At 41.2% G+C, this 115,809-nt stretch overlaps 3 long non-coding RNA genes across 5 annotated transcripts; 2 read left to right on the top strand and 1 right to left on the bottom strand.

Moving 5' to 3' along the window:
* Positions 1–10,169: 10,169 nt before the first annotated feature.
* On the top strand, positions 10,170–19,639 carry LOC132657461 (uncharacterized). Its single transcript, XR_009595681.1, has 3 exons — positions 10,170–10,243; positions 13,890–13,960; positions 19,432–19,639. It is a non-coding gene; the product is annotated as an uncharacterized LOC132657461 (long non-coding RNA).
* Positions 19,640–24,724: 5,085 nt separating this feature from the next.
* On the top strand, positions 24,725–77,251 carry LOC105606487 (uncharacterized). Of its 3 annotated transcripts, none has more exons than XR_009595678.1 (4): positions 24,725–24,795; positions 30,139–33,605; positions 55,362–55,953; positions 76,131–77,251. It is a non-coding gene; the product is annotated as an uncharacterized LOC105606487 (long non-coding RNA). The 3 variants fall into 3 exon arrangements; XR_009595679.1 differs by having other exon boundaries at positions 55,362–59,650; XR_009595680.1 differs by lacking the exons at positions 55,362–55,953; positions 76,131–77,251 and adding an exon at positions 33,830–37,072.
* On the bottom strand, positions 46,180–64,510 carry LOC132657462 (uncharacterized). Its single transcript, XR_009595682.1, has 4 exons — positions 64,478–64,510; positions 57,485–57,605; positions 53,065–53,224; positions 46,180–52,429 (listed from the first exon to the last, which is right to left on the bottom strand). It is a non-coding gene; the product is annotated as an uncharacterized LOC132657462 (long non-coding RNA).
* Positions 77,252–115,809: the final 38,558 nt, after the last annotated feature.

Here is a 115,809-nt window from a genome sequence, read left to right as displayed (position 1 = left end):
AGAAATTCAGAGCCAAGGCAAGCTTAATTCTCTACATGCATAAGTAAGCCTTGATAAAAAAACCTTTGCAGAGGTATAGAAAAAAAAAAATGGAAAGATGTGGATGAGTGGATTGTTGGTGGTGGGGGCATCAGACTCAGCCCTTCCCAGAATAGCACCATTGCTTGTTCCAAATTTATAATCCCACACATCTGGGCTTTTGTACATTTAATGTCGACTGTTACTTCAACAAGGTGTCATTAATCACTTACTGTGTTCCTGGAACACACTGAAGGAAGTCACAAAACCTAAAACATATTTCTTTCCTCAGGAAGAATTTTGTTCTAGTTAGGGAGCCAAGGCCTAAAATCCAGGAAGGTTAGAAATCAAAAGAAAGCTGTTGACAATCAAGGGCCTCGTGAGTGACAATCAAAGGCACAGTGAGTGACATACTGTGAAGGAAGATCACTATGCGCCTGATAGGAATAGAATCAGATAGCTATACAGGTAGTGAGAGAAGTCCCAGTAGGGGATTGCCGATAGAGGTAAACCCAGGAAACTTGGAGAGACTACTGTGAGTTAATGAGCACTCAAGAAAGCTTTTGGAATGTCATGGAAGGAACCAATCTTGCTTAACTATAAAGCCATAAATAAAAGCATGCGATATGCCCAGGCCATTAGGGGCTAGAAAAATGTCACCACCCTTCTACTGATTTGAATAAGCACTATGATAATCCTAGTTGACCTCATAGGGTCAGACACTATCCTGCTTGATATAAAGGAGGAGCTAGTGATGTAAGCCTGACATCTTCTTGAATAAGGTGGTCTTTCCCCCTCTCCCACTTTCCTTTGATTATAAAATCATAGCCCACTTAATCCTTGGGGGCAGCGCTCCATCGCCTGCCCACTTGCATCTCTTACAAGCATCCTATATTAAAAAATCTACTTCTCGACTATCACTTTGCCTCTGGGTGAATTCATTCTGTGCTGAGACACAAAGAACCTGAGCCTCAGTAAATCTACATGCCAGATGAATCACTCTAATGAAAAGATGTGGGTTTAAGTCCCAGTTCAAGTTTCGGCCTGGTTTGAGTTCCGGCACGTGGGTTCAAGTCCCTATCTGAGGTAAACAGTTTCAGGGTGGTGAAACAGAAGACATCAGAACGAGTGAAAGAAGAGTAAGAGTCATTTCAGTAGTGGAGACTGCCTGGGCAGACCTATGGAAGCGAGGTGCTTCTCAAGGAGCTGAGGGAAACCATGCGTGCAATTCTTACGTCTTACTAACGGAAGACTGGAGCCCACTGAAGTCAATGACTTGCTCAAGGACACCCCGTGAGTAAGCGGCACAGTCAGACCTAGAATTCAAGGCTCTGGGCCATTAGCTCGGTGATGTATGCTCCCAGGTCCCTGCACAGTGGTTTAGTGAGGCAACATGAAAGGGAGATTCCGGCCCTTGAACTCTGTGCTCTACCAGGCTTTCCCATTTAATACTTGCAGCTACTCTATATAGGCTTTCTTATTGCCATTTTATAGCTCAGTTCACAAGTTTCTGAAATAGAAGGCTACTTGCCCAAGGCCACGCAGCTAGTGAGAGCGGGCTTCGGATGCAAGCCTGGCTGTTTGTGAAGCCCAGCTGCTTTCTGCTATGTCAACCTGGAGCCAAGGGTTTCTACTGAGAGTAGGAAGAAAGTTTTTAAACCGCTTCTTATTCCATAGCTAAATGTTTTACAGTAGAAAAGACTTACAGCTTTATTCCAACATTTTACATATTACCTTTAGAGAGAGAGGTGCATTGTAAGTTAAGTGAGAGAACGTTGTTGGAGGTTTAAAAGTCAGATGGGTGGCCTGAAAATCATAACCTTACTACTCAACTTTTTCATATTACTTTAGACCTTAGCCATCCCAATAAAATCAGGAACAGATTCAACATCTCCTGTAGTTACAATACCTCTGTGTTGTCTGCCTTCTGTATTGACTCCTACATCACAAACCCTCAGTTCCATAAATTCAATCTAATCCAGCTAGACAGAATTACTCTTTGACAGCTGAGACATTCTCATCTTTTCTTTGTTCCCAGCCTCCATAATTGTTTCGGTTCCATACAGAGTCTCAGACTCATTTCTCTTTGCTGCACGTGCCCTGAGAAGATTTCTGCCTAGAGAATCATCATCATGCTTAATCAGCACTACTATTCTCTTCAGTTGATTAAACCCCAGGATACCCAATCTGTTAGCAGAAATGTGTTGGGCTGATATCAAAGCTCTAGCTCACTTCATCTCCTGAGGCTCTTCTCCAACATTGTCTTGAAGAATGAAGGTTACCTGCATCATAAATCAAATTTATCACTGGTATTTGGTCATCATAACCAATTCAATAGACATATAAATTATTTTTTATTATCTTTAATTCCCAATGAAGGAATTTGGACACCTAATCTCAGGGAGTAAAATAGTGTGCCCCAGTTTCATCAGATATTATGAAGATCTCATTTCTAAAAGAAAAGTAGAAAATAAGCTAATTTATAGGTAGTGGCAATTTTGAGGTCCTTCCACATGAAGTCAGTCATCATTAAGGATGCTGCAGACTTTGACTTTATGTGAAGCTTCAATCCACACAGGTCTCCATGAATTCACAGTTGATCTTCATGTACTGAAGTAACCAAGTCTTTGCTTTATCTGTGTCTCTAAATAGAGGTATCAAATCATGATTATGATAACAATTATTTTTATACGTTTTCTGAGCCAGGTACCTTACTTGACCCTTAAATGAGCCTCATTTGAAAACTCTTAGTAAGTCGACTTACAAGGTGGCTGTCATTAATCTCATTTTACAAATGAGAAAAATGACTCATAGATATTGAGTTAGTTTTTCAAGACCGCACACTCTACTCACCAGACCTGGCTGAGGCCAGTGCATGTGCGTTCGTTCCAATGTAGACTGAGCTATGCTGCCTTCTGTAGACAATGCCGTGGATGGCTAATCTCATCCTTTCTCACCCCATCTGAGGCCTCAGCCAGTGTGAGCACCAAATCCACACAACAAACGAAACTATGAAGGCAGTCAGTCTCCGCCTGATACACATGGTCCTTTATTGTATTCCCAGCACCTAGTGGAGTACCTAGTACATTGCTGGAGATCAAAATATATTTGTTGAATGATTGAACGACTGACTCTGTTGAATATTCTTTGCTGAAGGACTAAGCAGCAGCCCCTTTATATTTTCTCTCCCATACTTTTTATTAAAAAATATAAATTATTTATTTTAATTGGAGGCTAATTACTTTACAATATTGTATTGGTTTTGCCATACATCAACATGAATCTGCCACAGGTGTACACATGTTCCACATCCTGAACCCCCCTCACACCTCCCTCCCCATATCATCCCTCTTGGTCATCCCAGTGCACCAGTCCCAAGCATCCTGTATCCTGCATCGAACCTGGACTGGTGATTCATTTCACATATGATATTATACGTGTTTCAATGCCGTTCTCCCATACTCTTTATTCATATTCTTCCAATCATATTCTCTAGCTATTCCTTTCATTCTTACATCCCCACGCCTTTATACTGGAGGGCTTCCCTTGTAGCTCAGTCGGTAAAGAATCCACCTGCCCATGCAGGAGACCCAGGTTCGATCCCTGGGTTGGGAAGATCCCCTGGTGAAGGAAATGGCAACCCACTCCATTTCCTTTCCAAGTATCCTTGCTGGAAAATCTCATGGACAGAGGAACCTGGTGGATTGCGGTCCATGGGGTCACAAAGAGTCGGGCACGACTGAGCGACTAACACACACACACACACACAAGCTCTTAGAACTTCTATCCCAAAGCTTAAAAAAAGAAAAAAAAAGTAAAAGAAAATAAAGAGCCATACATCTTCCATTGTTTTCATGGATTCATGCTCTACCTCCTTGCTTTAAGTAAATCCTAGTTTTCCCGGCATTTCTCTAAGTGGGGACCAGGCATTCTCATATGCTCCAAGTACTATGGAATCATCAGAGCAGTTATAATTTTCATTTCCTGAGCAATTCTTGGATTTGATCTATTTTATTTAATCTCAAAATATTACTTTTTTAAAACACTTATCATTGTTTCCTGGTCTCCTTAGCTACAGTCTTTACTTTGGAAATCCATCCATCAGCTGTAAGAAGATTTTCCTAACGTAAATCTAATATGTTGCGTCCTTGCTTAAAATCTTCACATGATTCTTAAACACATTCCTTCTAAAGACATATATTCCTTCACACACTGCCCACCAGGTATAAATCTGTGCTAGTCATGCAAAATAATTCACATTTCCCTGAACAGACATTGTCATGTTCCTCTATGCCTTTGCACCCTTGATATGCTATTTTCCATACTTGGAAGCCTCTGTACCTGGGCCTTCTTTCCCTGGCTGACTCGCAGTGCTATATGCCCTGATTCCCCAGGTGTGTTAGAAGTCCCTCTGGGGTGCTGCCATAATTCCTACTTTACATCACTTGTCATACTTTTGCGTTTTCCTGTTTTGACAAAACTAAATGTTCTGTTTGTCTCTTTGTATCCACTGCCTCACCTACTGTAGGTATTTGTTAACTATTAACCATACAAATATTTAAACACTGAAAGAAGTGCCTTCCAACACCAGAGAGTTTCTATAGTTCCATGAAAAAACTACAACTAGAACTCATCCTCTCTTTTCCAAACGATTGCAACATTTTTCTATCAGGTCTCCTTATCCCTATTCTGACTTGCCTCCTTCAAATGCCACTTATACACAGCTAGGGGAGCGATCTAGCATAGTGATCTTTAACTCTTACTTTATATGCTCCCTAGAGTGCATGGGGTTAAGTTCCATTGCCTAATAAAGCATCAGTGTCTTCCTTGCCTTCCTTGATCTCTCCCAGGCTGGCTAGAAGGTCTTCATGGGGGATCCCACAATACTGCATGCAGAACACCCTCCCTGCCTTTGCCACAATGCATTGTGCTTAGTTGTTCAGGCATGTCTGAGTCCTTGTGACCTTTGGGACTGTAGCCTGCAAGGTTTCTCTGTCCATGAGATTTCTCAGGCAAGAATATTGGAGTGGGTTGCCATTTTCCTCCTCCAGGGGATCTTCCCGACTCAGGGGTTGAAACTGAGTCTCCTGATACTTTATGGCAACTACTTGAAGTGATATGCCCATTCCCAGAACAAATTCCTTCAGGACAGGGACTGTGTCACAGTTATCTCTGAATCCCTAAAGTAGCTACTACAGCTTCTGTTGGAGCATGTACTCATCAATGGGTACTGAATTAATAATATCTGAAATAGACACAGTAGCTAGATAGCCGCAAAAGTGTTGCAAAGGAAAGCAAACTTTGGGACAAAGATCAGGCCTTCCAGGAGTCTTTAAATTTAATGTATCTCAGAATGGTAAGGGACTTGTATTTATCATCAAAGGTTTTCCACTGAAGACAATCTGCTTCACAAACTGAAATTTGATTATGCCGTAAAAGATAAGTAGAAAATTAAAATATTAGTTTGTTAGTTTCAAAACTAATAACACATAACATTAGCATCACTGCATTTATTGGTTACTATACACAGCAGCTGACTGCATTCCATTACATGCTCTGCCTCACTATTTGCAACCCCACAATGCCCCCTCTCATCAGGCAAGGTTCCAGTCCATTGGTCAACAAGCATTTATTAAAAGGATCTTGTGGGAACAGCACCACATGGTCACAGTAGGGGAATAATGAAATAACAGCACTTAAGCAGCTCATAATCTGTTTGGGTGGAAGGAGGTACCCAAGAGCAATAAAAGATAATACATAAATATAAAACTCAGAGGCTAACCACTGCAAATCTGATGAGAGGAGGCAGTCACTAAAAGTTGACTGGAGAAAGTGGAAGTGATTTGGATACGTGGAAATAGAAAAAAAATATTTTATAGGATTTGGGAGTCAATATATACTTCATCTGTTTGTCTCTTTATTCATTTATCACATAGACATTGAAACTAAGAGTCCAATGCAAATTCATCTCCATCTCCAAGGGCTAGTGTGGTCAAAGTCATGTGTGTTCTGTTCATGATTATTACTAATGAACACAGACATAACAACCTGAATAGCTACATGTAAATCAATGAAATCATAACACTCTCTCACACCATATACAAAAATAAACTGAAGATTATTTAAAGACTTGAATATAAGACACAACCCCATAAAATTCCTAGAAGAGAGCACAGGCAAATATTCTCTGACATAAATTGTAGCAATATTTATTTAGATCAGTCTCCCAAGGCCAAAAAAAAAAAAAAAAGGCAAAAGTAAACAAATGGGACCTAATAAAACTTAAAAGTTTTATTTGCCAGGTAAAGGAAACCATCAACAAAATGAACAGACAATTTATGGAATGGGAGAAAATATTTGCAAGTGATGCAACCAACAAGAGATTCAAGAGCTTAATCTCCAAAATATACAACCAGGTCGTATAACTCAGCATCAGAAGAATGAAGAACTCGGTCATAAAATGGGCTGCTGCTGCTGCTAAGTCACTTCAGTCGTGTTCGACTCGGTGCGACCCCATAGATGGCAGCCCACCAGGCTCCCCCTTCCCTGGGATTCTCCAGGCAAGAACACTCGAGTGGGTTGCCAGTTCCTTCTCCAATGCATGAAAGTGAAAAGGGAAAGTGAAGCCACTCAGTTGTGTCCGACTCTTAGCGACCCCATGGACTGCAGCCTACCAGGCTCCCCCACCCATGGGATTTTCCAGACAAGAGTACTGGAGTGGGGTGCCATTGTTTTCTCTGATAAAATGGGCAGAAGACCTAAATAGACATTTTCCCAAACAAGACAGATGACCAACAAAGATGCTCAACATCACTAATTGTTAGAGAAAAGAAACTCTATATTACAATGAGTTATTACCTCACACGGGTCATAATGCTGTTATAAAAAAAAGTCTATAAATAGTAAATGCTGGGAAGGGTGGGGAGAAAAGTGAACCTTCCTACACTGTTAATAGAAATGTAAATTGGTGCAGTCACTATGGGAAACAGTATGGAAGTTCATTTAAAAACTAAAAATAGACCTATCATTTGATCCAGCAATTCTGCTCCTAGGTATATATTCAGAAAAAAAGAAAATCTTCTAATTCAAAAAGGTACAGGCACCCCGATGTTCATAGCAGCACTATTTACAATATTCAAGACATGGAAACAACCCAAGTGTCCATCAACAGACAGTTGGGTTAAGAAGATATGTGTGTGTGTATTATTCAGCCACAAAAGAGTGAAATATTGCCTTTTTCAGCATGAATGGGCCTATGGAATATTATACTTAGTGAAGTAGATCAGACAGAAAAAGAAAAATACTAAAGGATAATTTTTATATGTGGAATCTAAAAATAAGGCAACAGAAAAAAGACATACCCATGTAGCTCTTCAATAGAGCTGTGTGGTAGGTATTATTACCCCTATTTTACAAATGAGGAAGTAGACACCCAGCAATTGTGACTTGACTGAGTTTACGTAGTTATTGAGACAGGACCAAGACTTTGAACTGTCTTCCGACTTCAAAGCCCAAGCTCTTTTCAAGCATCATGCAAGAAGCAAAGGTCAAATTTTGCCGAAAAGTATCGTTAGTCCTTTCAAATCCCTTCCAGCATGAGATTTTATAGATGAGATTTGTAAAAGCACAGTTGATTACAGAGAGTGGACAAGAAAGTATATACTATGGCTTCTAAGGTCTAGTCCTCTCTAGACCGTATTTATGGGCACCTGTTCTGCCATAAAGCAGCCATTATGACTGAATTGCTTCATCAACCAACCTACCAGGGCAGTGAAGAAATAAACACTATATCTGACTTTCTTAACTGGGTGTTTTAACCACAATAGTTACACCATTTAAGAGTGAAACCAAACCATAGTCTTAACCAGACTTAATATGACTTCATTCCTTCAGTGTTATGACAAATAATATGCTAAATTCCTTTTGAGCACCATGCCCTCATTAAAACTGCGTTTTGGCTATTAGAGGTTCTAAAAAAATGTACTTTGGCTACTCAAAAATATTCAGATAGTCTCTTCTGGTTTCTTTCATATCTCTGTACTCTTACACAATATCCTATTATTTATTTCTTTAATTTTTAATACATTGTTGAATATATTAATATCACTATGACTTGAACATTATGTAACTACTAAATAATCACAAGAATGTTCCACTTTTCTATGACATTCTAAGTGTGTCTTAGACTATTAATCTGAATTGCCATGAAGAGAACCTTCTGGGGCTTCTAGTTCCACACTATTTGGGAAGACAGTGTCAAATGTTCAAGGCAAAGTTTCAGCTTTCTTTTCCCCTAGGGTGTGTCTCTCCTTCCTCAAATAATAAACATCAGTGAGAATGATTTTTAAATACCACAATAAGAGAGACCTCCTAAGTGTACCTCTCAGGTATCAGCCTCTTTGCCTTCAACAACTTTGTGTTGGATTGCAGCTACTAAGATGCCCGCTGGGTATCTGTCAGCTGCATCCTAAACATCTTGCCCTGACTTTCAAGGTTTTGCACTTGGTGTAATTGCTACATTCTGAGACAAACTTATTCTCTGAAAGACAACATTTTAACCAAAAGTGAAAACAATCCAGCTTTAACCAGGACCACAAGTCTTATACAAATTTAGTTAAGGAAAGAAAAGCAGGAAAACAATTTTTTTTACAATGAGAGCTCTTGCTTCTAAAGTATGGCTCCTCATGCCTTGGATCATATAAACTTGGTTTCCCTTGGTTTTATAGGGAAATAATTTATCAGCTGACTTGGGAAGGGAGCAGCTCAGCACCATTGGGAGAGTATGGGATACGGAGTCAAGATACCTGGGTCTCATTCTGCCTCAATAATGTTTTGCCTTGCCAACTTTGCGAAAGTAACTCAGACCTCGGGAGTCAAAGTCTTTGTAAAACGAAGATAACTGCATTAATCCCTCCCTGCCTCACTGAGTTGTTGTGAGAGTCAATTTAGATATGATAAAACATGCTGTAAATACCATATGCTGATTTCATTATTAGTATTGTTACATTCTGCCCTGCCTTTCGGGATTGCCAGAGGAAACCTTTCTTTTCAGATCCCTTAAGTGCTTTCACCTTTGAACAGGAAAGAATTTGTAAGCAGTTATCCATTGAGTACCAAGTTTGAGTCCCACCCTCTGCTAGGAACCATGAGGATTAACAATAAATGAAGGGACAAGTATATGGTAACCCTAACCTTAAGAATCTCATGATATAGTCAGGGAGAAGATATGGATACAAAAGAAACACAAACTGAAAAAATCAGGCTAATGTGGGTTTGAAGCCAATTAGATGAGACGTCATGGATGGATAAATACATAGCAGAGGTGGAGAGTAGACAGTGATGAGACAAAGATTTGTGAAAGAGGAATATGAGCTGGGTGCAGATGTGGACAGCTGGACAGATTAAACTGTGGGAAAGCTCACCCTTTAGTTGATCCACTCCTGAGCTGAGATCAGGGCTAAAGGACAAACTGAGGCCTTCCATTCAGCTGCCACATAACATTGAGCAGAGTTCCATGTGCCCTTGTTAGCTATCCATTCTAAATATAGCAATGTGTATATCGCCATCCCAAACCCCCTAACTATTCCCGTCCCCCATCCTCCCCGCTGGCAACTATAAGTTTGTTCTCTAAGCCTATAAGTCTGCGATTCCACTTATAAAGGATCTCATTCGGTATTTCTCCTTCTCTGTCTAGCTTAAAATGATGAACATTTTTTGAGCCTGGTCTGTAACATGTGCAAGATAACTGTACTAAGACCTCTTTAGATATTATCAAACATATATTATCTAATTTAATATAACCACCCAGTGAGTTAAATTTTATATCCCCTTTTTACTGATGATAAAACCAACTAAAGCAGTGGATTAACTTGCCTGCATTCGTGGCAGAGTGAGGATTTCAAGAGACATGTTTTCAATCATCTTTAAAAATGCATCTTTTTCTTTTATTTTTTCATGAGCTACTGGTCCATTCAGATGTTCAAAGATCAGGAAACATTTAGGAGAGAAATATATAAAATTGGATAGCTATTTGGTAATTTTGTTTTCTCTGTGGGTTGGGATGTAACCTTCATTATTCTATTTTAGTGACTGAACACGTGGGCATTAAACATTTCAGACATGGAATGTTCCTTGGTTTGAAAACCACTGGCGAGCAAATTAAAAACTCTGAGAAAGGCAGAAGCAAGGATCCTTGCCTGGCACCATGAACATTCCTGGAAGCCAAGTAAGTGGCCTTCTTTAGCATTTTTGCAATGCCAAGGGCTAGGATCCCTGGCAGCAGTTAGAAAAGCCCTGCTAGGTTTGTGAGATCTAGTCTTTATTAACAACATGTGGGTAAAATACAGTTTTAAAAACCCAAACATCTTTTCTCAATATTGTGCTGAGTTCTAGCTGGCAAGTCTGGGCATTTCCACCTCTGTCCCCACCACAAAACTGAAAATCTCCCAATAACAAAGGAAAACCTTTCCACCTAGCCACAACAGCTCTTCCTCTGTGTGAAAGCTGCATGTAGGCTGCATTAGGTTGAGCAGTCTCATGTCACGGGGATGATGAAAGTCACAGGCTTGGAGGCTTGTTAGACAACATCTCTTTCCATTTGACCCAGATGCCATTTGTCATCCCTGGAGGTATTTTTGTGTTTCAGAAACATGCTCATAAGTCATGGTGTAATTGAGTGTGGATGAAATATTATTCAAGAACTCTATGTGCTTTTTTGTTGCTGTTTTAGATCACTCTGTTTGGTGTTCATAAAAGTGTTCGAAGTTTTGCATAAACGTTTTGATTTTGCAAAGTACCTTTATAAAGGGGCTACCCCTGGTGGCTTAGTGGTAAGGAATCCTCCTACAATGCAGGAGCCGGGGGAGACGTGGGTTCTATCTCTGTGTTGGGAAGATGCCCTGGAGGAAGAAATGGCAACCCACTCCAGTATTCTTGCCTGGAAAATTCCATGCACAGAGGAGCATGCTGGGCTATCGTACATGGGGTTGCAAAGAGTCAGACATGACTAAGCAATTGAGCACACACACATACCTTTATAAAGGGACAACATAGAAAACTGCGGGGAATTCAGACGGCAAGTCATTAAGGGGAAGTCTTTTTCCCCCAGAACAAAATCAGAGAAGATACTAATTTTCTTTAAATCCTGAAAAAAAAATTAGCATTCTTGAAGTCCTCATTTAGGCTTTTTTTTTTTTTTCCTGAAATGTAAGCAGTGCCTCTCAGTCACAGGCAGCTGTAGAAAAATGGGCCTATTGGGCAAAATTTAGCCTCTCACTCAACTGAATCCGAAGATTTTAGAGCTCTGAACGCCTCCTTGGATTGTGCACCTGGGTAGGAGCTGAGCAGTGAAGAAGGGTGAGTAATCACCATGAGTAAAAATAAGCAGAAATAGAGGAGTAAAACGATGAGCAGAGGCTTTAAGATGCGTACAATGGTCATATAAGCAAGCCATACCTCAAATTCAAATAGTCAGGCAAGTATCACGTAGCACACTCCATCCTGACTTAGGCCCCTGCATGGAGAGGTGGGATTGGGACCTCATCAGTAATGAAATCAGGGTAAGTTCATTTCTGGAGATGAGTGGTGAGGACCAATTGTAGGCAGACTTAAGAAACAAAGAATTCCGTAAAAGGTACAGGGAAATGAAGAACAAAGGTGGTTCTTAGTGACAGAGCTAGAATTGCTTACATTCAATGACACTTCTGAGGAAAAGAGCCTATTTTTCATATTGGCCTCAATGGGAGCTTTTCACAGACAACTCTGGCTAAAAAGGACAAGTTCCTTCCTTTGCGTGTATCCAAATATGTGGAAGAGGTCAATGATCAGATTATCCATGGCACATGCTCATCTCTGCCTTGTTACCAACAGTAACAAGCCTCTTTGTCTAGATTGTATAGACAATCACCTCACCTTGAGCATTAGGTTTCAGCACATGAATTTGGGAGGGACACAGTCATTCAAATCATAGCAAGTGCTGATTTTGGCAGTGATTATATATTTGCAGCTCACTATAACAGTCATCCACTGTGGCATTACTCCAGGTGATAATACTGAACTGTGCAACTTAAAAGCATGATAATCATGAACATTAATAGTCCATTTTTTTTTTTAACTTTACCTAAGCAAATGGCAACCCATTCCAGTATTCTTGCCTGGAGAATCCCATGGACAGAACAGCTTTGAGAGCTACCGTCCATAGGGTCCAAAGTGTTGGATACAACTGGTGTGACTTCACACTCATGGATCAGTTGTACTTTGTGTCAATATATGTGTATGTGCTCAGTCGTATCAGTCATGTCCAACTCTTTGCAACCCCATGGACTGTAGCCAGCCAGGCTCCTCTGTCCGTGGTATTTCCCTGGCAAGAATACTGGAGTGGGTTGCCATACCCTCCTCCAGGGCATCTTCCCACCCCATGGAGTGAATCTCCTCTGTCTCTTGCCCTGCCAGCAGATTCTTTGCCACTGAGCCACCAGGGAAGTTGTGGTATCAATACAGAGCTAAATTCTATCTCATTGTGATTGTTGTGACCATGTTTCCTAAGCGATCAGATAATGAAAATGAGGATGATGACAGTGCTTATAGCAATATGACCCAAGCATTGCCCAAAGAGACGTCTAACTAACTGCGCTGTGTTAATGATAGTTGGAAGGACAAGAGCAACTGGGTTGGGGGCAGGGGAGGGTGTAAGTAACCAAAATAGAACATAGGGCACAATCTGAGAAAATAATCTGGAGCTGGCATGCCAAAGGGGCATTTATGGTGAAAGCACTAACTTGGAGACTGAATATAGTCCAGAATGAGACAGAGAAGTAATTCTTTCAATTAAAGGACTTTTTGTTTTTGTTTTGTCTACTAAAAAGACACCAAGTTGCAGAAAATTAGCATAGGCACATCACACCAATGACCATACATTATCGTATCTTTGCCTTGATTTCACTATGAAACTGAGAAAAGCTACATGTTCTGATTCACTGATTACAACTGAAATGTCTACTGTCGCATAATATAGGATGTTTGGATAACAGGGAGTAGTATAGACTTGATTCTGTCAAATTTTACTGAAAACCATGCTTTCTACAGTTTATCAAGTGATGAGTTGAATCAAGGCAACAGTGACAAAAGGAAAAAGAATCCCTCTGTGTTTTCAGTATTTCAGTTAAAAAAATGGATTTGGCAATCATTTTCTTGAATTTTATGAAGACGCTTTTAAACCACAAAAACTTTTTTTTTAAAGATTTTTAATATTTTATCCAAACACAAACTAGACTTTGCTCATGTACCTGCATGTTTGGCAGACAGTGAAAAATGTAAATTTTACTAAAATCCATTGTCTATACCAAAGAAAATGGAAAGATCTTCTTACTACATGTATATACCTTGTACACAACACTGCTAAAAGCAGATATGATTTCCTATCTGTGAAATTGTGGTTTTCATAATGAAGGTTTCTGGTCAATTTACTCTTTCCTCTCAGTATACGGAAACACTTAAAGAGATATTTCACCGTATGGAAAATAAAAGAAGATAGCCTTCTTAGACATGTCTCTAAAAGATGGCTATTATTGTTGTGGGCCATAGAAAAATATTTTATGGCAGTCCAATATTTTAACATCTTTGTGTGGTCTCCTTTCAACCGATTATGTGACTGTGGTAGATTAATAAAACAAGTGCAGAAAATTGTTGATACCCTTCCTTTCAAGAAGTGGAGATTGATTACCTTCCCCTTGAGTCTGGACTGGACTCACTTCTAATGAATAACATAATGTAGCAGTAGTGTGTGTTAATTCTGAGAAGCAGGTTATGAAAAGATTGCAGCTATCAGCTTGAGTACTCTGTTTTCCTCTCTCTCTCTCTAATCACTCATTCAGAGGGAAGACATAAGCGGTGTCAGAAGAATTTGAAGGTAAATATAGAGACACTGAGAGCAGCCAGCAACCATGTGAGTAATTTGGAAGTGGATCCTCCATGGGTTGAACCTTTTATTCTTTTTTAAATGGTACATCACATGAATAACCTGAATTCCTTAACTATTCCTCTCTTTGTGCCTGTTTGTAAATAACCATTTTCCTCTCAGCTTTACTGAGATATAGTTAACATATAACATTGTGTAAATTTAAGGTATACAAGGTCTTAATTGAATATATTCATATTATGTAAAACAATTAGTTAGTGGCACTGGGTAACACCTCAATTATATCACATAATTACCATTTCTTTCTTGTGGTGTAAACATTTAAGATCTCTTAGCAACTTTTAAGTATAGGTGGTGGTTTAGTATCTAAGTCGTGTCCGACTCTTTGCAACCCCATGGACTGTATGTGCCAGGCGCCTATGTCCATGGGATTTTCCAAGCAAGAATAGTGGAATGGGTTGCCATTTCCTTCTCCAGAGAATCTTCCCAATCCAGGAACCAAACCCATTTTTCCTGTATTGACAGGTGGATTCTTTATCCACTGAGCTACCAGGGGAGACTTTTAAGTGTATAATACGGTTTTATTAACTATAATCATCATTCTGCACATTAGGTTCCCAGAATGCTTCTATATTATAACTGCAAGTTTAATTCTTGGCCCAACAACTCCCTATTTCTTCCATCCTGACAAACATAAAACATCTCATAACAGTTTATCTTATTCTGATTTTAAAAAATTGATCACATGCAAGTACTCTCCCCTTTATTCCCTGAGCTTTTATGGTTTTGATGTCACAGTTTATCTCTTTCACTTTTCGTGTCCTTTACCAAACACTCATAGCTATAGTTATTTTTAATAGTCTTGTTCTTTAACCTTTATACTTGAGTTACATGGTGAGTACTCCATAATATTACAGTATTAGAATTCTAAATGTGACTATATGTTTACCTTTACCAGTGTGTTGCATATTTTCCTATGATTTATGTTACTAAGTAGTATCTTTTCATTCCAACTTGAAGAACTCCACTCAACATTTCTTTTAAGGAAGTTCTAGTGATGAAAACCCTCAACTTTTGTTTGTCTAGAAAAGTTCTTATCTCTCCTTCATTTCTGAAGGACAATTTTTCAAGTTAAAGTATTTTTAATGGCAATTTTGTTTTCTTTTAGCACTTTGAATACGTCATCCCACTCTCTCACAGCTTGTAAGATTTCTGCTGAGAAGTCCACTGATAGCTTTCTGGGAGTTCCCTTGTGAATTACAAGTCTTTGCTTTTCTCTCTTTCTGTCTTTAAGATTCTTTCTTTGACTTTCTTTAATTTTTTAAAAATTTAATATAATAGGCTTTGGAGAGGATCTCTTTGAAGTTTATTTTGTTTGTGACCTATGTGATTCATTAACTTGAATATTCAAATCTCTCCCCAGATTTGGGATGTTCTCAGGCATTCTTTCTTTTTTTTCTTTAGATTAATTTTTTTCATTATTTCTTTAAATTAGATTTCTATCCTTTTCTTTCTGTCTTCTCCTTCTGGAAGTGTGATAATTTGAAAATGGTTCTTTTGATGTTATCCTATTTTGATTAGGTAGGCTTTGTTCTCCCTTTTCCATTTTTGTGCTTTTTTTTTTTTTTTTTTACTTCTCTAACTGGATAATTCAAATCTGTCTTTGAGTTAACCTATTCTTTCTTCTGCCTGCTCTAGCTTGCTCTTGAAACAGTCTATAAAATTCTTCAATTCAGTTTTGTGTCCCTCAGTTCCAGAATTTTTGTTTGATTCTTTTTGTTGTTGTTGTTTTTCTTTTATTATTTATTATTATTATTTTTTACTTTACAATATTGTATTGGTTTTGCCATACATCAACATGAATCCGCCATGGGTGTACACATGCTCCCCATCCTGAACCCCCCTCCCACCTCCCTCCCATACCATCCCTCTGGGTCATCCCAGCGCACCAGCCCCGAGCATCCTGTATCATGCATCGAACCTGGACTGGCAATTCGTTTCTTATATGATATTATACATGTTTCAATGTCATTCTCCTAAGTCATCCCACCCTCTCCCTCTCCCACAGAGTCCAAAAGACTGTTCTATACATCTGTGTCTCTTTTGCTGTCTCTCATACAGGGTTATCTTTACCATCTTTCTAAGTTCCATATATATGTTCAGTTCAGTTCAGTTCAGTCTCTCAGTCGTGTCCGACTCTTTGCGACCCCATGAATCGCAGCACGCCAGGCCTCCCTGTTCATCACTATCTCCCGGAGTTCACTCAGACTCACGTCCATCGTGTCAGTGATGCCATCCAGCCATCTCATCCTGGGTCGTCCCCTTCTCCTCCTGCCCCCAATCCCTCCCAGAATCAGAGTCCTTTCCAATGAGTCAACTTTTCGCATGAGGTGGCCAAAGTATTGGAGTTTCAGCTTTAGCATCATTCCTTCCAAAGAAATCTTAGGGTTGATCTACTTCAGAATGGACTAGTTGGATCTCCTTGCAGTCCAAGGGACTCTCAAGAGTCTTCTCCAACACCACAGTTCAAAAGCATCAATTCTTCGGCCCTCACCCTTCTTCACAGTCCAACTCTCACATCCATATATGACCACAGGAAAAACCATAGCCTTGACTAGATGGACCTTAGTCAGCAAAGTAATGTCTCTGCTTTTGAATATACTATCTAGGTTGGTCATAACTTTTCTTCCAAGGTGTAAGCATCTTTTAATTTCATGGCTGCAGTCACCATCTGCAGTGATTCTGGAGCCCCCTAAAATAAAGTCTGACACTGTTTCCACTGTTTCCCCATCTATTTCCCATGAAGTGATGGGCCCAGATGCCATGATCTTCATTTTCTGTATGTTGAGCTTTAAGCCAACTTTTTCACTCTCCTCTTTCACTTTCATCAAGAGGCTTTTAGTTCCTCTTCACTTTCTGCCATAAGGGTGGTGTCATCTGCATATCTGAGGTTATTGATATTTCTCCTGGCAATCTTGATTCAGGCTTGTGTACCTTCCAGTCCAGCGCTTCTCATGATGTACTCTGCATAGAAGTTAAATAAGCAGGGTGACAATATACAGCCTTGACGTACTCCTTTTCCTATTTGGAACCAATCTGTTGTTCCATGTCCAGTTCTAACTGTTGCTTCCTGACCTGCATACAGATTTCTCAAGAGGCAGCTTAGGTGGTCTGGTATTCCCATCTCTGTATTGGATTCTTTTTCTATATTTTCTACCCCTTATTTTTAACTTCTTGTTTTGTTCTTATATTATTTTCTTCTTTTCCTGATACCACTAAATTGTTTATTTGCATTCTTTTGTAGCTCTCCAAGCATCTTTAGAACAATTATTTTGAGTTCCTTGTCAGGCAATTCCTGGTTCCCTAGTTCTTTAGAGAACATCTTGGAAATTTACTGTATGACTTTGGTGGAGTGAAATTTCCCTGATTTTTCGTGATGCCTATAGCCAGTATAGGTGTCTGCACTTTTGAAGAAGCAGTCACCTCTTCTACACCCTATGGACTGACTTTATTATGGGAAGCTTTTACAAATGGGGCACACTGGGGAATGCTGGGTCTAGTGGTGCTCCCAGGTATGGGAGCCCCTCAGGGCACCAGGTTCAGAGAGATGTGATGCTATTTCAGCTCAGGTTCCTGGGGTCTGCAGCATGCAGCAGAGGGTCTGCAGTGGCTGCAAGGGCGGTCGGGGTCCTCAGTGGTGCCTCCAGGTCCAGTGGCTAGAGGCCGTGCCAGACAATGGTGGCAGCTAGAGTGGCGCCATGTCCACACTCAGCTGCGGAAGCCCACAGTGGCGGAAGCCCACAGTGGCGGAAGCCAGTTTCAGATACACTTAGTGGTGGGGCTCAAAGTGGGCAGCAAGGACCAAAGCCGCTTGCAGACACACTAGTAGCTGCAGGGGCCTTGGATGTCAACTACTGTGGCTGCTGGGTCTTGTCAAGGGTACGTGGTAGTGGAGGCCATTGACAAGAGTCATGCTGGGGGTCATGCAGGTGCATAGCTAGAGAGGCTAGCTAGAGATGAGTGCAGCAGGGCAGGCCAGTGACCAAAGACAAGGCTTGATCCAGGCCTGTAAACACCTGAAGAGGCCTGGGCTTTCGGCATGCTTTCTCATGATTTCACAGTCTCCACCCAGTCATGCACACCACCATAGAGGCCAGTGAAGGGCATTAGGTTAGGAACACACAGGTACACAGTTGGAGGGTCTCACCCCAGGTGTGTGCACAGTGGTGCAGTTCAGCCATAGGCTTCTTAGCTCATGTATCGCTATACAGCCTGGGCTGGCAGCCAGCGTTCACCCCATGTTATATTGGGGATAGGAAGGAAAGAGCAGGAAAGGACACAGGTACCTGTTGTCAGTGAACATGAAAGCCTGTGGGGCAAAGCCGGTGAAAAGCTGTGGGGTTCTGCAGAGGCTCTGCTGGCCATTGGTTTCTTTAGCATGAAATCTGCTGGCTTTGTCTACTGAGCAGGTCACTGGGAGCTGCAGTAACTGCCTTTGGCAGTACTTGCTTTTCTCCTTGTTCCCAGATGTCCCTATACACCACAGCTCTGCTGGTCTGGGTCGGGTGAAACCAAAGCAGGACCCTTGTGCAGCATCCAGAAATGTCAGGAAAGTGGCCACTCAGCCCATTCTTCCTTTCCTGGTGAGGGGACCTCTTTCTAGCTGAGGTTCCCTCTTGACACTGGAGCAATGCTGGCTTGGAGAATGGGGTGATAGGCAAAATGAAGCTGTATTTCTTCTCTTTTAGTGGAGTTATTTTCAGTTTTATTTTCCCCCATTATGTTGCTAAAGTTGTTTAAGTGGAGTCTTGAGCTCCTCCAGAGCTTTTTTTTTTTTTTTTTTTTAAAATATACATTTATTTATTTTGGCTACTCTGAGATGTTTTTTGGAGAAGGCAATGGCACCCCACTCCAGTACTCTTGCCTGGAAAATCCCATGGATGGAGGAGCTTGGTAAGCTGTAGTCCATGGGGTCGCTAAAAGTCAGACATGACTGTGCGAATTCACTTTCACTTTTCACTTTCATGCATTGGAGAAGGAAATGGCAACCCACTCCAGTGTTCTTGCCTGGAGAATCCCAGGGATGGCGGAGCCTGGTGGGCTGCCGTCTATGGTGTCGCACAGAGTCGGACATGACTGAAGTGACTTAGCAGCAGCAGAGATGTTTTTGCTGCTCATGGACTTTCTCTAGTTCCTGCGAGCAGAGGGTACTCTTTAGCTGTGGTGTGCAGCTTCTCATTGTGGTGGCTTCCCTTGTTGCAGAGCACAGACTCCAGGGCGTGCCAGCTTCAGTAGTTGTGATTCACGGGCTCCAGAGCACAGGCTCAATAGCTGTGGTGCACAGGCTTAGTCGTACCATGGCAGGTGGGATCTTTCCAGACCAGGGATCGAACCAGTGTCCTCTGCATTGCAAGGCAGATTCTTCAGCACTGGACTACCAGGGAAGGCCTGCAGAGCTGCTGCTGTTCATGGGCATGTCTAATTGTTGATCTCCACAGGGGAATGGAGGCTGGGATCTCCTTTGTCACCATTTTTCCAGACTTGACCCTGACCGACAGCTTGTTGACAACTCTGAGAAAGCCTGAGCCAGAGGAGCTCATCTATGTTGTGCCAGATTCTTGAACCACAGAAACTGTGAAACCGTAAATATTCTTTGTTTTAATTTGCTAAGTTTGGAGTAATTCGTTACATCACAATAAACAGCTAACACCCTGTGGGACCTTCTCTAAGTCTTTTGCCACTTGACCTACTTGTAATTCATTCTTTCCCTCTTCACTCATGCCACAGCAGAAGAGATGCTCCACTTGTCTAATTTAAATCGTCCCACCAATGCTCTGCACGCATCTTCTTCTGCCTCCTTGGGGATCTCACCCTGCCAATGAGTTGTTGTCTCTTTCCTGAATCTTTAGCCTCTCTCTCTCTGCTTCTCTGTCACAACACTTTACAGTGTTCCAAACTTTCTCACAATAAGCCCGTTCTCAGCTGACATTTTTCCCCTAGTGACTTCTCCATCTTATTTATCTTTATCCTATTTATCCTTCAGTGTTGACCTTCTCAAAGCAATGATCTTCATTTCTTCAAGTTCCATTTACCAACATCACACCCCCTCCATTTGAGATTTCGGTTCAGATATCATTCCTGAATTCCATAAACTTAACTCTAGTTGCTTATTATATACTTTCAATTGGATGGCCATTGGATGGCCATTGGATGTCCTCAAACTCAGTATATTCAAAACTGAAGTCAACCCCCTTTACTTGGGATCCTTCTTGTTTCTATCTCAGGAATAGCCTTACGTTTCAAGACCTGCGGCTCAAGGCTTCACCCTTTGGATTCACAGCTTCATCACCTCTGCACCCTTGGAAGCAGCCCCATTGCTTGCTGTACCCTCAGCAGCTGCTCCATCACCATAGTCTCTGGGCCCACAGCTCTGTCCACTGAGGCACTCATCCTTTTTCCTGAAGCCCAGTAGCTCTACTGACTCATTGTTCGTATATAAAATTTGGAGACTCTGACAACCGTTTTTAATTTTGTCCACTCACTGTTGTTTTTAGTCCAAACTAGACTACTGGACTAAAAAGGACAGTTTTTACTAGCATCCTCCCAAACCTCATGGGTCTCCAATGTACGTTAAGGGAATCCATGCATTAGACAAGAGAGATTTTCACAGATTCTTCCTTGATAATCCCATCTCTATTCCTTCTGGGATGGCTGATTGAACACCTAATTTAACAAAAGGTTGGCCAGCCATACCTTGATCTTCTCTCTATAGTTTGTTTTGCAAACAGTGGATTTCCTAATTTTAGCATCATTTGTAATCCAAGTAGGTTAAGAACCTCCCAAATTGTCAAATCCTGGGGGAGGAAGGGATTGGTTAATATGTTTGACCTTAATTTATCTATTTCCTCTCTCATTTTACCATAAGCAACAAACAGGAAACAAACCAGAAACAAACCACACTTTCCATACTTTATTTGGAAATCAACTCAGCTAAACATAAAATTTCATCATTTATATACTCTGCTTTTGATTCAGCACTAGAATACAATTCAGCTAAATTCTTTGCCACTTTATAAAAAAGATTTTGTTTCCTCAGTTCTAAATGACATATTCTTCATATCCTTGAGACTTCGCCAGAAACACATGTGGCTCTTTCTACCAAGGCAATCTAAGCATTTTCTATCATGCTTCTCAAAATTCTTCCAGTTTCTACTCATGACCCAATTCCAAAGCCACTTCCACATTTGTAGGTATTTGTTAAAGCAACACACCACTTCCCAGTATCCAAAACAATCTGTATCAGTGAGGATTCTAGCATAAAAACAAAACCAGAGCAGAGGAGAGAAAGAAACTTAGTTCAAGAAATGGTTTCTATAATAGTAGGATCAGGCAAGTTCAGTCTGTAGGTCAGGCCAGCTGAATGGAGACTCTATGGCAGGAACTGACACTGAAATCTACAGGCAGAATTTCTTCTACTTCAGGAAAATCTGTTTTGCACTTGAGAAACTATGTTTCCCTGCCTTTCAACTGATTAGATGAGGCCCACCAGATGATCAAGGATAATCTTTAAAGTCAACTAATTGTAGATGTTAGCCATATCGACACAATACCTCTACAAAACACCTAGATTGATGTTTAATTAAATAACTTGTTACTACATCCTATGCAAGTTGACTCGTGCAATAGACTGTGTCATTAGTGAGGTATTAAGCTGCATGAAGGATTTAATTCTCCTTGGCATTTACAGCCATTTTTATGATAGCATTAAAAATATTGATTATCAAAATGGTAGAAAACATGTCTGCTGTGATCACCAAGTAATCCCTTAAGAATGAGGCTTGTCATGAGGTCATGTCAAAAAAAGAAAGGGGTGGTCAGTGAATGAAAGCATCTAGTCCACCTAGTATAATATTATTTTAAATTAATACACCCCATGGACTGCAGCCTACCAGGCTCCTCCATCCATGGGATTTTCCAGGCAAGAGTACTAGAGTTTATTTAACTTAAGAAACTGATTCAAGCTAACTTCACAAGAAAGCAACTTACAAAACTATACTATTGATGTATTAATTTAAAATTAAAAATAAAAAATCAATCAATTAATTAATTTAAAATTAAACTCACAGCATGAGTTTGAGGGAAAATGAAAAAAAATCAAATATTGAGTGAACATCAGGATTTGCCAGCTGAGGCTTCCATTTCCACAGTAAGGATTTACCTATCAGAATAACTAAATACTTGTTTCTATCTATCTAAACTCCTCTTCTTTAGAAAAGACATGAATGGCACATTGCCAATATCTAAATCTATTACTCTATTTCTGTGTTACTAAGGTAGATAACCTTCATGTACAATCTAATTGACACCTTGTTCAGATAGGACTCTGTATAGCTCAGATGGTAAAGCATCTGCCTACAATGCTGGAGACCTGGGTTTGATCCCTGGGTCAGGAAGATACCCCAGAGAAGGAAATGGCAACCCACTCCAGTATTCCTGCCTGGAAAATCCCATGGACGGAGGAGCCTGGTCCATGGGGTTGCAAAGAGTCGGACACGACTGAGCGACTTCACTTTCAGATATGCCAGCTTTTTCAATCTGGTTACAGTTAATAGTTATGTTGACCTGTAAACTAGTCACTTTCTTTAAGATGTGATAGACATTATAAAGAGTCCTTCTGAGCACCTGAACTTCACTGCCACCTTGAATTTGATGGGACCTTGTGACTAATACGTTTGACCAGTACTTTTCAAGCAGAATAGTATATGTCACTTCTAGACTGGAACATTTAAATATCAGCACAAACCTCGCCTGAGTTCTCTTTATCTGTCAAGATGGGCAACAATAGTCAATGCTCCAGATAGGGTCTGCTTGGGGTCAAGAAAATTTGGAACAAGGGCCTCCAGGCCCTTGTCAAGGACACAGGATGTTATGTTATGTTATGTTATGAACAAGATACAAACCTTGATGCTTTAACCATGGAAATCTTGGGGTTGTTTTTCACTATAATAAAATCTTGCCTGGGCTTCCCAGGTGGCTCACTAGTAGAGAATCCGCCTGCCAATGCATGAGATATGAGTTCAATCCCTGGGTCAGGAAGATACCCTGGAGAAGGAAAGGGTAACCCATTCCAATATTCTTGCCTCAGAAATTCCATAGATAGAGGAGCCTGGCAGGCTACAGTCCATGGGATCACAAAGAGTCAGGGACAACTTAGCCACTAGACAACAACAATAAAATCTTGTTTATCCTGCTAAGTCACTTCAGTCATGTCCAACTCTTTGCGACCCCAGAGACAGCAGTCCACTAGGCCCCCCCGTCCCTGAGATTCTCCAGGCAAGAACACAGGAGTGGGTTGCCATTTCCTTCTCCAGTGCATTAAAGTGAAAGGTGAAAGTGAAGCAGCTCAGTCGTGTCCGACTCTTAGCGACCCTACGGACTGCAGCCTACCAGGCTCCTCCATCCATGGGTTTCTCCAGGCAAGAGTACTGGAGTGGGGTGCCATTGCCTAAGTAGTAAAAAATGGCATTACGTGTTTTATCTTTATTTTCCTTTTTTCAAAATTTTTGGCAAACACCTCATTATTGCTTATGTCCACATATCATCTATAAAGTCATAAATAAATAAATTCTATATATGTAGTTTATGAGGCTAAAGGATAATTACTCACCCATTCCTAGCTCTGTATATATACCCTGAACTGTCACAGAAGCCTTATTACTTCATATGTTTCCTATGATTGCTAAATAATTTGACATTTTCTAATAGAGCTTCATTTACCATGTCCTTCTATCAAAAGAACTAAGAAGGGGCTGCACTATGACCAAATAGTATTTTATTTTTGTCTGTTTTTCAGTTAGAGAGACGCATAAGGATGTTAGGTTACTTCTTCCTTCCTTTTAAATGACATAATCAACCTTCTCCAACCACTAGATTTGGACTATCAGCCCTGATGGTTGTCCCAAATGATCATACCAAGATCATACCAAGATCCAACCTCAAATGAAGTAGAACTCTGTGTACATGCAGATAACTCAGAGAGGGTGCTTGAATCTTCTTGTCCCTCCCCTTTCCCCAGTGACAGCCTTAGCATCATCGTGTTTCTCTATTCTCTTTGTAGAAGAAAAGAGAATGGAGAAAACTCCTTAAAAGGAATGTGCTGTATCAAGGACCCTTAGTTTGTTACAGTTGAATCAGGGTTTTCTCTCCCTTCTTCTCTCTTTTTTTTCTTTTTTTATTTCTAAGAAAAATGTGGCTCTGTGAAGATACAAAAGGAGAATATGCAGGCCTTTTGGATAAAGGATATAAGACCTGTGAATATTATATGTGTTATTTCTTATTCACAAGTCAGAAATGTAATCAATGTATACATTATCTTCCTTGGAATTTTCAGTGTGCTTATATTTAAAATCATGATTATGTAAGGGAAATTAGCTTATTCTTGTAGCTTCTTGGAGAAGGCAATGGCAGCCCACTCCAGTACTCTTGCCTGGAGAATCCCATGGATGGAGGAGCCTGGTGGGCTGCAGTCCATGAGGTCGTGAAGAGTCAGACACGACTGAGTGACTTCACTTTGACTTTTCACTCTCATGCATTGGAGAAGGAAATGGCAACCCACTCCAGTATTGTAGCTTCTTGCTTTTCTTCGATAAGTTCCTTTGAGGTCACTTGCTTAGATGCTCCAGAAATTAAGGCTATAAATAACAATCACTGCAGAAGAGAGGAATGCTGGGCTTCAAGCCTTGGAAATGTTGCCACCAAGTCACCAAGTCCTTCACCTCAGCCTCTCTGGTCAGTAACCAGCAGACACTGGCAGCATGCAGAAATCTCATCCCTTATCCACTATCATGTTGTGACTATTAAAGGTGAGTTGATTATTTTAACTAATTCCCAGAAATTTCTATACCAAACATTATTCTTTCATGACTATGATATAAACTTACTTAGAATGGGTCAAGGATTCAGGAAAATCTTTAATAGCAAGTGGACTTAAAAATTTTTTGTGACTACTTTCTCAGCCAGTGAGAAATCTGTTCCACAGTATCCCTCATAAGTAATACGTTAAAGGAATTGAGTCTTCCATGCTGTAGTTAATAACTATGATGACTTCTCCGGTGGCTCACTGGTAAAGAATCCACCCATAAATGAAGGAGACACAAGTTCAGTCCCCTGGGTCAGGAAGATCCCTTGGAGAAGGGAATGGCAATCCAATCCAGTGTTCTTTCCTGAAGAATCCAATGGACATAGGACCCTGGTGGGCTGTGGTCTATGGGGTCACAAAAGAATTGGTCACCACTTAGAGACTAAACAACAACAAAAAGATGACTGTCGTTTATTGAGTTCCTGTAAACTAGACAACGGGTCCTCACCAAAATCCTGCGAGGCAAGTCATTTTAGTGCCGTAATTTTACAAATGAAGACCTTGAGGTTTAGAAGAATGCCAAATAATTTACCTCAGATCTCAGACTGCAAAAAGCCAACTCTGGCAGTTTCTATATTTCATGCTTATAACCTAATTCACATTGCCTCTATTAGGTAGTCATTACAGACTTAGAAGTTGAGAGTGACATAATAAGGCTTTTTTTTTTTTTTTAAGAAAAATGACGTTAATAGCATAGATTTGGGAAAGCTTATAAAAAGCCAGAAAAGTCCTAATGTCAAAAAGGGAGTGGAAACATAACTAATGTACCATATTAATGTCTAGATGAGAAATCAACTGGAAAATAAAATTTGCACAAAATCTTGAGGTTTTAACAATGAGAGTTTTATCTTGGGATTTTAACAGAAGGAGTTTAACAATGGGTAAAATGAGATCTAACAGAAACATGTGTGTGTGTGTGTGTGAGTACTCAGTCACTAAGTTGTGTCCAACTCTTTGGGACCACATGGACTGCAGCCTGCCAGGCTCCTCTGTCCATGAGATTCCACAGGCGAGAATACTGTAGTGGGTTGCCATGCCCTCCTCCAGGGGATCTTCCCAACCCAGGGATTGAACCTATGTCTCCTGCATTGCAGGCAGATTCAGTACTGCTGAGTCACTAGGGAAGCCCCATGTATGTGTGTATGTGTGTGTATTTTATATATGTGTATATATATATATATGTATTTCATATACATGTACACATATATTTATTTTATACGTGTGTATATTATATATATGTATCTTATGTGTGTGTATTATACATACGTACACATATATATGTATTTTATATATGTGTGTGTATTATGTATATGTATATATATATATATGCAGAGAGAGAGAAAACGAGAGAGAGAGAGAGAATGGATTTTTGTAATTCACAAGCTTGTGTACTTCCCATTTACACATTGCTCATCCCTGTAAATTCAATGTCTGGCATATATACCCAGGTGAGATAGATGGTAAAAAGTTTTTAGCTGACAAATGATTCAGAGTGGCATTTAGTTCGCTATTGTTCTTTGGTTGTTTGATTTTATTTTAACCATCGTTTTACTTTCTTCAAGCAACCCAATATGGAAGTCTTACTTTGAATGAACGCCACTCTCACTTACATTTCTAGATTTCATTATTATATTTTTATGAGGGTGTGATTGTTTTATAATGTTGTGTTAGTTTGGCTGTACAATGAAGTGAATCAGCTATATGTATACATATATCCCCTCCCTCTTGGACCTCCCTCCCACCCCCCCCCCCATCCCACCCATCTAGGCCATCATATAGCACCGAGCTGAGCTTCCTGTGCTACACAGGAGCTTTCCACTAGCTATCCATCTTACACATGGTGGTGTATATATGTCAATCCTAATTTTTTAATTTGTCCCACCCTCCCCTCACCCCTCATGCCAAAATTGCTAGGTTGAAGATAGATATTTTAAAAAATTTAGATTTAAGCCCATCTTACTGACGGCAATGAATAAGTTAGGAACATATATAGAGAAAGGGAGACACTGGAACTTCCATCCACACCCTTGAGCAATCTTAGATCACTCTAAGAGCCCAGAGCCCTCCAAAGACTTTACTCTGGTCCTGTAAAGCAACCGTTATCCCTCAAATTCTAAATAGTTAAACAAATCAGACTCCAAATGTTGTTGTACATGTCTATATATGTATATGTATATACATGTATATATATATATATATATATATATACACATAGGAAAAGAAGCACTAGTATATAGCTCTGAGCAGAGAAACCATTTAGAAACAAATAATAAAATTCAAGGTATACATCATTTTGGCAAGGGTATGTATTGTTATCTCAGTTTTAAGAAAGAAAAGTTGGTAAGCATAATTCTTCTCTGTGATGCAAGATTCATGCTCTATGAAGAGTGAGCCAGCATGGTTACCATCATTAACGAGGTATGGCAAGCATTTTTCATGGTGTTACATCTACTTTTTGGAAAGAAGGTTTGGATAAATGCAAACCCTCAAGAGAGAAGTCAGCCAAAGCTTCTAGAATCAAAATTAAGTGTGAGTCACTCAATTCATCTCTAAGTAACAGTCTCGATGTTGCAGGCTGCCATGATATTGGAGAGAAGAATGGAAAATTATTCCTTGGCTGGGACATAAAATATTAAGGGATGCCAAAATTCAATATAGTAATTGATGCTTTCTGAGACCCTTAGTGCCCTAGGAAATAAAAAACTGCCTCTCTAACTCTCTTTCCACTGTTAGGTCAAGTGTGTAAAAGACCTTCTAAAACTATGTTAGCTCAGCTAGGAAACATTTGACCTTGTCCTCATGAATTGCTTGTTCTGTTATCTTCATGTTTTACAGGAAATGTCTGTTCTTCTGAAATGAGTCCAAAAATAAATGGTTGATATGACCTACTCAACTAACTAGCAAGCTTAGTAAGAAAGTAAAACAGGCGAAAAAAAATTGAACAAGTTGTAAAAATCAATACCAATACAATATTGTTAAGTAAAATAAAAAAATAAAATAAAATAAATTTAAAAAATAAAAAAATACCTAAGCAGGAATTGCCCCTGCAAAGCTCTTGCCTAATTCATACAAGTATGGAGGAAGCCATCACTTACGTACAAAGAAGTCACATTCCCGTGCAAGCACAAGGTCATTACCTTACATGAGCACAAGGTCATCACACTCCCCACATGTGTACAATGTAACCACACTTGAAACCATACTTGCAGCCACAGTGGATAGGTTCAAGGGCAGATAACTGTCCCACATCAACAAATCAGTTTCTTTAGATTTTTTTGTATACTTGGAACAAAGTTAACACAATCTTTTCCAGGTGACCAAAACTGTAATATATACAATTTTTAAATTGACCACAGCCATATTTTCTTATTTGTGGAAAGGCTGATCTGTGGTGGAAGGAGAGAAAAAAAAAAAGCTGACATTGGGGAGGAAAAGAAGAATTGAAAGAGAAACATCAGTGAGCACATTTCCATCTTCAACTCAGTTGCCCCTAACAGTGTGATGCATCCCAGCCCTTTAATGGTTTTGGTTGTTCAAATTTTCCTTAAACTATTAGACAAATCCATCATGCTTTTGGTAAAGTCTCCTTTTAAATTAAGATACATGCAACTTGGTTCTTCTAGCCTCTAATAACAGTTTCAATTTCTAAATCAGTTAATAAGTATAAATTTCACTGAAGTTAACAAAGAAACTCCAGATGACTTTCAAATACAAAGTTTAGTTTTTCATTCTTATCTCTACTGTAGACTCCAACCAAGTTGATTAAGCAGGCACCTCCTCAAATACTGCTGCTCATTGTGGCAAAGAAAAACAAAAAAAGAGGGTCTCACTTTGTTCAGAATTTATGGGTCAGAAATAGCCACAGCCCTACCCAGCTCCAAAGAGGCCTGGAAGTACAGTTCCACCGAGTAACTAGAATATGAAGAACTAGAAATATTAGGGGAATATCTCTAATCATCACCACACCCACATTTCACTGCTAACAGAATTGAAGCTGATATTATATTGATGAAATATAGTATGTATTGAAGCCAGAAGAAATTGCTGTGCTAGTAATTTTGTTGTGGGCCTCAAATATTCAGTTCCTCAGCACTTAGGTCAACTTTGCTGAATAATACTTATTTATTGGCAGGACTAGAATTCACTAATTTAAAAAATGAAATCATTTCAGCTGTGAACTCTTTTCTATTTGTTTGAGTGAAAATAAAGATAAGGTTAAAAGTGAAAAGTTGCTTAATTGATTAATTGATTTTTAGTTTTGAGGCCAAAGAACCTAACATACAGATAACATAATTGATACTAAGGTTGAGAATTGTATAAGATACACAGTAAACATTATCTGTTGCATTAATACAGGGGGCAGGGAGTAGCTGCAGAAGACAAAAAGCAAAGCTCCCCTATCCCAGTCAATCTATATTAGACATACAGTGTAAAAAAAAAAAAAACAAAAAAACAAAAAAACACTTTGTATTCAAATGCCACTTAGAATTTCTTTGATACTTCCACAAAATACTATATAGCTGATTGAACTGAAACTGTTACTGGAGGCTGGAACAGTGTTGACAGGGATAAAACATTTGATAAAACTCCTGTCTGTAATAACTTAAGTCAAATGAGGTCCCAAATGACCTCTCACATATAAAAGAAGATACAGTAGAAAGGATATTTGTACCATGTTTGTTAAGGTGGTTGAATTTGACAAGGCGCAAGAAGAAACAAACTGGCCCAGAAAAAGAAATCGAGAAAATTCAGGAATTGGTGTTTGTGTAGGATTAAAAAGATAGCATTTTATCATGCTAAGCAGTACAGGATAAAATTGAGAGAACTTTTGAGCCAATTAAAATTCAGCCTTGAGTTAAGGATCAAATCAAGGGCATAGCCATGACCATAACACCCATTTGTTAGAACTGCTAAATGAAATAAGATGTTTCAGAGCAGAGATCCACATAAGTTCATGGTATCTAGTGGATATCTTCAATTGAACACAATAATTCAGAGAAAAAAGATTAGATATATGGTTCTCCCACCAAAGTCTGAAAGAATGAGAAACACAAAAATAATTTAAAATAAAGGCATGAGGTTAAAAAAAAGCATTAAAATATAGCAAAGATATAAGAAATGTCTGGGAAAGAACCATAGCTGTGGCACATTGAAATGACCAAGATCAAATACATAAGAATCCTTGTGAACTTTTTAAAGAGTTATGTTGGCAAAGAAACTGTGGGCGAAAAACCATTTAAATCCAATCAAAATTCAAAATGACACTTAAATTTTTATCACTCTACAGGGAGGAAGCTGGCTAAAAAAGCTGCTCGAATTTCAAGAAGGGCATATTCTGAAATAACATTTTTAGATATCTAAGTTGGATCATGTTGAAGGAAAAATTTCCCTGGGAAATGGACATGGGGAAGGTCCACGGAGAGCTTCAGGCAAAAGAACTACATCAAGAATGTGGATTAATCAAGAAGTTTTCAAAAAACAGAGTGCCATCATAACGTCCCCCAGTAAGAGTTCAGAACTGGACAGATCAGTGACTGCGGATTTTCACATTCTCCACATTTCCAGATCAAAGTTTTTATTTCAGATCTCCTGTCTCTATTCCAGTACTGCATATTGGACGTGGGGATGGGAGCATGATGTGGATTGAATGGTGGTCCCCCAAACACATGTCCACATTCTAATCGTCAGAGCTGTGGACATGACCTTATTTGGAAAAAAGAAATAGCATTTGAAGATGCAGTTAAGGGTCACTGACAGCTTAGATAGAAAGGAACAGAGACAGGAAAAAATGAAAGAAGATTGTTGAACTTCTAAAATTCTAGTCAGGAAATGGACTGTTAAAGCTACTCAGCTGCAAGCAGGTGCTACCATTCAAGAAAACGAAGCATGACTCCAAGGGCGGAGCAGTAGCAGGGGACACAGAGGCCAGTAGAGCCATCATGGGCCTAGAAGGTGGAGCCTGGAACCGTAAAGGATTTTGAAACCTAATGAAATTTGCGCTGCTGGATTTAGAACTTGCTTGGGACCACACTGAAATTTGGAATTTTTTCAATCATAGCATCTTAAACCCCACAGTCAGAAGCAACACTCAGTAGCATTGTTTAAGTGGTAAGTGTGCCAATATCATTATTTCATAGATGAGGCATTTAAGGACTGTACTAGGCCAAAAAGTGGGTCCGCAAAGGACCCACATCCTAATTCCTGGGACCCTTGAATGTTGCCTTATATGGTGGCAAAAAAGAGCTAAGAATTTTGAGATGGGGAGATTACCATGGATTACCCCGGAGGGCCCAGAATGCAGTTATGCGTATCCTTGTAGGAGAGAGTGCGTGTGTGCATGCTAAGCTACTTCAGTCATGTCCGACTTTTTACAACACTGTGGATTGTAGCCCTCCTTGCTCCTCTCTCCATGGGATTTCCCAGGCAGGAATACTGGAGTGGGTTGCCATGCTTTCCTCCAGGGGATCTTCCTGACCCAGGGACTGAACCCGCAGCTCCTGACTTACAAGAGGAGTCTTTACCCCTGAGCCACTGCGGAAGCCCTTACAAGAGAGGCAGAGAGATTTTACACATGATCACGCAGTGAAGAAAGAGGTGTGAAGACAGAAGAGCGATCTGAAGACACTAGTGATGAATAATTGAGTGACACAGTCAGGCATCAGAAAACTTCCAGCAACTACCTGAATCTGGAAGAGATAAGAAAGGATTCTCCCTAGTACTTCTGAAGGGACCATGGGCCAGCAACTTTATTCCAGCAAAGCAATACTGATTTCAGACATCTGGACTCAAGAACTGTGAGATAATACATTTATGTTGTTTTAAGCTATTAAATTTGTAGTAATTTGTCACAACAGCCCCGGGAAACAAATACAAATCCTAAGCAAACTGACTTGGCTAAGGACTCACAACTCACACACAGCCGACAGAAAACTAAAATGCCTGTGTCTTTGCAGTCTCTTTGCACTACAGCATTTAGACTGAAGGGACCTTTATTAGAAATTCAAGGGTTAGAGGTGGAAATAGGGGTGAGAACGAATAAGAGATGAGCATATTCTTCTAGCCTTTCCCAGCTCTCTGGCATAAATATTTCAGGGCTCCAACTTCACGGAAGGAAAGCAGGGTTTCTAGGACACTGAACTGGCATCCACTCCTCTGGCCAAGAACATGAGTCAGCCCGTGGCAGTGAGCATCCTTGGCTAAGTCTGCATGATAAGCCAGCTGTTCGGTCTTCTCTTTCTTGCTGCTCCATGTTTGCAGGTGGATCAGCATAGTTTTCAATAGAAGAAAGATTCTGAAGTTTGGCACGCAAAATCTATAGAGATGAATGGCCTTTTTAGGTGGGGACCTAATTAATTGACTCAAATGATGAATGTGGGCTGAGAGCTGCGGTTTGCTGCTCTAAGGCTGGCTGAGCACACCCACATTAAGGTAATCTTCACCAAGTCATTGACTCCTCAGCCAGTGGAAAGCATGTTGCCCTTTCTCCATCCAAGTCACAAGGCTAGTAGGATACATTCCGTTAAAAAGTTCAGAGTCTAAGAAGAGCCACTGATTGGAATTCCAAGCTTCACATCCCCAGGGGAGTCTGAGGAAATGGAAAATCATGAATCTGACTCAGGAGTCATCTGGTGCATAACCGTAAGTGAACCGTTAGCATCCCTGAGCTCCCAAATTGCCGGGTGTCCTTATACACACGACTCAGTTACATCAAGTGACTCTCTAAAAATGAGAAGCACTGCAGCAGGAATCATGGGAACTCACTTTGGTCCCAGCACTCCAAAAATTGTTTTGGCGATTCACATGATACCTTTGAATCTCAACTTTTTTTACCTATAAAATGAAGATCCTTAACATTCTTCCTTGGAAGACCTTGTGCTCTGTTGGTAAGAAGAGAAATTGGCTCAGCCTCATTAAAAAACATTATTAATGCACCTCAAAAAATTAAAAACAGAACTAATATGTGATCCAGCAATCCTACTTCTGGGTATATACCCAAAAGAAAATAAAAGAAGATAATGAAATTATATTTGAAGTCACATTCATGTTTATTGAATCCTTATTCACAATAGCCAAGATATGGAAGCAACCTAAGAGTCTGACAAAAGAATAATGTATACACACACACACACACACACACACACACACACATACACATATGTGTATAAATATATGGGGGGTGAAGGGGAAATAGGTTGAGGTTGGTAAAGAGTACAGAATTTGCTATATGATGAATAAGATCTGAAGATCTAAAGCAAAACATGGTGACTGTATTAATAACACTGTATTATATGATTGAAATAGGTGAAGGGACTAGAACTAAATATTCTCACCAAAGAGAGAGAGGACAAAGATACATATGTAACATGATGAATGCTTAATAAACTATATGAAGTGAATCCTTTCACAATGTATACATACATCAAATCACCATGTTGTATACTTTAAATATCTTACAATTTTGTCAATTATGCCTCAATAAAGCTGAACTTCTTTTTAAAGACATATGAATAAAAAATTCTTCCTGGCTTTACATTCAGTTGTGCTGCTAGGGGTAAAGAACTCACCTGCCAATGCAGGAGACGTAAGAGAGGTCGGTTTGATTCCTGGGTCAGGAAGATCCCCTGCAGAAGGAAGTGGCAACCCACTCCAGTATTCTTGCCTGGAAAATCTCATGGACAGAGGAGCCTGGTGTGCTACAGTCTATGGAATCACCAAGAGTCCAACACAAGTGAAGCAACTCAGCACTACATTCAGGTAATTAACATAATCAGGACCAAGACATCTGGACTGATGCATACACTCATGTCCCTTACAAGTGATCTTAATACATCCTTCAGGTTCAGTGGGTATTAGGTAGACAGGGACTGGGGATTCTCAAATGTGACTGGAATATATTGCCAGTGTTCTCTGCTTTGCAGATATTTTTAACTTGCATTCTGGTTCTCACAAATGCGTATTTATCTTTTACTTCCCAGCAGAGCTTGGCTGCAGAGTGAATCATCAATCTATTGATTTTAGAAGTATCTTTCTGCTCTGTGGGAAGAAAAAAGAGACACCAGTATTAAGTGAAAACTTGAAGGTCAATACAGATATAAAGAATTACTATCAAGAAGATGTTGCTTTCCTAAAAAGATGAAATTCTAAATTCTATACTCCCCTCCCCAAATAGTATAAGAAAATTCTAAGGAAAAACGCAACTTGGTATACTAAAAACAAATAAAGAAGAAAGCATACAAACCAATGGAGCTAATATGCAAATAAAAGCTTGTGTTCAAATTCTATAATTTCTCATTACTAAGTTAATAAATGAATCTTACTTTGTGGAAGGGGGCATTATAGCTATTAAGGGGAAATGAAGGTCATTCTTGATTTGTACCCCAGTTCTTCCATGTCCTACGTGTGACAATCGACAGATTAATTTCCTCAGGCTCAATGTATTTATCTATAGTATGGGGATAATAGTGATTCTCTCAAGTGTTACCAGGCTTCAAAGGAGATCGTCAATGTAATAGACTTTCTCTAGAGTCAGGAATATCTAAATTAGTATCAGTAGCTGATTTTGCCAAAGATTGAGGACAGGATGGGGAATGAATATAAATGAAAAGCCATTTGAATGACTATTTTGGATAGTTTGGCTGAAAAGGAAAGAGGAAAGTAGAGATAATGGAGATAGACGAATATGTATGGTAAATGGTGTGGTGGATACTTTTTCTTTTCGCCTGCTTGTTTGCGGGCTACTGTGTTTTTTATTCTGATGGTAATCAATGGAATAAGATCCCACGGTAAGAAGGAATGGAATCCAGTATGTTTAGTAGGAGAAAAGTTTCCTCTTCCACAGACTTGGATGGACAGGAAGGAAGCAGAGAAGACAGAGAGAAGTTGGACTTGCTGGAAGAAGAAGGGGAAACAGCCCTTGTCTGAGGCCACAGTGCATTGAAGGAGGAGAAGATGGGGCTTCTCTGTGGGAAGTGGCGGCTAGATTATGCTTAAGAAGAATCATAAAAGTGAAAATTTTGTTAGGAGAACAACTCGTCAAGACAACAAAAAGTGAGTTTGTCATTTATCCCAAAAGAGTTCACCTGGGACACACAAAAGACTTGCCATAGAAGAGGAAGGACTTAGTAGAGATTGAAACTGAATTAGCAGGGCATAAATCTGCAATGTTAAAAACTTTTCTCCAGCAAAGTCTTAACAACCAAATTTAGGAATACAGAATATGGGTCATCTGGGTTCTTTAGGAATGGAGTTTTGTTGAATGATTGAAGTAAAATGACAATATTGTTCAGTCACTAAGTTGTGTCTGACTGTGAGCCCATAGACTGCAGCCCACTAGGCTCCTCTGTCCATGGAATTCTCTAGGCAAGAATACAAGAGTGGCTGCCATTTCCTCCTCCAGAGGATCTTCCTGATTCAGGGATTGAATCCGTGTCTTCTGCTTAGCAGGCAGATTCTTTACCATTGAGCCTCCTAGGAAGCTCAAAATGATGATAGCACTACTGAATATTGTAACGTGCTTATACTATGCTAGGATAGGTTGCTTTGGATGGGGCTTAGATCATGAAAATTTAGGCATTTATAAAGAGAACAACAGTGTCAGTAATAGGACAGTTTTTGTTCATCTTTATCATTGACTTAATGCACAGAAGTGATTAAAACCTTCAGTATGAGGTCTGTCTTAGAGAGCTGTTCACACAGATTTAAAATAGAATTTTTAATTTTTCTACCTCAAAACGTCTCTTCCCTAAGTCTTTCCCATGTCTGTAATTGTGTCACCATCTACTTATGTGCTCAGGCCAACCCGTACTCACCCAAGATTCTTCTTTATCCTCCCCTCCCACCTCTACATCCAATCCAGCAGGCAGTCCTATTGGCTTCACATCTGAAATATTTTCTGAATCCAACCACTTAGTGCACAATCTCCTAGTCCAAAGGTCACCAACTTTTTCTGTAAGGGCCAGATTAGGTCCTTGGGCCATAGTTTGATGACCCCATTCTATTCTGTCTTTGTCATTTTCATCCTCTTATTGCTGCTGCTAAATCGCTTCAGTCGTGTCCGACTCTGTGTGACCCCATAGACGGCAGCCCATGAGGCTCCTCTGTCCCTGGGGCTCTCCAGGCAAGAATACGGGAGTGGGTTGCCATTTCCTTCTCCAATCCTCTTATTTGTATTCCCTTTTAAAGCAACCTCCTTGATTCTAATTTTACTGCCCCTTGACCCATTTTCACAGTAGCTAGTCATCATTTTGAAATAAAAATCAAACTATCTTGCTTAAAATTCTACAATGACTTCCTGTTGTAATTAGAACAAGGCAAGGCTCTGGCCTCCAAATTACTTCATGATTCAGCCCCTGCCTTCTGCCCATTATCCCTTTGCTAAGCATGTTCTGCTTATACTGTCCGTTTTTCTGTTCTTTGAACTCTCCAAGCCTGAAAAGGCTCAACTCAGACCTTAGTCCTTGCAGCTCCCTCTACTTGAAATAGCCTTCTCTGGACTGATTCCTTTTTCTCATTTATACCAACTATCCTCAAAAAAAAAATCTTTTCTTTCAATAAAATTACTTGAAAAAACACGTCTCTTCTGGACTTCCCTGGTGGTGCAGTGGATAGGAATCCACCTGCCAATGCAGGGGACATGGGTTTGATCCCTTGTCCAGGAAGATTCCTCATGTTTCAGAGCAGCTAAGCCAGGATGCCACAACTACTGATCCTGTGCTCTAGAGCCTGGGAACGACAACTACCAAACCTGCGTGCTGCAGCTGCTTAATCCCATGAGCCTAGAGCCTGTTGTCCACAAGAGAAGCCACCGCAGTGAGAAGCCCAAGCACCTCAATGAAGAGGAACCCCCTGCTTGCCAAAACTAGAGATGGATTGCACACTGCAACAAAGACTCAGCACAGCCCAAAAATGTCTTTTCTGATCTACCTGACAAACACTCCTTTGTATGTCATCCTTTCTAATCATGCTATAGCCAATTCTTCTGGTTAGTTTCTTCTTCATTGCAGACTGATCCGAAATCATCCCATTTACCTATTTATTTACATATTAAAGTCTCCTCTTTGCCCATAAACTTTATGAAGGGAAGGATTTTGTGTATCTGTAATCCCTATAATAGACCTGGCAGACAGCAGGCACTCAAAAAATATTCGTTGAATGAATGGAAGAATGAGTAAATGCATGAATGATCAATATTAAATGGTTTGGAGATGAAATTCAATGCCAAAGGCATCTCTCTGTCTTATTATTCTTCCATTCTTTCATTTTCAACAACTATTTGATACCTTTTTAAAAGTTTATGGACCTATTGGATACTGTGAAGTTTTAATCAGGAAAATAATCCATGCTGATAGCTTAGCTGTCTAATTAATGCTTTTCTTCCCAGTATCATGATTATCATACCTTAACTCAGGGAGTGATGCTGACTTAGACAAGGTCAAACACTGGGGACAATGGAATAAAAGCACCATAGTTTTGTTGGTCCCATGGATCTTTGAAAGAAATTCAAAAATCAAAAGACTATGATGCCAGAATGACAGGGTCTAGAGCCGGAAGACCTGAGGTTAAGCTCTGTCCTGCTGTTCACTGGTTATAAGGCCATAGGCCAAGGACTGAATCTCTCTCACACTCCATTTCATTGTTTACAAACTGAGCTAAAGGTGAGATGACTCCACAGATGTATTGTAAGGGCTAATTCAGTTCTATACCTAAAAGGGCTCTGTAAGTTAAAAACTGCTGTCAAATCTTCAGTTCAGTCACTCAGTCATGTCCGACTCGTTGTGACCCCATGGACTGCAGCATGGCCAGGCTTCCCTGTCCATCACAGACTCCCTTCAAGAAGATTTGATTTCGAATGGGACAAGGGCATATTTGGAGGGAAAGATCTGAGCCATGGGTTGGGGTGGGAACTTCCAACTTCCAATCAGGGCGATCCCAAGTAAGGAACTGGAGTCTAAAAGATTAGAGAGGAAATGGAGTTGTTTCTCAGGTCTCCCCAGGGTTGTGGCTTTTACAAGTGATTTCTCCCTTATCCAGAACAATGAGCTCCAGCACAGCCACCAAATGCAATATTTACTAATTTACACATATCTCTGGAGCCAGAGAAAGGGCCTATGAAATCCAGGTCCCACTTAGGCATGCTGTGCTGTGCTGTGCTTAGTCATTCAGTAGTGTCCAGCTCTTTGTGACCCCATATGCTGTAGCCTGCCAGGCTTCTCTGTCTATGGGGATTCTCCAGGCAAGAATACTGGAGTGGGTTGCCGTGCCCTCCTCCAGAGGACTTTCCCAACCCAGGACTCCCTCTTTGCAGGCATATTCTTTACCATCCAAGCTCAGGAATACTGGAGTTGGTAGCCTATCCTTTCTCTAGGGGACCTGCTATCTAAATATGTGCCAAGTGAGGCATATGCATTGCATGGGAAGTTAGAGATTGCACCAGACCTGGCATTCCAGATTTGTTCAAAGAGTTAACTTTAGTTCAGCTGAAGGCTGCTAATGAGTGGTAGAATTCATTTCTGACTGAAAGGAATCTTTCTTTTTGTTTTTATGTGCTCTTCCAAAAAGAGCCTAATTGTTCCTTCTGATTAATTTCTAACTATATATACTTAGTAGAATTGAAAACAGGCAGGTGCACCTCGTAAGGAGATATCAAATGAGCTACATCCTAAAATACACTGTTTTTTCAAAGACAAAGTAGAGTTGTCTAAGCCAACCTCACCCGAGTCCATAATAAGGTAAAGAAAACAATAAAATCTGGATTGGCCTCAAAGGTCCATAAAGCATTGTCACTCCTCGTGATGGGTCAATGGGCCCCCTCTCATAACTCTGAGGGTGGGATCTTGCTTAGTTTTATTTACCAGGAAACCTGAAGCATGATAAAAAAGCACAGCTACTCTTCAAGAACCAAAGCCCTTAAAGAATTTTTGGTCCTGGGTTAGAGATGAGGAGTGTCTGGTCTGAGCTAAGTGAACAGCTTACTCAATAGTTTTGATCCTTGAGTTCTCAGAAACATATCACAGATTGCTCCAAGCTATGGGCAAAATTGCTTCTAGAAAGACATTTGTATGCCTAGACCAGTGCTCTCAGGTGGAGTCCATGTAATAAATATCTCCCCAAAATACCTCCAACACGTGAGCTCCTCTGATTATATATCAATAAGGCTAATAAAAGAAGGGGGCTTCCCAGGTGGTTCAGTGGGTAAAGAATCCACCCTCAATGCATGAGACACAGGAAATGCAGGTTCAGTTCCTGGGTCAGGAAGATCCTCTTGGAGGAGGGCATGGCAACACACTCCAGCATTCCTGCCTAGAGAATGTGGTGGATAGAGGAGCCTGGCAGGCTACAGTCCATAAGGTCTCAAAGAGTCTGAAGTGACTGAGCACGCAGGCAGACAAGAAAAGAAGTGTTGAATAATCATCTCAGTGCCTGCCTCAGATCTACTTGTGAGGAGGGCCCTGGATGATGGTTTTTGAAGCACCCATTTTCTTAAGTACCTTGATGAGAAACTGAGACGAGAACTACTTAGAAGGAGTGGTGCTCTTTTCATTATATACAATCCCTGTTTTCACGATGAAATAAACCCCCTAAAATCAGAGAGTATGAACCTGTTTTATGGTCGGTGTCTACGAAACAGGTGAAACTCATGTCCTGCACAGACCTCTGGGCTCTAGGCTGGCAGCCTCCATGTCCTGACCTGGTCCTTCCCTCTGTTAGGATCAGAGTTGGCTGAGGTGCTCTGCTATCTATCTTCAAGGCATTGACAGGCACTGCTGTTGTCTGTTGTTGTTTAGTTGCTAAGCCGTGTCTGACTCTTTTCTAACCTCAAGGACTGTAAATCATCATGCTCCTCTGTCCATGGAATTTTCCAGGCAAGAATACTGGAGTGGGTTGCCATTTTCTTCTCCAGGGGATCTTCCCAACCAAGGGATTGAACTCATGTCTCCCATGACTCCGGCATTGGCAGGTGGATTCTCTACCACTGAGCCACCCGGGAAGCCGATACAGACATCTTAATCTTAATTTTCTCTTGAATCTTTAAAATACTGTTTCGGATACGATCCCAAGGTAGAAGTAGGTAGGCGAGCAGCAACAAAGAACTTATTTATTCTATTCATGTGGGACTAATTCATATTCATGATAGCAAAATTCAAACAATACAAAGTCAGTCTCCCTCATGCCCCAGGCCCTAGGTTGTCCATCTTTTTCCCGCTAAGAAAACCAATATTACCAGTTTGTGTGTGTATGTGTGTGTGTGTGTGTGTGTGTGTCTGTGTGTGTACTCTACAAGAGAGAGCTTATGTATATAAAAGCATCCTTTAAAAGTAAAAGCAATACTATATAATATACACACTCTTCTGTATTTTGCTTTTTTTATTTGCTAGTCTATCTCAGAGATTATATCAATGGGAAATCTACTTTATTATTTTTAATGGGTAGCTTGTTTGTACAGATGTGTCTGTTTTGGGAGATACCATGATTTATTTAACTAGTCCAATATTGATGAACATTTAAATTGTTTATATAGTCTTATGTCACTTGCAAGCTGTGATTTTGAGCAAAGATGAATCTGGTCGAGATAGCCCTCAAACCACTGGTCAGTTGCCTATCTTTACCATGTTTGCCAAAGAGAGCATCATAAAGATGAAAAAACTAAGTGTTCTTATCCCATAAACACACACACACAAATAAAAATGATAATAAAAGGCTAAGAAGAAACTTTGGGAAGCAATGCATATGTCTATGGCCTTGATAGTGGTGATAGTTTCATGGATGTATACTTATCTCCAAATTCATCTTTGAATATGTTCAGCATTTTACACTGTCAATCATACCTCAACAAAATCTTTGTTGTTTAAAGAAAAAGAAGCACAAAAGATTCTTTGACCAAATGCCTGTACTCTCTCATCAGTGTAATAAATTTCTTGCAAAGATGGCGGGAATAATTCCACTGATCCCTACCTACATGCATGCTGCTTTGCAATGGACTTTGTCATTCATCCCTTCCTGAGGGACAGTCTGTGACTTCTATCTGACCTCTTCTGTGATTGTTTTCTACCATAGAATGTAGCTAAGTCCCCAGTGTACTGATACTGAATGCCTGAAGCACACACTCGGCCATCTTTACTCCTGGCAAGTCCCACAGACATTCCCCCACCACCACTGGGGCTAGTGTTGTGGCTGGATTGGTCCTTGTGTTTCTTTTTTTCTTTTTAAAATTTATGTATTTATTTTAATTGGAGGATAATTTCAATACTCTGATGGTTTTTGCCATACATTAACATGAATCAGCCACAGGGTTCAGGATGAGGGGCACGTGCACCCTTGTGATACTTATTATGACTGCAGGATTCCCCTCAACAAAATCACTGAAGAACATGATTTACTGCTCACAGGTCCTAGAGGGTACACTGTTACAGAGACTACACAGCAAGGTCCTGGTAGAGATGAAGGTAAGAGTGTAGACCTGGGGCTCTGCTTTTATTTTAGGGCCCAAGCGTGTGGTGGAATTTCACTGGTTTATTCTTTACTGTAGAATTTAAAACTTCAGAATGGGAATCAGAGCAAAGCGTCCTATTATCCAGGTTGCTCAGAGCTTCAAAAAGGGAAACTTCGCTGGGTGAGGGATGCCGGGGGTGGGCAGCCTGGCTCCTTATCTAGTTGTTTGCTAATAGTTGTGTCACACAGCTGGCAATTTGTTTTCAAGACAAGTGTCTTTAAAATGGTTGCCTCACAAAGCGATCACAAAGCTTAATGTCAGGCAATTACATTACAATCGAAAAGCTTAATGTCAAGCAGTTACACTGCAGAAGCCTTGCAGCTTCTCCCCCTGCCCTCTTAAAAGGCTGCCTGACACCAGTCAAAGAAGCCTAGTGAGGCCTGATGGTGAGAGGCCATATGAAGACAGGCTAATGGCAGAACCCAGATGTGAACAAGGCCACCTTCAACTCTCCAAGGGCAGTGAGACTGCTGCTATACTGGCTGATTCTAACCCAGAATCATAGCAAGAATGTGGTTGCTACTTAAGCCACTGAGTTTGGGACTGTTTGTTAAGTAGCAGTAGATGAGCAATTCGAGTGCTAAGGATTTTGCCAAACCTTTCTCTCAGGGTTTTTCCATCCTTGAAAATTTTACGGATGGACCTAGGAATTCACATTTCAGTGGATTCCCCGGAGGGTTCTTTTTTAATGTAATAGTTCCAGCATAACTCACATGCATATTTATGTAGTATAAAAGGTTATGAAGCAGGATAATAAAATAAATAACCATAAAATCACTATTATCTTAAGAACTAGAAATTACCAACGCTGTGCTATCTATACTCTCATTCCCTGATCTATTTCACTGTCTCCCCAAGACAGAGGTAGCAACATCCTGAGTTGAGAGTTCATCAGTCCATTGCATATAGATATAGCCATATAAAATATATATGTACATACATATTATATGTACACTACATATGTATCACATGTGGATAAATATGTGTGTATAATGTATACATTCACACATAATATATTTGGTTTTGCTTATTTTAAAGCTTTATTAAAAATGTTATCATACTGCATGGCAAAGCGGAAGATTAGATTGATAAGGATATAGACTCTGATGTTAAGCTGCCTGTGTACAAATTCTAGCTCTGCCCCTTAGTATATGAAGGACCTAGGCAATTTACTTAACCTCTATGGGATTTGGTTTTCATTTCTAGGAAACAGAGGTGATGATAATAATATCTACCTCTTAGGGTCTTGGTGAAGGTTAATGAAATAACTTATCTAAAGTAATTAGGATAGTGTACTATACAGAGTAAGTGCTTTATAAGTACTACTATTTTTATTTTGCAATACACTGATTTCACCTAGCTTTATGTGTGCCATGAGTCGTACCTGCTGCACTTATCACTGTAGTTCATTCATGTTTCACTGATGTATATCACTCCAGTACAGAGCTATACCAAAATTTATTTAGCCATTCTCTATTAATGGATATTGTCATTGTCCCCAGTTCTTTGCTTTTGCAGCAGGGATACAATGAGCATCCTTTTACATATCTCCTAGGGTATAAATGCAGGCTTTTCTCAAGGTGTATGTCTCAGAGGAGAGTTGCTGGGTCACAGACAATGAGAATGCTTAGTTTTACAAGAAGAGGCCGAGTGATTTTCAACAGTAGTGGGACCAGAAGACAGTCTCATGTCCTTGTTTCCCATCTTCCCCAGGATTTGATTTTATCAGTTTTTATTTGATTTTACCAAGTTTATTGGGGAGTGTTCTCAACACTTTTGAGGGGTTGTAGAAAGCAGAAATGTGCAGAGAGATGATGCAATGACAACAAAGGTCTCACCCAATCCTGTAAGACTTTGATCAGAATTTTAATGCATTTTTTTGAGCCTTAGAGAAAGTTTTTGCCTCGAGTATTTGGTGAGAGAAACATATGCCTTTTAAAAAGTCTAATAATTTTGACTTTGTTGACTTCACACTCGGAGAAACCATAAGGCGTTTCCTCAGTCTCTCTTAGATTCTTGCAGCCCCAATTCTCCCCACTGCTCCTTGCCCATTGCAATTTTCCTTTGCCTGCTTCCCTAATGCTGTCCCATTTCTATTCTCCCCTTATTTCCCTGACCACTCTCTCCTTTTACTTCCCTCTTTGATGACCATGCTTATTCCCTGCTGCCCCTCAGGTTGCCTGAGTTTTGAATCCTGACATTTTTGCCCATGGCAACTATGGACCATTTCTTAATCTTCTTAATTTTACTGTCCTTCAATTTCCTCAGTTCTAAATGGGCATAATAAGAGTATCTACTCACTTGGTTTAGTGAAAATTAATGTAAAACATGTGGAAAGGAATCTGATACATACTAAGTGCTCATGAAATGTTACTATGCATTATTCCCTTCCTTTTCGTCTCAAGTCAGGTTTCTTAGAAATGGGTCTCAGATGCAAGAAGTTCATTGGTGAGTGTTCTCAACACTTTTGGGGTTGTAGAAAGCAGGGATGGTCAGAGAACCATGATGTAGTAACAGCAAAGTCATAGCCAATCCTACGAGAGTTCTAGAGCTGGACGACCTTTTCAGAGCTGCCCTCAACTGGAGATAGAGGTCAAGTCTTTATTCTCTATACTGTAGTACAAATGAAAGCTACTTAATGTTGGATTTCTTTATCTGTAAAATGGCTAAATTTTACCTATTTTAAAGGATTCAATGGAGGAAAAAAAAAAGTCCAAAAACAGACGCAGTAAAGAAATAACCCGAACAGTGTAAGGTGCCAGTCATCACAGCATGAGGCAACAGCACCTTAATAGCATACATTAAAATTCAGCATTCAGGAAACTAAGATCATGGCATCCAGTCCCATCACTTCATGGAAAATAGATGGGGAAACAATGGAAACAGTGAGAGACTTTATTTTCTCGGGCTCCAAAATCACTGCAGATGGTGACTGCAGCCATGGAATTTAAAGATGCTTGCTCCTTGGAAGAAAAGTTATTACCAAACTAAACTGCATATTAGAAAGCAGAGACATTATTTTTCCAACAAAGGTCCATCCAGTCAAAGCTATGGTTTTCCATAGTCATGTATGGATGTGAGAGTTGGACGATAAAGAAAGCTGAGCACCAAAGAATTGATTATTTTGAACTCTGGTGTTGGAGAAGATTCTTGAGAGTCCCTTGGACTGCAAGGAGATCCAACCAGTCAATCTTAAAGGAAATCAGTCCTGAATATCCACTGAAAGGACTGGTGTTGAAGCTGAAACTACAATACTTTGGCCACCTGATGCAAAGAACTGACTCATTAGAAAATGCCCTGATGCTCGGAAAGATTGAAGACAGGAGGAGAAGGAGACGACAGATGGACCTGAGTTTGAGTAAGCTCTGGGAGTTAGTGATGGACAGGGAAGCTGCGTGTGCCACAGTCCATGGGGTCACAGAGAGTCAGGCATGACTGAGTGACTGAACTGAACTGAGCACACATTTAAAATGGGATTTAAAAATCTTAGTAATTTAAAACTACAGTGACCACCAGCATATATGAGGACAGCGGAGAACTCACTAACTGTTGAGAACTTTCAACAAGATTCATGTAGTCATCTTCATTCATAAAGGGAAAAATTTTTTAAATTATATCTCCTAAAAAAAAAGAATTATTCAGATACATGTCAGGATGTTGGTAATTTTAAACAAAAGCTGATTAAATATTGAGTGCTCATAATCCAATTTGGAGTGTTTACTCATGTTTTGTGCTTTCTAAAAAGCTGATCTATAAAAACAGATTTTGGATTGTGATGTGTGATCACAGCCGATGTCAAGATGTACCCTGATCACAGGTGTGCCAGACACACTCTTGCATTTATTGATCTGCCTTATACCAGACACCCAGCATGAAAATAGCACTAAGCAAAGACTAAGGCCCCTTTCTGAAAGAATATAACAAGGATAGTTCAGAACCATCTATACTTAAGGAAAAGGGAGGTTAGCAAGGAAGACAGAGCTATAGGTCTTTCTAATGCTTTCTTTCTGCAAACCCAGTTAAGAGTGGCTACAAACAACCATGGAACATTTTTACTGCCTCCCACTACCATTTCTCTACATAATTTTCCCCTGATTTTTTTTCTCTTTTCCCTTCTCATTTTCTCTTAAACACAAATGAAAAAAAAATCAATCAATTCTTTTTTGAATAGAATACAGCAAAAGAAATGAACTGAGAAGACCTCTCCACCCAAGAGCCTAAAAAACCTCTTTATGTACCTGGCAAGATTATACCTACTTCTTGGACCACCGCCCTGATCCCTTGATTCTTGTGATAATCATATCATTTGGTTCTCATCTCTCCTACTTTGTCTTCTCACAGTGAGCCAGTGGAGCATCTCTTGGTTAAATTACTAGAGGATACAATCAAAGAAAGTGCAATCAATACAATTAACTTTCCAAAGTATAGACTCCTTTAAGTCATTGCTGACTTGCCGTTTTCCAGCAATACAACAATCAGAATCACATTTAAAGAATTCTACTGAATTATTGTCTATTTCCTGCCTCTTTCCCATGTGACAATCAAGACCATTTTATTTTCCTTCTCCCAAGACAGTGATCTACCTGGACAGCTTCTCCTTTACAAGGATCGTTCAAATTACCTTAAAATGATATCTGCACTAATTTCTAACTACGGTTGCAGGCTCAGACTCTCTCGAAAAACCTATCTCTTTAACAAATGACAAGGGGGAATCAATATTCCAGTGATGAAGTGATGAGAACTTTCCTGGAATAGTCTGCTGTCTCTGCTTAACTCGAGGTCTTTCTGTGAAGACTCAGGCAATTCTTCTGGGAAAAAAAAAATTCATTAGCCTTGCAAATGTCTACCAAATTTTACAATGTAAGTTTTTTCACAATTATAAATTTACAATATAATCATCATAACCATTTATAGGATGCTATGTGCCAGCCCTATCCTTCAAGTTTGTCCGTGGTGGCCCAGTTACTTAATGATGGAGGTGGGATTTCAATGTGGATTTCTTTGACTGTAAAGACCACGTTCTTAACTACCATATGGCTTCTTTATTTATTTGCTAGTAATTAGTACATCAGTTCAGTTCAGTTCATTTCAGTCGCTCAGTCGTGTCTGACTCTTTGCAACCCCATGAATTGCAGCATGCCAGGCCTCCCTGTCCATCACCAACTCCCGGAGTTCACTCAAGCTCACATCCATCGAGTCCATGATGCCATCCAGCCATCTCATCCTCTATCATCCCCTTCTCTTCCTGCCCCCAATCCCTCCCAGCATCAGAGTCTTTTCCAATGAGTCAACTCTTCGCAGGAGGTGGCCAAAGTACTGGAGTTTCAGCTTTAGCATCAGTCCTTCCAAAGAAATCCCAGGGCTGATCTCCTTCAGAATGGACTGGTTGGATCTCCTTGCAGTCTAAGGGACTCTCAAGAGTCTTCTCCAACACCACAGTTCAAAAGCATCAATTCTTCGGCGCTCTGCCTCGTCACAGTCCAACTCTCACATCCATACATGACCACTGGAAAACCATAGCCTTGACTAGACGGAACTTAGTCAGCAAAATAATGTCTCTGCTTTGAATATGCTATCTAGGTTGGTCATAACTTTCCTTCCAAGGAGTAAGCATCTTTGAATTTCATGGCTGCAATCACCATCTGCAGTGATTTTGGAGCCAAAAAATAAAGTCTGACACTGTTTCCATGAGATAATGTATATGAAGGGTCTAATACAATGCATAGCCCATATATACTCTATTTTCTTCTACTCATCTGAATCTTACATTAATGATAAAAAATTGTGAACCAGATATAAGAAGAGAAACATCAAGCTCCAAAGTGGTCACTTGTGTTGGTAAATGGAATAACTACTATCAGTTGATTTTTCCATCCTTAAGCAAAAATATTTTTTAACTTTCTTTGATGTCAAAGAATAATTAAGGAGTCCAATAAAGGAAGGAGGTATTCTTAATTATTTGTTGACTATTACTTGTTTTGAATGGGTAGATTAAGTAGCTTATCTTCAAGGCCAGCTTTCATTATTAATGATAATTACAACAGTTAAATTAATTTTGTTAAGCATTTATTATGAGCCAGCTAGTGGTTGAGATATTTTACACACAGTATTCATTTAACCTTTATAACAACCTGTAAGACTGGCTGTACTATCACTATTTCACATAGGTTAAAATTAAGGCTTTATAAAGGTAAGTATCTTGGCCCAGGAGCTTCCCTGGTGGCTCAAATGGCAGAGAATCTGCCTGCAATGCAGAAGACCTGGGTTCAATCCCTGGGTTGGGAAGATCACCTGGAGTAGGAAATAGCAACTCACTCCAGTTTTCTTGCCTATAAAACTCCATAGACAGAGGAGCCTGGCGAGCTAGAGTCCACAGGGTCACAAAGAGTCGGACATGACTGGGCAACTAGTGCACACACACACACACACACACACACACACTCACACACACATGTATCTTGGCCAAGATCAGAGGACTGGAAGATGCTGAAGGTAGAATCAGAACCCAGTATGCCTGACTCTAGAGCCTTTGTTCTTTATGTGTCCTTCATTTGACATTTCTTTTCAAATATATTTGCCAGCGCCTGAAGAGTGTCGCACATATTTGTAGGCTTCAGGGACATTGTGCTGAACAAGATAAGCAAAATCCTGGCCCTTGCAGACTCTTCCATCAGATAGGAATACCACTGTGACAAATATTCTTGAATGCTAAATGATACAAAAGGGGTACACAAAATGTTATGAAGACTTATAACACGGCTATCTAACCTAGTTTAGAGAGTCAGTGACAGCTGCACAGTGAAAGCAACATTTAATTTGAAGCTTGAAAAATGAGTAGGAGAGGGCCAGATGAAAGAGAATAAAAGAGTATTGGGAGCAGAAGTAATAGCACATTTGAAGGCCTAGAAGCAAAATGATATGGCTCACTGGAGGAACCATGGGGTCCAACAGAACTTGAGCACAGAACTGTTCTACTATAGGCAGATTTGAGGAAGGAGATAATTACATAATAGAGGGCCAACGATGATGAATGAGAGCTAGACAAGGGCCAAATCATGTGCCTGTAAGCCACCTTAAGGATAATGGTCTTCATGTAAGAACTGGGGAAACATCAAAGGGTTTAGGAAAGGCCAGATTTATGCTTGGAGGAGGGCAAAGTGGATACAAGGAGCCAAGATCCACCTGAGACATTTTACAAAATCACAAGTAGAAGAAAAGGTATTTTTCTTTTCAAAGGACTTAAACGCTACAGAGTGAATATAACTATACATGTTAACATGTATAGAAGATACAGCTATAGACAACACTTATTGAGAACCATGTGACATTTGTTCACTTGCAAGTATTTATTGGAACTTACTTTGTACCTGGCACTGTTCTAGGAACAAAAGTACCTGTAGTCATACCGCTTATATTTGTGATTTGATTGCCAGATACTAAGCCAAAGATGGAGAAATTCTACACAGTCAGCAAAAACAAGACCGGAAGCTGACTGTGGTTCAGATCATGAACACTTTATTGCCAAATTCAGACTTAAATTGAAGAAAGTGGGAAAACCACTAGACCATTCAGGTATGACCTAAATCAAATCCCTTATTATTCTACAGTGGAAGTGAGAAATAGATTTAAGGGCCTAGATCTGATAGATAGAGTGCCTGATGAACTATGCATTGAGGTTCCTGACATTGTACAAGAGACAGGGAACAAGACCATCCCCATGGAAAAGAAATGCAAAAAAGCAACATGGCTGTCTGTGGAGGCCTTACAAATAGCTGTGAAAAGAAGAGAAGTGAAAAGCAAAGGAGAAAAGGAAAGATATAAGCATCTGAATGCAGAGTTCCAAAGAATAGCAAGGAGAGATAAGAAAGCCTTCTTCAGTGATCAGTGGAAAGAAATAGAGGAAAACAACAGAATGGGAAAGACTAGAGATCTCTTCAAGAAAATTAGAGATACCAAGGGAACATTTCATGCAAAGATGGGCTCAGTAAAGGATAGAAATGGTATGGACCTAACAGAAGCGGAAGATATTAAGAAGAGGTGGCAAGACTACACAGAAGAACTGTACAAAAAAGATCTTCATGACCCAGATAATCACGATGGTGTGATCACTCATCTAGAACTAGACATCTTGGAATGTGAAGTCAAGTGGGCCTTAGAAAGCATCACTACGAATAAAGCTAGCAGAGGTGATGGAATTCCAGTTGAGCTATTTCAAATCCTGAAAGATGATGCTGTCAAAGTGCTGCACTCAATATGCCAGCAAATTTGTAAAACTCAGTAGGGGTCACAGGACTGGAAAAGGTCAACTTTCATTCCTATCCCAAAGAAAGGCAATGCCAAAGAATGCTCAAACTATAGCACCATTGTGCTCATCTCATACTCTAGTAAAGTAATGCTCAAAATTCTTCAAGCCAGGCTTCAGCAATAACGTGAACCGTGAACTTCCTGATGTTCAAGCTAGTTTTAGAAAAGGCAGAGGAACCAGAGATCAATTTGCCAACATCCTCTGGATCATGGAAAAGCAAGAGTTCCAGAAAAACATCTATTTCTGCTTTATTGACTATGCCAAAGCCTTTAACAGTGTGGATCACCATTAACTGTGGAAAATTCTGAAAGAGATAGGAATACCAGACCACTTGACCTGTCTCTTAAGAAGCCTATATGCAGATCAGGAAACAACAGTTGGAACTAGACATGGAACAACAGACTGGTTCCAAATAGGAAAAGGAGTACGTCAAGGCTATATATTGTCACCCTGCTTATTTAACTTATATGCAGAGTACATCATGAGAAACACTGGGCTGGAGGAAGCATAAGCTGGAATCAAGATTGCTGGGGGAAATATCAAGAACCTCAGCTATGCAGATGACAGCACCCTTATGGCAGAAAGTGAAAAGGAACTAAAAAGCCTCTTGATGAAAGTGAAAGAGGAGAGTGAAAAAGTTGACTTAAAGCTCAACATTCAGAAAATGAAGATCATGGCATCTGGGCCCATCACTTCATGGGAAATAGATGGGGAATCAGTGGAAACAGTGTCAGACTTTATTTTTTTGGGCTCCAAAATCACTGCAGATGGTGATGGCAATCATGAAATTAAAAGACGCTTACTCCTTGGAAGGAAAGTTATGACCAACCTAGATAGCATACTCAAAAGCAGAGACATTACCTTGCCAACAAAGTCTGTCTAGTCAAGATTATGGCTTTTCCAGTAGTCATGTATGGATGTGAGAGTTGGACTGTGAAGAAATCTGAGCGCCGAAGAGTTGATGCTTTTGAACTGTGGTTTTGGAGAAGACTCTTGAGATTCCCTTTGCCTGCAAGGAGATCCAACCAGTCCATTCTAAAGGAGATCAGCCCTGGGTATTCTTTGGAAGGACTGATGCTAATGCTGAAACTCCAGTACTTTGGCCACCTCATGTGAAGGGTTGACTCACTGGAAAAGACTCTGATGCTGGGAGGGATTGGAGGCAGGAGGAAAAGGGGACAATAGAGGATGAGATGGCTGGATGGCATTACAGGCTCGATGGACGTGAGTCTGAGTGAACTCTGGGAGATGGTGATGGACAGGGAGGCCTGGCTTGCTGCAATTCATGGGATCGCAAAGAGTCAGACTGAACTGAACTGAACTGAACTGAACTGAAGTACAGGCGTTAACTAGATAGGCTTTCCTCTAGTCCTATGAGATGGGCTAGCAGATTATCCCACCTCGTTATCTCATCTCACAAAGACACTGAGGTGCAGGGTGGTCAAGGACTCCCCAGGATTTGCCTGCAGATCTGTCTGGCTCCAGAGCCAGTGACTTCCTGTGAGATGAACAGAAGAGAAAGGCAAGAGAGCCTAAAAACATAGCACCCTCAGTCACTGCAGCCATGGGAGCAATGCAGTGTCCTACAAAGGCTGAACTCACAAGGCCTTAATTTCATTGTTGTAAGTGGGGTTTTTTAAAGCTTTCAATGAACTTTTATTTTATTTTACAATAAGACCACCTTTTACTTAATAGTTCCTTAATCAAAGTATTTCTAATGGGTAAATTCTAATCTCAGCTTGGTGCAGAAATCAGCTATGTGTTCTGAAGACAGCATACTCAACAGCCTGACTCCACAGGGCATGACTGTGATGGATGAATTTGGAGTGCCTGACAGAGAGGCAATGCCTCTAGCACCTTCCCTTTCATCCTGTTCTCCCTTCTGCTCACTGAGTCTTTTCTTTTTAATTTTTATTTATTTATTTTTACTTTACTGGCTGTGCTGGGTCTTTGGTTCTGCAAGGACTTTTCTCCACTTGCAGCACTCAGGGGCTACCCTCCGGCTGTGGTGCTCAGGCTTCTCATTGCGGCGGCTTCTCTTGCTAAGGAGCACAGGCTCCAGGGCCCACAGGCTCAGCAGTCGCAGCTCGCTGGCTCTAGAGCACAGGCTCAGTAGTCATGACACACGGGCTTAGTCGCTACGTTGCATGTGGAATCTTCCCAGATCAGGGATTGAACTTGTGTCTTCTTCACTGGCAGGCAGATTCTCAACCACTGAACCACTGGGGAAGCCCGTCACTGAGTCTTTAATGAAGAAAAGTTGGCTTTGCTCTATTCAGGAACTAGATCCCCTGTTCTCTCTCCCTGCACAGTTACGCCTGCTTAGCTCCTTAGTTTTCAATTCCTCTCAGGAACTAGGATCAAGAGGTCATTTTAGCATTAGTTTCTGGAAGAATGTGCTTCAGGGCACATCCCTCAAACTCCTGGGGAACGAGGCCGTCAATGAATGCTGGAGTCAGATGCTTGTTTAGCCCATTAGCAGACACAACCTGGCCTTCGTTTACCTCTGCGTCAGAGAGGGGAGCGCCTCCCGTGGGTGGGAAGGACAGAGCGTCTCTCTGTGCTCGATCATCTCGAGTGGCACTCCTCCGCTTGCAGTCCTCTGACCTTCTACTGGCAAAGGGCGAAACAGGTAATAGGAGAGCTGGTGTCTGAACTGGTGCCTGGGAGAGGATCTGGCAGGTCCTTGAGTCTAGGATGTTGGGCCTTTAGAGACTTTTTCTTTATCTCTGGGCCTTAGTCCCACTTCAGGACTATAGAAAAGCTCACTCAGTGTCCGGTCACCTGTAATATAAAGAAGAACAGACAAGGCATGCGACCTCGAAAGGGCCAGGTAATCAGTGGTTATGTCTATTTCCGCATTTCTCTATTCCTGTGTCCATCATTCCTTCACTCCCACCTAAACCAAAGATAAAGGAGTCCCATTTTCCAAAGCTCATCCCTTCTGCCAATCTGACGTCTTCAGTTAGGAGGCCAGTCTCCTTTCTCTGGATTCTTTGCCTCACCCTGCAGATATGTTTAAGAGTTCTCTATGTCACTAAACTTTGATCTGAAGCATCCTACTAAATTACTTGAGTGACCTTCCTCTATCTCTTCTTTCATCCCAGATTCTTCTCACTAATTTCCTTCATTTCTAATTCTACTCAATACTCAGTCCTTTTCCATTTCACTTGGAGTTCTGCTGCTCTCCTGTGACTCTTCCCTTGCAAGTCCAGTGGCCTAACTACAAAATCATTTTTCCCCCTCAATCTGTAGGGAAAACAATTGATAAAAATATAAAGACTAAATAGGTCAAAGATGGAATTTAAGGTTCAGTTCGGTTCGGTTCAGTTGCTCAGTCGTGTCCGACTCTTTGCGACGCCTTGAATTGCAGCACACCAGGCCTCCCTGTCCATCACGAACTCCTGGAGTTCACTCACACTCACGTCCATCGAGTCGGTGATGCCATCCAGATATCTCATCCTCTGTCGTCCCCTTCTCCTCCTGCCCCAACCCCTCCCAGCATCAGAGTCTCTTCCAATGAGTCAATTCTTTGCATGAGGTGGCCAAAGTACTGGAGTTTCAGCTTTAGCATCATTCCTTTCAAAGAAAAAGGATATATAAACAAAAACTCTTAGCTAAGTGGGGATGAGAATGAGAGCAAATGCTTATTTTGAGCAATTAATATAGGCAGGATAACATTCTGGTTATTCTAGAAATGCAGGATGCATCGGACAAGGATTATTAACTCCATCAAAGATTTATAAACAAGAAAAACAGAAAAGGTCTGCACAGGCTGATTAAAGGTCGAAGCAGAAATCTATATCTGCTATAGTTCATAAAAAGTCTTTAGAAAACTGAGTAGGAGACATTTCATATTTTAAGTTTTAATTTACATTTCTGACTCCCTTTGAGGGGATATGTTTTATTGTCTACATATTTATAAGAACAGAGATGTGATAGACATTCAACAAATGTTTACTGAACGAGTGACCTGAATGAATGACTGAAACTAAAGTTTCTGGCAGGTTTATGTTTCAAAGTAATGCTGCCATAGAATCGTCCTTCATTTGAATATTTCATATGAAATAAATGAGCATTTTCTTCAGACCAAGGGCCATGCCATGTATTTTTCTCAGAACCTGGTTGGTATAATTAATGCACAGTAAATAAACTTTATTCAAAGTGAATTAATTAATGAATAAAGATGCTTTAACAATGAATAGAAGGTAAACAATTCTAATGCATTTGTCAAAAATCATAGAAATATCTATAAAAATGTATTTTTATGTCAAAGAGGAAATTAAAAAATACCTAGAGAGAAAATAAAATGAAAGCGGTCCAAAATGTATGGGATACAGCAAAAGCAGTTCTATTAATAAGAGGGACGTTTATAGCAATAAAATCTTACCTCAGGAAACAAGAAAAAGCTCAAACAACCTAATCGTACACCTAAAAAACTAGACGAAGAAGAACAACTAAAACCTAAAGTTAGTAAGAGGAAAGAAATCTTAAAGAGCAAGGCAGAAATAAACAAAGCAGAAACAAAGAAACCAAGTGCAATGATCAATGAAACTAAAAGCTGGTTATTTGAAAAAAACAAAACCGATAAACCTTAAGCCAGACTCAATCAAAAAAAAATCAATATAATTAGAAATGGAAAAGGAGAGGTTACATCTGACACCACAGAAATATAAAGGCTCATGAGAGATTACTATGAACAACTGTGTACCAATAAAATGGACAACTTGGAAGAAATGGACACATTCTTGGAAAGGTGCAATCTTCCAAGACTAAATCAGAAACAGAAAATATGAACAGACCAATCACAAGCACTGAAACTGAAACTTCACTGTGCTTTATATAGTCTGATCTTCTTGTATCCCAAGTAGGTGAGGTGTTTATGACGTTTATGACAGCTGGAAAGCTGTAAAGAAAGGGATACAGAAAGAGGGGTTGTGGGAAGCAAAAAGTCTCATTGTCTCCAGTGCTACAGCTAAGGCTGTGAAATGGCTTAGCTCCCCTGGGAGGGTACCACGTGATATGCAAGTACACACTTCAAACGTGCCATTTTGTCAGTCTCCTAGTCCTTCAGTTCCACTGCCTCTTTTCCTGTTATTTTAAGGACACACAATCATGGGCAACAACTCCAGCTTTCGTACCCCAGATACTTTTTCCTGGTCTTTCTTGACCTTTGCAAGTAGACTCAAATATCTGTGAGTAAATTTTTTCTTTTTTAATGGACTCGAAACATTCCCAAGTAAGATGTTGAACTGAAAAACATCCAATGTCTCCTTCTAATTACCACTGTCCTTCCTGCCAGATTACAAGCCATTCAAATGGCAGGCCCTGACATTATCTCACATTTGACCCATAAAAACCTCAGCACTCTATCATTAGACAGAAAAACAACAGCTGAATCTCGGACACGGGCTAGATGTGTATGTCATTCGGGAAACCTTCAGACAGCCCAGGACTAGTGATTCCAGCTGTTTATTCTAAGAAGAATTTCAACAAGGTTTTATTTGTGTATGTGCCCACTTACATGTGGCTGCATCAGAAAGAAAGTGAGAGAGAAAAGCTCTCCGTTTTATGCTGTATTATACTGCAATTAGAGAAAATGTAAGCAACACAGAGTTAAACCTCCTATTCCAGAACCTTTTCTATCAGGCAAACTCTGTTTTGGGCAGCTGATACTATTTGCTCAACATTCAAATGATCTTTTGTTTATATGCAGATGACACCACCATTATGGCAGAAAGGGAAGAACTAAAGAGCCTCTTGATGAAAGTAAAAGAGGAGAGTGAAAAAGTTGACAACATTCAGAAAACTAAGATCATGGCATCCGGTCCCATCACTTCATGGCAAATAGATGGGAAAACAATGGAGACAGATACTTTATTTTGAGGGGCTCCAAAATCACTACAGATGGTGACTGCAGCCATGAAATTCAAAGACGCTTGGTCCTTGGAAGAAAAGCTATGACCAACCTAGACAACATATTAAAAAGCAGAGACATTACTTTACCAACAAAGCTCCGTCTAGTCAAAGCTATGGTTTTTCCAGTAGTCATGTATGGATGTGAGAGTTGGACTGTAAAGAAAGCTGATCGCCAAAGAATTGATGTCTTGAACTGTGGTGTTGAAATAGATTCTTGAGAGTCCCTTGGACTGCAAGGAGATTCAACCAGTCTATCCTAAAGGAAATCAGTCCTGAATATTCATTGAAAGGACTGATGCTGAAGCTGAAGCTGACTCTCCAGTACTCTGGCCACCTGATGAGAAGAACTGACTCATTTGAAAAGACCCTGATGCTGGGAAAGATTGAAGGTGAGAGGAGAAGGGGACAACAGAGGGTGAGATGGTTGGATGGCATCACCGACTTGATGGACATGAGTTTCAGTAAGCTCTGGGAGTTGGTTATGGACAGGGAAGCCTGGCGTGCTGCAGTCCATGGGGTCTCAAAGAGTTGTACACCACTGAGCCAACTGAACTAAACTAAACTGCTGTTCTTTGACCAAATAGCGATCAGGCAGCTGACAATTACATTACAGCGCCATCTAGCTCTCACTACCAGAGCCTGATGTCTTACTCCCAGCCTGGTTGAGCGGGTTAGGGTTAGTCACTACCCAATAATGCAAGGGCTTCCCTGGTTGTTCAGTGGTAAAGAATCTACCTGCCGATGCAGGAGACTTGGGTTCATTCCCTGGCTTGGGAAGATCTTCTGGAATATTCTTGCCTGGGAAATCCCATGGATAGAGTAGCCTAGTGGGCTACAGTCTATGGGATCCTGAAAAAGTCGGACACAACTTAGCCACTAAACAACAGCAACTATCCAGTGTTGCCAACTAACTCAGCTGATTACCATTAAGTGAGGTTGAAACCAAGCAAAATCCCAAAGCAGGTTTATGTTTAATAATCCATACTTAAATTTTGTTGGCTACATTCCAAACTAGTTTTCCAGTAAGAATACAAAGGCTTTGCTCTTCCTTGTTGAACATAGGTTAAACGCTGCTCTGGGTTAGTTTTGTTAACCAAATTTCCGCAGAGTTTGCATCAATTACCTCCTGCCCTCTGTGGAAAGGCTGTCAGGAGACAGTGTTGTAGACTTAAACCTAAAGTCACTAGAGCACTGATTTTGCAGATCCCCAGGATATTTATAAAAATCCCTAATGAGGACACTTGGTAAAATTTTATTTTAATTCACTTACATTGCATAACAGAGTTGTTCACAGAGTATATGTGAAGAGGAATGTTGAGAAGGAGTTCATATAAATAAAATAATGAATGGGTGCCATGCCTGCAGAAAATCAAAGATCCTTGCTGAAGGCATGATCTAGAAAAAAGTCTAAGAACAAAATTTTATGATGCTTCCACATAACAAATTCTTTACTAAAGTAACTAGCTGTGGGGGGTTATGCCTGCTTTCTATCACTATTCCTGGCTAGTACAGGGAGGGAAAAGGGGACACTAAATGTCAAAGGGACGAGAACACCAGAATTGGATCTCTTCCCTCCAATAAACAGTGTTATGGTGGAAAGATCACAACTTTTGGTTTACAGACTTGGATTCAAATATTTAAACAGGCACTTTCTAGATGTTTGGGAGATTAACTTACCTGAGCTGTTCAGCGTTATTGCAAAAAGCAGTGGAGATAATGTCTGTAAAATATCTAAAACTATGTTTCTGGAAAAACAGTTTTTACGACTTTACGTAAACACTATTGAAACATTAAAACAGTATAATTGCCTACTGGCATGTTTGTGGGCATCATTAGACGGTACTTATTTGGATTCGTGGTAATCTGGTGATGATTTGAGTCAGTGATTTAAGAGGGGCCAAAGGTTCCCTATTGCATTACCTTTCTTCTGCGTCATCCAGCTTCCAAAAATAGGGCCAGTGCATCCTTTAACAGGAATAGATGTCTGAAATAGCTGTTAAGATGTGTAAGTGTCAAAGTCGTAAGTATGAGGAAAATTAACCTGAAATAGAAGCGGAAAAGAGTTAGGATGTGTCACTGTATCCAGCAGTGGGGAGGGTGCTTGTGTACAAGATTCCTTCTGGCTTCAGGGGGACAATTTGGTAGGGAAATAAGCAACAGACCTACTGCACCTGCAAGCCCGAGGTTCCTGCACGGCCTTTCCTTTCACTAGCTGTGTGGATAGAAACGCATCTACACTCTCGGAGACTTGACTACCTTATTTGTAAAACAGAAATTATATTTTTACTGCCTCTCAAAATGTGTCATAAAAAAGAAAGAGAACAGCATATCTGAAAGTCTTTTGCCCTTCTCAGTGATCAATCCACCCCCAAGCAGCAATGGCTGAAGCCAAAATCCAGCAGCTTCTCTGATTCCTGTCTCTCTCCCCATCGCCAACTACCCCCAACCAAGTCCATTCATTTCTCCTCTCTGAACACATCCTGTGTTCAGGAACATATCCACTTTCCATCTCTACTGGTCCCACTCCCATGCAAGGCTACTATTATGAGCCTCATTTCTGAACTCCTGTTCACACACTGATCTCACTAAAAAGCATTCTCCAAACAAGAGTCCAAATGACCTTTTCTAAAAAATAAACCAAGAGAGAACTAAACATTGCATACCTCTCTGTGGAAGGATTTAATGACCTTATGAAATATTCTTGACAAACAATTTATTTATTTTCAATAATTTATTCTTGACAAATAAATTAAACATGATTAGCCCTGACTACTTCTCCACTCATATCCACTTCTTCACTGCACTTCACCTACTGGGATCCAGCCTCTTTGGCCTAAATGCTCAAAATTCTCCAAGCCAGGCTTTAGCAGTACATGAACCATGAACTTCCAGATATTCAAGCTGGTTTTAGAAAAGGCAGAGGAACCAGAGATCAAATTGCCAACATCCACTGGATCATGGAAAAAGCAAGAGAGTTCCAGAAAAACATCTATTTCTGCTTTATTGACTATGCCAAAGCCTTTGACTGTGTGGATCACAATAAACTGTGGAAGATTCTGAGAGAGATGGGAATACCAGACCACCTGATCTGCCTCTTGAGAAATCTGTATGCAGGTCAGGGAGCAACAGTTAGAACTGGACATGGAACAACAGACTGGTTCCAAATAGGAAAAGGAGTACGTCAAGGCTGTACATTGTCACCTTGCTTGTTTAACTTATATGCAGAGTATGTCATGAGAAATGCTGGACTGGAAGAAACACAAGCTGGAATCAAGATTGCTGGGAGAAATATCAATCACCTCAGATATGCAGATGACACCACCCTTATGGCAGAAAGTGAAAAGGAACTAAAAATCCTCTTGATGAAAGTGAAAGAAGAGAGTGAAAAAGTTGGCTTAAAGCTCAGCATTCAGAAAATGAAGATCATGGCATCTGGTCCCATCACTTCATGGGAAATAGATGGGAAACAGTGGAAACAGCGTCAGACTTTATTTTGGGGGTTTCCAAAATCACTGCAGATGGTGGTTGCAGCCATTAAATTAAAAGACGCTTACTCCTTGGAAGGAAAGTTATGACCAACCTAGATAGCATACTCAAAAGCAGAGACATTACTTTGCCAACTAAGGTCTGTCTAGTCAATGCTATGGTTTTCCTGTGGTCATGTATGGATGTGAGAGTTGGACTGTGAAGAAGGCTGAGCATCAAAGAATTGATGCTTTTGAACTGTGGTGTTGGAGAAGACTCTTGAGAGTCCCTTGGACTACAAGGAGATCCAACCAGTCCATTCTAAAGGAGATCAGCCCTGGGATTTCTTTGGAAGGAATGATGCTAAAGCTGAAACTCCAGTACTTTGGCCACCTCATGTGAAGAGTTGACTCATTGGAAAAGACTCTGACGCTGGGAGGGATTGGGGGCAGGAGGAAAAGGGGATGACAGAGAATGAGATGGCTGGATGGCATCACTGACTCGATGGAAGTGAGTTTGCGTGAACTCCGGGAGTTGGTGACGGACAGGGAGGCCTGGCGTGCTGCAATTCATGGGGTTGCAAAGAGTCAGACACGACTGAGCGACTGAACTGAACTGAAGGTCAGTCACTATGGTCTTCTAGCTTTTTACCTAAAAGTTCTACAGGTTTAGCACTTACATTTAGGCATCTGATGATCCATATCAAGTTTATATTTGTATTTAATATGAGGTAAGATTTGAGGATTTGGGGGACATATAAATATCCATTGTTCTCATAATATTTGTTATAAAGATTATCCTTTCCACTGACTTGCTTTGCCTCCTTTATCAAAAATGAATTGACCATATATATGTGAGCTCTATTCCTGGACACTAGTCTATTATCATTGATCTATATCATTATGTATTTAGATGTTGTTGTTTAGTCACTAAGTCATGTCCAACTTTTTTGTGACCCTGTGGACTGTAGTCCACCAGGCTCCTCTGCCCATGGGATTTCCAGGGCAAGACTATTGGAGTGAGTTGCCATTTCCTTCTCCAGGGGATCTTTCTGACTCAGGAATCAAACCCACATCTCCTGCACTGGCAAGAAGATTCTTTACCACTGAGCCACCAGGAAAGCCCTTTGCATATATATACATAGAATCTATGTTGTCTTGATTACTGCAACTTTATATAGCCAGTCTTAAAATCCAGTAATGTTAAAAAACCTTAAACTTTATTCTTCTTCAAAAATGGCTTTGACTATTATGAATCCTTTGTTTTTTCCATATAAATCAACATATCAATTTCTAAAAAAAAATTACTGTCTCCTAGTCCCTTTGTACCCCACTGACCCACTGACTTATTTTAATTGCTATATAATTTGTAAAAATTACTTATTCTATTTTTCCCCAGTAAAATATAAACTTTATAACAGAAGGGAATTATCTACTTTTTCTCCACTGTATCTTCAGCTCCTCAAATAATGCCTTTCACATAATAGGTTTTCAATACATATTTGTTGAATAAATGAGTTCACTAGTCTCAGAAATCATTTATCTTATGAAAACCCCCATTGTTTTGAAATATCTCCTTTGCCATTGAAGAAGTCAGAGCTAGAGCACCTTTCCATTGTGCCTTCTTGAATTGGAAAATTTTTCAAGGCTACCACCATCTCCTCCGTACCTGGAAAGACTGACAATAGCCAAACTGTAATAAACAGAAGGAGCATTGGCCTGAAATTTGGAAGATCAAAATGTCTGATTCTGCTCTGCCGCTAACTAGGAGTGTGACCTCAGGAATGCACTTAACCTCTTCAGACCCTTTTTTTTTTTCCAATCTGTAATTTGGGGATATCAGTTGTATCTACCCCACGTGCACTGTGGGAATTCAATGAGATGACAATGTAGTCTTTGATGCACTGCCTGTCATATAGCAAGTGATCAACAATCATCCTTGTTGTCATTGTGTAAATGATTATAACTTTTGGAAGTTTCTTTAGGGTTGTTTCAGGAAACATTAGGGCTTCCCTCATAGCTCATTTGTAAAGAATCTGCCTGCGCTGCAGGAGACCTTGGTTCAGTTCCTGGGTTGGGAAGATCGACTGGAGAAGGCATAGGCTACCCACTCCAGTATTCTTGGGCTTCCTTTGTGGCTCAGCTGGTAAAGAATCTGCCTACAAAGTGGGAGACCTAGGTTTGATCCCCGAGTTGGTAAGATCCCTTGGAGAGGTGAAAGGCTACCCACTCCAGTATTCTGGCCTGGAGAATTTCATGGACTATACTGTCCATGGGGTCATAAGGAGTCAGATATGACTGAAAGACTTTCACTTCACTTCCAGGGAACATTGAAAGCTAAGGGAAAAACAAAGAGAAACAAAACAAATAAACTTTTCAGAAGTAGGGGTTAGGAAATTATTAGTAACTCTGGGCCTGACTGCCCTGGTGTGACTTGTACCACTTCCAATATGAGATGAAACTTAGCTCTCTCACCCCTTGTTAGAAAAGTCATTCCTCAACCACAAACCTCCTTTCCATAAAGTAAGATTCAGATCTTCACCAACAAACGCTTTCATTCCCAAATGCCTTCTGCATTTTACCCAAACCGCTTTTCACTGCAAGACTTGGTTCCCTAAATGTCAAAGAGATATATTAAATCAACAGTCCATTCAGGCGTGTAAGCCTTAGTTCTTTAAAATCAGGCTACATGAAGTTGATGGCCTTCCTTGTTAACGTCACTTCCCTGGTGGCTCAGAGGTAAAGAATCCTCGTACAATGTGGGAGACACAGGTTCAACCCCTGGATCAGGAAGATCCCCTGGAAAAGGGAATGGCTACAGACTCCACTATTCTTGCCTGGGAAATCGCATGGACAGAAGAGTCTGGTGGGCTACCATGGGGTCTCAAAGAGAGTCAGACACAACTTAGCATCTAAACATCTACTACTAGTACTTGCTAATGTCATTATTTTCTAGAAACAAGAGAAGAATGGGCAAGAAGGAAAGAAAGCTGGGAGATAGTGAGAGTTCAGCCTGCTATATGTGTGAGTGTATTTGTTCAGGTGTCTTTGTGTGTGAGAGAGACAGAGAGAATACCTGGACCATCTCTTTCTTTTTAAAAATAAATTATTTGTTTATTTTAATTGGAGGTTAATTAATTTACAACATTGTGCTGGTTTTTGCCATACATCGACATGAATCAGCCACGGATACACGTGTCCCCCCATCCTGAACCCTCCTCCTATCTCCCTCCCCACCCCATCCCTCTGGGTTGTCCCAGTGCACAGGGCTTTGAGTACCCTGTTTCAACTGTCAAATTTGCACTTTGACCATCTCTTTCGTAAGGACTACACTAGGGACTCAAATCTTCTTATGTCTTCTAGAATATGGTTGGAACCCGAAGCAGTAGACGCTCTGCACTGCAGTTAGGATGGTGTAGACATGACGATTAGCCAACTCTGCCCATCGTTTGGCTGAAGCACTGGCCTCAGTTAGGTGTAGAAGGTACCGAAGCAGCCCAGCTGGGCTGGCCTACTGAAAGGCATTCAGGCAATGTGGGAACAGAGACTATGTCTCCCAGGTTGAATGACCTAACTTGACTCTCACTATTGGAAGGGCCCAGATAGGAGATGGGATCTCCGTACTTCTCAGGGATGGAGAGAGGAGAGAGTGGGCGCAAAGCTCTGTTATGATGAAGCTTTGGCACTTTTCAAAGGAACCAGGACTCTTGCTGCTAAGCACCGATAAACATCCTGGGGCTGGATAACCTGAACCAGAGGAGTACAATCAGTGTACAGGAGAGGTGGATCTGGTCATTGGCACACAAGTAGCTGCCCAAAATTCCCCGGGCACAGGCTTCCAGGAAGAACCCTGGGCACCACACGGCAGGGACATAGTTCATGGTTCACCACAGCCACTGAGCACACAGGGGATGCAGAACGCTGCTAAGAATAGTCTCAGTTTCCTCTACAGTGGATTACATATGAAAATCCAACAGACTAGAACAACATTTGTCATTTTTTTGGACAGGGAAGGGATGGCCCTGCTTCCTTACCTCCCATTTGCCAAACACTTGTTTAATACATTCTCCTGCTCATTTCCTCAGGCAGGTTCTGGGCACACAAGAAGGGGGCGCCCAGGAAAGAAGAGGCAGGAGCAACTGACAACACCTTGTCACCACAGGTCATTTCCAGGACAGCTAGGAAGGACCACATCCTCAGAGGACAGTACACAATGCTCCCAAAATTGAACTGTTCAAAACTAAAGATAATAAAGCCCCCAGAAGCATCGCCTAGCTGTAGCACTCCGTGCTAGTAAAGCTCAAACCATCAGAGTTCAGAGCATGTAAGATGCTCCACTCTAGTTCCCGCAAGGTAGAAGACAGCAACTATCTCCAAGGTACCCAAAGGAAAAGGTAAGGAAAACAAGACAAGGGGAAGGAGCTTAGAAGCCCTGAGGTCCTCCTTTGCCAGGATGATCCCACCAACCACTCTGCTGGTGCTCGTCCCATCTCTGTTTAAACACAGAAAGCCTGCTAGAATGTCAGCAGCAATCCTGACAGAGTGATTTCTTATACGGCACCATCTGTTCCCTGCAACTGCCACAGCTGTGGCAACGGTCCCACTTCTCAGCTTTTGGAGCAAGAATAATAACTCTACTCTTGCTCTTCTATATGATACAATGACTCTTCAAATATCTGGATATGACTACTAGGCAAGCTGAGTGCATCCTCAGCCTGTCTGTGTATCTTCTCCTTCAGTCAGTTCTCAGCATCTTAACTGCTTGTTTTTTCCTGGTCAGCTCAGCTCCTGGGCATCAGCCTGAGGTGGGAAGGGACCACCCCCCTTCATGCATCTGACAAGCAACAGGTCTGAACTCCCTTCTGAGAACTGGGGGAAAGGAAACCCCTGTGTCAAGCAGTGTAATTTCTGAGCCTGGTATAACGTTGCCTATTGATGGAGAAATCAGAGAGAAGTAGTTTGACCTTCTCTCTGGCATGGTACAGGCTTCCCAGGTGGCCCAGTGGTAGAGAATCTGCCTGCCAATTCAGGAGACATAGGAGATGTGGGTTCAATTCCTTGATTAGGAAGATCCCTGAAGGGAATGGCAACCCGCTCCAGTATTCTTGCCTGGGAAATCCCATGGACAGAGGAGCCTGGTGAGCTACAGTCCATGGGGTCACAAAGAGCTGGACACAACTGCGCATGCACACTTGTGGTATTGTACAGATAGAATCCAGGAAGAAGCTGCCTTAGGGTATTGTAGACAAGCACTGGAATAAAGTTTAATACTCACTTTTTCAAATTTAGAAGCAGATTTTTCCTGTCCCTCTCATTTTTGATGATGAGGACAAGGGAGTATTCCACCCACCACCCACTGTGTGCATGCAGACACACACACACACACACACACACATACACACAAACACAATGCTCTACTAATACTCTGTAGAAGAGTCAGTATGCTTACTGTGTATCCGAGGTCACCCAGGAGCTGGGCCAGGAAGCACTCTGAAAAACAACCTGTTTTTCTAGAAGACACCTGACACCGAGAGGGAACAGTTAATCTGAGAGCTTCTCATTGCTTCACAGCAAAGTAAGCGGGATTTCCCCTAGAGGGAACAGGCTTCTACCTTGACACAGCTTTCAAGTATAGCTGAGAAGAAAGTACAGTTAATTTAGCCAAGGAGTTAAATAATGTTAAATGACCTCTAGGCGGCTTTCTGCAAGGAGTTCTAAAACACCATAAAACAGCTGATTCTATCCCATGAGAGACATGCTGATGCCCCCACACACGCACATTTATCATCCATCATTTGTCAACTAGGTCTCCAACACTGACTTTGGCCATCTCTGCTCTTTCTCTAGGTTTAGAGAGGATCTAGATAAAGGTCTATTTTCAGCAAACACCTACTCATCTACTGCCTTCCTTCTCATGCATTTTCTCCTCCTCGGTGGATCTGTTCAGATTTCTCTAGGGCATTTGAGCGTTAAGTCCTGTGCCTTTTGTCCTAGTGTCTTTCATCTGGTTGTCTTCAACATTTGATCCATGACTTTATGCGCATTAGGGATTAAGGCCTGAATCAAAGAAATAGCTATGTAGTTAAAACAAAATAAAACACTAAGAACAGAACCAACAGTGGAGAGACTGCTAATTAGGGGGAAATTATATAGCAAACGTTTCCTAGTTGGTGGCTTAGAATTCTAAGTACAATTTCTCATAGTAACCATGATATGCACAGCACAAGATGTATATGAAATGGTATAATTATTGCCCTACTTTGAGTAAAAGAGATCCTGGGAACTAGCCTGAGTACCTTATCATTTTTATAATATTATCTCATGGGAAGATACCCTCCTGTTCTTATTCACCATGACCCTTTCCTGCAATGGCAAACGTGATTGGGTTTTACTTGTTTTTGTAGGACAAGAGACTAAATGAATAAATTCTTTCATTCATTCCTCAAGCATTCATTAAATGCCCACCATAGTCAGATGCTCTGCTAGGTGCCTATGCAGACAGTTCTCACCATTAAGGAGCTCAGCTGATAGAGACAGATAAATAATTAGAGTGTCAGAGTATTATGTGATGGAGCAGAATGGTGGTTAAGGACATTAGGAGTGTGATAAATACAGAAGAAAGGATCTTGTGGAATACCACTAAGGAGCTGATGGGGGAAACGAAGTCTTCCAGGAAAACTGGGACGAGCCAAGAGAGGATGCTAGGATGACATCACAAAAGCCAAATAACAATACTCCAAGGAGTGAGTGGCAATCGAGCCCCATCTATTTAGGCATCCACTTCCTCTCTTCGGAATGGATGTTGCCAGCACAGACCTCTCACCTGAACTCAGAACACTGACCTGTCCACTCCGCATCTCCACAAAGATATCTAACAGACATCCCATCAAAAGAGCTAGGAATTAGGGGGGCAAAAAAGAGGTTGGATAAGAATAAGAGAATGGTCTTGAAATTTTATTTGTTAGAACTAGAACAAAACCCTAAGTTACGGAGGATGTCAAAAAAAGCTTCAAGGGGAAGATGAGCTATAAATTTGTTACTGTTGTTTAGTCACTAAGTATGTCTCATTCTTTTGCGACCCCACGGACTGTAGCCCACCAGGCTCCTCTCTCCATGGGATTTTCCAGACAAGAATACTGGAGTAGGTTGCCGTTACATTCTCCAGTGGATATTCCTGGATCAGGGATTGAACCTATGTCTCCTGCATTGGCAGGCGGATTTTTACCAATGAGCCACTGGGGAAACATGAGCTATAAGATACATCTTGGGGAAGGATAAGAAGAGGGGAAGTCTCAATTTTGAAAAGAAGAGTTTGGATCCTTGAACAGTTTGTTCCTTAACCCAAACTTGACAAGTCAGATGATACATAAATTACTTGGTGCAGAACCGAAGTTCACAAACATTCGTTCTGCCCTTTTGGTGTAAATTATCTAGTCTAAGAGAAAATCTCCTATTAATTAGAATGATTCTCATTTAATAGACAATTTCATCAAGCATGGTCAGCTATCGAGACAAGAAGCTTAGGACAGAAGGGATCATTTGATTCTTCTGAATGACTTATTTTTATTTGAAAGGTTAAAATCTAAAGAAGCCTTAAGAACTTCCCATTTCCCAAGCACTGTTTCATAGAATAACCCAGGAACCAACAAAAACATCACTGAGTCAGCTGGTCATGGTGGGTCAGAGTCTAAATTTTTTAATTGAGAAGATTGAGGTGCAGCAGGTGCTGCTGACATTTAGAGCTGTAAGCATCCTGCTTCTTTGTAAACGCACTTAATAAGAAGGGAATTAAAAGACTAATGCATCTCAAAACAACTTCCTGTCAGTAGATGTTCAGCAAACCCTTTCCAATGTGAGGGACTCTAATGTTAACTTTTTAATTTGATTTAATTGCTTCTCAGAGGTTCACATTAATAACATTTTATGTGATGCCAAATGATGGAACACTGTCATAGATAAAATTTTATTTTGAATCAATGAAAGAATACATGTCCCAATGCTTGCGGATGCTACTTGAAGATCTTGTCCCTGCTTCCCCTCACTTTACCCTGCCCACTCCTACCTCTGTCCTCCTTTCCATTGCCCAATGAGGCTTTCTGCAGATGTTGCTTTAACCTGTTTGTCTTTTAGGATCTTTAGCTTCTCTTTGCAGCTGTTATAGTTTCTATAAAAGGAAAGGTAACTTGATAAATTATTTCACATTCGATATTAGGGATTTTTTTTTGATGTGCTGACTTCTCATCACATTTCAAAGAGATTGACTTAAATAGGTATTAAGGTATTTTGGCCCCTGAAATGTACAGGCTGGAAAGGGAACTTGGGGCTCCAGGAGGTCTTCCTCCCCACACTCCTCTTCAAGTTATAATTATACATAGTGGAGTATCCTAACCCCTTTCAGGAAAAGGGGTGAGAAGAGACAAAAACTGGACCCTAGCCATCTCTTGGCATTTCATAGATATAGTCCAGGTCTAATTTTGGTATTTAAGCTTGAACTTCCCTCGTAGCTCAGTTGGTAAAGAATCTGCCTGCAATGTAGAAGACCTGGGTTCAATTCCTGGGTCTGGAAGATGCCCTGAGAAGGAAGGAAATGGCAACCCATTCCAGTATTCTTGCCTGGAGAATCCCATGGACAGAGGAGCCTGGCAGGCTACAGTCCGTGGGGGTCGCAAGAGTCGGACACGACTTAATGACTAAACCACCAGTTTTCAATCTTTGCAATTACTTCCCCCACACCCAACCAATCTTTTCATCCTCTAAAACAGTTACTTCATTCCCACATTAGTTCTTTCCTTCTTCCTCCTGCCTTGCCCCCAGTTTCTCTCCTCTAGAGTGGTGCCTGGAAAGACTCTGGGGTCAGAAAACCTGGAATTAAGTGTGGCCTACCATTCGTTAGTTGAATGACCTGGAGTTTTCACCTTAATTTCTTTGACTCTCTGTTTCCTCCTGTGTAAAATGGCCACACTAATAATGATTACTCACAAGACTATTATAGGGGTCAAACTATGTGATGGATGTGAGAGTCCAGCTTTGCAAACCTATGAAGTCCAATAGGTAGTGTACCAAAGAAGAAACTGTTCCACTCTGAAGGTTCCTGACTACGTGATGATGACATCCCGGCACAGAGACTGACCTGGCTGGACCCATGTCTCAGAAGAAGCCACTGTAACGTGCCCAGGAAAGATCTTTCAGGGGTGAAGGTGACTATGAATCCACTAGTGACTCTCCTGGGGGACTCGGGGCACATCCAAAAACGTTAGCACTTAAAAATGGGGGGAAGGAAACAGACAAACAAACGAAAATGTGGACAAAGCGAACAGCAAGGCAAAGGACTGAACAGGCAGAATCTGTTAAGGAGAAAGAAGGTGGCAACAGGAAGAAAGGCAAAGGGTAGCAGAGGCACCAGCACAGAGAAACACTAGGACAGAAATTAACAGATGCCTGCTGCTGAGTGGACAAGGAGCCCAGACTGCTCAAGTTACACCAAACCTTAAATGACCCAGTTCCTGAACAACAGTCTCTGTGTGGTCTGGCATTCTAATGCTTCCTGAGGCCCATGCAATGTGACTCCTATTTTCCTTAACTCCCTGTGTACACTTAAAAGAAACCTTGTTACCTGAGGAAAGACCAATGGACTTCTTTCTTCCAGCATGAAAGAGCCTAACACTCAAAAGGTAAACTTTATTATTTAAGGCCATTTTCTTCTCTTTTGTTTGCCACCTCCCCCCCACTCAAACCCTTGGATTATTTACTAGTGATCATTTTAAAAGATCTAGCAAAATGTCCTGTTAAAAAAAAATCAGTGTATTGAATAAACAAATAAATATGATCATAGCTAGATTTGAACAAATAACATTCATGCAGTTGAAAAGAAACTAAAATGGTAATATTCATAAACTCTCTGTTTGACTTTCAGACTTGCCTGAGGAAGCTCCAGACCTATCATTGTCTCAAAGTAATATATGTGAATGTTCAAGGCACTCTCCTAGGAGGAGAATTCATGGATTGGCCTTAGGGAATCTATGAACTCCATGAAACTATATACAACACTTGGAAAGTATATGCTTTCTTTCCATGGATTTCATCACATTCTCAAAAACCACTGACTTAGATGTTCCTGACTCCTTCCTGGGATCTCTTTAAATCTCTGGATGTATCACACAAATTTAATCTTGTTTTATTGATCGTCTCCATAGCTTGATCCTTTCAATCCTAACTATATAATAACATGTGCTTTCTACCTCCTCCACAGCCCACCTTTTCCTTCCTCTTTCCTGCTTCCCTCTTTCTTTATTGGTCTCTCCCCTTTGCCTTTTCTAACTCCCTCTCCAGCTTCCCTCTTTCCTCCCATTCATGTGACTTCCATGTTTCCTGCATCTCAAAGCTAAAGAGGGTGCAAATTCCCCACTTAACATATTTCACCTAAATCTCAGTCCCTCCTCCTCGGTCCTCCTGTTTTTTGGTAGATCTATCTCCACCCCTCCCCTCCGGCAAGTGCCTGAAGGGTCACACAGTATGAGTCACTGTGAAATTAATAATGTCCTTTGTGTAGGAAGATGACATCACTAACCCACCATCAGTGGGCCATGTGCCCTTGAGCAATTTTCTCTATAGCAGGAACAGTGGGCATTGATGTCTTCCCACGCCCCAGCTCACTGCCCCTAAGAATAATTTTAAGAATTTGGGGGTATAGAAGCTGGACCCAGAATAGAACAAACCCACTTTACTGTCTCCTAAGGTTTTGATCTAGGGCTGGAATAGTCTAGGAGGCTCATGTCCCAAACTAGAAGTAGTCAAAATATTTTAACTGATTTTATTTTATTTATTTATGTATTTTTTGCTTATGGTTAGTTTTGATTATTATTCTCTAATTTGAAAGAGATCAGGTGCTTCTCAGTGATAAAGTCCTCAATGATAACATTCCCAGTTAGTGAGCATGGGTATGTTACATCACCTTTAATCTTCCTGGGATTAAATCCTCAGGAAACTGAAAATCACTGAGAGTAAGTAATTTACAAAAGCTGCTGCGCTAGTAAGTAATAAATCCAGGACTGAATCTCCTTTTCTTTCTATGACACCATACTGCCACATGGGCTACAGCTTCAGTCCCTGTCTTCTAGGATGCTAATAAAATGAACATCAAAATATGGCCAAGAAGAGCCCCTGAGCAGCTTAAGTGACTTGGAGGTCCTTCTCTGGCTGACCTTCCCTTGCAGTTACTTGCCTACAATGAATCTGAGACTCTTTCAGTTGCTGGAAATCGAATGGCTCATTTGTCCTCAGAGTTTTAGGTGTACATTTTTATAACTTGCTCTCTTATCCCTGGCATGGATGTAGGATCCATTTCTGGCTTGCCCTTACTGGTCACTTATCTGCTCTAATCACTTGGATCAGCTAGTGCAGGAAGCAGCGTAAACCACCTACGAATAGTTTGTTTCCTTCCTATCATGCCTGGAGAGTGATCTGTTCTTGACTGGAGTCAGCTGTGCTGTCCTAATGCTCCAAGATCAAGTGAGGGCTGGTAAATATCGGTCTGGTGCCGTGCTCTGGTGGCATTTCATCTGTGTCCTCCTTCCCTACCTAGATTATAAGCAGGACAGACACTGCCTGTATGTTGATTATGGTGATAATACCTACAATGACAATAATAATCATAGATAACATACTATTTGATGCTTATGATATACCTGGAAATATACTATATGATTGCTGAAATGAGATTCCATAAGAGGTCTACTGACTTCAGACACTACATTTCCCCACTACTCTATATTGTTTCCCAAATTCTCATATAGGAAATTTGGGAAAAGAGAGAAAGAAGCCTCTTCTAATTGTAGGTCAGTTTTTCAGCTTTGAAGATTAGAGAGAACTCTCAATGAATTCTACAAACATTTGTTACATGCCTACTACATTCTAGCCTTTCTCCTAAATGGGATGGAGATTCAGAGATATATTTTTTAAAAAAATTTAATCTAGCTTGAGACAAATATGCAAGGAAAAATACTTTCAAGATGAATTGGGGCAAGGAAGAGGAACTAATGTAAAATATAGTAAGAAGCCAGAAGAAACAAGATTAGGTCTGATTAGGAGAATCTGGACTAGAATTTCTGTGGAGGCTGGCATCAAATTGGTCCTGCAAAGGTAAAAAGATTTATGTACATGGAGAAGAGGAAGGATATTTTCCACTTAAGGAATCCACCAAAATTACTAATAATCACAGATATCATTGTTGGATATAAATTATATACCCACCATATTCATAATACAATTATATCTATTGATTATTAAATCCCAATAGTAATATCAAGGATGAGTTATTACTGTCTCCATTTTACATGTGAGAAAAGTAATATTCTTGGAAATTTAAGTGGCTTGGCTAAGTGAAAGCTAGCTAAGTCATCTCTGGCTCAATATCCCACATCTCCCCACTTCTCAGTATTGCCTTCACATCACATTTGTGTTGTGTTTCAGAGATGGGGATGTCATCCTTGTATAAGAACCACAATAATCAATCTATGAATTTTCTTTTTTGCTCATTTAAATAAGATTTTCTTTGTTGTCTAGAAAAAGATGCAGAAATAAATTGTTCAGCCCTAGTCCCATCACTTCATGGGAAATAGATGGGGAAACAGTGGAAACAGTGTCAGACTTTATTTTGGGGGCTCCAAAATCACTGCAGATGGTGATTGAAGCCATGAAATTAAAAGATGCTTACTCCTTGGAAGGAAAGTTATGACCAACCTAGATAGCATCTTGAAAAGCAGAGACATTACTTTGCCAACAAAGGTCCATCTAGTCAAGGCTATGGTTTTTCCTGTGGTCATGTATGGATGTGAGAGTTGGACTGTGAAGAAAGCTGGGCGCTGAAAAATTGATGCTTTTGAACTGTGGTGTTGGAGAAGACTCTTGAGAGTCCCATGGACTCCAAGGAGATCCAACCAGTCCATTCTAAAGGAGATCAGCCCTGGGTATTCTTTGAAAGGAATGATGCTAAAGCTGAAACTCCAATACTTTGGCCACCTCATACAAAGAGTTGACTCATTGGAAAAGACTGTGATGCTGGGAGGGATTGAGGGCAGGAGGAGAAGGGGATGACAGAGGATGAGATGGCTGGATGGCATCACGGACTCGATGGATGTGAGTTTGAGTGAACTCTGGGAGTTGGTGATGGACAGGGAGGCCTGGCATGCTGCAGTTCATGGGGTTGCAAAGAGTCGGACACGACTGAGTGACTGAAGTGAACTGAGTCAAGGCATAATAAAAAAACAATAGTATTATAACAGTATTTTTATTATGTTTTCTCATACATATTGAGCTTTATTATCTGCCAGATACTGTTCTGAGTACCTTACAGATATTAATGAAACCATCACTCACAGCCTACAGAGAAGGGCGTCAATACATACCCACAAATCTAGGTTACGGGCTCACCTCCTATCTCATTTACTTTGTGCAGCTTTTAGCAGAGGTGGAGGTCAGAGGAAGAACATTTTCTTTGAAGTTTATTTTGTTTAAATTCTATCTAAACTTCACTCCTTCCCAGCTGCCTCCTTCCCTGGTGCCCCTCCTCCCTTTCACAAAAATTCAGTGCCCACTTCTGAATCCAGTCTATTAGTGTCCCTGAGCAAATGGATTCCACTGAAATGCAGAGCAGGCTCTGCTCACTGAGGATTCCAAAGGTCCCCAAGTCTCCTCTGGTGTAAAGGGCAGTGACGTGGATTGCATAGAATGGCTGCCAGTTTGGCTTAGAATACATTTGGATGCTTTAAATACCAGTTCAGTCAAAGGCTGGCCTGCCAAAAGAATGCTGACTGGCAGGAAGCACAGACATTCCAGAGAAAGCTCCATCTCTCTTTAACCCACAGTTCTCATCCGGAATTCACCTCAGAGTTTGCAGCAAACAGCCAAGAGCCTCAAGAATTTTTTTGTATGTATGTGTGCTGCAATAAAGAGATGAGAAAATGCAGGGAGCTGAGGGTGAACCCTTTCCTCCCTGAGCCTTCAGCCTGACCAGAAAAAACACACCCGTGCTAACTGGTGTCACTGCCAGTGAATGGTCGCTGACCTGCCTGAGGCTCCCTGGGACCCTTCCCATCCTCTTGTCCCTAGTTCATTCAGTCCCCCTCTCTCCTTGACAAGAATTTCATATCTTTTCTTCCTATCTTAAACTTCCAACAACTCCCCTAATTCTCAACTGATGACATTGCCTCTTATTTCCTGTAAGAATTAGAAACAACCGGAAAAGACCTTCCACATGCTCCTGCCCAACAATCTCACGGAAGCTCTGCCTATGAGCTATCTCAGCTCCAGATTCAATGCATGAACTATCCATGGTCCTGGCTGAAGTCAACACCTATATTGTGCTGTGGGTCCCATCCCCTGGCACCATCTCAAGGATTTTACTTCCTCCAATGTTTCATCTCTTTGCCACATAATAAATGTTCCTGTCTGTATACAAATACATTGTTGTTTAGCTCACTTTAAGCCCATCTGTCAATCTCACTTCTGCCGTCAATTACTGCCCTGGTTCCCTGCTCGCTTTATAGCAATGGTCATCAGAAATTGTCTAAATGTATTGTCTTCCCTGCCACTATTGTCATGCTCTCTTGAGTTCATTCCAATCAGACTTTTGTTCTCAGCATGCCTTAAAAACTGCACTTGTCAATATAGTCAGTCCCTTTCACACACACACAAACACCCTCAGAGGTGTTTGAGTTAATTCTCACAGTTCATCGCACTTGACCTAACAGCAGCATTTGACCCTAAGGATCATGCTTTCCTTTCTGAATTTTTTTTTTCTTGAACATCATTCCTGGTTCCCTATATACTTTATTGACTCCTCATTTTGAATCTCCTCTGTTGGTTCTTTCTTATATCCGTGGCATCCCAGCATACACAGGACCAGAGCTTGGCCTTCGGATAGCTTCAGCACCTGTGCTCGCTCCCTTGGTGATCTCCTCCAGTCTCATAGAATTAAATGCCATATCTGTGGTGAGGATTCCCTGTTTTATTTGCTGTTGCTGTTTAGTCGCTAAGTTGTGTCTGACTCTTTTGCAACCCCAGCCTGCCAGGCTCCTGATCCATGGAATTTCCCAGGCAAGAATCCTGGAGTGGGTTGCCATTTCCTTCTCCAGGGGATCTTCGTGACCCAGAGATGAAACCTGCGTCTCCTGCATTGGCAGGCGGATTCTTTACCACTGAGCCGCCTGGGAAGCACCCAAATACTATTTTAGTAGCGTCTTAACTGGTGTCCCTGTCTTTACACTTGCATCTTTCAGAGTGACCTTGATACACTATAAGTTACATTGTGTCATTTATCTGCTTATAACTCTCCAGTGGCTTCCAGCTTCAGAGGGGGGGATAGGAAAAACTAAGCTATAGGTAAACTGGCCTGAAAACTTCGTGATACAGAAATAAACCTAGCAAGGAGTTTCAAGGGAGTAATGGAAGCAGAAACCTTATGAGCTGAAAAGTTAATTAGAGATGATAAAATGGAAGCAGCCAGAATAAGCTACTGTTTCAAAAAAAGTGAAAGTCACTCAGCCATGTCCAACCCTTTGTGACCCCATGGTCTGTAGCCCACCAAACTCCACTGTCCATGGAATCCTCCAGGGAAAAATACTGGAGTGGGTAGCCATTCTTTTCTCCAGGGGATCTTCTCCCAGGGATCGAACTTGGGTCTCCCACATTGCAGGCAGATTTTTTACCATCTGAGTCACCAGGGAAGCCCATTTCCAGTAAATAGAAGGAAAATAAAACAAGAGAGTACATGCAGGTAGCTTAGGCTTAAGTGGGTATTCTTCCATAAGATAGAGTAGATGTGAACATATTTTTATGTTAAGGGTAGTTACTAGAAAGGAAGAGGTAGCTACTAAAAAGAGACAGTGTTATAGCCCCAGAGGGAGCAGAAAGGGACGAGAACCTGGAGGTTCAGTTGAAAGAGGCAGCTTCTGACAAGAGGCAGAACATACACTGCAATGAGGCAGGAAACAAGGAAAATATTGCTTCAGTGCAGGTAAGCCTGTTGCTGACAGGGGTAGAAATCAAAGGTAATAAAGTGATCAATGTGATTTCAAAGGTTCAGTAATACTGATCACACTCACTGAACAAGCTAATGCATTTTAAAAATCAATATCAAATTTGTAGCAAACGTATACTAGTAAATTAAAGCAGAGGTCAATTCTGGATGAATTTTCTTTCTTTAAAAAAAATAGTTTTCAATATTAAAGTTCTGGAGCACATATTCTAATTTAACGTCAAGTCTCTATCACAATGTAGAATATCAATGTTTCCAAACTGGTGGTGTGTAAAACCCAAAGATTCAAAAGTAGATTCCAATAAATTTATTTTATTAAAAACAGCAGTGTCAGGTTTCCATTGTTCTTTTAAAGCATCAATCAATAAATTCATTATATAAAGTTTTTCATCACAAAATAGAAGCTTAAAAATGCCCAGGTCGTACTAAAACATATTATATGGCAGTCAGGGAACTCCATGAGCTTGCTGATAACTCAGTAAGTCAGTTTATCACTCAGCTAAACAAGGTTAACTACTGTGAATGTTTTTACTAGTATGAAGATTCACATTTGTTCATTCTTAATCATGTATTATTTGATGTATACACATAATGAGTGTATACCCATGATTAACCATAATGAAGGCAGCTTAAGTCATGTTACTATTGAAATATAGTAGGTTATTAGAGAGCATAAGAATTATAAGAAGCTTGTAAACTTTCCCCAAGATGCTCTTCAGCAGACACGTGTTAAATGTATTTGTTCCAAATCCTCTTGCTTTCCCTATCTTGGGCTTCCCTGGTGGCTTGGATACTAAAGCATCTGCCTGCAATGCAGGAGACCTGGGTTCGATCCCTGGGTCAGGACCATCCCCTGCAGAGGGAAATGGCAACCCACTCCAGTACTCTTGCCTGGAAAATTCCATGGATGGAGGAGCCTGGTAGGCTACAGTTCATGGGATTGCAGAGTTGGACATGATTGAGCAACTTCACTGATTCACTGGATCCCTATCTTGGCAAATGCTGCACTATACATTCAGTCTTTGGGCACTGAAACATTTAAATCTTTCTATTCTTTTTTCTCTCTCAGCCCCCATACACAGTCAATCAATTACATCACCAAGACTGAAGATGCTTCCTCTTTAACATCTCTTGAATAAAATCTCTGAATTTGGCAATAAGGAGCTCATGATCACTGCAGATAGTGACTGCAGCCATGAAGTTAAAAGATGCTTACTCCTTGGAAGGAAAGTAATGACCAACCTAGACAGCATATTGAAAAGCAGAGACATTACTTTGCCAACAAAGGTCCATCTAGTCAAGGCTATGGTTTTTCCAGTGATCATGTATGGATGTGAGAGTTGGACTGTGAAGAAAGCTGAGTGCTGAAGAGTTGATGCTTTTGAACTGTGGTGTTCGAGAAGACTCTTGAGAGTCCCTTGGACTGCAAGGAGATCCAACCAGTCCATCCTAAAGGAAATCAGTTCTGAATATTCATTGGAAGGACTGATGCTGAAGCTGAAGCTCCAATGCTTTGGCCACCTGATGTGAAGAACTGACTGATTTGAAAAGACCCTGACGCTGGGAAAGATTGAAGGCAGGAGGAGAAGGGGACGACAGAGTATGAAATGGTTGGATGGCATCACTGACTCAATGGACACGAGTTTGAGCAATCTCTGGGAGTTGGTGATGGACAAGGAAGCCAGGTGTGCTGCAGTTCATGGGGTCACGAAGAGTTGGACATGACTGAGCAACTGAACTGCAAAGGATAAGACTAGTGGCATATCCACCTTCAAAAGAGAAATGCACCAAGAAGTACTGAACACTCTATTCTAATTTGACATAACATGGATTTTTCTTCATGCCTATACTGAAATATGTCGTTAGCTATGTTTTAATCATGCAGCATATCAACTTTCTTCTTTAAAAAGAGGTAGATGTAATTGTACATACTTTTTAGAAGATAGTTATAGAAACACAAAATATACAAGAGTTAAACAGTAAGAAACAAAAGCAATCTTGCTTTGGCAATTCAGAAGGTACTAGAAATCTCATGATATAATTCACTAGATTATAGATGCTCAAAAATATCTGATTGGACAGAATTCTCTAGATAATAGAATGGCACCTAAGTACTGTATCTGTATGTCTCAAATTTCCTGGGACAAGTCTGTTCCATTTAAATGAAAATAAAAATTCCTATTCAGATCATATGCCCTTACTTAATGCATAATTTATTTCTATTTCAACTCTGGGTACTTAGTTTAAGAGTTCAGGGGGTACAAGTCTTAACCCTCTATTTTCTGGCACTGAATCACGAAGGAGAAATATAAGATACTTCTTTCCCCAACTTTTAATGTATATTTTAAATTCTGTCTCCTCCACAAGGCTTTCTGGAAAGCGAGATGCTGACAAATGTATAATGACCAGCTTTCTAGATGAGTGGATAGAGAAAGAACACTGATTTATAGTATTTGCCAATTTTCAAGGTGTAAATACTCTTACTATGGCCACTTTCAAACTACCAATGATTTAACAGTCAGTTTGCAATATTGACATATATTTAAGTTAACTCATGAGAGCAGATTCAAGTCAGCTCCACAGTATCACTGTTTCCAGGCAACACTGGTCCACAGTGCTTGTCTGAGCTCTGATGCATCCATGGCCTATGCCATCCCATAGTGACCTCCACACCACCCTTACCTACAATCACCTTGTACTCTGACACAGTTAAAACTTACCTGAATTTTGTGCTCCTATAAAACACTAAAGGTTAATAAATTCCTCCATTCTTTTGTTCCTCCAAACTTTGGGGTTCCAAAGTAGATAACCACATGGTCCTCCAATATTGTTAATATTCTGAAATTAGACCCTTCCTTGAGATTCTCATTCATCTGCCTCTACAATGCCAAGTCTTCCTACCTTTTCTTTGAGACGTTACTTGTGTATGTGTATGTGTGTGTGTGTGTGTACATAATTCTTTTTATCCCAGTGTTTATACCCCAGAGTGCAATTGACAGGTCATAGAATAATCATATTAAAAAAAAAAAAAAAAAAAACCTACCAAGCTGTTTTCCAGAGTGGGTGTATCTTCCCACCAACAAAATACGAGAGAGCCAGACTTTCTGCATCCTTGTTAGGATTTGGTATTGTCATTATTTTTTTATTTTAGCCACTCTTTTTGGTATATAGTAATAGCCCATCATAGTCTTCATTTCCATTTGCCTGATGGCTGATGATGTTGAACATTTTTTTTTAGTGTTTATTTGCCATTTGTACATCATCTTTGGTGAAATGTTTCTTAATGTCATCTACCTGTTCTCTAATCAGATTGCTTATTTTTTCACTTGAATTTTGAGAGCTCTTTATATGTTTTAGATCGTTGTCCTTTGTTGGTTATGTGATTGGCAAATATTTTTCCATGGTCTGTAGCTTATCTTTTCATCCATTTAATACAGTCTTTTGAAAAAGTCTTAACAAAGACTTTAAAAATTTATTTATTTGGCTGCGTCCGGTCTTAGTTGTGGCACACGGGATCTTCCTCGTGGCACTCGAGCTCTTTGTTGCCACATGCAGGCTTCCCCATTTGTGGTGTTTGGGCTTCTTCGGGCTTCTCTCTAGCTGTAGGATATGGGCTTAGTTAATGCATGTAGAATCTTAGTTCCCTGACCAGGGATTGAACCCTGGTCCCCTCCATTAGACGGCAGATTCTTAACCATTGGACCACCAGGGAAGTCCCTTAACGGAGACTTTTAATTTTGAAGTCCGATTTATCCCTTTCTTCTTTCAGAACCTACACTTTTGGTGCTAATATTTAAGATCTCTTCATCAAACCTTTGGTGAGACATTCCTTATTAATGAATGTCCGTTGTGTTGCAATAGCCTGAGTTAAATCATCTCCTTCATTGTCTGCTGTATTTTGCCTTTCACCGCTCTTTGTTTTCAGTTTATTAGTATCCTGAAGTGAAGAAGTGAAGTCGTTCAGTCGTATCCGACTCTTTGCGACCCCACAGACTGTAGCCTACCAGGCTTCTCCCTCCATGGGATTCTCCAGGCAAGAGTACTGGAGTGGGTTGCCATTTCCTTCCCTAGTATCCTAAAGCCTACCCCAGTTCCTAGTTGGATTACACTATGAGGCAGTGGGGCATCCTAAGTGGTGGCTAGTGGTGCAGGAGACAAGGGTGAGATCCTCTGCAGTAGGAAACAGCAACCCACTCCAGTATTCTTATCTGGAGAGTCCCGTGGACAGAGGAGCCTGGTGGCCTATAGTCCACAAGACATGACTGAAGCAACTAGCACAGCACAGCACATGAGGGCAGTTAACTATCCATCTCTTGGGCCCATCGGGAGCAGGAAGACTCAGATCCCTGCATACCAGTCCTAACTGTGTTTTGATGCTCCCCCCCACCCCCGCATTGAGGTACCCCTGCAACACTGCTTGTTCTGATTAGAGGTCTCCAGGTAGAAGAACAGGAGCAGCTCAGAGCCTGAACTGAGACCCATGGGCACAGGCCTTCTCTTCCACATATTAATACTAGGGTCCCTCCCTCACTTTGATGCAATACCACTGACCTCTAAGCATGGTGGTGCAGAGGGGTTGGATAAATGAAGACCTACCACTTTCCTTCCTTCCCGATGCCCCACCTATAATGCCTCCATCCATGAATACAAGCTCAGTCCCGGAGGCAATATCTAGGTTTGCTACCAGTTAGTTAGCCTGATATCACCTTTGCCCCCAGAGCAGTGCCCCCTGTTGCCCTATCCTTGCCCTGCAAGCTCATTAAAAACACAAGATCTCAGGCCCCAGATACACCAGATGGAAACCTGTCTTTGAACAACATCCCAGGTGATTTATCTGAGGGGTGTGGCTGCTGTAAGGAGTGACAGAGGAAATACTGTGTGCAGAGGAGGGGCTCCTAATCCACTTTGAGGGGTCTCAAGGCAAGCTCTTGCTAAGAGGTGACATCTGAGTAGGGTCTTAATGTCTGCACCCAGCTGCCTGCGAATGTCAACAAGCACAGAATGCCAGCAGAGGGCTGCTGCCCTGCCATCCTTCCTCCTCTCCTCTCCCACTGCTCCTGGCCCTCTGCAGCCACGCACCACACCCTGGCTCCATGCCTAGCACTCTCAAGGGCACCTCACACCATTTGGGTGAGGAGAAAACCCCTTTGGCTCAGCGAATCCCCCATTCTGAGAACGGCTTCCACCCCTAGTACAGATCCAGTGCTTCTTTTGGAAAGATTTTTCTCCGTGTGTTCCTTGGATGAAGGGATGACTGATGGCTTGATGAATTGAATGCTGAACTCTGACTTTCAGGTACTAAATATAGACCCCTGCACATGCTGGGAGAGCTAAATTTAGCTGAGCTGGCTTGGGAGGGGGGTGGAGGGGTTTCGGGGGCTTCCCCCTGACCCCTACCCTGCCCCCTCCCGCAGGAATGGCTAGAAACAGCTCTGAGCAGTGCCAGGAAGGAGGAGCTCTGGAAATATCATGCCTGGTTTATTTGTTTGTTACGGGAGTCTGCCAAGGGTCATTTTTCGATTTTTTAGGAACACAAGGACAAGTGCAAATCAAGGAGGCTTCCCTCTGCCTCCATCTGACTTGTTTTCTTTCATGTAGGTTACAGTCAGGTGTTCTCTTCCTCAAGCTGAGTTCCCATCTCCTGGTGGGTTATTGCTAATTCTGTCCTCTGCTGCCCCAGATCTCTGTTTAGTTAGATGGAAGGGCGCTGATTATGTAGAGTGAAGGTCAGAATGAGAGTGGATCAGATGAGAGATTGCAAAGCCCTGAAGTGTCTGTTCTGGTTAAAAAATCCCAGTGGCCTGGCGTACTTCGGGAAAAAGCCACTTAGCTGCTCACCTTTGTTCAGGCTGGGGTGAAGGCAAAGAAATCAGATCCTTGGTCCTCACCTCTCTTCCAGTAGAGTGAGAAGAGAACATCAATGCAGCACTTAGCCCCTCCTGGCAGAAAGCAGCAGTTGATACCGAGTGGCATCAGTTCAGCACACAAAATGTTCTCCTGGCTCTGCATCCATTGCCTGCTCCTCCCCACCCTATCGGCTACCAGTGGATGGAGAAGCCACAATAAATATCCCCTTGCTGTTTTTCCTTTATTAACAAGAATACATATTCCTCTCCTATGATAAGATAGAGGTAACTCTCATCTGCATGTTGATTGCTGTCTTTGGATAATGACAACTAAAAATTCGTTCTGAGCAACCTCTACATTTTCCATTAATTAGGCTTAATGATGTGGCCTGAGTAAAGAAAAGAGAAAAAACATCTCCTTGTATTCCAATGAATAAATCTGATTTAGTTGATTCCACTGTGTTTTCTGTTACTTCTCCCTGGCTCCCCAAACACATGAGTTAGAGGACCTCTGGGGTAGACGTACCATATCACTAAGGAGCATAGACCAAGAGCCATTTATTCTAGGCCATTTCTCTCTGAGCGTCCTTCCTCCCACTTGTGTCTCTGAGAAACTGGCTGGACTCACTTCCAAAAAGAGGAGATGAGACAGAGTCTGGCCCATCAGTTGTTTAAATGACTTAATGCCCAGGAATTTGGGGGATTGTAATTTAAGGCCTCCCAGGCCATGCTCTGAGAATTCGTGCTTGTGTGCTCCGTCATGTCTGACTCTTTGTGACCACGTGGACTGTAGCCCACCAGGCTCCTCTGTCCATGGGATTCTCCTAGAATACTGGGATAGATTGCCATGCCCTCCTCCAGGGGATCTCCCAGACCCAGGGATCAAACCCACATCTGTTATGTCACCGGCACTGGCAGGCGGACTCTTTACCACTAGCACCTGGAAAGCCCATACTCTGTGGCACCATAGGCTATTAACCGGTTTTATATCTATTAGCAAATTCATTTCAGCATTCCTGATTCCATGTGTGTGTTCTTCAAATTCTCCTTTGAACAGATTTTAGCATCTTACTCATTCCCTAATTAATAGATGGGTTAAATAAAATGTTTGAAATTTATTCATTATGTGTTTGCATATGAATCATGATTTTAACCTTTTTGAAAATTGTACTTTAGTGTAACTCCTGTATTTAATGTTAAGAACTATTATATCATATTAATAATCACTCCCTTTATCAACTTTAGTTTCCATTTTCTTAAAAGGAAAGCAATAGCAGTGAAAAAAGAAAAATTACCTCGCCATATCAGACTTAATTAAGCAGTTCAGAGTGTTAGTACAGAAGGGCTTTTCTGTTGTTTTCTAACTTATAAGTAAAGGAAGGAGACAATCACATGTATTCAGGTTTATTTTCCAGGTACTCTTGTGTATGTTGTCAAATTTATACCTCACAGCAACCTTGTGATAAAATTATTGTTGTGATCATCATTATTATAAAACACTTATTCTTTATTAGCCACTCTTTTAAACTCCATGCATATAGTATCATATTTAATCATTACAGCAAACTTATGGGGTAGATACTATTGTCCTCTTTTTCCAGATGAAGAAACTGAGGTGTCAGGAGATTCAGCAACTCACCTAAGATCACAGCTAATAAGCAGTGGATTCTGTATTCAAGCCCAGGCAGTTTAACTTCAGAGCTTGAACTCTCAACCACTTTTCATTTAATTCCACTTAACAGCTGAGAAAAATGACAGTGAAGTTACTTGCCTAATAACAAAAGGCAAGTAAATGACAGGGCCAAGATCTCTACCCAGGTCTGCCAGACTTTAAAGGCCAGCTTCCTCTACCAGAGCAAAGAGAGCGACTATTACTGAAGTTGAATACAAGCTGAAATGTACCTACAGCTTTTGTCCTGTTGACAACCTGATCACATTTACAGCAATCATTCAAAATAACTCACATCTTGTTCCTCCAAAGCAGAAAATCAGCTGGAAGGAAAGCTGTTAGTATTTGAACCTACAGGAAAAAAGCATATGACACTTTGAATCTCCCTTAAGAATTTCAGGTACCATATTCAGCCCTGTGCTTTATTTATCTGGCCTCTTTCCTATCTGTTACCATTATCTCTCAAGACCTAGTAGGCAGAAATATACCCTGAAAGGCCTTGCCTGGTACCTTGTGCAGAATAAAAAAAAAAAAAAAAAAAAACACAAAAAAACCAAAAAACCTTCAAGTATTGTGGGATGCAACCACCTGATCGGTGCAACATGGAGATGCCTACTCAGCTGAGATGCTGCCCTGTTGCCCCCAAACACGATCACTCCAGCAGAGCTTCTCCGAGGTACTAGGTGCTGGGGTGGGCAGCTGTGGGCCACGGTTTAGGAGACTCAGAGATGCGGAGGAGTCTGGCTGAGATCATAAGGAAGAATCTTGCTGCTTTAATTCCTCCTCCTGCAAAGCAGCTCCAAGACCTCTGGCCATTTCCTCTCCCCTCGGCTCCCTCCCTTCCCTGTACACCCCCACCTATTGTCGCAAACAAGCCCCAATAAGGCAGCTTTCCCACCATCTCCAGCCCTGCCCACCCTAAGCATTGCCAAATTAGGGTTTTGCCTCCCAGCCCCGGGGCTAGAAGCTTATAAACCCTCCTCCGCCCCTGCTGTCATCCCCTCACTGCAGCGCTACGGTCCTGTGGCACCTCCAGGCGCAGCTTTGCAAGCCGGCATCTGCACTGCGGGGCTGCCTCCCCGGATCTCCCTGCCCCCGCCTGGCTTCTGTTCTCCTCTGTGTGCTGCTGCCTGCAGCTTACATAAGCCCCGCGCACTGCACACATGCAGTGAATTCATCTTCTCCTTTATGGAAGCCCCTCTGGCATGACAGGGAAGCTGAAATGCTACTTGATGTTCCTGCCCCCCGCCCAGCCCTCCGCGCCCTGGAGCTGTCAAGTCATCACGCCCTAAAACAACAAATTCAGCAGCAGCAAATACTCTGTGGACAGGGCAGAAAGCCCTGAATTGATAACTCTGTCCTAAGGAAATAGGAACTGCTGAGAAGGGGGTATCTGAGCAAGTGTTTTAACCTCTGGGCTAGCGCAGCATTGCATCTAATCAGTTGGGACCACCTGCCAGCCGCACTGGCCCCAGCAGAGCCAGCCAAAGTCATCAGACCTACTTTGCCAAGAGAAAGGAAGGACAAACTGGTTTGTGCCAAATCTTCTCATAGACTGATTGACGTAGTAGGTATTTGCTTCCTGCTTGGCTTTACTAGGATGTTCTATTCTGGAAACATTAAACATCTTCCCTGGTGGCAAGGGGATAGTCCTAATTTCCTGCTGACAGGATTGAGTGGCCCCGTGGTCTCCTCTCATTTCCAACCAGCTGCAGCCACTCTCTTCCACTCCCAGGAGGCTCTCAAGTCTCCCATCAGGAAGCCCAGGACACAGGGACGTCTGTCCTTTATAGTCACGGGGACTCTCCTTGTCCCACCAAGCAAAAGGCCATCAAGCTGAGTTCACCAGTCCATCTGCCTTGGTTAGATGTAGATGGAGCCGCAGAATGTCTTTCTAGTGTGGACAGAGCATTTTGCCAGATCTGATTCATCACCCTCAGGAGCAGGAAGAGGGAACTCCTTCCAGCAATACTATGGGGCCTAAGTAGGGAGATTCTTGGAAAGGGCCCTCCTCTGTCCTGGCTATCTCGTGGGGACTCTTACTGCTCTGTCAAGTTCAACTTTGCAAAAGTTAGGCCTCCCAGGTGACTCAGTGGGGTTCCCCAGTAGCTCAGTTAGTTAAGAATCGCCTGCTATGCAGGAGACCTCGATTCGATTCCTCGTTCTGGAAGATTCCCTTGGAGAAGGGATAGACTACCCACTCCAGTGTTCTTGGGCTTCCCTGGTGGCTCAGGTGGGAAAGAATCTGCCTGTAATGTGGGAGACCTGGGTTTGGTCCCTGGGTTGGGAAGATCCCTTGGAGGAAGGCATGGCAACCCACTCCAGTATTATTGTCTGGAGAAGCCCCACAGACCGAGGAGCCTGACTGCCTACAGTCCATGGGGTTGCAAAAAGTCAGACATGACTGAGTGATTAAGCACAGCACAGATGACTCAGCAGTAAAAAATCCGCCTGCAGTGCAGGAGACGTGGATTTGATCTCTGAGTAGGGCAGGTCCCCGGGAGAAGGAAATGGCAACCCACTCCAGTATTCTTGGCTGGGAAATCCCATGGACAGAGGAGCCTGGCGGGCTATAGTCCATGGGGTCACGAGTCAGACATGACTTGGTGACTAACAACAACGATAGAAACTGAAGAGGAATGGATTTGGCAGGGAGCTGCTCTAGAAATAGGGTGACATTAGGATGACCAACCATCCCAGTTTGTCCTGGGTTTAAAGGAGGACACAGGACATTCTGTTGGGAAAGTCCCAGGCAGGCTGGGACCAATCGTGCAACCAAGGCAGGGGTAGGGGTAAAGGAGATTTTCCTTGGCAACTCGAGCTCGGGACTGAAAGGACGTTTTTTTCCTTCCCAAAGCGTACAAGAGAGTACCTGCTCCCTGACAAATGACAAGGAAGAGGACATCTCATATCCATTGATACACAGAAACTACTGCAAATATAAAAAGACAATTCTGGGAGAAGGTGTCAAGAAATCTAATGGGTTAACAATGTTCAGGACATTTAATCTTCAGCTGTACCCTGTTTGTGCCAGTTGGAATGGCATAAGTCATAAAAAGGACTCCATATCCATGATGGCAGGATGGCATCCCCACATTCCACCCCTGGCTGTACTCACTGCATCAACCTCTCCCCCGACCCCCACAACTTAAACTTAGAATAGTAACAGCAGTCCTCTGCATGGCATTTCCTGGGCATTGGATAGAATAGTAACAGCAGTCCTCTGCACGGCATTTCCTGGGCATTGGATGTGAGCCTCTCGGAAGCAGGCGGCTACAGCATAATAGAAAGAGTCCTCACCTAGAAGTCAGGGCACCTGAGTCCATTTTCCTTTTAGTCCCCTCTGACTCCATGACCTTGGTCAAGCATTTAACTTTCTCTCTACTGTCAAAGGGAGAAAACACTCCTATTCCACTTCTCCCCTCCTGGCTGTGAGGATCAAATGAAGTGACATGGCTCTCAAGAACCCTAAGAGAGTTGGACTTTGATCTGCAGTTCCCAGGATGTCTTAAGTATTCCAAGCTAACTCTACCTTTGCCCCAGCTTTGGGAAACTTCACATCCACTCCCTTAGATTTTTTGTGTATCTTCTTTTTTGCGCCTCTTCTGAAGGTATAAACTGAGCTTCTTTCCAGGGATGTTTTGACCGAATTTATACTCCTTTAACAATCATTCAGTCCAATGGTCAGATCTTCAAAGAGAGGAGTGGGTTGGAGACCAATCATAACCAGAGACTTTTAAAAGCCTATGGCAACAACTCAACTGGGAGAATCTGAAGATCAACTCTCCGTGGACTAACTGAGCCCTTAGGAGACCAGCCTTTGAGATTTGTATCTGCAAATTATCTCTGCAACTTACCCCATGATTGCTCTAAACTTCAAATTCATCATCATTAAAGCAGGGGTAGGGCAGGGGGAGCAGGCAATATTCTGTCCTGTTTGCCCGGATTGTGAGCACTAAATATGACGATGATCTTTCGTAAACTATAGAATGTAGTATATTTAAAATATGAAAGCCCAAAGCAATCGATTTTTTAAAATTGTGGTAAAATATGTACTAAGAATATGCAATTTTTAACCATTTTAGGAGTTCAATTCAGTGGTAGTAATTACACTCACAATATCATGGAACCGTTACCACTATCTTTTCCCACAGATTTTTCATCACCCTAAACAGGAATTTTGTATCATTAAAGCAATAACTCTCCATTCCTGTATTCCCTCAGCTCCTGTTAATCTCTGATTTACTTTCTAGCTCTATGAATTTCCCTTTTTTTATTATAGATATTTCATATCAATGACATCATATAATATTTGTTCTATTGTGTCTGTCTTATTTCACTTAACGTTTTCAAGGTTTATCATATTATAGTATGTATCAGAATATCATTCCTTTTTATGACTGAATAATATTACTTTGTATTATATACAACATCTTGTGTATCTATTTAACTGCTGCTGAGCCCTTGAGCTGTTTTAATTTTTCACCCATTATCAGTCATGCTGCCGTGACTTTGGAATACAAGTGTGTTCGGGCCTTTGTCTTCAGTTTTTTTCCAGAGCACAGTTGTTAGGTGATATGGTAATTCTATGTTTAGCTCCTTGAGGAACCAACAGACTGTTTTCCACAGGGGCTTCTCCATTTTACGTTCTCACCAGCAGTATATGAAGGTTCCAGTTTCTCCACATTCTCACAAGACTTTCTACTTTCTCTTTTGTTTTGTTTTGTTTTACAGCCATCCTAGGAGATGTGAAGTAATACATTGATTTTTTTCAAGATGCATTCAATCTTCAGACATAAGCCATCAATCAGTATAGATATGTGAATTGATTTCAACTACAGACAGATCGCTTCATTTAGAAAGTATTTCTTGAGCAGAGTACACTGTACGTATATGTGGTTCAAGAGAGGGATGAGAGAACTGGAAATAAAGATGAACTCAAAATTCGAGAAGTTTGGCCCAATCAATCGGGCAGCAGAAGAAATATTTGCCAAGTGGTTATTGATGCTAAGAAAGGGCTCAAGACTTCCAGCATCCGTTGTTCATGTTACTCTTGTTTTTCATTTAGTGTCATGGATCCATAAAATCTGTATCACAGTAATTTATGAAACTACATTTTTTTTTGTGCTGTTGCGCATTGGTGAGATGCATAAGATACACACAGTACCATGATGAAATCTCATCTCTGTAAATTACTCTGAGTCCACTGATGTATTTCTTTCCATTAAAGCTCCTTGGCCTATCCAGATTAGTTTTTTTTTTTTTTTATTTGAATAATGGAAGCTATATTCATTGTAGCTTGAGATGCATATTAAAGAAACTCACTGTCTCTTTTCTTCCTTAGCTTTTTTCTTTGCCTCCAGATGTTTAGCACATTTTTGTTTTTCTTTTTTCAAGGAAAGGATATGAAGCAAGTTTCCAGACTCCTCACAACTCACCTGCTGCATGAGAATGTTCATTCTCAGATCAGTTAATGCCAGACTGAGAAGCTGGGCTAGGAAAAGAGAACAAAGCATGAAAAGTTCCAGCCATTTGAAGTCCAAAATGAATTTGCACGATAGCTCTGAAACTATAATCTATGTCAAAGGAAAAGCAGACTATAATTAAAGGAAAGAGAAACATAGGCTTTATCCACAGCTTTGTGTTTTCTCTGTAAAGAAGGAACACAGTCATTCCAGGAAATAAGTAAATTGTTGAGTCATTTAATAACAAACATCATATATTATACTTAATACGCCTCGGGGACAGGAATATCTGTTTGTTCCTTGGTATCTGTTCTTTACTTCACTCTTCTGATTTTTAGCTGGAGAAATGATCACATGGAAGAAAGATTGCATTTCCCACCCTCCCTTGGAGCTGAACTTGGCTCTATGACTAAATTCTGGGCAATAAGTTGTAAGAAGTGATACAAATGCAGAGCATCTTCATGGAAGAAGAAACATGACTGTTCTTTTCTCTTTCTTGTTGGACAGAATGTGGATTTTGGATTTTGAGTCACTCACAGCTTAACCTATTCCTTAGCAATAGACTCCTACAGCCTCTGGAAGAATACCTTGAGTTTAATCAATAGTTAAAACCGTCACAAGTACCATTGACTAAACAAATATCTTGGGGGTGTTACTTTCCTTGCAGCTTTGGATGGTTTGGTGTTTGAGAGTCGTGATGATGTATATAGGAGAGAGAGGACTGAGTCACAATTCACTCAATATGGTGATCAAAGTAGCCTGAGGGAAATTATATCAAAATAGATATAGAAGCGTGTGTGTGCTGTCACTTCAGTCATGTGTGAGTCTTTGTGACCCCATGCACTGCAGCCCGGAAGTTTCCTCTATCCATGGTATTCTCCAGGCAAGAATACTGGAGTGGGTTGCCATTTCCTCCTCCAGGGGATCTTCCCAACCCAAGGACTGAACTCATGTCTCTTATGTCTCCTGCACTGGCAGGGGATTCTTTACCACTGGTGCCACCTGGGAAAGCCCACAGATATAGATCTATCAGTTCAGTTCAGTGGCTCAGTTGTGTCTAAGTCTTTGCGACTCCAGGGACTGCGGCACACCAGGCCTCCCTGTCCATCACTAACTCCCACAGTTTACTTAAACTCATGTCCATTGAGTCAGTGATGCCATCCAACCATCTCATCCTCTGCTGTCCCCTTCTCTTCCTGCCTTCAATCTTTCCACCATCAGAGTCTTTTCCAATGAGTCAGTTCTTCCCATCAGGTGGCCAAAGTACTGGAGATTCAACTTCAGCATCAGTCCTTTCAATGAATATTCAGGACTGACTTCCTTTAGGATTGACAGGTTAGATCTCCTTCCTGTCCAAGGGACTCTCAAGAGCCTTCTCCAACATCACAGTTTAAAAGTATTAATTCTTCGGCACTCAGCTTTCTTTATAGTCCAACTGTCACATCCATACATGACCACTGGAAGAACAATAGCTTTGACTAGATGGACCTTTGTTGGCAAAGTAATGTCTCTGCTTTTTAATATGCTGTCAAGATTGGTCATAACTTTTCTTCCAAGGATCAAGCATCTTTTAATTTCATGGCTGCAGTCACCATCTTCAGTGATCTTGGAGCCCAAGAAAATAAAGTCCCTCACTGTTTCCATTGTTTCTCCGTCTATTTGCCATGAAGTGATGGGACCAGATGCCATGATCTTAGTTTTCTGAATGTTGAGCTTTAAGCCAACTTTTTCACTCTCCTCTTTCACTTTCATCAAAAGGCTCTTTAGTTCTTCTTCGCTTTCTGCCTTAAGGATGATGTCATCTGCATATCTCAGGTTACTGATATTACTCCTGGCAATCCTGATTTCATATACATACAGTTATGTATATGAGTAGATATAAATAGGTTGCATACTTCACATGTATAAAATATGGACAAATATCTACATTTAACAGCTAGATAGGTAAATAGATAGATAAAATAACATTCAGCAGAACATTTGGTGAGCCAGGGTTCGAGAAGTAGTGGCCCTGCTACTGGCTTGTAGAAGTGTAAGCTGGTAAAATTTTTTGGAAGCAATGTGCCAACAATTTGCATCAAAATCTTAAAAATGTTCATTCTCTTTTATACATCATGAAAATTTTAGTAGAGACCTCAATCGATTTGGGACACCAGCAGGGGGAGCTCTCATGTCCTGCAGCCATTGCAGAGTCCATCTGGAAGAGAAACTCTTTCATCCTCTCCTGCAAGGACTCAGCCAGAGCAAAGTGACAGAGTATAATAGCACTCCCAACTTCCTTTACTTCTCCATAAAAGTGCTCTCCTTTCCTTGCCTTGCTGGGGACTTGCACATGGCCCAGCATAATTGCAGACCCTGAATTGTAAGCCTCTGCTGATCCCAAATAAACCCATCATTGCTGGAGAACTATCTGGCAGTCTTATTTGTTTCAAGTTCACAGGAGTAATTCCATTTTTAAGAATCGACTCTAAGGAAAGACACTGGACAAAGAGTGATGTCCAAAATTTTCATCGTAGCACTGGATACGGAGAAAGTTTCTGAGCCTAAGGGTTCAGACAATAAATATCATGAAATGTCAGAGTTGGCAGTGAACTGATGTCTTTTGCATGAGTTGATTTTCACTTGGGAAAGAGCTCTGAGAGGGAAGTTTGGCTTGTACACTGAGGGGCAGAGGTTAGGGTGAGTGATGGAGCAGGCAGTGAGGTGTCTGCCTCCAACTCGGGCCCATGAATCAGTTTACCTACAAGGAGCAAAGGATTATTCAACACAAGCTGAAAAAGCTCTTTCTATAAATGAGACATAGAGACCTGAAAACACTGCCTGGCGCGAGCGGAAAAAGTGGAGGACTCAGTAAAGAGCCATCTTCACTTGAGGAGAAACCTTGGTTGGGCTCAAGACAGTAAGACTGGAGGCATCCTTTGGAAACCTGAGAGTCTGCAGCTATGGGAACGGAGGGCACTAGCCCGGGGTGAGGCACCAGCTGGTGGTGGGGAGGTGCTGCCCCCTAGTGGCCGTGCAGGCTGCACAGCAAGGGGCCAGGAGTGAAGAGCAGGGAGAACCATTTGAGAGCTCACTTGAATCCTCAGAGAGAACTGAAATGGGGTGCAGGTGGAGACACAAGCCAATGAGATCTGAGTTACCACTGCCTCACTGGTGGTCATAGGCCAGGGTGTTAACCATGGTGGCGAAAGTACTATGCTGGGGGAAAAGTCTGGTCTGTCGCGTAACCTGTGGGCTCGATTTCACCTATGTATTTCCGTATCTTCCCTGTCATTTTAAGTCCCCTCCCCACGTCCCTGCACCACAGGCGCCGAATGCCTGGAAACAATATTTTACAGATTTCCTTGGCAGGAGGTATCTGTTTGGATATCACCGGGGACAGCACTTTCCAAGGTTTGCAAGGTAGGAGAAAAAGATGCTCCTGGAAGAAGCTCTGGGCAAGTGTGGGCATCAGCAAATGACTGATGTGGGCTTTTGCCAGCAGCTCTCAGGTGCTGCGGGCAGCTGATTTTAGCAACAGTGGCATCACTGCCCTGTGTTTCTAGATCTGGGGCCTTCCTGACTGTTGCTCTCTGCCAATGGGAGGTGTAAGCAAGGTTCTATGAGCTTTATATTCCTTGTATCCAATCCTTTCATACTGGAAAAAACAACAACAACAACAACAACTTCTGTTTTCATAACCAATACCTGATAGACTCAGCCTGTTGGTTAGCACTTGAGCTCCAGAATCACTCAGACTTGGTTCAATCCTGTTCTGTACTTAGTTCTGGTGAAACCTTGAGCGACTTTCCTAACCTACATATGCCCAATTTCTTCATCTTTAAAATGGGTTAATAAAATAACTTACCTCATAGGACTGTAACATGGGTAAAATTATATGGTATATAGTATAATAGCATCCATAAACATTAGGTGGCATCATTATCGAATATTGCACGACCATTGAGTTGAGGTGGTTGAATTGTAGGTGGAAAAGGGAAGAAAAAAATGACCTATACAAAATAATCCCAACTGTCTGAAATATATAAATTGAAATACACCAAAATGTTTTCTCTCTAGGTGATGGGTTTACAGGTGATTCAATTTCCTTCTGTATATCTTTCTTGTAGTTTTAAAATGATCTATATAATAAGTAGATGTGTACTACTTTATAAAAGTAATAACATGAATGTTATTAAGATAGGAAAATTTGTTAAAGTATACATTCAGTACTCAGCTTTGCTCACAATTCAATGCCCCACGCAAACACACCAAAATAATATGATCTTCTTGACATTTAATATTAACCGTCTTTGTTTAGTTCTTTTCCCACATGTCCAAAGACAAGCAAGCATTGTGATAATACCAGATCTGAGAACAGTAAAGCTCCAGTTCAGGAAATTTGCAAAAGGTGAACCCTGGAGATGGCAGAAAAGTTCATGGGATTCTTCTGGGGAGGGGAGACTGTTTCACTCTTACTGCAAATAGGAGGAGAACCCATTTCTGAGTCAGCTGTGGCTTGATATTTATTCAGAAGAGGTTTCCAGGGCCTGCGGTGTCTATTTGTGTTTTAGTTTGCTCTTAAATTCTTTTCACTCACTTTGGCTGTCAGTCTGCAGGACTGGAGTGGCCATACCCCAGGTTCATGCCCCGTGTTGTCACAGAGTAATTAGTGATAGTAATGATCCCTTTTGCTTTCAAAAATGCCTCAGTTTATATAACAATATTTATATGTCCTCTCTGTAAGACCTATTCAAATAGCAGCAAGTCTTGGACTTTAATAAATAAAGGTCTATAAACAAAAGAAAAATCTGTTTAGAATTGGTCCATAGTCAACTATCTGAGAAGAATAGCATCTGTTTTGGTTTTGTGTTTTGAAAAGTTTTTGTTTGTTTTTAATTGAGGTATAACAGACATATAACATTATATTAGCACATCTGAAACTGATATCATGTTGTATGTTTTGTTTTTTGATGAGCTTCTTGGCTTGAGAGGTTGCAGCTCACTTACAGTCTCCCCAAAACCATCATACCGTATATTTTCCCTTCTCTAATTAAGAATAAGTTGGAGTCCTAGGGTATCTCTTTGAAAAACAAGTACTATATTAAAAAAACAGTTTCTTGTATGCCTGTGTATCTATCTATATCCATTTAACAAACCCACCTGCTAGGAAATTCCAAGCAGTCATATGAAGTGTAACCCTATAATCAAATCTTATTTTTCTCTATGTCACCAGGGTCAAATACTGCAGCAACTTGTAGAAATGAAACAAATGCCGATTGAATGGAATGGAATTTGCTGTGAGTTACTAATGAACAGGTGTTAAAAGAGTTCATTATTTGGGCTAATCTGTTAGTCATTTTCTCACCAAACCCAACCTGGATCTGCTTGCCCTGTCATATTAGAACCACTCTGCTGACACTGAGATGTGGTGAAGAAAAGTACAGGGTTATTACAAGGTGCCCAACATGGGGCCAAGCTAGGAGAACGGGCAGCTAATGCTCAAACTCCCCAAACCACACCCGGCTCCCCACCAGTGACTTTCAGGGAACAGGCTTTTAGAGACAGTACCAGAGAGAGTGTCATGAGTTACATGATTGGCTCATGGACATTCTTCTGATTGGCTGTTAGTGAGGTAAACGGGTAGTATTTTGGGAGTTAACATCATCTTTCTTCTGGTTCCAACCAACCTAAGAACTGTGAGCTTATGGTCAGCATGCAGTTAACTTCTGGGTGAGTGGGGGGTTTTAGAACCCACCCAACACTCCGGGATATGACTCAGAATATTATCTATAGCCTTTGAGGAGGAGCTAAACATTCCTGACTTTGCCTTATGGCTAAACTATTATTATTTTGTCTTGTTTGACAGTTTTTTCTTTGTTTCAGCATTTGTTCACTTCTCTGACTAAATGTAGTCTTTGGAACTCAGGGAAGACTCAGGAGGCTAAAGCTTTTCCGCAAATAAGAAACAGGGGTGATGGGGAGGAGGGAGTCATCTGTCACCAAGAAGGCTTCACAGATTTCTTCTTGGTTTCAGTTTCTGTGTATGCTATTTCCCAATCAACATCCTGAGAATAAATATTTTTTGGTGATAATTTGTATTTACTTTTTAATTTCCTTTTTATTTCTTCTTCGTATTTGGAATAGAGTCAGCATAGAGCAGATGCATTTATCCATTGGACTATATGCCGAGATAAAAAGTCACTAACACGAGATGCTGCCTTGGAGTTTTAGTGTACTACAAAAGATAAAATACATACACAGCATGTTTTTGACTTGCTGGTGCATAATCTTGATAAGCTACCACATGCATCTGCATTTTCTCTCCATCACCCATGCCTCCTCTCTTCACCCTTCTACATAAGTTTATAGATTTCTTAGCTGCAAGATGGAGTGCCAATTTATCTGAGGAAGATATTTTCATAAAGATGTGAAGGGGAAAGTGATGGAGCCCATCCCTAAAAAGTTCTACAAAAACTTGTGGAAAGTTAACAAGACAATCCCTGCATGATGAGTGCTAGATGAGTGCTATAGGACCTTTAAAGGGAAAAGAGGTGAAATGAGCTGTGGAGTCACAAAGAGAGGTCACTTACAGGAAGTGAGCATTAACTAGGCCTTGAGTGTTGAGATGAGCAGGAGGATGACTTTTCCTGGGAGGACCACACTCTGTAGACAAAGCTTAGGGCCCCCCACAAAAGAAATTCTAGGACTCTCAGTGGAGCACAAAAGCAACAGTATTATCCCATACTCAGAAGCAGAGGAGAGAGTCATGTGGATGCAACTGAGGGATGCCCCAGTGGTGACTGCATGGATCAGTGGGTGCTTGTGTGAGCCAAAGTTTACATGGAGCCCTTGCCCCAGTGCATTGCCTTTACTCACATCTCCTGAGACTAGAATTAACCCCAGACAGTAATGTCAGTGGGAAGAGAAGACTCCAAATTGATTGAGAATGCCTTGCACAATCCTAATCAATTGGGGCTTGAAATTAGCATTGACTAGGGATTTGGAAAACAACTTGGAAAATAAAGGAGACTGGGTTCCTCGCACACTTATGTTTGTAGACTGAGTTGTATACTTGCTATTTGTGTCTCTGTGACAATCGTTGGAAATGACAAACTCACCAACTGTGCATGCTGCTGGCTTGGGAAGGGGACAGGAGAGGCACTTGTCTCTGGGGCCCATCCTCAGTCCTGTTGTGCACTTAACTTCTCAGAAGCTGGCTTGCAAGGCGGGGCTGTCACATGGAGAACCTCAAGTCACAAACTGAGCGATGCGGGTCTGGACACTTTCCTATTCCCAAAGTAAACTCAATGCAGACTTTACCCAATCCAGTTTGAACTGCAAAATTGGACTGTAAATCTCAGAAGGGCAGCCAGCATTATCTGTCAGATGGTTAACTTACTCTTTGCCTCAGCACCTATAAACCAGATGAAGAATTTTCCCTGTGATGCTTAATCTGATGGCTCCATTCCCATCATAAGCCTAAAAAAGAGGTGTTAGAGCAGACAAAATGAAAAAGGGTGCTGGGGCAACATGTATTCCAGAAATCAATATGCAGAATGTCTTTATTTGTATAACCAATTGGCTTTAGACTTCATCATACATTTTTAAAAATAAATATATATTCTTTGTTTTGAGGAAAAGTTCTCATTATTGAAATTCTGGGACCCCCGGTGGGGCACCAAAGCACCAGTATTATCCCATACTCAGAAGAGAGTATCCCATCTCAGAAGAGAGTCACATGGATGCAACCGATGGATGCCCCAGTAGTGACTGCATGGAACAGTGGGTGCTTGTGTGAACCATAAATACCTCAGATTTATGTGCCTTTCTCCAAAATCAGTTGGTTAGCTAATTTCCTACACGAAGTGGTTCTACCTTGCAAAAGGTAAGGGCATGCCAGTGGCATGAAATAACAGCAGGACCAACCTGCTCTCAGAAACACACTGTGAATATTGGCCTGGAAAAATAGGCAGGCTGTGTCATCATAAATCTCCTTTTTTCAATTCTTTTTGAAATAGAAGTTGGCCAGTCCAGTTCAAATCACCCATGGATCATTTTTAGACATCTCCTGGGTAGAGATAAAAATCTCACTAAAATTGGAATTATTGAACGGCATTTGTGATTTGTCCCTTTACCCAGCATCTCAGGGTCATAATGGAATCCACCAATCATAGCAACTGGCCACTTAGTCACTGGAAGTGAAGGTGAAAAGTTCCCGTTATGTTGAAGCAGGACAGAAATTGAAAATGTCAGCTTGCATTTTCTGTTTTATTGTTTTTCTTTTTCTTGTGGCTGGAGATGAGGATGTAGACTAGGAAGGGGTCAGTCTCTGAAGGAGGTTTCTAGAATTGCTTAAAAAAAACCAACCCCGTAGTGGTAGAAGCTTTGTATCCTGTGCATGCTAAGTCACTTCAGCCATGTCCGACTCTTTCCTACCCCGTGGACTGTAATCCACCAGAATCCTCTGTCCATGGGATTCTCCAGGCAAGAATACTAGAGTGGGTTGCCTTCCCTCCTCCAGGGGGCCTTCCCAACCCAGGGATAGAACCTGCATCTCCTGCTTTGCAGGTGGATTCCTTACCACTGAGCCATCCAAGGAAGCCCCAGATGCTTTGTATTATGTGTACTATTAGTTCAGCTCAGTCGCTCATTGTGTCCGACTCTTTGCGACCCCATGAACCACAGCACGCCAGGCCTCCCTGTCCATCACCAACTCCCGGAGTCCACCCAAACCCATGTCCATCGAGTCGGTGATGCCATCCAGCCATCTCATCCTCTGCCGTCCCCTTCTCCTCCTGCCCCCAATCCCTCCCAGCATCAGGGTCTTTTCCAATGAGTCGGTTCTTTGCAGCAGGTGCCAAAGTAATTTCACTTCACCTTGTTTATTTATTTCAATCAAATTAATCAGCAATAATATCTTGAATCTGTAGTTCTAGCATTTACTATTTTTTGAGCAAGACACACAATTATATATAATCATTATTTTTAAAAAATCATAGAGGCAGAGGGGAAAGCTCAATATAAATAGTAGCAACTCTGTGATATCTCTGGATGGTAACATTGTAGATGATTTTTGCTTTCTCCCTTTTTCTTTGGTGTGTGTTCTAAGCTTATCATTATTATCATAAGTTTTAGCTTTTGTTTTTTTTTTGGTGGGGGGATGAAATTTGTAAGTGCCTGTGAGAAAAAAAAAATACTTTAAAACCATCTATTAACCATGAGTATTGGTAAATATGGACGGTTCTCCAGGCAAGAATACTGAGGTGGTTTGCCATTCCCTTCTCCAGTGGACCACATTCTGTCATGGCATCTGGTCCCATCACTCCATGGGAAGTAGATGGGGAAACAGTGTCAGACTTTTTATTTTTCGGGGCTCCAAAATCACTGCAGATGGTGATTACAGCCATGAAATTAAAGGACCCTTACTCCTTAGAAGGAAAGTTATGACCAACCTAGATAGCATATTCAAAAGCAGAGACATTACTTTGCCAACAAAGGTCTGTCTAGTCAAGGCTATGGTTTTTCCCGTGGTCATGTGTGGATGTGAGAGCTGGTTGGCGAAGAAAGCTGAGTGCCGAAGAATTGATGCTTTTGACCTGTGGTGTTGGAGAAGACTCTTGAGAGTCCCTTGGACTACAAGGAGACCCAACCAGTCCATCCTAAAGGAGATCAGTCCTGGGTGTTCTTTGGAAGGACTGATGCTGAAGCTGAAACTCCAATACTTTGGCCACCTCATGCGAAGAGTTGACTCATTGGAAAAGACTCTGATGCTAGGAGGGATTGAGGGCAGGAGGAGAAGGGGACGACAGAGGATGAGATGGCTGGATGGCATCATCGACTTGATGGACATGAGTTTGAGTAAACTCCGGGAGTTGGTGATGGACAGGGAGGCCTGGCATACTGTGATTCATGGGGTCGCAAAGAGTCAGACACAACTGAGCAACTGAACTGAACTGAACTGAACTGAACTGATTGGTATATATGGGACTTCCCTGGTGGTGATAGGGAATCTGCCTACCAGTGAAGGAGATGTTAGCGATGCAGGTTTGATCCATGGGTAGAGAAGATTCCCTGCAGAAGGAAATGGCCACCCACTCCAGTATTCCAGAATATTTCAGTATTCTTGCCTGGGAAATTCCATGGATAGAGGAACCTGAGGGGCTACAGTCCATGGTGTCCCAAAGAATCGGACATGGCTGAGTGACTGAGAACTCATGCATTGGGATATATACAGAGCTTAATGGCAATATGAAAAACAGAGCAAAAATTGAAAAAAAAAAACAAAACCCATGGTTTATATCAGACTGAATGAATTGGTTATAGCCCAGTTGGATCAACAGTGATAGAAAATGGAATGTTCCTAGGTTCTACCTATTCTCTGCGAAGATCCCTATACTACTATTACACATTTTTTATTTGATTGTGGGTTTGTGCATAGATCAAATTCTATCACTGATATGATAGAACAGAGGCACAGTGGGGTGTCTGCAAGTGTACCTCATCTTTGGAAGTGGCAGTGTACCTCTCTACCACTGAATAAGTATGAATTAGCATCCAGTGATTCATGGAAATACCAAGGAGCCTGAAAAAGGGATGATGTCAGGAAAATGGAGAGAATAAAGGAAAACTTGTAGAGATTACATCATTGACACTGAGGTATATGCAGATTTTTTTTTTAACTTTTCTGTTTGGAGGTTGTAGGGAGAAGGTTGTCACTGAAGTCAGGTGTCAGTGAGATTGCAGGAAATTGGGACAGAGTCTGAAATTGAGAAAAAAAAAAAAGAGGAGCTCTTTGTGGTGACTAGACTCTCTGAATGGGAGGGGAGTCACAGCTTCCACATTCTTTGTGAGAATGGGTGCTTTGGAACACGACTTAACTCAGCCATCCTGATAAGCATGTATGAGGTCTAGGGGAAAAGAGGTTGCACGAATCTGCTACAAGTTTACCCTCTTTTTAACACTCAGGGACCAAGCAATCCTTTTGTTGGATCCTCCCCACTCCTGGTTACTCATAATTATAAGGAGTGTACCTTTTCCCTCTTACAGCCAGAGTAAGGTGACTTGCCTGCACATGAACCCAAGTATGTCAGCCTCACCTCGGGGTGATGGAGACAAGCGAGAGACAGGATTCTGCTCAGAACACACCCCTCAACACCCTGGATGAGCAGCTCTGCTGGCTGGAAGGGCAGCTGAGCTCCTGCAGCAACAGAGGCCACAGCAATGTGGGAGCAGGACTCCCGTGGTAGTTGTAAGAGATCTCTTGGGGAGTCTCTACACAGAGACTTTGAAGATTACATCATGAGACAATACTACCGGAGACTCCTCTTTGCTGCAGGCCTCTCCAGAATTAAAAAACCCCAACCTTCAGCTCTTGCAAATGTTCACACTCTCTGTCATTACCTGTGCTACAGCTCTTGCTGATTTCAATATCCAGAAGTGTCTCAGCACGCGCACACATGGACTATTTTCTCAAACACCGGCCAGCTCTCCTCCCATATTTTAAACATACCTAGACCCTTAATCCAATGACCATCTTCTAGATACACACTCTAGATACAGCTCATCCCTTACATTGGTCTCCTAGCCATCATATCCTATATTTTTATTAAAAAAATAAAATTATTTATTTACTTGTTTATTTTTGATGGCACTTGGTCTTCATTGCGGCATGTGGGATCTTTAGCTGTGGCAGGCAAGCTCTTTGTTGCAGCATGCTGGGTCTAGTTCCCTGACCAGGGATCAGTGAACCCTGGCCCCCTGCATTGGGAGCACAGAGTTTTAGCTACTGGACTACCAGGGACAGCCCCAGTTTTAACCGCTGGACCACCAGGGAAGTCCCCATCATAATCTACCTTTGTATCTCATTCATTTTAGTATCCTGATTCCAGCACTTCTTTCACCCTACTCCACCTTAAATATATTGACTTAACGACTTCTCCACTGGTTTTCAGTTCCTAAGGTGCTCACGTACCTCTTTTCCCAGCTTAGACTCTATAGTCCAGCATTACTATCACCCCTAACATTCACCAAAACTCCTTTACTCCTTCGCCGCTCCTTCAATCTCATCACATTTTATGGTCCCATCATTCTTCTACTCTCCTAAATGTCGACTTCCTGCTTTCCTCTCTCTCTTCAAACTAACAAGATCTTTCTCCTCCTTTCTCCTCTCAGCTGATGACCTTGAAAAAATAAAATCAATCACAAGCAAGGTGTCCCATTCTCCTGTCACCAAATCTACCAACCCACATACAAAGGCCCTTAGAACCTTTCCCTTTTTTCATTTACAATGGATCAACCATCCTTGTTCCTTTTTACAGACACTTGTTCACTGGAACTTAGCTCTCACATTCTCAGGAATGTCACTTCTGCAATTATCTCCCCTCTCTTGCATTTATTTATGTATTTTTCCTTTTTGCTCTAGTATCTCCCATATTTAAGAAAGGGAGGGAGGGAGAGAGGAAAGAGGAGAGGAGGACAGGAGAAGAAAAAGGAAGGAAGGGAGAAAAGAAGGAAAGAGGGAGGGAGGGGAGGAGAGAGAAAAGGAGGGAGAGATCTCCTCCAGCTCTCGTCCCGTTTTCTGCTATTCATTATGGCGAATTTCTTCCTTACTGCTGAGAGTTTTTCCAGACCACACACTCCACTTTCTCGTCTTCCATTCTTCCTTTCACTATTCTGATCAGATTTGAGTCCTTAGTACTCCATTAATTAATGTCTGTATAGTCAAAGCTACGGTTTTTCCAGTAGTCATGTATGGATGTGAGAGTTGGACCGTGGAGAAGGCTGAGTGTTGAAGAATTGATGCCTTCAAATCATGGTGCTGGAGAAGACTCTTGAGAGTCCCTCAGACAGTAAGGAGATCAAACAAGTCAATCCTAACAGAAATATCAAATCAAACCAGTCAATCCTGAACATTCACTAGTAGGACTGTTGCTGAAGCTGAAGTTCCAATATTTTGGCCACCTGATGTGAAGAGCTGACTCATTAGAAAAGACCCTGATGCTGGGAAAGATTGAAGGCAGGAGGAGAAGGGGATGACAGAGGATGAGATGCTTGGATGGTGTCACTGAGTCAATGGACATCAGTTTGAGCAAGCTCCAGGAGATGGTGAAGGACAGGGAAGCCTGGCATGCTGCAATCTATGGGTCACAACAACTCGGACTTGACTGAGCAACTGAACAACTCCATTAATATTGTTCTTATCAATGGCATCAGCCACCTCCATGTTGTCAAACCCGTTAACCAGTTTTCAGTTTTATTTCTTCATTTGTATCTGAACATTTTGACTAGTCACTCACTCCTTCTTTAAACAGTTTCTTCAGATGCGCCCCGCCCCCCTCACCCGGAATACCACTCCCTTAGTTCATCTGGCATACTTGGTGCCCCTTCTCAATCTCCACTCTGGTTTCTCCCCTCTATCTGACTGGTGTTATTTTAAGTGCTCCAAGAGTCTGTCCTTGGAAGGTTTTCCTTCTCTATGCACATTCTCTCTGAAAGGGGCCTCATACAAGCCATGATTTTAAATACCACATTTGTGAGGATGACTCCTAAAGTTATATCTCAAACATCTGAACTCTAAGCTTCTAAATCTGTCTCTTTTATATTTTAACTTTTTAACTTGGATGCCTAATCTGTCGTTCAGTTGCTCGGTAGTATCCGACTCTTTGTGATCACATGGACTGCAGCATACCAGGCTTCCCTATCCTTCACTATGTCCCTCAGTTTGCTCAGACACATGTCCATTGAGTTGATGATACCATCCAACCATCTCCTCCTCTGTTGCCCCCTTCTTCTTTTGCCTTATATCTTCCCCAGCATCAAGGTCTATTTCAGTGAGTCAGCTCTTGGTATCAGGTGGCCAAAACATTGGCGCTTCAGCATCAGTCCTTCCAATGAATATTCAGGATTGATTTCCTTTAGGATTGACTGGTTTGATCTCTTTGGAGTCCAAGGGACTCTTAAGAATATTTTCAGCACCATGATTTGAAAGCATCAATTCTTTGGCTTTCATGAGGTTTCAGTTCAGTTCAGTTCATTTCAGTCGCTCAGTCGTGTCCAGCTCTTTGCGACCCCATGAATCGCAGCACGCCAGGCCTCCCTGTCCATCACCAACTCCCACAGTTCACTCAGACTCACATCCATCGAGTCAGTGATGCCATCCAGCCATCTCATCCTTGGTCGCCCCCTTCTCCTCCTGCCCCCAATCCCTCCCAGCATCAAAGTCTTTTCCAGTGAGTCAACTCTTCGCATGAGGTGGCCAAAGTACTGGAGTTTCAGCTTTAGCATCATTCCTTCCAAAGAAATCCCAGGGCTGATCTCCCAGGGCTGGACTGGTTGAGTTGTTTATTAAAGGCCACACAGACAGTGAGCCTGCAAGCTGGAATTCAAGGTTAGAGCTACCTGACTCTAACCAAGACAGCCTCCCAAGAAAATGAGTTAAATCATGTCTCACTGTACAAAGTTTTATTTATTCCTTTCCTCTTAAATCAGAGTTAATGGTCTTAAAAACCATGTTGGATTCCTTGAGCCTTTGTATGTCCACAAGATCTGTGCAATTCAAAAATAAAAATAAGACACGTTTCTGCAAGATCTTGGCTTCCTCACATTTGACCCAGCTTTAAAGAATACAACCCCCTTGTTCCACAAGCTGAAATAAACACATTTCAGAAAAATTAAAAATTCCAGAGCTTACATAAATCCAATTCAATGTCAAGATTAGAAGGGTAGGAATATGTAAGATGGATGACACTAATTCATCTAAATCTCTCTCTTCCTCCAGAGCATAATACATTTACTGCACGTATTCACAGCAATCTGCATGATATATTAGGGTAATCACAGGATAGCTATACCTTCTAAAACTGTGGTTTTGCTCAAAAGTTGTACACAAAAATGTAATCAAGGAAAGGATAAACTACATATTTACATCTACACTCATATCAATGTCAAGAGACTCTGTTTTTACAATTTCCCTCCTTGTATCTCTTCTTTTATATGTTAGAATACTTCCTGGTATACTTATGAGCTTATGAACACAGTGATGACTCCAGGATGCTCTGAGCAATTAGTTCATGCCGGGCTGGGGGGTGGGCGGGAGGGGAGAAAGGAACAAAAAGAAAAAGTAATGCCTGGGGCAATGACAGCATGATTTAACCCCTCCAAAAAAGCGCATTCAGGAATTTATTACCAAGCCCCCATGATGTGTCTTTCCTTTTGAAAATTCTGAATGTAGAGAGAGCTGTATAGAAGATATTGTTTCGCTTGTATATATGTACCACAACTTCTTTATCCCTTCATCTGGTTCAAGAAGGAGGGGACTGATGTTTGATTTATGTTGTTATATGGCAGAAACAACACAATATTGTAAAGCAATTGTCCTCCAATTAAAAATAAATACTTAAAAAAATTTTTTTTAAAGAAGTCAAGTATTATAATCACATACACATTAAAAAAAACAGCAGTAATAACAACAACAAAAAAGGAAACTAAGAAAGAACCTAAGAAATAATTCTGAAGGACAAAATTAATATGAGCTTTTTCAAGTGGTGATAAAGGAAATATTCCAAGCACAAAATTATTTTATAATGAGTCATTTGATTATTTGTTACAGGTAAATTGAGTTAAACTCCCATCCTTTTGATTGGAAATACTTATGCCAAAATGGTCCTACTAATGTAGAATTTGTGTACTTTTTTTAAAGCTAGAAATCACTTAGGGATTTTCTAGTCTATTTGAATCTATTACATGTATTTCAAATGAGGAAATGAGGTAAAGTGATCTGTCTATATAGGTTTCCGTGGGAACAAAACCCACATTCTCTGATATTCAACATAAACGACTGTTCATTTATTCCTTCACATAATAAATAATTTTTTATTATATATTTATTTACTTTTTATTTATTATTTATTTATTATTTTTTATATGGGGGAAAAAAAAGAAAACAATGCTTATTGCAAGGATCGCACCCATTACTTAGGAAGATGAGCAAGAGCATCTCTAGTCTTCTCTTCTGAGTTCCAGAAGGTAAGGGAAGAGACAGTGGGGCTGAGGATGAGAGTCATTGCCAAGATTACCACCGGAAATGAGAATAAATATCCTGCAGCAAACCAGTCCTAACTCCAAGCTGGGATTCAGCAAAAACCCAATATGAAACTTTAAGATAAAGAATTCACCCTGACATGATCGTGACCCAAGAGGAAAAAAGTTGATTCAGTTTTCTAAGCTTATTGGTGAACATCAACACAGGGTAGCCTCAGAACAATCAACTTTCTGTTCTTAATCTGCAGCTATCTTTACAAAATAATTTTAAGTTCCTTGCAGTAAATTCCTGTAGAATTCCTCCCCCAGGATCTGTTGTGAAACCTATAAACAGTAAAAAGGATACAGAGCACAAACTCTGAATACACTCATTCCTTATTTTTCAACAGGAAGATTTTTTCTAAAAAAGCACAATATAAGTTCCCAATCCTGGATCATCCCTGTGCACCAGCCCCAAGCCTCCTGTATCCTGTATCGCATGGCAGATTCATGTCAATGTATGGCAAAACCAATACAGCATTGTAAAGTAAAATAAAGTAAAAATAAAAATTTTTTTAAAAGCACAATATATTTGTGCATAAAACAATCGTTGTTGTTGTTTAGTCACTCAGTTGTGTCTGACCGTCTTGTGACCCCATAGCCTCTAGCCTGGCCAGGCTCCTCTGTCCGTGGGATTTCCCAGGCAAGAATACTGAAGCGGGTTTCTGTTTCCTTCTCCAGGGGATTTTTCCAAACCAGGGATCAAGCCAGTGTCTCCTGCTTGGCAAGTGAATTCTTTACCACTTTAAACCTGGGAAGCCCTGCGTAAAACAATGTATCATGTTAATTTAGTGAGCTGAAGTTAGAAATCACTGTATCTTCGCAAGAGCATTGTGGATTGCCCTATCTATTCACAAGTCCTTGAGTTAGCTTTGCTAATTGAGGAGGATTTGACTCTCATGATATTAAGAGTTTTGTATTTCATTCAGGTCACAGGGCTTCGAGAGTATCTGAGCTTCAAACACACAGCGTTTACCATGTCTAGAGAGAGAACATGAACACAAGAGTTACTGCAGTTTTGCTTGTAAGTTAGTAAAGCCCATCCCATTCAGGTTCTGAGAAAGCGAAGGATCTGTCTAGAGGAAGAGTTGGCAATCAATTAGAAAGAATTTATCCATTGTTTCCATTACCCGAGGAACCTAGTGTTCTGCTTTATAGGGAATAGACAATACAGGGTTGTGACCAACCATTATTTACATCTAATCTAATTATACAAATAATAAATGTTCAATACAGAGTAGTTGAGGAACACAGAAGACAGAACTGAACTAGAATCAGTTCTGGTTGAGTTCTTTGACTACAAAGCCTGGGGGTAAACAGCTTATTTTTTTATGCATTTGTAACCATTGCAAACATTTCTACCTTTCTACCTCATCTCACTTGACTTTTTCTGTGAAGCCTCAGTGAAAAATGTAAGTAAAAATGTTCTAAAAAGACATATGTAAACAACTATTTGGCATTGTTTCTTATTTTCAAGGCATCAAGATAATATGCCAAGGGTGTATGTTAAGGGTATACCATGATCTTTTCATTTCTGTGCAATTTTCCTATGCTTGTTGATCTTACTTTTGACAAGATAGATGGAGAAACACTTCATTGGTTAGAAGGAAAAATATTTCCAAACTCTTAATCTTTCATCTTTAGCCATGAAGCTATTCATTATTGGAACCACACAAGTGATTATGATTAATATCATATCAACTCTGTGAAATTAATTTTTCAAGGTGAATGTGATGAGAAATAAGCTCTCTTCTTTCATTTCTAGCTACCCTAAATCTCTCAACTTTCAAATAATCTGCTCCCTCTAAATTTTATCAGATTTAACTCTCCTGTGTTCTTAATGGATTCCAGTCTTAAATGTGATAAAAAAGAGAGCAAACTAAGTAATGACTTTTTTCAAATTTTTAGCGTATCTAAAAATACACATAAGTTAACAGCTAAGAGAATATTCAAGACCTGAACACATGAGAATATTCACTATCCAGATCAAGAAACAACTAACTAATCTTTAAACTTCAAGTCTATCTCCAATGTTTTCTTTATTAAACATTACAAATCTATTATATAGATTGTAAACTTTTAATATATTTACATTCAATCCTATAAATATAAGTGTTAATCCAAATATACAAAACACAGTTTCTTTGACAAACATCAAAGGATTGTTGTTCTTGATGAAATGCAACCAACCTAGCCATTAGGTTCCTTTGTTGTTGTCAATCAAAATATTTAAATAATCTTGATTCCCTGAGACCCAAGATAATTTCTTTCAAACATGCCACAAAATTTGAATACTGTAATGAGATCATATGGAGAAGGAAATGGCAACCCACTCTAGTATTCTTGCCTGGAGAATTCCACAGACAGGGAAGCCTGGTGGGTTATGGTCCGTAGGATCACAAAGTGTCAGACATGACTGAGCACACAGCACAATGAGATAATAAGGTAGGGACTTCCAATTGAAGAAGAAAATCTCAAAAATTATTACAATAATCATGACACTACACTAATAATCAGTTTGCCTGCTCTGTTTCAATGAAGAATAAATTCTAGGATCTACATTTAGCCCAAATGGAAAGTTAATGTCTTAGATGTATCTAACCACTTTTCCTTTCAATTTATTTTGATGTGAATATGCCTCAAAGGCCAAAAGTACATCTCTTTCATAAAGTTGTTCCCCAATCTTCAATTTTGGGAAGATTCATTTAATTGCTTAAATTAGTGGTGCCAGGAGGGCAGAGAAAAAGATTCATGCTACAGGTTCCTCTGCTCACGATTGTGTGTCCTGGGTCTGCAGCCCACTCATTAACGGGCTGCTGGTCTATGGTGGGAGACAGTGATCTGTCCATGGAGTATATGAGGCACCCATGATGTTCAACCTCAGCTGAATGTCCCCAGAGATTTGCTTGGATGTCCACAGTTCCTTGGGACTTGTATTTCCTACTGGAGTGGGTACAGGTATGTGATGCTGTGATGAGGCCAATATGGGAAATGGTTCTAAATAAATTATATTAGTTTGGTGGTGGGATATATTACCCAGATACCACTGACATCCCAATGGAACTCCAGTTGTCCTCTGAATAAGTTTAACTCTTCAAAGTGATGTTTTCATTCATGCGTCACTGCTTCCCCTTTCTTCTTTCCTACCTGGTCTCCTAGCTATAGTCCCTACTCATCTGGTACATATTTGTTGAAAGTTTGCATTGTGCCAGGCACTCTGCCAGACTCTGATATACAGTCCCGAGTTGAGCAAAAATGGGCCTTGCCTTCTAGAATTTATGGCCTATGGGAGAGGCAAATCAATCCAGTAACCCTCAAAAATATCTCGGTCTCTTACACCTCCACCCCTTTTTGCTTATATCATTTCTCCTCTTTGTCTTTTAAGTGCTGCTCATCCTCCATGGCTAGGTTGAAATAGTTTTACCCGTGGCATGAGCTTTCCATTTTTCAAAAAAGAATTACTTATTTTTAGATTTTTAGCTGCGTTAGGTCTTCATTGCTGCATGTGGACTTTTCCCAGTTTTTGTGAGCAGGTGTGCGCACTGCTGATTCAGGTGCACGGGCCTTTCGCTGCAGTGGATGCTTTTGCAGCGCATGGGTTCTAGGCTCATAGTGCTCCATAGTTGCTGCATGAGGGCTCAGTAGTTGCAGCTCTCAGACTCTAGAGCACAGGCTCAGCAGTTGTGGCACAGGGCTTAGTTGCTCTGCGGCACAAGTCTCCTGCATTGGCAGGTGGAGTCTTAACCACTAAACCACCAGGGAAGCCCCTGGCCCAAGCTTTCCTTGACTTACTCCAGTCAGCCCACAGTAATTCCTGCACCTTCTCTGAAGCCCATACACCACAGACCCTACCAGAGTCACGGAATAATCTAAACGCGTGCCCTGCGGCTCAATGGTAAAAAATCTACCTCCGATGTAGGAGATGCAGGTGATGTGGGTTTGATCGCTGGGTTGGGAAGATCCCCTGGAGGAGGGCACGGCAACCCATTCAAGTATTCTTGCCTGGAGAATCCCATGGGTAGAGGAGCCTGGCAGGCTATAGCCCATAGAGTCGCAAAGAGCTTGACACCACTGAAGAGGCTGAGCATGCATGCCACTGCTAGTGAAGTCTGTAACACAAGGCAGACATCAGGAACTGATCACTGTTTCCATTGAGTGAGGAGTGGCTTCAAGACTGCACCCAATACAGGAAGTCAGGCAGTGACTGCCCATCAACTGGAGCTGATGCTTTGAAAGAAACCTATGTCATCCTCATCCATTTCATTAACTAGGCAGTTATCATTCACCTCTATCTTCAGTTGCCATTACATTCTCATGTGTAGGTGTTATCCCTATAACTACGACCTAAATGACTTCAGTAACAGGAACTGTGCCTTATGTTTATTTTAATAGTTGTAATTCAGGCACTGTGTGTTGAGCTCAGAGATGTCAAAGCTCTGTTGTCGGTGCTACAAGGAATACAAAGGTGACTAAGACACTGTCTTCACTGCCAAAGCTTCCAATGTTTTGAGGGATAAGAAGTTCACAAATATATACAACTCAGGTCAGACTAAATCAAATGCCAAAGAAAGTCTTGAAGGTTCAGAGAAGCCACAAATCGGATCCAGTTAGAAGGAGAAGGGAAAGTTTCTTAGAGAAGGTGGCACCTGAGTGGAACATTAACGACTGGAAAAAGAGAAAGAGGAAGAAGAATATCATTCTCCAGGCATAATGAAGGGCATAAGCAAAGCCACCGACAGAGGAGACGTTAAAGTCCTTATCGTATCTAGTTTGGCCCCAGAGTACTTAGCATGACATCTCATTCATAGTAGGTGTTCAATAAGTGCTGTTAGGTAGATAATTTAGGCAAGGGTAATTACAATACAAAAGAACCAGTCTGTGAGCCCCTTATGTGAACACAGACACACACACACACACACTCACTTCAGAACATCTGACCTTCCCAAAATGAGACTCCAGGTTCCGACAGGTTACGGAGACACAAATGAGGGAATCAGGCTGAAATTCAAGCCAGAAACAATTAACACAGTCAAGATGGTAGCATCATACCATTAGACAAAAACAAGACCTTTTAGAGTGGAGACCTGTGTGGCTGCATAGGTCACACAGCCGTGAAACTGGCTCTGTGTCTGTAAGTCCACCAAATCTTTTTTCTGATTGCATTGATGCTATTAATGGATGATAGTTTTATTATTTTGGGATTACAGATCTGAGGAATTTTTGGTCACCAATGGTTTGAAGAATTTATGTTCAATAAATGTCCTTTATTGAATGTTCAATAAATGTTCAATAGACATTTATTGATGGTATATGGAAAGACGCTTTGTAGTCAGGTTAACTTGGGGAAATATTTATCAACTGGAAAAAGAGCACAATGAAAGAATTGTGAGTTAAGCTTTATTTGGGGCAAAATGAGAACTATATCCTGGGAGACAGCATCTCAGATAGCTCTGACATACTGGCTCTGAAGAGATAGTGGGGAGAGGTCAATACTGTATACGGTTTTAGTGAAGAGGGTAAATGCAGTCAAGTGCACATTTTGGCATAAGGTTGCTTCTAGCCGTACGGAACGGATGTGTCTGTTAACAATCTTAGTGCTTTGCTAGATACAAGAAGATGCAAAACTTCAGGCTCATAAAATCTTCTCCTGAAAATACCTAACTATGTAAAGACCTGCTCTGCCAGTTTTCCCCAGAGCATAGAGTGCCTAGTTCCTGATTTCCACCCTGAACTCCTTTCAGGGTGTGTTGACAGTCAGTGACTGCAGTGGCTAGTGAATTACTCCTTGCAGAGGCAGATGGCTAGTGAGAACTTTTAGTTGGTACACTGAGCTAAGTGTGGTTTAATGTACTCTTTGGAGACTTTGACAAGCTATGTCACCATGATTCTCCAAGAACAGAAGGACAGTATGATCAGTCCCTAAATATATTTAACCAGAGCATCTTTTTTAATGGAGGCTCTCATGTTATTCCATAGCACACTCTATGATTTGACATGGTGTGTGTGTGTGTTAGTCGCTCAGTCGTATCCAACTCTTTGCAACCCCATGCACTATGGCCGGCCAGGCTCCTCTGTCCATGGAATTCTCCAGGCAAAAATACTGGAGTGGGTTGCCATTCCCTTCTCCATTTGATGAGTTAGATGCAAGTATACAGAAAATAGGGAAAATTAAACCCAACTTTGCTTAAAGGATGAAGACTGGGGTCTCAATGAGTAAATGTTAACATCCAGGAAATCTTGCAGATGCCTTATAGATTCTCTTTTTCATCTACCCTCCATTGTATAACTCTTATCCCATCCTACCTACTAGGGATTAAAAAAAAAAAAAAAAACTCACTTGTCACATCTTCACTATGTCCCAGATTCCATTTTAAGTGCTTTGACCCTCATAATAATCCTATGAAGTCAGCACTATTATTATTCTAATTTTATAAATGACGGAACCTAAGGCACAGAGACATTGAAGAATTTCCCCTTAGTCACTTGTGTAGTAAGTGGTAAAGCCACTTTGGCTTCCTGGTGGCTTAGTTGGTAAAGAATCCACCTGCAATGCAGGAAACCACCTGCATTGCAGGAGATGTGGGTTCAATCCCTGGGTCAGGAATATCCCCTGGAGAAGGAAAAGGCACCCCACTCCAGTATTCTTGCCTGGGAAATCTCATGGACAGAGGAGCCTGGTGGGTTACAGTCTGTGGAGTTGCAAGAGTCGGACACAATTTAGCAACTTAAGCCAGTATATAAATGCATACACACCTAGGCAGAGCTAGTTTTCTAACTATCACACCATTGTCTGCCCCAGAGAGCAAGAAGGGGAGAGAAAGAGAGAGAGGGAGGGAGAGCACCTGACTATTCTCCCCTCCTCTTTCACCCACTGCTTATCACAGGTGACTCTGCCAACATCCCTCTCCCTCATCCACCTTCCCAACCACCCATCTCCCCTATCCAACCTTCGGAGCAATGGGAATCCACCTTTCTCTCACACAACACCCGGTGCCTCTGAAGGTTACGATCATCTCAGTCTAGCCATGTGGCCTTTTGTTTCTATACTCTATAATGTGAAACTTCTTCCCAAATATCTTATTCAGCAGTTCCACCTTGATGAGAGAAATCACAGGTTTCAGGAAGAAGCAAATTATGCAGCTTTCACAATTACTCTCGGCAGCAGAATGTGAAAGGAAATCAACATACATCACTTGTATCTGATTGAGGTTTCTTTTGGCAGGATTGAGGGGAGAGATGGGGAGAGACAGCCTTCTCTCAGCTGAGATTACTCTAAATTTCTTCCCTAGCTTCCAGAATAACAATTCCAGGTCACTTCTTCGACCTTCCACCCTCAGCAGTCTGTCTTAATGTTTACTACCTGCTCCCAAAGAAAGAAAAAGAAAAAACCTTTTGACCTTCTCCCTCACACTCTCGCATCAAACTCCGCCTTCCTGTAATGCTCAGGCACTCCTAATTCCCATTCAAAACCTTTTCTTTCACTTCATTTCTCTTTTTCTCTCATTATGGATTCATCCCTCTGCTCCTTTCTGCCTCCCACTGCCATGTGACAAATCCCTCTTAAAATAATGCTGATGACTCACCCAGTGGATACTGTATTCCATTTATATGTACCTTTTTCCCCCAAGGGGCATTAACAGTTTCACAGATATTTGGTTTTATTTTTACTTCATCCTTGTGAAAAAGAAAAAAAAAAAAAGAATCTGTCAAAAGGGGATAGAAATGTAGTTTGGGCTTTTAGTCTGAATTACTGAGCATTAAGGCTGATAATCAGTTTTTGACTCTTTCAGACCTCCTCTTTCTCAGCATCTCTTCCTTGGTACTATTTATTTGCTTCAGAGTCTATTAGCAACCACACCAGAAATTAGACTACAATCTTACCGATCAGTTGTGCTGTTTCTTAACCAGCCACCCAAACTGGAAACCTCAGTGCAGTCCCAACTCCTCCAGTTTTTCCTCCACTTCCAGTTGATCACCACAGCCATCCTGATTCTGCCTGGGGCTCTTTTTCACTCCTATTTCCATTGCCACAACTTAATTTGGGCCACCATCTCCTCCAGCCTGGATTTACCTTTTCCAACCTGACGCAATGTTCGCCTCTCTATTCCCCACCAACCTAAACATTTTCTGCACTCCTCCAAGTCAGATCTGATCACCCTGCTCCCAGGGGCCCTCTGTTTAAAACCACACCCTTTGGCGTAGCACTCGGAGTGGTCTCAGTCTTGCCTGGGCTTCCTTCTTCTGTGATCCCAGAGCTCTAGACCCCAGCCACCCCAGAAAAGAGCAGTTTCCCTGAACAGGCCTGATTTCCCTGCTTCTGGGCTTCCTCATTCTCATGGTTCCCACTGGCAGAATTGCTCGCCCCTGGTGTGTCTCCTCTTGGCATATTTCTTCTCAGGTTTAATGGTACAATTTTTGTATCACCTCTTGTGCAGAACTTTTCCTAACTTTCCTAGGACAGATTTACTCTGAATATTAATTAGACTGAAAGTAAAGAAAAATAAACCGGTATTTCAAGGTGATACAATGATAGTAGAGGTAACCCCAGGGGCTCAGTGGGTCCATGAGGGGAGAGTCACCTAGGCTGGGGATGTCAGGAAGGTCTCTAAGAGGAGGTAAACCCTGGGCCGAGCTGTTTGGAACATCCGAATAGGAATGAATGGCTTTGATGACTGTACTTTCATGGGCTTCATGACAGCAGGCTAGACACGGTGCTCCTTGTACTCAGCAGGTGCTCCACAGCTATTCAGGAAATCAAATAGATCTAAAAATGATTGGTCTGTGGATGTCTAAAACCCCCACTGATGTCGTTTATTGCTTCTCAACCCTGCCTTCTCCTTTCTTTTGGTGATTGGCTTCGATCTTGGTCCCACAGGTCTAACCTTAGCCAATAAAAAATGCAAATAACAAGGCACGCCCCATAAATGTGATATTTTCCCATCCCAGTACCAGCTCCCCATAGCCAAAGAAGCAGTGATTGGATTTGCGGGCCATACCGCCCGAGTTAGGCAATCATGCATCGTTAATGCGCTCTATGGCTAAGCAGAAAAAAAAAAATGAAGAAAAGGAAAAATGTGTGAATGCATACTAGGCCAAGTTCAAAAGTCAGCAGGCTTCAGAGTCACTTCTCACTAGCACTGGCGGCCAATGTCATTTCCCACAACCTCCAGGATGGAGTACATGCTCCTCCATCTGGGAGACAAAGACCTTGGTGTCAACTCCTCCATCTCTCTTATCTCACCTTTTGCTTACTCTTCCTTTGTTGTTGAACCTTAGCTTTGTCCCTCAGTCAGTCCTATTAAACTGGCTTCCCAGGTGGCTCAGTGGTAAAGAAGCCACCTGCCAGTGCAGGAGACGCAAGAGACACAGGTTCGATACCTGGGTCAGAAAGATCCCCTGAAGGAGGAAATGGTAATCCACTACAGTATTCTCACCTGAGAAATCCCATAGGCAGAGGAGCCTGGTGGGCTTACAGTCCATGGGGTCACAAAGAGTCGGACGTGGCTAAGCATGCACATGTATTTAACTCCTTTTGTTTCCTTCCAGCTTCCGGATTCTCTCACTTTCAGGCCTCTATGTGCTGCTTGTCCTCTGCAGGGATTGCACTGAATCCCCCTGGATAACTTTGACTTGCCTTTCAGGTTTCAGGTGAAAAGCTCTTTTTAGGAGGAAGCCTGTCCTGAACCTCTCCACCTGTTAGGACCTGAACAGGTTTGCTCCTTTCTGCCCCAAATTCACACTCTTCACTTTCCCTATCATCGTAGGTTACACAATCATTGAAACTGTCTGCTTAGTTGTGTAAGCTCCCTGAAGTTAAGAACTGTGTCTGGTTTCACCTCTGCATCCCAATGCCTGGCAAACTGTCTGAACTATGTTAGGCACTTCATGAGCATCTGTTGTTTGAGTCAGTGGATAAAAGAACCTTGGGGTCAAATGGAAGGATGGGGTTAGCAGAGGCAAACTATTATATATAAAATGGATAAGTGACAAAGACCTACTGTATTGCAGGAAACAAATTTCAACATATTATGGGACACCATAATGGAAAATAATATAAAAAAGAATATATATATATAGGGCTTCCCAGGTGGCGCTAGTTGTAAAGAACCCGCCTGCCAATGCAGGAGATGTACAATGTGGGTTCGATCCCTGGGTCGGGAAGATCCCCTGGAGAAGGGAATGGCAACCCACTCTGGTATTCTTGCCTGGAGAATCCCATGGACAGAGGAGCCTGTCGGGCTACAGTCCACAGAGTCTCAAAGAGCCAGATGTGACTGAAGTGGCGTAGCATGCAGGCACATACATATGTATAAAAAACTGAATCATTTTGCTGTACAGCAGTAATTAACACAACACTGTAAATCAACTACACTCCAATTTTAAAAATGAAATAAAAATAAATAAATAACCTGAAGCAAGGAATAGAAGACACAACATACCAGAATGTAAACTATGGAAGCAGGGGTTTGTTCTGCTCACAGTTACAGATTCTGGCACAGAACAGACCCTCAACAGATTGTTACTGAATGAATGAATTAGTTGATTAATTAAGCTGGTTAAACGAAGCTATTATGTAGGTCTGAATAGTCTTTTCAGGGGTACATTGCATATGGTTTGGTCTTCAGGGAATTAACCTCTGAAGAGAGGACGGCAGTGTGACATGGAAGTCAAAAAGTGTGAACTTGGAGCCAGGCTTCCATGGGTTCACATCTGAACTCTATCCCTCACAAGTCAATAGCCTTATTATGCCTTAGTTGTTTTGCCTTAATTAGAGGTCTGTAATGTGACTGAATATCTTAACAACATTTGCAAATCAATAAAATAGTGCTGGTTACATAGTAAAAACTGCTGAAGTATTTGTTATAGGCAACAGACTGGCCTTACAAAATGGAAAGTCAAGAAGTACTGTCCACAGTTGATAGAATAAGAAATAAAGGATAGGTATATTACCTAAATCTGTAAACATAATTAATTAAAATATCAACATAATTATACGGAGAGAATGGAAAAAGAAAACTAAATCCTCGTGTACCATAAAAGACAGCCACAAACAATGTCCAAAATTGACAGCCCAGGAATTAATGGTGACCAAATATGACTGATTTGAAGTATTAACTGACCCCCAGAGTTCTCTGCTACGCATTGGAGACCTGATGTATTGATAGCCACAGGCAGCTTTCAGTCTAATTGCAGGACTGGGGTGGGAGAAGCAGAGACAGGAATATAAGCAGTTTCAGTATAAGTTGGTAAGTTTTAGGTTATAGTTAAGTACAAGTAGCCGCAGGAGCGCGAAAGAAGGGTCACAGCCACTAAAAAAAAGTTACTATTTTGAACCCTCTCCTTCTTAGGTTATTTGGTTGAATTGAATTGAAATCCAGTAAACCACAGGATTACATTTAGTAGACACAAGTCCTACCTAAGCATCCAGTCAATTAGTTAAAATTTATAGACACTGTTTGATTGAAATCTCTTAGCATTACCTTAGATAATGTGATAATAAGATGTGTATACCTATAGTCTTCAATATATATTTTCTCTTGAATACTTGTAGGGTTTGGGAGATATTTGGGAAATGCAAGTATATGTTCAATCAGGAAACCTCCTTTTCATCTTCTGTGACTTTACTAGGTTTCACCCCTCAATAAAACAAGTGATTTCTCCTTAAGTGTGTCTTTTAAGACCAGCTTTGAAGATTACTGTGGGCAAACA

Source organism: Ovis aries, chromosome 12, assembly GCF_016772045.2.
Source record: "Ovis aries strain OAR_USU_Benz2616 breed Rambouillet chromosome 12, ARS-UI_Ramb_v3.0, whole genome shotgun sequence".
Lineage (NCBI taxonomy): Eukaryota > Metazoa > Chordata > Mammalia > Artiodactyla > Bovidae > Ovis > Ovis aries.
Note: the sequence above shows the minus strand (reverse complement) of the source record. Positions and strands in the feature narration are given on the sequence as shown.